A 144,179-nucleotide genomic window follows, 5' to 3' on the forward strand; every position below is an offset into this window, starting at 1 on the left:
CAAATGTCTCTCAGGAGAAGCACCTATAATAGCCTCAGGGGAAGGAGACCAGAGGTAGGGTAGGTGAGTACAGGAGTCTAAGGCAGCCTGCTTTGGGTTAGGGGGAAAAGAGGGAGGGGGCAGAGTCAGATATGAGGGCAAGGCGCATTCACACAGCAAATTTGACTTGGGAATATCATAAATGATTTTAAATCTGTCAGTGACTTTCTATGTGAGCTGTGTCTTTGTGTTTCTTCAAACACAGATGTGTGTGTATGTATGTCTCTGAATTTGCCTGCCTCTATGTGTACTTTAAGTATCTCAGTGAGTTTGCTTATGTGTATGCATGTGTGAGTGTGTCCCTGGGAGCATATAGCAAATGTGTATATGAAGCTGTGTGTGATAATCCTTGTTCTCTTTGTCCTGAATCTGAACTACCAAATTCCCTCCATACCTACTCCGTCCATGTCTCTGTCTCTTGTACATTCTCCTCCACCCCAGTCCCTCTCGCACAGTGTCTCTGTCTCTTTTCTCCTCCCTCCCCCAGCCACCTCTGTCTCTGTCTGTCTCTCTCTTCCACTCTCCAGTTTGACTCTCCTCCAGCGCCCATGAGATAGGATAGGAGGACACTGAGGGGCGAGCCAGTAGAGAAGGGGAGGAAATTACTTGTGTCTGGCCACCCTCGCTGTCAGGATCCCTCCAAGGAACTGGAGATGTTTAGCCTGGAGAAGAGGAGAGTTAGCAGGGACATGATAGCTGTCTTCAAGTATTTGAAGAGCTGTCATTGAAGGAGGGATTGGGTTTGTGCTGCTTGGCCCCAGAGGGCTGAACTAGAAGCAATGGGTGGAAGATACAGGGAGGCCGATTTCAGCTCAGTATAATGATGAATTCTCTAACAACCTAAGCTGTCTGACAATAGATGAGCTGTTTCATTAGGTAGTGAGCTCTCTGCCTCTAGAGGTGTTCAATCAGGAAAGTGAGGGCCCCATTTGAGGGATGTTCTGGAGGGGATTTCTGCAAAGAGTGGGAGGTTGGACAAAATCCTCTCAAAGATCCCTTTTGAGCTTCTATGGCTCAATGATTCCTAGAGCCTGTGTGACCCATTCCCATCACTAGGCTCAGTATAGTTCCCCTTCCTTTCCATTGTACGGATGAGCTGAGGTCCCAGCAGGTGGGAAATCCCTGGGGTGAGAGTGGGGGGATCAAGGAAAGGATTGGCACCTAGAGCAAAAATGACTAGATGTCAGATGTACCAGTACAGGGAATGGGAGGTAAATGAGGATTATCTAGTGTTTGTGACTTGGGGGAGCAGTATGGGTAGGGTGAGGTCCTTGCTACCTACCCAGAAAGAAGAGAAACAGAGATGAGAGGAGGGAGAGAGAGAGAGAGAGAGAGAGAGAGAGAGAGAGAGAGAGAGAGAGAAGAGGAGAGAGAGAGGAGAAGAGGAGAGGAGAAGAGAAAAGAGGAGAGGAGAGAGATTAAGTGCAACAGAAATACACAGTTAGGAAGACAAAAATATAAAGAGAAATATTAGGAGAAACAGCAGCAAAGACAGAGACACCCAGGGGAAAAAAAGACAGCAATGTATACACAGAAAAACTGAGCTAGAAAGAGAGAATGACAAAGATGGAGAAACACACACAAAAAGATAGAGACTAACAGTCCCAGAGAGAGACAAAAATGGGCTGAGGCTAAAACAGACCTTAACAGGAAGACAGTGACCCACAAAGACAGAGACATAGGAGAGAGAAGCAGGGATCCATAGAGAGGCATGGAATGGGGGGAAGGCAGGCAGAGAACCTGTAGGCCCTTTCCTTGGAAAGATGAGAGAAAAGGACAGGAAAGAGAGGCACATGAGGTTTGAGTCCCAAGATGCTGGGCTGGGCCATTGAGGAAAGTCTGCCCTTCTCTGGGCTAGGTGGGGGTGGGGAGGAGCATGCTGGGGCCAACAGAGCTTGACCCCGAGCTCTCTGTCATAGGTTGGCCCATGATCTCCAGGGAGGCCTGTTAGTGAGGAGTTGTGCTGCCCGCCACCATGTCCAAGGAGGTTGGGAGCTGCCGTCTAGGCGCCACATACAAGCCCAAGGAACGTAAACCCAAAAAACCGCACTACATCCCGAGGCCCTGGGGCAAGCCATACAACTACAAGTGTTTCCAATGCCCCTTCACCTGCATGGAGAAGTCCCACCTGTACAACCACATGAAGTACAGCCTCTGTAAGAACTCCCTGTCCTTGCTTATTGACTCCTCCGACTGGGCCTACAAGAAGGGTCATCTTCTCCAGCCTGAGCTACGGCTCTTCCCAGCTTCCGAGGGACCCCGGGGCCTACCCAAGGGTGACCCTTCTGACCCAGCCCCACCTAAGCGGCCAAAGCCAGGGCCCAGACGGGGGGACAGTTCCCCAGCAGAGCTGGGGCCACCCAGTGAAGATGGGGGAGCTTTTCCTGAGGAAGAGGAAGAGGAAGAAGTGGCAGGTGGACTCTTGAGGGCTATGGACCCCAGTGAAGGTAAGAAGGCTGGGGCCCCAGGTGAAGCTGATGTAGGAACCCTCCTCCTTGGGTTCAAAGACAAGAGCAGGGAGCCTGAGCCTGACTTTATCATCACTGATATCTTCTCCCTCCGCAATACTGGGGGTAGAGGCCAGGAGCCACCCTCACCAGAAGCTGATCCAAAGCCAAAGGCAGGAAGGGCACCTAAGAAATCCCTGAGCACTGGCGGGCTCCTTATGGAACAATGGAGGCTGGTGGCTGGTGGCCAGAAGAGCAGATCCAGTGTAGATCTGGCCCCAGTGGGCACTGAGGGCAGTGGCATCATCCCTTGCTATCCCCCTCCAGCTTATAGTGATTATCAGGAGGCCCAAGGCCTCAACCTGTCCCTTTTGGGCATAAATTACCCTCTGAGCCCTGGGCTCTTCTCCTACCTGGGGCCCACACTCACCACTGGTGCTACTGCTACCCATGCCCCCTTAAACCAGATGCCCTTTCTGGCATCAGCTGCTCAACTTTTGCCCCCACCAGCTGCTGCAGCTGCAACTGCTACACCCTTCCAAACTCTGCAAGGCCCTGAACGCTCAGCCTTCCTCCCACGATTCTACTACCCACTCCTGTTTGAGCATGCCCTTGGAACACCCAGTGGGAAAGCCACTGATGCCCAACCCTCCCCAGCAAATCTTGCCCTCCCAGCTAAGACACCGGGAGAGATGCCCACAGCTCTGGGGCTCCTCAAGGTGCCGATGGCCAAGGCTGTTGCCTCCTGGCCCAGGAGCTCCCGTAGGGACCCAGTCCAAGAGGTGGAACTCAAAGCAGGAACTCCAAGAACCAAGGAAGAAGAAGAAGGGGAGGAGGAGGAAGGCAGGTGTCAGGGTTCCCAGAAGGAAAGTACTGGGCCAAGCAGAACACCGTCATCAGAGATCTATCGGGGCCTGCTTGGGTCTAGCTCCAGGAAGACCCAGGGGGCCCTAGCCAACCCTTCAGCAGCCATGAGCACTCTGAAAAGAAAGTCCTTTTTTGGGAGTGGACTTGACTTCCTGAAGGATCCCTCAGGTGCGGACAGCCTGCCACTGGGGAAGTTTGACTACCAGAGGAGGTGAGTGGTAGATGTACTGGTCAGAGGGGAGAAATGGCATGTTTCTGCTATAGATCACTGAGGTACCCCTGGCTCTGGGGGGTGGAGGAGATCAGGACGGGTTGAGTCTAAGCTTCATGAGTAGGTCCCACACCCTAGATGGCCCTACATCTTCCCCAGGCCTTCCTCCTGCCTCTATATAAAGTGGGGAGTGTGGTCTAGGGCTCTTCTCTGTCAAGGACAACCTGGAGATGCTACAGGGGTTTCTGTGCTGGGCAGAAGAGAGGAGATGGATAGTTTAACAGTGGAAGGACTACTAGACTTGAGAGTCCAAAGATCTGGGTTCAAGTTTCAACTCTATTGCTAGTTGTGAACTTGGGTAAATCACTTTCTTTGGGCCTTATCTGTAAAATGAATTAGAAATTTTCTAACATCCACACCATTCCCTTTCCCCATTTTTGCCCTCCCCCATAGAGAATGTGGGTAGCTAAGTGCACAGAGTGTGGAGGCCTAGAGGCAGGAAGAGTCATCTTCCTCAGTTCAAATCTGACCTCAGAGACTTACTAGCTGCATGACCATAGGCAAGTCACTTAACCCTGTTTTGCCTCAGTTTCCTCATCTGTAAAATGAACTAGAGAAGGACATAGGGCAAACCAGTCCAGTATCTTTTGCCAAGAAAACCTCAAATGGGGTCATGAAGAGTTGGACAAGACTGAAAAATGACTGAACAACAGCTGCAGTAGAGAATGGCTTCCAGGGAGGGACTTCTCTGCCTCTGTAAAAATTGAAGCCCAAAATATAATCTGTATTTCTCAAAGATAGACACTGAGGCCAGGAGAACAGAAGGGATTTATTCAAGGCCTTCTTTTTTTTAGGTAATTGATTTATTTTTCATTTTCAACATTCACTTCCATAAGTTTTAAATTTTCCCCCCTCCCTGCTCTTCCCCTCCCCAAGATGGCATACAATCTTATATAGACTCTACATGTTCATTCCTATTAAACATATTTTCCCATTAGTCATGTTGTATGGAAGAATTATAACAAATGGGAGAAACCATGAGAAAGAAAAGCAAAACAAAAAAGAAAGAAAGAAAATTAGTCTGCTTTGCTCTGCATTCAGACTCTGTGGTTCTTTCTCTAGCGGTGGATGGCATTGTCTATCATGAATTCTTTGGAATTGTTTTAGGACCTTGCATTGCTGAGAAGGGCTAAGTCTATCAAAGTCAGCATTGCACAGTGTAGATGTTCCTGTGTACAATGTTCTCCTGGTTCTGCTCTCCTCACTCAGCATCAGTTCATATAAGTCTTTCCAGGTTTCTCTGAAGTCTGCCTGTTCATCATTTCTTATAGCATAATAGTATTCCATTACATTCATATACCACAACTTGTTCAGCCATTCCCCAATTGATGGGCATCCGCTCGATTTCCAGTTCTTGGCCACCACAAAAAGAGCTGCTATAAATATTTTTATACATGTGGGTCCTTTTCCCATTCTTATGATCTCTTTGGGATTAGCCCTAGAAGTGGTATTATTCAAGGCCTTGTTAGTGAGGAACTGGCACAAGTCAGGTTTCAGTGCTGCTGGTCCTCCATCCCATTGCCATCCCCAGATTTACTTTCTCCATATCCACCAGTCACCCAAGGCACGAAAGCTTTGAATGCCCCATCAGCACATGGGGTACAATTCTGGGTTTCTATCTAAATCTATCTATTCATATCCCTTACCCACCTTCTTCCAGGGGCTGGAGCATGACTCCACTTCCTAGATACAAGGGTTCTGAGGTTTTGACTAGTGTAGATTTAAGAGCTAAAAAGGACCAGGAGAGGTCACTAAAGGTGTTTAGGAGACCAGAGAGATTACCAAGAAGCAAGGGGCTCCAGGTTGAAAAGGTTCCTCTCAGAGAAGGAGGGTTTGGGGGCCCTATGATCAGACTGCTAGAAGTTGAGCATGACACCCAGTCTGGCTGCAGGTAGTGTCCACAATTACCTTGGTCCTCATTAACAGCCCCTTCCCTCTCAGCAGGGAAGAGGAGAAAGATTATTGCTCTGAGAACCAAGAGACCTGGATTCTATTCCTGGGCCATCCACTTACCCACTGTGTAATCTTAAGCAAATCATTTCTGCTTTCAGGGTCTCAGTTTACTCATCTGTACAATGGTGGGTGGGGTAGATGGATTAGATATCTAAGCTCTCTCCCAATATTCTTTGTTTTGTGATTCTTCCTTCTGCAGTGTGCCAGCTGCTACACCCCTGCTCCCTTGGCCCAAGGACTCTGATACTGTTGGTTCTGAGGCTACTTCCCCTGGGCTCCCAGCCCTGGATGGACACCCTGCCAAACAGCCTCAAGGGTACAGGCCATTGAGCCCAGGTCCAATTGGAGAGGACCTGTCCAAAGCCCTGGGAGACTACGAGAAAGTGGAGAGACGGCTGGGCCAGCTGGCTACCACGGGTGGTCCCACTCAGGGCCCACTTCGGGAACAGCTGGGAAAGATACGTCGGGAGCTTTATCACATTCACCAGGTCCTAGAGAAGGCAACCAGGCCTCCTGAGGGGCCCCTTGACCTGTCGGTGAAGAGAGTGACAGACAAAGGGCCATCCCCTACTGGATTGGAGCTGGAGGAGGGTAGCTGGGAGGAAACTGGGTTGGAGACCACCAAGACACCCTTGGATCTGCTGCTACTGCAGCTGGGCCAGCCAGAGGGGAGACAAGGATCCTCAGAGTCCCCTGGGGTGCCCATTACAGTTCTACCCCCAACACTGGCAACAGAGTCCTTCTATGGCCATACCACTAAATGTGAGGCAGACTCCAGTGTCTTACTGAGTGCTGATGGGAGAGGTCCTGGGGGGTCTGGGTCTACCCCCGGTGGCCCACAGCTCCTGGCTCCTGAGGAAGGGCCTCTAGCTGGTTGGGGTGCGGGACCTCGAAATGGGATGGGAGTCCTTCCTGGGGACCCAGAAGCTACATGTCTCCATAGCCCTGAGAACACTGAAGTCTGACCTGGACTTCCCCCCCCCCCATCCTCCAAACCACCCTGGACTTATATATCCTGTCCAACTCCCCTGTCTCAGTCCCAGAAAATGGGCCATCTCAGATCAGGGAGATTCCCCAGGTGGGCACCAAAGTCCCCAATCTTTCCCTCCTGGGGCTATGAGTCAGGGAGGGGATAAAGATGTAACCCCTGGGGAGGAGGAAACAACTGTGTCCCTCAGGAACCAAAGACTCAGTGTTTATCTGGACTGGGTTGGGTCTCCCCCCCTATACCATCTGAGTCCCCAGGAGAAAGGGCTCTGGTAAAAGCCACTCCCTCCTTCCAGAAAGGTCACGATCCCCTTGGGCACTGCCCTCTGGACAATCTTATTCTAGGTACACTCCCCTCCATAACCTCTTCATTGTTTCCTCTGATTCTCAGCCCAATATCTCTTTCTGGAATCCCCAGCCCAAATGATGAGGGCCCTGGACACCACCCAAACCATACCCTTGCCCCCAAACTGTCAAACCATCCAAAGCTGGTCTTTCTTCTCTATGGTGGTTCCCAGCTTTAGCTTCCTGCATCATTGATGTGATATCATCCGTGTCCACTAGATTTTCTCCCCTTCCCCACTTTACCCTTCTATGTCCCAGAACTTCTTCTCTTTCCCCTCTCTCTTCTCCTTTCTCCTGGCCTGCTTTCCCCTACCTTCCTCCATTCTCTCTTTCCACTTGCCCTCACATGCCACTCCCCCCAAGGCTGAGTGGAGCTAAAGCACCCTCTCTCCAGATACTATCCCTACTACCTTCCCCCTGCCCAGGGCTCTGGAGAAGTAAATGCTCCTCCCCTTAAGACTGGTAAAAGGACCTTATCACATGGAAAATCTGGTGCTATTATAGGTGTAGGATGAGTTTGGGAAATAGCTCCCCATATAAGGGACCCTAGGGAGAAAGAGGGGAACCTACTAGATCCAATCTCAGCAGAAAGTTATCTTCTGCTTTCTTTTCTACTTTTCTCTGCCTTATTCCATCCTTCCACCCAGCTCTAAAACAGCTCCAAAACCTAGTCTCTTTCTTGACCTGTCCTGGCCAAGCCTGGAACCCACTCCTAGAATCAGAGAATTAGGATTTAGAGATGGAAGGAAGCTTCTATCCATTGGGTGCAAACTAGAAACAAAATTGGCTTCTTTCCAAGGGGCTTCCTGGAAAGTAGATAGAAACTTAGTCTCAGATCCAGGAAGACCAGAGTTCAAGTCTTGCCTGACATATAATGGCAATGTGACCTTGGCAAGCCACTTAACATCTCAATGCCTCAGGCAGCTCTCTAAAACTAGGAATTGCAGAGAAGGTGCAGACCTACATAGCTAGAGGAAATTTCCTTACCTGTGAGTGCCCTCTTACTTGTGAAATCCCAGGTCCAGTCCCTCTCCTTATCCTTAAACTTTAAGGAAAAGAAGAAATGTATAGAGAACGTGGGATTATGAAGTTACGGCGTCCAGAGATCTTCTGAGAAGCTTGTGGAGGCAGAAACTTTGTTTCTAGTCCCTCCCCAACTGCTCTGTCCCCATTGCCCAAGGACAAAGACTGAACATTCTCTCCTTGGTGACTACACCAACTATTTGCTAACCATGTAACCAGGGAATAAGTCAGTTAACTTTGTTGACTGACACTATCCTTGTCTATAAAACAAAGACACTGGATTAGATGATCACTAAGGTCCCTTACAGTCCTAAATCCTGTGATCTTTCCTTGTCTTCACCCCAACTTCTGAAGCCCTATTTCTAGTCTCCCCCTTAGTCCACCTTCGAAAGGCACCATCCTAGCTCACCACTCCCACTAGGGAAATGTTTACTGAGTTCATCATGAAGAAATTCCATATATAATTCTATATAATCAGATCTGCACATAAATCACACCAAATGTAGTATGAGAAGTGCTCCCCCTTGCCAAGCCCATGTGGATGAAGGAAGGTGATATCCCAGTTAAGAGGGCAGATTGAAGGGTTCCTTGAGAAATGAAGTCTGAGATCTGATAGGAATGCTTCCCAAATCTCGCCTCAAGAAAGCCCTGCCTGGAGTTGCCTGAGAAAGTTATGGAAACCCACTCACTCAGGTGAGCTGAACCTGAGCTCAGGTCATACCTTCCCTTCTAGATGCCCCAGGGAAAGTCCCTCCATGGGCAAGTGAGCTGGGTTGTGACTGACACTGACATAAAGGGAGAGGATGTTTGCCCTAAGCAACCCTACTCTAACCCTAGGAACTTTCACCATATAGCAGGACTCCAAGATGGGGCTTTTACCTCCCTTCACCTTCCCCCGACTGGTATGATGGCTTCCCCTCCTCTGTCCCCTTCAGAAAGGGGATAGCTTCTTGGATATCCTATACTGTGCATGGATAGAAGGACAATCACTTCCTGGGTTCTTAGTGATTATTCATTTCTGGGGAAATGGGAAGAGGGCAGAGGGAGTAATTGGGGGTGGCAGGGGTTGGGGGCTGCACAGTCACCTTTATTTATTGTTCACAGTTTTGCAAATGTAAAAATATAAAACACCTTCCTGCCCAAGTGGGCTCTGGGGGCTCTTTGTTATTCAAAAAGCTTCTCTTTTTCTAGAATATTCCCCAAATAGGCAAATATCAAAAGCCCACAGGTAACTCAAAAGCACAAATGATCCAAAAGCAAGTCACCTCCACAATACCAGATAATATAAACATAATAATACAATATCATATAAAAAGGAACACGCAAACCATGGATAATCTCATGGCTAATAGCAGAAAAGGATAATAAAAGCACATGGAAAATTTTTAAAATAAGAAATGGAAATGGAAGCAACAGATAATCCAAAACCATGGAGAGTCCCCATACAATTCTAAAAGAGCGGATACTTAAAAAAAAATCAAATAATCTACACCCCCACCCTGTTCCCCAGTGTATAATCCAGAAAGCCTCCCTCAAATCCTCCCCAGCAGGTTTGGAAATGGAGCCAATTGCAGGATGTCTAGATGTGGTTCCTGGCCTAAGCTGCCCATTTCCCACCACTCTCCACCCCCTCCCAGCTCACACTGATTTACCAGAAGCATACTTAGGGGCAGGGCCAGTTGACCTGGAAGGGAAGACTGTGTAGTGGGGAGAAAATGGGAGGCTGAGGACCTTGGACTGAATCCTAGCCCTGCCACTTAACACTTAAGCGACTGTAGCTGAGTTATTTTCTCTCTCTGGGTCTCATTCTTCCCTGTAAAACATGGGGCTGAATTGGACGTCGCTTCCACCTCTAAGTCCCACAATTCTGTAAGAATTTGTTCAAGGTAGGATATGATAATGTGTATTTGTGGAAGACCTCCTTCCAAGGTCAAAATCTTTCTTGTGCATTAGTGTTTGTGGCAATCCTCTGGGTAAGGCAGATAAGGGATGGCTCCGCCGAGCAGTTCCGAGGCTCCCTTCGCCTAGTTGTTGAGCATATCTTACAGATGCATTAAGTCACTTTCTGTAGGTCCTATCTTTTGAACTCTGCACACTCCCATATTCTCTACAGGCTCCTAGAAATAAGAGGAGAAAGGTAGAGATACTTAGCGCCTTTTTTTTTTAGGAGAGGGAGAAACTGAGGCACAACAACAATTATCTTGTTGTTCAGTCATTTTCCTGTCATGTCTGACTCTTTGTGACCCCATTTGGGGTTTTCTTGGCACAGATACTGGAATGATTTGCCATTTCCTTCTCCTGTCCATTTTCTCCTGAAAATCTGTTCATTTTACAGATGAGGAAATTGAGACAAACCGGGTCAAGAGACTTGCTCATGGTCACACAGCTAGTAGGGATCTGACACCAGATTTGAACTTGGGAAGACAAGTCTTACTGACTCTAAGTCTGGCACTCTACTAGCTGCCCAGAACTAGGACTGGACCAAGGAATTCCTGAGTCTGATATAAAACTATGCTCCGTAGCCTCCTGCAGGAACTCCTCTCCTCCCTTTTCCTAAATGCCAGCCTGGAGCAAAGGGCACATAGGCTGCATGCTCAGTGGGGCCCTACAGGAGGAAGGGTTTGGGGGAGTCAAAGGGAAGAGAAAGAATGAATAGAGTCCTAACTCCTTGGCTTTCCCAACCCCCTGCTTATCCTGATGCATCTGTGCCTGGGGCTCCCCAGCTCTGGCCACGGCACCAGATGGCCATGCATTCCGGCCCCTTTACGGACAGGCAGTCTGATAGACATCGGCAGTCACAGCCGGCTGACCCCCAGCCTGCCTGGTCCCCATCAATCCTCTCACTTTCCCACAGTGGGTGCTGCCAGGCTCAGCCATCAGAAATTCTCTTTGGGGGAGTGGGGAGAGGGCAGGTAGAACACCTTCCTGCTGAGGAAGGACAGAGATGGCACATGGTCCCTGCCCATGAGAGGAGACCCAGGTACTCCACTCCTCTGTGGGGTTAGCCTTACTCCTCCATAGACTTCACTTTCTGATACCCATTTTTTATCTCTGAGCTTCTAAATCCCCCTCCCTTCCCTTGTCTTCTGGGATTCCCCTTCCCCTTCTCTCAGCCTGGGTGCCAAGCTTGGTGTACCCTGGCAGAAAAAGATTTTAGGGGTTTCACAAACCTCTGGAAAGAGAAGAAATGGAAGTCAGGAGAACCCGAGTTCAAATCCAGCCTCAGACATTTGACACACTTACTAACTGTATAACCTTGGGCAAGTAAGTTAACCCCAATTGCCTTGCCTTCCCCCCCTCCAAAAAAAAAAAAGAGAGAGAGAAGAAGAAATGGGATCTTAAAATGCGAATGCAACAGTGCTTATGTGCTGTTCTCTCTCTGGATCCCTTAATCCTCTCACCGAGCCTCCATTTCCCTGACCATCATCCTTCTCTTTGAGTTGCCTTTCTAGGATGTCCCATTCCCTCTTTGAACCCCGATAGCCCCTACTCAACCCCATACTCTTTCCCTGAGCACCTATTCCCTCACTAAGTCCCTATATCCTTCCCTAACTATGCTGACTTCCCACAGACCTTCCCATCCACTTACCTGCAGTAACCTAGGTTTGGTTGGGAAATTGTTAACACTGGCTAGAAATGAGCTCTCACTGAGCTCCTGTTCCCTCACTCAGCCCCCATCCCTGTCAATGAGATCCTATTCCCTACAACAAGCCCCAATCCATCACTGAGCTTCCATTCCTCTCAATGATCCCCCATTCCTCAGCCCCTCACTGTGCTCCTAACCCTTCAATATACCTTGCCTTACCATTGAGCCTCCATTCTCTTCCTGGTCCTCCATAGCTCCCACTGAATTTCTATTGCTTCAGTGAGCTCCTGTCCTCTTTCCAATACTCCCTGACCCCATCCCCTCACTAATCCCTTTCCCTCTAACTAAGCCCACCTTTCCTGGAAAGGATGAAAGAGCAGGTAGGAGATGGAGGCAATTGATTTTCTAGCCAAATCATCCCAGAACCTTCTAAGTTATTTGGATGTCAGCTGACAACATTTCTAAGAATGAAGGGTGCATGACAGCCCTCAGTTACAGGACACAGGATGGCAGAGCTGGAAGGGACCTTCTTCATTTTTGCAGTTGAAGATCCTAGGGCCCAGAGACTTTCCAAGGTTGCCTAGCAAGTTAGTGGCAGAGCTGGGAGGCAGCTCTCCTGTCTCCAAGTCCAGTGTTCTTACTACTGCGTTCATTCAACAAACATTAATGCACTGTGTGCAGTGCCTAAGGTATAAAGTTCAGGTAAGATATTGTCTTTACCTCCATAGAACTCGTCACCTAGCTAAGAAAGAGTGACCACATGGAACAGGAATATACACATGAGAACCGAAATAAAGGCAAAATACTACGTGAAGTGGGGGAGGAGAATGTGTATCCCTGTGCTGTTTCTGTCTTTGTACAAGGGGGAAGGATAGGGGGATGGGAAAGGGAGTGAGGATCAAATGTTCAAGAGGATGACACAAATTTCCTGCTAGTGTACAGAGTGACCTTTAGGTAGGTTTAAATTCCTTATTTTCCTTCCATCAGAAAGATTTGCCTTTCAGGGAACTACAATGGGGTGGGATGAAAGTTGGTGTCTAAAACTGCCCGAAGGGCCTGAGGTCTCCAAGTGGACTGGCCTCACCAATGGTCCTCCGACTAACAACTAAGCGGCCTTGTAGCCATGCCCACCATCAGCCATTTGGCTGTGACTGGTCTCATCAGGTCTTGGCCCCCTGCTCCTACCGCCCCATTAAACATCTGTGCTGGGAGGCCAGCCGGGCCCCCGGGGGATGGCTTCTGGGGAGATAGCATCAGCATCAAGGACTCAGGGGGTCCCCTACCTCAGCTCCCCCGCCTTTGCAGGCTGGGCCGCCAGGCACTTCAGGGCCACTGGAGCATCCCTCGCCTGTGGGGCTGTATTATGGGATGGTGTATATTATGGGATTGACTCCACCCCTGGAGAAAACACCACCCCACATTGTGAGCAGCAGTGGTAGCCAGGTTCTTGTCCCAACAATGGAGGAAGAGTCTGAAGTCTAGCAGGGGGGGGTTTCTGACATCAGGGACTTCACTGTCATCCAAAGATTTCACTAGGCACTCTCCAGGTAGTAAAGGGTCCAGGGGTCAGGCCAAATGCTTAGGGGATCACAGGCTTTAGGATCTTAGCTATTATCTAACCCAACCTCCTAATTTTACAAATGAGGAAACTGGGGCCCAGAGAAGTGAAAAGGTCACAAATAGAAGTAACAGAACTGGGATTTGAATCCTGGTCTATTGATTCCAAATTCATTGTTCTTGCTACTCACCCTAGCTGCCCTTAACTAAAAGGTTTGAACCAAAACCACCACCAATCCCTTCCTTACCACTCAGAGACAAACCAGTCAGTGATAGATTCGCCAGCCACCATCTTTGCTCCTTCTTCTCAGACAATCAACTGCATTAAGGGGTGAAGAATTGTATTTTCCAGACTCACCTCTAAGAGGCAATCCAACCTCAGTTCTCTGAAGATGTCATTTCTGACTCTGCAGCTTCAGGCAAGCCACGAATGCCATGACACAATGAAAAGTCAGGAGACCTGGGTTCTATTCCTGGCCTTGCTACAGGCTTCCTTTGATAAGTCATTTTCTCTTTCTTAGCCTTGTTTCCTCACCTATAAACCCTGCCCTGCCTCCCTCACATTGGTATTGTAAGGACAAATCAAAAAGGGTTTACCAAACCCTTAACTAAGAATAGGCTATGCTGGGGCAGCCAGGTAGCACATCGAGTAAGAGCACTGGCCCCAGTGTCGGGATGATTTGGGAATCAAATCCAGGCTCAGATACTTAGCACCATACCCAGAAATAACTGGTTGTGTAACCTTGAGCAAGTTACTTAACCCCAATTGCTTAAAAAAAAAAATAGGCTGTGCTGTGGGGATGGAAAGGCTGGGAAATGAGATTTATCAGACATGCCTCCTTCCTTCGATGGGCTCCCAGTCTAACTGTGGAGACAGGGCACACTCAAGGTAGGAAGCAGCAAAGGCTTAAATTGGATGGTTCAAACTATAAATTCTGCAAGAGTTCAAAGGAGGCGGAGTGGCCAGGTAGCACAGCAAGTAAGACCACCAGCTCCAGTGTCTCGATGACCCGGAGATCGAATCCTGGGCTCAGACACTCAGCACCACACCCAGAAATAACTGGCAGTGTAACCTTGAGCAAGTTACTTAGCCCCGAGTGCTTAAAAAAAAAAAAAGAGTTCAAAGGAGGGGAATAGTAATGGAACAGAAAGTATCCTGGACTTAGGATGAGGAAATTGGAGGCAGTAAATTGCTAGACTTGGAGGCAGGAAGATAAGAGTTCAAATCTAGCCAAAGATACCTCCTAGCTCTGTGACCCTGGGCAAGTCACTTAACATCTGTCTACTTCCATTTCCACATCTATAGAATGGGAATAATATTAGCACCTACCTCCCAAGGTTGTCAGGAGGATCAAATGAGATTATTTTTTAAACTCTTACAAACCTGAAAGTGCTAGATTTGACTAATATCTCTGTCTAAGTCTTAGAAGGGGAGTAATATGTTCTTTTAATAGCACTGGGAGCAGAGGTCAGGCTGTGACTTTTGAGGGATGTTTTAGCTTGTCTTTAAAAATGGTGAGAAAACTGCCTTTTATTGTTTGTATTTTTTTCTTTTTGTGTACTACATAGGGGCAGAGTTGCAGAGTAGAAAGAACTCCGGATCTGTAACCAGAGGACCTGGGTTTGAATTCTAGTCAACTGTTTGCCTGTGTAACCTTGGACAAATTGCTTCACCCCTGTGCTTCTTCACTCCTGCCTCTTTAAGTGGGAAGGCTGGATTAGGTGAACTATAAGGCCCCTTCCAGCTCTCAAGCCATGATCCTGTGACCTCTCCAGCCTCAGTTTGGTCTTCTGTGGAGGTCAAACTTAATGATCTCCCTGGTACCTCCTAGTTCTAACTCCTATGATTCTGTAAGTTTCCTTTCCTCTCCCTTATGGGGGAGAGGAGGAATACTTAGCAAGTGAAGAGTTTATAAGAATCTGATTTCAAAGACTTGTTCTTTCTGAGCTAGAGGGAGTCTGAGACTAGTGGATTGGGTCTCTGAGAATGCCCTTTGAACTCAAGAAGCTCTGCTGAAATGAAGAGTAGAACCAGGAGCCGAAATATTGATCTATATTTCTTCTGAATCTGAGATGGTCACTCCCCTGGAGAGGGGTTAAAATAAGGCAGTCAATCTGCCTGGCAAGCTGGGTATAGAGAAAGGGCATACTTGTTTTGGACCATGCTGGAGAAGGATACAAGAGACCTCTGGAGGCTACGGGTTTGGCCTGGGACCTATAGTTTGGGAGTTTATTAGTAAGTTTTGGTGTTTTTCTCTCCTGGGCTAGGTAGAAGCTTTTATCTACATAATTACCTTTACTCTTTACTTGCATAATATTTTTTAAAATTATTCACCCTTTTCCTTTGTGGATAAGCCCTAGAAAAAGAGAAGATGAGCTTTAATGATGAGAAGAAGGAAAAGGGAAAGAAGAAGTGAGTGTTGGAGGAAAAGCACCCATGGATGACTGCAACTGCAGGAAAAAAACTGCAGGTAATCAATGCTATCTGGACCTAGGAAGCCAAACCAGCTCTAGGACCAAGAAGGTCCAGGGATAATTTTACAAACAGAGTCACTAAATTGTTCATACCCTTTGGCCCAGAGATCGCACTACTGGGACTATATGCCAAGAAGGTTGATAGCAAGAAAAAACCCATTACATACACAAATATTCATAGCAGCATTTTTCTTGTGGTCAACAAAAGCTGTGAAAGCAATTTAGGTACACAACTGTTGGGGAATCATTAAATACTCCATGGTATATGAATGCAATGTTACTATGCTGTAGAATTTAACTAAGCATTTAATATTTCATTTTTCATTTTATTCTTGTGGACAAGATAAAAAAACAAATTGGGCTAGGGAGGGATTGGCAGACTACTGCCCAAGAGCCAACCCAGTGTGCCAGCGAGTTAAGGATGGGGTTTTTATATTTTTAAATACAATGAAACTTTACTTGAAAATATAAAAACCATTTTTACCTCATAGGCTGTATGAAAAAGAGACACTGGGCCAAAAGGACCATTGGCCATGGTTATCTGACTCCCTAGCAAATAATAGCAAAATGAGATGTTTCAGAAGTGTTTGAATTCCAAACATAAAGTACAGGCATTAAATGAATTGATGACAACCTGGAAGAAGGCCTCCATTGTAGTGCCCCAGGTATGTGCTCTTGATATGCTGTTTAATGTTTTTATTAATGACTTCAATAAAGGCATAGATAGTCTGCTTATCTAATTTTCGATGATAGGAAGCTGGAAACAATAGCTAATACTATGGATGATATAACCAGGATCCAGAAAAAAAAAAAAGATCTTGATAGGCCACAAAACATTGTGTCAAATCCAATAAGATGAAATTTAATGATGACAAATGTAAAGTCATAGAAACGGGCTCAGGAAATCACTCTCACAAGTACAAGATGTGAGAATCATGGCTAGATAGCATTTTCCAGTAAAAAAAAAATTTGGGGATTTTAACCTACTGCAAGCTAAATGTAAGTTATCAAACGTGATATGATGGCTGAAATAAAAACTTGAGAGACAGCTTTCGGAAATAGGGTATTCATAATAATAAATTAATGAATGACTCAGCAAGCATCTGTGCAGTACCTGTCCTCAGGTGCTAAGGATACAATGACAAAAGTGAAAACTGTTTCTGCTCTCAAGCAGCTCCTGCCTAGTCAGGAGAGACAACAGGTACATCTACAAAGGGTGTCGATCAGGGAGTCCAGAAGCATTTATTAAGGACTCGGTGTGTGCCAGGTAAGCACGGGAGATACAAAGCAGATATAAAATAGATGCAAGCTGGTAAGGATTTGAAAGGAAAGTATTAATTTTGGGGGGTGGAGCGGGAAGAGAAAATGAGGAAAAGCTTAAGAAGAGGCCACTTGAGCCAAGATTTGGAAGAAATTAGGGATTTTAAGAGACAGAGGTGAGGAGGGAGTGAATTCCAGAGGCATGAGATGGAGAGTCATGCATGAGAAATAGTAAAAAAAAAAAAGTCCATTTGGTTGAACTGCAGTATGGGATGGTGGGGAGGGGGGGCAGTGAATAAAGTGCAATAAGGCTTGAAAGGTGGGTTGGGGCCAGGTTGTAATGGGCTTTAAATTCCAACCAGAGGAGTTTATGTTTGCTCCTGCAGCTAACAGGGAACCACTGGAGTCTACTGAGTAGGAGAGTGGTATGGTATTCTAGTTTGGGGAAGCAGTGCAGGGCACTATGCTAAGAGCTTTATAAATATTATCTCATTTGATCTTGGTTAAATCACATTTGGAATATTATGTTCAGTTCTGGGCCCACATTTTTGACACTGATAAGCTAGAAAATAGAGAGGACAACCAGGGTGCTGAAGAAGTTAGGCCATATGAAGAGTGCATAATGCATAGAGAGCTGGGCCTGACATAAGATGACTCACCTTCCTGAGTTCAAATCCAGCCTCAGACAATTACTAGCTGTGTGACCCTGGGCAAGTCACTTCACCCTGTTTGCCTCAGTTTCCTCACCTACAAAATGAGCTGGAGAAGGAAATGGCAGATTGCTCCAGTGTCTTTGGCAAGAAAACCATAAGTGGGGTCACAAAGAGTTAGACGCAATTGAACAAAGACATGCAGAAGAGGCATTTGGTACACTGACTCCTTTGGGTCGTAGAGGAGCAATGGATAGAAGTTTCAAAGAAGCCAATTTAGGCTTGATGTCTAGAACAACTTTATAACAATGAGAGGTGTTCAAAAAGAAGTGGTCTGCCATTTCCCTTCTCATTGGAGATTGGCTGACCAGTTAGATATTTTATAGATGTTCTCCTTCCTGTATGGGTTAGGCAAGATGTTCTCTGAGGTCCTTTCCACATATCAAAAACTGCCCTTACTATGTTCCAGGTACTGTGCTAAATGCTTTACAATTAGTATTTCATTTGATCCTTACAAAAACCCTAGGAGGTCAGTGTTATGATTATCTCCCATTTTACAGATGAGGAAACTGAGGTGAATTGACTTTGCCCAGGGTCACACAGCTAGTAAGTATCTGAACTCAAATTTGAACTCAGGTCTTCCTGATCCCAGGTCCAGCCCTCTGTCTAACTAGAACTAGTCAGGTTTTTGTGAATGAGGAATATGAAGGATTCAGAGAAACATTGAGAAGGCTTGCATGAAGTGTTACAGAATTGTTATTATACACAATGAACAGTAAAGACCAACACATACAGTGACCAGAACAATAGAAATAGGCTATAGTGACCAGTGTTAGGCATTTTACTACTACAGTTAAAGCACACATCCTTCCTTTCCATTAACAGTCAGGTAGCCACAGAGGTAGAAGGGGGCCTGGGCAATCAGTAGCAGTCATACCATTAGACAATTTTGCTTAGCTTTTTAGGAAATGTATTTTATGGGGATGCTATTTGGATGTTTGTAGAGGAGTGTGTGTTAGGTAGAAACAAAAATAAAATGTATCAGTACTTGATTTAAGAAACAAAAGTTCTAGGGCTTGATGCTTTATAGAGGGCTTTAGAGATCATCAGGGTGGCAGGCAGCTGGGCTTGGAGTCAAGAAGACGCATGTTCCTGAGTTTAAATCTGCCTTCAGACACTTACTAGCTGTGTGAACCTGAGCAAGTCAGTTCCTCATCTGTAAAATGAGCTGGAGAAGGAAATGGCAAACCACTCCAGTATCTTTGCCAAGAAAATCCCAAATGGGGTCACAAAGATTTGGACACAACTGAAAAAAGGACTGACTTAGAGATCAGTAAGGCTGGGATTACAGAGAAAAGGAACTCCCTATTTGGGACTTTCCCCTAGATTAATTATCTATAAGAAACTGAAGTTCTGAAAAGGTAGACCTTGCCAATACTTAATGGGTAATACAAGGTTCATGGGACCCCAGGGTCTAGAGCTGGGAAAAGACTGAAGAGACCATCTAGTTCAAACTCTCCATTTCACAGATGAAGAAATTGAGGGAGCCCATAAGAAGAATTCACTTACCCAATGTTACCCAAATAGGAAGTTTGAACCAGGGTTCAAGCCTTTGTTCCCTGGCTCCAGATGGAGCTCTTTTTACTATAGGACACTGCGGTCTCCCTTGCTTTTTCAGATGGGGAAACTGAGACCCAGAAAGGTGATACATCCTATCCAAAGCCACAGCCAGTTAGTGGGACTGAAGGCTAGTCAAAGTCTTCTGCTCTTAATTCCTGCACTCCTTTCCACTACCAAACAATATCTCATATATAACTGGATTGTTAGCTAGGTCCTGTCCCGTCAGTGGTGCAAAAAATAAGGGTCTGGGTCTGGTATCAGGAAGACTTGAATTCAAATCCAGCCTCAGACGTACGGTATAACTGAGCAAGTCACTAAACTGCTGTCTGCCTCAGTTTCCTCAACTGTAAAATGGGGAAAATAATAGTACCCACCTCCCATTGTAATCCTGAAATAAGATATTTATAAAGCACTTAGTATAGCATCTTGCACATAGTAAGCTCTTAATCACTGCTTGTTCTCTTTCTCTCCCCACAACTCCCCTTACAATCCTGGAATTAATATCCAAAGGATATGAAATTGCTTTTGTGGTTCTTCTCATGGAAGCCTTTTCTACTCAATTCCCTATTATAAAGAAAGGTTAAACAGCATTACTCTCCTTCAACACACTTGTATTCCATTCCATACTTTTCCTGCAGAGTGCTGGTAATAGTCAGGAAAACCTAACCCCACCTCTGACATTTACTAGCTCTGTGACACTGGGCAACTCATTTAAACTTTCTGAAGCCCATGTTCTTCACCAGTATGGTAGTGTGTAAAATACTCTGTAAACCTTAAAGCATTACAGAAACATGAGCTGTTATTCTATTTGAAGAGGGTGGGACATTATTGTAAGAGAGAAGAATTAACAAGTGCCCACTTGGCACGGGATGTCAAAACCCTAGAAGATGAGAAATGATTTCTCTTAGTCTAACTAGGGTTTCTTAGCCTGGGGCCCATGACCTTGTTTTTAGAAATATTTTGATTACTGTATTTCAATAACTATTTCTTTTTGTAATGCTATGTATTTTATTTCATGTGTTTAAAAATATTATTCTGAGAGGAGGCCCATAGGCTTTGTGTCTATGACACAAAAAACATTACCAAAAACCGGGTCTAACCTGAATCCTGCATACTTCAATGTAAGACCCCATTCCTTCTTATTTGGTCTTTATCAGGGAAAAGGAAAAGTGGACTCTGCCTCTCTTATTCACCCCAGGCTTGTTTTCTCTTCCTTCATGGAGACAAGATCCTTTCATCCAATTCCTATCTCTCCATACTGTCCATATTAAGAGGCTCCCTATTAATTTCCAGGATCAAATAAAAAGTCCTCTCTTTGACTTTTAAATACCTGTTAAAGAAGGGAAGCTCAGCCTAGGATGTGCTATACCAGGGGTGGGGAACCTTCGATCACAAAGCCACATGTGGCCCTCTAGGTCCTCAAGTGCAGCCCTTCTACAGAATCCAAACTTCACAGAACAAATCCCCTTAATGAAAGGATTTGTTCTGTAAGACTTAGACTCAGTCAAAAAGGCCAAACCCAAGGACTTAGAAGGTCACATGTGATCAAGGCTCCAGGTTCCCCACACCTGGGCTAGACCCTTCTCCATCTCTCCCAGCTTCTTGAGAGTTTTGTGATCCCAATGACAGACAACTCTCAGCTCATCAGTCATTTATTACTTTTTGAACAATTATTAAATACCTGCATATAAAAGACAAAAGTACTGCTTGGTACTGGGGAGAGACAAATAAGATACAATCTAGTCATGAGGAATTTATATTTTTAAAGGATTATTGATTGTATTGCTAGAAGGAACCATAAAGGTCTAGTCCAACTTCTTAGTTTTATGGATTTAGAAGCTGAGACCCAGAGGGAGAAAGTGTCTTGTCTAGGTAAGGTCAGTGGGCGGGGGATTTGAGCTGAGGTCCTTATCTCCAAATCTGAGACTAGTTCAACCACACCAGGAAGACATGTAGCATAAATAGCTGTCGGAAAAGGGACAGTGCAGAAAGAGAAGGCTCTCCGTGCTCTGCTTTGTGGATTACCCAATGCAAAGATTTCATTACATGGTTCTCTCACAAATATATCCCTAGAGCTGTTTGTTGGTGTGTATCCAAGAAATGGGAACTCATCTCAATAGGAGTAGGACCTACCCAGGAAAGCAAATATGCTGGTCTCCGCCCCTGCCAGAGTCATGGGATGCATCCCAAAGTCAAATAGAAACGAACTTTTAAATTCTGTGCTGTTTGGGGTCCTTATAAACGAGAGGGTTGACTAAATTATGACTCAGTAAGGGGTCTATTCTTTCCTCTCCTCTCTCTCTGTTATTTTGATCTAGATTTCCCTCTGGTGGCTAAACAAGGAACAGCAAGAATCCCTGAATTAATCGACTTAGGACTCTTATGAGATACCTTAATGTCATTCTCATTTTGCAGATGGAGAAAGTGAGATGCAGAAAAGGGAGGACATCTGCCTAAGGTCCCACAGTTATAGGGCAAGAATCCAGGTCTCCTAACTCTTAATCTAGAGTTTTCTCTCAGCCCACCCTGCATAGCCCATCTGTTGCCAAGACCTTGTACCACTTCTCATTATTTGCCCTCTCCCCTTCTCTCCGATGACAAGCCCTCATCACCTTAAACCTGGACTATTGCTATATCCCTGATCTCTCCCCGCCCCTGCCCATCCCACACTCAGCTTTCAGCTCTGGCCTGGCCATGTCACCCTGCTGGGTGGCTTCCTATTATCTCCAGGATCCTCTCTTTGGCTTTTAAAGCCATTAATAACGTGGCCCCTCCCTGCCTTGCTCTGTGATCCCGTGACAAAGGCGTCTTTGCCACTCTTCCCACAAGACACCCCTAGTCTTAGATTTTTTCACTGGCTGCCTCCCATGCCTAGGATTCTTCCTCCTCATCTCCATCTTTTGACTTCCATGAGACGCCACCTTCTACAAAAGACTTTCCTAACCTCCCTTAATGCTAATGCTTTCTATTGATTATCTCCAATTTATTCCATATATGTCTTGTTTGTACATGTTGTTTGTGTGTTCTTTCTCCTATTAGACTAGGAGTTGCTTTGATGAGGGATGGCTCCCTCTAGGTTTAGCAGGAACTCTGCTAAGACCAGAAAACCTGCAATGTCATCTGGAAAGAATTCAAGGTCTCAGGCTTAATTGGAGTGAGAGTTGTAGAAGTTTATTGTTACGCTTCTATAAGAAGCGGGCAAGAGTCCTTCAGGGGACCTGCGAGTGAGAGGGGTACATGCTTTTACTTTTAAAGGGTAGGGCTGCCATTGTCAGGGCTGACCGGATGAAGGGAAGGGACCTCAGTGCATAGATAAAGGTTAGGGCTGACCAAGAGGAACTTGTGACTTTAGTTCATAGATAGTTTAGATGAGATTTGGGCCAGATGGGAGGAGACATGAGGCAAGAACAAAGGAGTATTTGGGCCAGACCTGAGGAGACATGAAGAGATTAAGAAAGAACAAAGGAGTCACAAGGTGTTGCCTAGTGCTGATAGGGGAAAGGGGAAGAGTTTGAGGCTGGGAAAGGGATTTTACAGATAAATTGCTATTACAATTTTACAATACAAATTGCAGTTACAATTGTACAAACTGGTTTTACAAATTGATTTAGACCCCAGGTCATCATTCCCCCCTTAAACAGATGGGGCCCAAATTCATTTGGGGCAGGGGCTACGGTCTCATCTTGAACTGCTTCCAGCTGGGAAGGGATATAGAGCTGTCCCTGCCTCTCAGGGTTCCATCGTTCAAGGGGTGGGGAACTTTTTTTTTTTGGCCTTTCTTTGTCTCCCCCAGCACAAGGCCTGGCACACAGAAGGCACTTAATAAATGCTTATTGACTTGCCTTACACCATCATTTGTTCAACTTAAATGCTGTTATGTACCCACATTTTACCCAAAACTTCCTCCTCATCAACCTTTCCAACCTAAATTCACTCACTGTCCACTAGGATTCAGAATCTGCTTTCCTGAAGCCTGGCCCTCTCTTTCCCAGTAAACTTTTCTGTAAAAATTACCCAGTCCCCGTGCTTTTTTCTTGGAGGCACTAATCAAGGTTTTTCTCTGGCCCCAGGGGCCCTGCAGGGATCCCATCCAATGGTTTTACTCCTTTTCCACTCTCACCTTCCCAGTCCCAGAATGGATACAGCCCAGGGGCAGGGCTATGCCAAGCTGTGTCAACAAAAGTCTGGTCTCTAACAACAGAAATCTACCTCCCCCACCTCCCCTTCTCCAGTGGGTTCCTGTGGTGTGTGGGGAGCCGGAATAGAGACTGAAACTCCCCAAAGACCCTGAATAGGTAGGAGGAACTGACATCCCCCAACCCCCATCCCCACCCTCCAACCTAGGGGGCTGACTGGGAGCCCCTCCGGAACCAGAGTATCTTAGTCTGCCCATTAGCAAATGAATTCGGGGATAAAAGGGGAAGAATCCCAGGATATCTGATTCTAAGGCTGTGTACAAGGTACAACCCGGGTGAAAACATGGCCAGTAGCTCAGTGGAAGGGAGTGTCAGTCCTGGGTCTGGGGGCTTTCTTTGTGATATCTTCAGAACCTCTCAAGACTCCATTGATAGTGCTTTAAAATCTATCCTTTCCTCTGGGGTGGGTGCTAAGGTACAATGAGTGAGTGACCCATAGTCCTTGCAGGACATAAGGGCATAGGAAAGAATGCTTTCTCCTGCCTCCAAGGTGCCTAAACAGGAGGGTACAGAGGTAGGGTGGGACAGTCGAATATTGGCATTTTTCCTGGGAGCTTCAAATTTAAGTTGATTCCATCAAGAGGAAGGGGACTGAGTGGTAAACAGCAGGTGTTCCAGGAATAAAGGGGAGAGGGAGGTTCTTAGGAAGGCTTCATTGAGGATGTGGGCTTTGGCAGTACAGGTACTAAAGAAAGATCACTTTAGTTCCCTTTTATAACTTCATTGAATCTCAGAGATGAAAAGGCAATTAGAGATAATCTAGTGTAACTTCTCACCCATGTAGGAATCCCCTCTACACTATGCCTGGCAAGTGGTCATCTAGCCTCCGTTTGAATACTTCCAGGGACGGAGAACTCCATACCAACCTCTCTGGTTAGGAAGTTCCTCCTTATCCTCACTGACTTCCTTTGGCTTGGAGGAAACATAGATGGCACATGCCTTGGACACAAGTGGTCAACAGAAGGAAAGGTTCCTCCGGGCCATGCGTGCCCTCCAAGCCACATCAGATCACACCCTACAGGTGGCTAGCCCCATCCTGGAACACCTTGGAGGCTTGGGACCCATCACTGGCCAAGGCTTGTGTGTGGAGCTAGACCGTGTGGGTCACCTTCTCCAATTCCAGCAGGACCAGCTTCTGAGACGGATTCCCACTCTTGGTGGGGTCAGAGGCTTGCACTGCACTCTGGATGGCACCCTCTACCTGACCTTCGATGAGGCCCCCTGCATCCAAATCCTGGACCTCTCTGGTCATTTTCTTCACTCTCTGCCCTGCAGCCTGCCAGGGACAGGAGCCTTTGTGTCAGAAGATGTGACTGTTACGGGGTCAGGGCTAGTGTTGGTCAGCAGCTTGGTCCACAGAGCAGTCTATGCCTTCCACCATCTTTCTAAGGCCTCCCAAGGCAAATGGGTGAAGATCTTGACCTTTGAATCCCCTAGAGGGGTGGGAGTAGATGCTCTGGGACGATTCCTGGTAGCAGACTATGTCTCGGGCTTAGTCCACAGTTTTTCACTGGGTTCATCATTCAAGGCCATTGGTCTGACCACTGTCCCAGGCCTATGTGGTCCCCGTTATGTCAGTAATGGCCCAGATGGGAGTTTTGTGGTGAGTGAAGAGTGTGGAGATGTTCACCTCTTTGGCCATGCTCACCAGCCACTGGGCTCGCTGGGCAGACGACTTGAGTACCCGTTTGGTAACCCGGCTGGTGTCTGCACTGATGCTCAGGGCAACATAATTGTTGTTGATGAACAACGAAAAGAAGTAACCCTATTCCCACGGGCTGGACCCCCAGTCAGACTGGTATCTAAAGGTCTGCAAAGACCCACAGGGGTGGCCTGTGCCTCCCATGGTCGATTGTTGGTAGCTGACAATGGAGATAACTATGTCAAAATCTTTAAATACCAAATGTAGCCCTTAAGAGGAGGGCTACAGGAGGGCACAGGGTGGGAGGAGAGGGAGATTCTGTGCTCCTGAAACGAAGGTGAGTACCAGGAGGTCAAGAAGCAAGGGTCAGGACTCCTGTGTTCTTGTCCTGACTATCTATGCTAGAATAGTCTATGTCTCCTTCCTCATCTGAACTGTAAGAAGACTTATTCCAGTTTGCAAAAGGTTCTTTCCAAATGGAGTGAGAGGGATAGATCGTGGAACATCAAACAGCTGTTTGCTGACCTGTACCATATTTCCGGGACTCTTGGGCCCTGACTCCCAGGAGTAGGGGGCTGAATGGGGTTCACATAGCTCCAAGAGAGATTCGGGGTCTGAAGTTTAATCCAGCATCAACCCAATCAACCAACAAGTCTTTCCCCAGTCCCTTATGTGCCCACTCATGTACTGTATTATATAAAAGGGTGTAGAATTGGTGGGGGTGGTGGCTGGGGGAGAGGGAATAGGAAACTGGGGGCAGAGAAGGGAGGCAGCAGAGATTCAGTCCCTTCCCTGAAGGACTTCATAGTTCTTGAGGAAGAATTAACAACTAATATAGATATCCATTTTCTTTTTAGTATACAATATTTACTTATCAAGGGGCAGCTAAGTGATGCAGTGCATAAGAATGCCAGACCTGGAGGCAGGAAGAGTCATCTTTCTAAGTTCAAACCTGTCCTCAGACACTTACTAGCTGTGTGACCCTAGGCAAGTCACTTAACCCCATTTGCCCCAGTTTCCTCATTTGTAAAACAAGCTAGAGAAGGAAATGGCAAACCACTCCAGGATCTCTACCAAGAAAACCCCAAATGGGGTCACAAAGAATCAACTCCATTGGAAATGACTGAACAACAATTTACTTATCATTTATCTGTTAGATATATAAAAAGATCCTTCTTAACTGTGATAGATCTTTGCCACTGTATCCCAACATATGATCATAGGATTTAGAATTGTATGGGACTTCACAAATCCAATCCAATCTCCTCATTTTACAGAGGAGAAAGCTACAGGACTAAATTTATGCCATAGAAAGTTGAATTTTTTTCTTATTTCTGAAGTGAAGTATTTTGAGGGGATAAAGTTGCCTCCTGGAGTTCAGGGTTTCTTACCCTCTCTTCTGTCAGGGGTCCCTTGGCAATCTGTTGAATCCTACAGACCCTTTCTCAGAACAATGTTCTTAAACACATAAAATAATACAGATAAGATTACAAAGGAAACCAATTATACTGAAGTGAAGTGTAATTTATGTCCTTATCAGGCTATTGTAAGTTCCAAGTTCACAGGATCTATCTAGAGACACTCCCCCATCCCCAACCCTAGGTCCATATGATGAGGTATGGGCTCTGGGAGCTCTCCTTGAGTCCTTGAGGTACAGGCTCTGGGAACCCCCCCTTGAACTCTGATTAAATCATCTTATTTGATAAGGCAAGTCGGTTACTAGACTTCCCACCCTAAAGCCTATCAAAATATCAATTCACCCTTGAACTGGCCTAGCCCACCATTGTCTGTAGTCTCCAGGTGGCCTCCCACCCTTAATCCCTCAGTGACCTCATTAACTCCTCCTGAAGACCCTCCCCAAACTCCTCCCCTAGACCACCCCTAGATTCCTCCCACAACCTTCTGTATAGGAGACCCCATCTCACCCCATGAGAGAGCTCCATAGAATGCCATAGAAAAGTGAGAGCCCCATAGAATGACCTCGCACAGACTTACTGTGTCTATGTCTAATGCAAGCGAACTTTTAATAAACTTTGCTTTTCTTTGGCTGAGAGAAGACTTGAGTCGAGTCGAATTCATTTGGCAGGACCCAACGTGATGGTATTTTGGGGGTTCTGGAGCAACCCTAACCCTCTTTATAGGTGACCTCTTCACATGGACTCTCCCAGCTAAGAACTTTCTTTCCTATAGCAGAAGGAGGACTAGATATAGGGACAGGGAGCTTGGGTTTCAAATGTGGCTTGGCTACTTACTGTGTGGCTTTGGGCAAGTCACTTGACATCCTCAGTTTCCTCTGTGAAATGAGAGGTTTGGGTTGGATGGCCTCTCAGGCCCCTTTCAATACTATGAACCTATGACCTTCTCTGGACCTTAGTTTTCCTCATCCCTCAACTGTGGGCGTTAGATTAGATCATCTCTAAGGTTCCTTCTAGTTCTAGATTTCAATAGGTTTCAAATTCACCCTAAATTATTGACTCCTCTGTGCCATATCCCCTCCCCACTCACTCCCTTCTCTCTCTTGCTTTCTGATGGAAGAAAATGAAAAACAGAAACATTAAGAATACTAGGCAGTCCATAAAGGCCATACTGGCAATTAGGGAGAGGGAAAGATCATGGTGGGTCAAGTTGGAGTAGTCAGGGACAGCTGGAGGAGGTAGAGACTGAGCTGGCCTCTCCTAATAAGATTTCTCTGGAGGGAAGGGATAGTGAAGGAAGAGAGTGGGGAGGAGGAGGTGACTCCTGGGCCCTGGAAGGTTGGGGTGAGTAGGGTAAAAGGTCTTGGGAATCGATAACTTGTGGTCAAGAGAGGGGAACTGGTCTGGTGGAAATGTTGGTTCCCTCCATCCTTTGCTGCTGACCTAGGGGAGTGAGCCCCTGGATTAGTGTTTTCCTTGGAGATGTTTCACAACTCCTTGGACATGTTACCAGCCTGACTTGGATGATCTGGTTCTGGAGTAGGTCTCCCTCCAGAAGCATCAAGAAAGTAACCAGGCAAGTTAAAGGCTCTGCCATAACTTACTGTGTGACCTTATTGAAATTATTTCCTTTTTCTCATTTGTAAACTAAGGGAGTTAGACTCAATGACCTGTAAAGTCTTTTCTAAGCTCTGAAATTCTATGCTCTGTATTCTGAGGCTTTCCAGTTTCCCTCACTCTGCCTTTCTGCCACATTAGACCTGAGTCTCCTGTATCAACTCCTACCCATAGCCTGGATCTATCTCCCCAGGAAAATTCTCCAGCTTTCTTATCAGCCCCCAGCTGGCCTGAGGGTAGGTGGGGCCCAAGGGAAGAGTGGAAGAGAGTTCTGATGGGATAATGACCTGGTTTTCAGCTCATTCAATTTGTCCAAGCTTCTAATGCTGCTGCTCCTCTGGTCCCAACAACAAGACTTTCCATTGCTGGAGATTTCCTGGACCCAGTTGATATAAGGTGTGTTTGTGTCTTTTTTCATTGGGTGGCTGGCAGGAAATGGAATCTATGTGGATTTAGAGTTCTCTGGTGTAACACAGTTCTTTGGGGCTGGAGGAGCCGAGGACAGCACTAATCTCTGTAACATCCCACTTTGGGCATTTAGCAGCTGTGTGAAACTGGGCAAACCTCTCTGAGCCTGTTTCCTCATCTGTAAAATGTGGAGGCTGGACTTGGCTGACCTCTAAGGTCCCTTTCAGCTTTAATAGATCCATGATCCTATGCTCTTTTCATCCCAGCTCTGCTCACAGACCAGAATGGGTGGCCAAGCAGTTCCCCATCAGGCCAGGTTCACCCTGAGACCACCTGGTCATTATATGGAAAGTTCAGGACGCCCAGATTGTGGTTGGTTAATAACCAATAATATTAATAACTCACATTTCCATAGTACTTTACAATTTTCAAAGCACTTTCTATGAGGCAGGTGGTACAAATATTGGGATACCCATTTTATAAATGAGGAAACTAAGGGGTAGAATTGGGACTCAAACATAGGTCTCTTGACTCCACTTTCATATCTGCACGGTTCAGGGTTCTTTATTTCTCAGTCTCACTGTCAAGGTTAGGATATAGAGCTCATTGGAGAGTCTTGGGCAGGGAGGATTTGGATCTGAATTAAATATTAAGTAGGGAGATGTGTCACAAACCCTTTTGGGAGTACTCAATGTCCTTTAAATAAAGGAGGGGCATAAAAAAGGTGTCTTGTTCTTCAGTGGTCACTTCTTTGGATCTTATAAAAGCTTAAAGCAGCTGTTGGGTTGGGCCTCCCTCCTAACAATCTCCAGATAGCATTAGGTACTGACAAGGGGTGGGGTGATTATCAGCAGAGTCAGAGCACAGGGAGGATGTAGGGAGGGTCCCCTTTCCCTTCCTCGTTCACCCTAAGAAACTCTCCCCATGCCTTCTGTCCTGAAGTAACACAAAAGAGAACATGTAGCAGATGACACACAGATGTCTACTCAACATCCCAAAGAAACAAAAGGCATGTCCCATGAAATAACATATATTTCCCCTATAGAAATGGTCACTTTCAGGATAAGAAAAAAATCCAGAGGTTGGACTGAGCTGGGGAAATAGTAAATATTGTAGAAGCCTGACCTTAGCAGGAATTCCTCACCCTCTAAATGGGAATAGACAGAAGTTATGACTGACCTTTTAACCTAGCTGCAGACTGATGCCTAACTCCAGCCACAGCCTCATTCAATTTGGCCACAGACAGACCCTGAACCGTATTGATTGAGCCGTAACTCCAGCCACAGACCAACACCCTGAATCTGGGCTCCTGCCTGTGACCACTGACTGAATGAGCAATGGCAAGGAGCTGTGATCCTAGCAGAAAAGGATGAAGCATCATTATCTGTACTTTCCTTCCTCCTCTTCCTTGTGGCCAGCTGGCAATTAGGAAGACAAATCTGGGGCTTTAGGGGGAAGTTTGGATTTGGGGGTCACTCTGGGATAGGATTTTGGCCAGCTAAGTGGCACAGGTGGTAGAGTGCCAGGCCTGGAGTCAGGAAGATCTGAATTCAAATTCAGCCTCAGACACTAGCTGTGTGACCTTGGGCAAGTCACTTAACTCAGTTTGCCTCGGTTTCCTCATCTGTGAAATAAGCCAGAAAAGGAAAGGGCAAGCCACTTCAGTATTTTTGCCTAGAAAACTCCAGAGGGGGTCACAAAACCAATCAACAACACCTGGGGTAGGATTTAGGAGTCAGCCTGGGGTAGGGTTCAGGGGTCGGTCTGGGGCTGGATATGAGGTTTAGACTGGGGCCAGGGGGAAGCTAAGGGGGAATCCCCTGAGAGTGCGCCCGGAGATGAGGGGTCCATGAGCCTCCCTGAGCCAACGCCCAGCGGCCTCTCCCTTGAGGATGGGCCTGGGGCTTGGCTGAAGCCCAGGCTGAGTGCCCAGCCCCTTCTGACCGCGCTCCGCAGCTCGGGTTCAGCCACTCTCAGGAAGCGCCGGCGGAACGTTAGAGCCGAGCCCCGCGAGCCGAGCCGAGAGTCTCTGGGGGAAGGACCCACCGCGTAGTCACTGCCCAGCAACGGGCGGAAATAGGGCTCCTGTCTGGAGGAGCGGCGGTTACGGGGCCGGGGCCGGCGATCCCGGCGGCGCCCCTCGGGGCACCGCGCAGCCGCCGCCTGCAGCCCGAGGGCTCCGCCCCGGGAAGCCGGTGTGTACATGTCGCCGAGAGGGGCGGGCTGGGGCGGTCAGGGGCGGAGGGGAAGCCCCGGGCCCTGGGCCGCACGCGCGAGGCGGGGAGGATTCCAGGGCTAAGCTAGCTCCTGGGGAGGGGAGGAAAGGGAGGCGGAGGTCGCGCCGGCGCACTGGGGGCGGCTCCGGACGCGCGGGGCTGGGGAGCCGGGATCCAGGAGCTTTGGTCTCGGACGCCGTGACCGGGAGGGGTCGGGAAAGGCTTCCGGCGGTCCTACTCTGCCACCGATTGGCTCTATGACCTTGGTGGCTGGATGGGGAGGATTTGGGACTGGGGAGCCTGGGGTTCGACTTCTGTTTCTGCCACTTACTGCCGTGTCGTCTTGGACGAGTCTCTTCCCTTTCCTGAAGCTCAGATTTCTGCCGTATAAAACGTAGGGTGTTGGACCAGATCAAGGGTTCCCAAAGTTTTTTGTTCGGCAAACCCTTTTCAAGAATTTTTAAAAAGGGGCGGCTAGGTGGAGCAGAGAATAGAGCACCGGCTCTGGAGTTAGGAGGACCTGAGTTCAAATTCGGCCTCAGATACAACACAAAAAAACTAGCTGTGTGACCTTGGGCAAGTCACTTAACCCCAATTGCCCTCCCAAAAAAAAGAATTTAAAAAAAATTGGGTTGTGAAGATTTATTTATTTTAGATGGAAGTTTATTCGTTAAGTGCTTACAACAATGTTTGTCCCTCCCCCAAATTACTTTCTGTATATATTTATATATAATAAATTCCTTACACATGCTATAATTACATGTATACAGTATATAATCACATGTACACAGTTATAAAATATACATTTTATTACACTGATTTTAAAATTTTAAATATTGAATTATAAAATTAATTTTTAAAGTTACAAATATTTTGTGAGATTTTCTGTAAAAGTTAAAATAATCTAGAAAAATTTATACTTACTATTATTGGCAATTTGCAATATTAAATTCATTTTACAAATTTTGTTGAATATAAATGTTTTTAATGAAATAATTTACTACTTGGAAGATGTCTAACATGATAATTGTGTTGTTTAGTCATGCCCAGTTCTTCTAGGCCCCATTTGAGGTTTTCTTGGCAAAAATACCGGAATGGTTTGCCTTTTTCCTTCCTCATTTTACAAATGAGGAAACTGGCAAGCAGGGTTAAGTGACTTGCCCAGGGTCACATTGCTAATAAGTGTCTAAAGCTAGATTTGAACTTAGGTCTTCTTGACTCCAGGCAGTGCACTCTGTCCACTTTGCCACCTAAGTAACCATACATAAACTTAGTTTTCATGGTGGACTTTTTTATTTGAACAAAGGTTTGCAATATTTGTCTCAATACCAAAGGAGGGAAATATATTTTTAAGATAATTGGGCAATTATTTACTGTGCAGTAACGCACTTTTTAGTGTGAATCCTTTGAACTATAGTTGCAAACCCCCAGGAAGTTTTCAAACTACAAAAAGTATCCCAAAAGTTTTACTGCAGTCTTAAGCCTTAAACTTTAAACTTCACAAAGATTTTTGGGACACTGTATTATCTTGAATTCTAAATCCTTATAAGATAAATTTGATAGATATTTCCCCCCATTCAGCAACTTCCCTTCTTATCCTAGGTGAGTTAATTTTGTGTGTGCTTTTCAGTTTGATGTAGTCTTAGTTCTCTTTTGTCTTTAGTAATTGCCTATCTTGTTTAAGAGTGCACCTCCTTCAGGTGGCTGTGGAGGTATATGATCTACTTCTTTTCTAATTATTTTATAGCATGGTCTTTAATAATAAGATTACACATCCATTTAGAATATATTGTAGAATATGCAGGTAATTGGTATAAGGAATAAGGTGTTGGTCCAAGCTTAATTTGTGCCAGACTGCTTTCCAGTTTTCCCTGCAGCTTTTTACCAAGTAGGGAATTTTTTGCTAAGTATTTTTATTTATTAATTTTTTTTTGGAGAGGGAAAGGTCACTTGGGGTTAAGTGACTTGCCCAAGGTCACATGACTAGTTTTGTGTTAAGTGTTTGAGGTCACACTAGAACTCAGGTCCTTCTGACTCCAGGGCACAGTTCACTGTGCCACCTAGCTGCCCCAGTTTTTGTTTTTTGATTTATTGAACTCTAGGTTATTGAGTTCCTGATTCTTCCTTGCCTAGTCTATCCATAACAGAATTTAAGCTAGGACTGACACTTGAACTCTCATGATCTCCTCAGGACTGACTGGATGACCTCTAAGGCCCTTCTAGCTCTAACATAACATTCTATAAGTCAAAATAGGTGAGGGAAATGTGTGGTTCCGTTCAGCAAGGAGAACACCAGGTTTCTGCAGGAGAAGAAATGAGAATCAAAAGAGAGTGTCAGGTTTGATCCCAAAGGATTTGTGATTTTGCTAGTATGTATTTGCAGACCTATCCTCTCCAGACTAGCATGTTCCTGTGCAGCCTGATTTGAGGCAACTCTAACCCTGTTCAGTAGGGGGAGCTCAGTTCTTCTCTATGTACTTGCTATAATGTGAAGTAGGAAGGCTGCTTAAGTGTCAATGGCAGTATGAGAGTAAAATTATGGTTTGGACACACATCCCCCAAGAATTCTCATGTGAAAGCAGTGTGAGTCACATCACTCCTAATTGAGGCGTTGACTTGGAAGGAAACAAGTGATTCTAAAACCTAGTACCAGGTGGTAGAGAAGATGAAGTCTTGTATCAGCAGGAAAGTCAAAGTTTGACAAGAGTTTGAAGTAGCAACTACCCCTTGTAGAACACACTTCATTTTCCTGTGTGGTGAGTCAGTTAATTCCCTTTGAGCCATTGGCAGACCGTATAAAGACATGTTGGCTTTCCCCCCTTCCTCTCCTGCCCAGTCTAAAATTGAAGTAAGAGAAAAGTTTTTAAAATAGATAATACTGTACTCGTCTCTACCAGCTTTGAAGTACCCCAAATTAATGGAATATATTTTATTGGAGAATTTTACCCCAGTGGAGTGTAAGCCGCTCAAAGGTAGGGAATGTTTCTTTTTCGTCTATATATCCCCAGCACTTGGCACCCATATCTTACACCTGGTAGGCACTGCATAAGTCTTTGGTAAATTGAAGTTTTTTGTTTAGATCCACAGTTATGGGGCACATTGTGATAGCTTTGGCCTAAATGCATAATTGGTCATTTAAATCTAAGTCTGAGAAAGTTGGTTACTGAAGGAAGTTTCAGGTCTTGATTTTGAGGCAGTAACTTGAAATGTTGTCTATGCTTCATATTTAGTATTACTGTGTAGCTAGTGTAAAGGCATGTCATAGACCAGGCCATTAATCCTCATAGCAGAAGCAAAGTAGTGCATCAAGGAATAAAGTAGTCCAGACTGTGTGACTTTCCTATAGTTAATTATTGTTCCTTAGTCTCCAGCTTTTGCCATCAGAAGACAGGTTGAACTTGAAATTTATTCTTTTACAGGGTTAATTTTAGGCAGCTCTAATACCAGTAAGTCAGATTTTTAAGTTAGTTTTCCTTGTGGAGTACCTTTTAAAATTATTCTTCAAACCTGGGTATGACATTGGATACAAGTTCTATTCATTCAGTAAAGTACATAAATACAGAATGTTGTTATTTTCTTCCCAAAGTAATAAGAAAGGGGAAAAAGAGTGGTTTAGAGGATAATTGTTTAAAACCACATGATTATTGGGAATAAAATTTTATTTATATTAAATCAAGAAGGGCAGTTAACAGTGAAGCTTACCTAAAAGCCTAGAAAAGGTCCATGTTGTGCTCATTGTTGTGTTAATCGCTAACTGGCTCCTTCTGGAGTATTTATTTGTTTCTTTGTAGAACTGGGGCTAGAGTAGGTATAAGAAAACTGGAATAGAAGGTGTAGGAAAACTCTTCCTAATATTGTAAGGTAAACTTTTTTCTTGTAGTTCTATTTGGTGGGTGGCCCTCAAGGGAAGCAGTTGTTTGGGCTGTGAAAGAGGTTGATTGAGCTTTTTCATGTACAAAGAGAACCTGGATTTTTTTTTCAAAGTGGACTTTCAGAAATATTCCTTACTGTTCTTTACTGATTTTTTGTTTGTGTTACTGATTTATAGTAATGTTAAAGGTTTTTTTTTAACTCATTTCATTTTTTGCCAAGATTACTGTATTCTTTCTCTCCAGAAGTTTTGCTTTATTTATTTATTAGCTTTTTTTCTCCCATTTCCAGGCCCCTTCTGCCCAGAAGCACAGACTTGTTAGGGGCAGGGAAAAGGGGGAAGAGGGAGGGTTGGGAAAGGGAGCTATTGAGTAATAATGAGAACTATTTAGCTTTATTTGTTTCTCTGTTGTACTAGGGCAGGAATTGGAAGGGTTGAAAAACTGCTAGTGATTTGTAAGGTAATTTTTCTTGTGGTTGTGTTTGGTGGGTGGCCCCCTCAAAGAGAAGCTGTCCAAGAGGCTGTGATTGGGGTCAGGCTTTTACCTTGCCATCCTTGACACTTTGTGTAGCAAACACACACACATATATTATACATACATGTGTGTATAATATATGTGTGTATATAATAATATGATATATGTGTAATAATAATATAATAATGTGTATATGAGACTGTAGCTGGAAAAGGAAAAGAAAATCTTTCAAGAAAACACTAAGTAGCCTGTCTTTTTGGTGCATAGTTCTAGTACTTGAACTATCTGCTTCATAAGGTTATATTAAGACATTTTGCAAACTCTAAAACATTATATAAATGCTCTGATTATTATAAATGTGATTGATATTTTATATTATAAAAAATAATTTTTGCTATTACTAAACATCTCTTCCCCTCTCTGTCTAGGATTATATATCCACTTTTGACCCCTAAATTCCTTCCTTGGTCCTTTTTCTCTATAGACATAAAGATCTTTCATTAGCAGGTATGGAAAATGCCCCTTAATGCCATGCAGTATTAGACTAAGTTGGAATTTTTATGTTTCTATTTTTTCCAGTTATGTGTAACAACAATTTTGAACATTAATTTTTAAAACTTGAGTTCCAGATTCTCTCCCTCCCTCCTTCCCCTCCCCTCGATCAGGCAAGCAATTTTACATAGATTATACATGTAGTATAATACATGTTTAGTCATACAAAACATCTTTCCATATTAGCTATGTTGTGAAAGAAAATACAAACCAAAACCCCCCCCAAAAAACACCAAGAAAAATAAAGTTTAAAAAAGTATGTTCCACCAGTATTCAGACTCCATCACTTCTTTCTCTGGAAGTTGATAGGTATTTTTTTTTTATCATAAGTCCTTTGGAATTGTCTTGGATCATTGTATTTCTGAGAATAACTAAGTCATTCACATTTGATCATATTATAATATTACTGTTACTGTTTTAAGTTGGAATTTTTAAAATGACTATTTACAAATTACTTGTGTTATTCCTCACATTTATAATGTGATACTAGAATTCCGGGTTCACTACTTATATCTCTATTCTTTACAAACACCTTTTAAAGCACATGCCACGGTGTTCTCTAGTCAATAACTGGTAATAGATTTGATCTCAGAAGTTCCTAGAGTGCTAAAAAAATGATGAGATCAAATGCAAGGAGATGATAGCCTCTCGCAACAGATTTGGTACCAAAACCTTTTCTCCCAATATCAAAGAACTAAAAGATCAACTGTGACCAGAAACTCTTCATTGCCATGGTTGGTATCAGGTGCTTGACTCTGAGTCAACAGAGTGAATCCTTGTGACCTTGGGCTCACCTCATTATCACATCCTTCAAAAGTGTCATCCTCCCCCCCCCAAATCTGGTAGACAGCATACCTCATTTAGCTAAATTAACTGTCTAATGTTAACAAAAGAAACTGAGAACAAGTTTACTCTGCACACTCTTAAAATGCTGTATGTACATTTTTCCCCATATTTCTGTATCCCTCAAAAGGACCCTAGCTTAGGAGGTTTGTAAGAATTTCATGTGAACACAAGAAGGAGCTGTAATTTTTTGCCATCAAAAGAATCTCCCAGTGTGGGAACTCCCGCTGTCAGTAAGTATTTATCAAGTGCCCACTGTGTGCCAGGCATTTTGCTAGGTGTTAGAGAGAAAGCATACACACACATACCCCCCATAAGTATAAAGTGAATAAATACATATATACATACATACACACACATACATATATGGTAATTAACTACAAAATAACTTGGGAGGGAGGGTACTAGGAGTTGGGAGTATCATGTAAAAGATGATGCTTGAGCTGCATCTTAAAGGAAGAGGAGATGGATTCTATGAGATGAAGGTAAAAGGCTGGGGAGAAGTAGATTTCCAGGCATGGCGGAGATGGCCAGTGCAAAGGCATAGAGATGGGAAATGAGGTGTCATGTATAAGGAATAGAGGGAAAGCCAGTTTGGCTGGATTGCAGGAATATTTAATGAATTTGGAAAGGTAGGTTGTATTGTACTTTAAAAGCTAAACAGAGGAATTAATACTTTATTTTAAAGGCAGTGGGAAGCCATTGGAGTTGACTGAGTAGAAGAATCACTTGTTTGGGTCTTTGCTTAAGGAAGCTTACTTTGGCAGCAGTATGTAGGGTAGACTGGAGAGGTGCAAAACTTGCGGCAGGGAGACCAATGAAGAGACTATTGCAGTCCTCTAGGTAAGAAGTGCTGGGGTCGTGAACTAAGGTAGTAGATGTGTGAGTGGAAGGAAGAGGTTGGATATGAGAGAACTGTGAAGGTAAAAATGCAAGATTTGGCAACTGATTAGAATTATAGGGTGAGGGAGAGTGAGAAATTGAGGTTAATGTCAAGATTACCAACCTGGGAGATTGAAGTGTGGTGGTATCTTCAACAGAAATAAGTTTGGAAGAGAGAATGGTTTAGGAGGAAAGGTAATAAGTTCAGTTTTGAGCATGTTGAGTTGAAGATGTCTATGGGACATCCTGTTTGAAATATACAGTAGGCAGTTGTGGATGTGATACTGATGCTCACAGGAAAAACTCTAGATATACAGTCTATGACTTTATCTGCATAGAGATTACACTTAAAAATGTTACAAATTACTATTGATTAGAGATTTGCAAATGAAAAAAACTCTGAGGTATCACCTCTCGCCTAATGGATTGACTAATATGACAGAAAAGGAAATTGACAAATGTTGGAGGGAATTAGAGAATATTGGGACACTAATGCACTATTGGAGTTGAGAAATGATCCAACCATTCTTGAGAGCAATTTGGAACTGTGGTCAAAGGGCTATAAAATGGTGCATACCTTTGACTCAGCAATACCACTACACTAGCTCTGTGTTCCAAAGAGATTTAAGAAAAAGAAAAAGGACTTATATGTACAAAAAAAGAACTCTTTTTGTGGTGGCAAAGAATTGGAAATTGAGGGGATGCCTATCATTTGGGGAATGGATGAACAAGTTATGTTATATGGTTGTGATGGAATACTATTGTGCTATAAGAAATGATGAGCAGGATGCTTTCAGAAAAACCTGGAAAGACTTAACATGAACAGATACAAAGTGATGTGAGCATAATAAGGAGAACATTGTACAAAGTAACAGCAGCATTATAGGATGAACAACTGTGAATGACTTAGCTATTCCTAGTAATACAGAGAAATAAAACAGTTCCAAAGAATTTAAGATGAAAAATGCTGTCCACTTTCATTGAAAGAATTGGAATCTGAATGTGGATTGAAGCATACTGATTTTTTTAAACCTTTTTTTGGTTCTGTTTTCTTTCACAACACGAGTTATATGGAAATATGTTTTGCTTGATTGTACACATATAACCTATATCAAATTACAATGGGAGGGAATTTGGATCTCGAAATTTTTTTTCAGTAAATCAGGGTATTCTCCCCTGCCCATTAATAGTAGCCCACATTTCTATAGTGCTTTTTGGTTTATAAGTATTGCCTGCTCCTTCTCTATACCCTTGTGAAGAAACAGGCTCCAAGAGGAGGTGACTTGTCCAAGGCCAGAATAGTAAGTGATAGAGCCCAGCTTTGTGCTCAGGCCTTCTGACTCCCAGTTTAGTGTTTTTTCTACAGCATTATAACACCTTTACGAAAGGAGCAGAAAAAGACAAACATGCTCTAAGTTCCCCGTCTCCTATTTCCTATTGCCTCCTTATCTTATCTATGTACTTATAGGAATTTGCTGTCTTTTACATAAGATGACACTGTATTATTCAACAGTTACTAAATGTCTACTGTGTACAAAGTTCTGTGCTAGTGGCTGAAGAAGCTACAAAGACAAGACATCCCTGCCTACAGAGCTTGCAGTCTGGTAAGGAAAGGAGGAACATGTAGAACCAAAAAATCTCCAAGCTAGATGGGCCACATAGCCCAGTGCAGACCAAAAGAGGAATCCTTGCTGCCGGATGACAAGTAGTCATTCATCTTGCTTTAACAGGTCTAGTAAGGGAGGAATCTACTACTTCTGGAGGAAGCCCATTCCACTTTGGGACACAGCTCTAATTCTAAGGAAGTTTTTCTTTAAATCAAGCCTAAATCTCTACTCTGACCTATGCCTTACTCCTAGTTATGGAGTATTCCCTTATGGCCAAGTTAAGGCATTCCCTTATGGCCAAGCAGAACAAATCTTTTCTCTTTTCCATATGCTGGTCACTCAGTTATTTAAAGACAGTTATCATGGCCCCTAAGTCCTATTTTATTCAAACTAAATACCCTTAGTTTCTTCACTGAACTCATATGGTGTGTCTTGAGGCCCTTCACTATTACTGTGACCCTCCCCTTGATGGCAGAATTCCAGCTCTTGGTGTTCTTTCTAATATGACATGCCCCGAATTGAATACCCATGGTGTGACAGTAGCAGGGTACAATGGAGCCATCAACGCCCTAGTCCTGGGCACTATGGCTCTCTTAAGATCAGAGTCACTTTTTTGACTGTCATATCACATTGTTGATTGATATTGACCTGTGGTCCACTAAAATTCCCAGATCTTTTATCAAACTGCCCTCTAGCCACTTTTCATCTTTTACCCATCTGATTTTTTAAAACCATAATATAAGACTTCATTCATCTGTATTAAATTTCATTTTATCAGATTTGGACCAACATCTAATATCAAGATCATTTTGGATACTGATTCTTCCATTCAGAAGTTTTCGCTAATCCATCTTTGTGTCATATGCAGATTTGACAAGCCTATATCTAAATCGTAATGAAAAAATATTAAAAACCACAGGCCCAGGCATAGTCTTGTGTTAGGGGCCCATCACTAGAGAACTTCAAGCTGACATCAAACTATTAATCACTACTCCTGAGGTCCTGACATTCAAGTCTATTCAGAATCTACCTAATTTTATTATTTTTAGCTATCTTGCCTACAAAAATGGCATAAGAGATTCTGTCAAATGCTTTGCTAAAATCTGCATTAACTATATTGCTGGCACTCCCCTGGTCTTTCAAGAGTAACTACTAAGGTTTTTTGATGATGATAATTATAACCAGCATTTATATAGTACTTTGAAGTTTGCAAAGCACTCTGCATATGTTCTCTTGTGATCCTCACAACAACCCTGTAGATACTCTTATTATCCCCACTTTTTAAGAGGAGAAAAGTGAGACCAAGAGAGGTTAAGTGATTTGTGCAGGGTCACACAGCTCATAAGTGTCTGCAGCTAGATTTGAATTCCAGTCTTTCTGACTCTAAATAAGTCTTATCAGTCTGTCCACTATGCCTCCTAGCTGTTGGCATCATTTCCTTTTCTAGTAGTTCTTTAACCAAGTCTTTAATATACATTCTGTGATTTTTCCAGTAATTGAAGTCAAGCTCACTGGCTTATAGTCTGCTGACTCTATTGTCTTTTTAAAAATTGGGACATTTGTCCCTAACCAACCCCGAGATGTTAAAGAATCACTGGCAGTGGTTCAGCAATCACATCTGCCAATTCTTTCATTACCCTAGGATGTAGCTTATATGGGCCAGGTGACTTGAACTTCTTAAGGTCAGTTAAGTGTTCTATTATATTTCATATATTAACTCCTTGTTATTTTTCTGTCCTTTTGAATGCAATGACTATTCTACTTGGCAGAGCAAACAGAATCAAAATAAGAGTTGATCAGCTCTTCCCTCTTATAGCAGCAAGCACCCCAGCATCTGCTTTTCTAAAGGAAAGCAACTCAAAATGGGTTAACAAGCTTACTTTAATTAATCAAACATATATTGTTTACCTAGTTCAGGGGAAAAAGGTCAGCACCCCGAACTTCAGAGTATACAGATAGAAGTTACAAGACAGAGAAACAGATCAAGCAGACAGGCTTCCAAACTGTCCAACCATTACATCCATACCAAATCACAGTTACCAGAGAGGAAAGCATCAACATCTAGGTTTTCAAGGGTGGGGGGAAAGGGGCTCTCAATTGCTGCCAAGAGTCTCATCTGGTCAAGTCACACAACACTTCTCAAAGCGAGCCACAAAGCAAAGCCTTACATCAGGGATTATATAGCCTTCGCCTGGGTCAGAGAATGTAACCACCCTCTTGACCCACTGCCCAATCACACAGCATCAAGGTGTGGCCATTCCTAAAAACCAAGCCTCCTGCCACAGGCTCCATGTGACCAAAATCAGCCTATTAGGGGGCAGAGTATATTTTCAAATCAAGGAAGGTTCTCAGAGTATCTTAAGTCTATCAAAGGGCCTAGGGGCAGGGAAGATCTTTAAATTTGCATTTCCATTACACCTCTGTCTGTAGTCCCTTGTTACAATTCTATTCACCCCAAATAGCAGTCCCATTCCTTCTTTAATCCTCTTTTTTCCCCTGTTACTAGACAAAAATCTGTATTCTTCATTATTTTCCCTTTCTTCCATCTTATGTACACATCTTCTAAATATCTGAGTCAGTTGGTGAGTTCCCATAATGTTAATGAGATTTAAGATCTTCCCCCCCACCCACCCACCCATTAATAGACCTCAGGTGGAGCTCATTTAGGGAAGCTTGCTTATAAGAAGGCTTTTACACCTTTTGCTATGGCTCTGAGAAGTGTATATATACTTTCAGTTGGTATTTTGCTTTGGGGGCTCGATTATGAGGAGGATCTTGTGATTCCCTGGTCAAGATTTTGTTTGGTTAGAGCTCCCTGACTACTCAGATGTAAAGGTTCTCTCCATCAAGGGATGTATGTAAAGTATATAGTTGATTCAGGCAGTCAGAACCCTGTCTGTTGGTCTTTATTTCTCTGCTTGTATTTTCTCTGAAGTTCAGAGTGCTGCCTTTTCCCCTGAACTAATGAATGTAATTGAAAAAGACTGTTGACCCCTTAAACAGCTATCTTTCCTAGTAAAGTAGATCTAAGAACTTGTGCTAGCAGCCATCCTGGGTATATCAGTGTGGTTGCCACTACAGTTCCCCTATTCACATTTTTTTTTTTTTGCTTTTTGGAGGGGCAGTTGGGGTTAAGTGACTTGCCCAAGGTCACATGGCTACTAAGTGTTAAGTGTCTTGAGGCCAGATTTGAACTCAGGTCCTCCTGACTCTAGGGCTCTATTCACTGTGCTACCTAGCCACCCCAACATTTATCTTTCTTTAGACAACTTATCCTCATTGAAATTACTGGGCTATTTTTTTCAGAATTTCATTTTTGAAAGCTTTAATTTCTCCCAGGATGACTCCTACATAATTTTAGCCTGTGAGATCTACCAATCCTTTCTCTGAGCCCTTTGAAATCTGATTTCCAAAAGTCTTAGGTACCTGTCAGATACACTCTTACCCTACTTTTCTCTTCTTCACTATCACAAATCCTAAAATGGATTGATCAACTTGTCTCCAGAATTACATTATTTCCATCCCAGAAACCTGTTTATATTTATGTTGCTATGCATCACACCCAAATAGCAGTACTCCTTGTTAATTCAACCTTTTGATGGATGAAATTATAATTAAGGCAAATCAACAAATTATTAGCTGCTCTGCTTTTGGCAGACAACGATCTCCAACAGATGTCTGTATAATTGGAGTATCCCATCAGGGCTATTAAAGCTTTAGTGCCAGGCTTTTGATTTGTTTCTGAAACTCTTCATATATAAATAACTATTATACAAAACAGAAAGTGCATTAGAAGCCACCACTTCATATGTAAAAGGATTAGAGTCATTCTGCTTGGCCCCAATGGAGCAGAACTAGTACCAATGGGTGAAAATTATGGAGAGTCTATTTTTGGCCCAACATAAGGAAGAATTTCTTAACAGTTAGAAATTCCAAACAACACATTGGGATTCCTTGGAAATGGGGAATTCCTTGTCAAGAGTGGTCTTTACATTGAAGATCATTTTCTTCTACTTCTCCAAGAAATGGGAGCAAATGATTTGCTCACAAGCTCTGAGAAGAGGCAGAGAAGGAAGTATTACTCTTTGAAAAGGGATTCCTCTGATAAAACTCATCAACTCCTCCACAGCTCTTTGAGACTCAGAACTAGTTGGAATTGCCCATCAAACAGAGCCATTTCTGGGAAGGGTTTGATACCTTGGATGGATCTGAGGAGCTGCCCCTTGCCTCTTCAGCTCACCTTTTCTGCCTTGGACTTACAAGGGCTGGACTTTTGTATCCTGACTTTTTACTTTTGAAAGACCAAGTCTGACTAAGTTGTGATGCAACCATATTCTGCCAAGGGCTTGGGCCCTTTCTTGTGACTGAAAAGGAAGAGTTCACCAGAGCTGAGTGAAGTGTCTGTTTGTATGTTTGTTTGTCTGGGGAGGGGGGAGCCCAGGGGGCGGGTCACTTCTATAGACTGAAAATAAACTGGACAAAATGGTTTAAAAAAAAAAAGAGTGGTCTTTATATGAAAGTTAGATAACCACTTGTTGAGGAGATCAAAGACAAGAATTAATGCTTCAGGTAGCACTGGACTAGGCCTCTAATGACCCTTCTAATCTAAACTGCTTTGATTCTATGCCCAATCTCCACAGAATATGGACTTTGGAGGGTTGTTGGGTTTTTTGTTTTGTTCTGGTTTTTACTTTTGGGGGGGGGGCCAGGGCGGTTGGGGTTAAGTGACTTGCCCAAGGTCACATGGCTAGTAAGTGTTAAGTGTCTGAGGTGGGATTTGAACTCAGGTCCTCCTGATTCCAAGGTTAGTGCTCTATTCACTGTGCCACCTAGCTGCCCCTTTGTTGGGTTTTTTGACTGCCTTGACTGCTATATCACATTGTTGATTGATGTTGACCTGTGGTCCACTAAAATTCCCAGATCTTTATCAAACTGCTCTCTAGCCACTTTTCATCTTTTACCCATTTGACTTCATTTATCTGTGTTAAATTTCATTTTATCAGATTTGAACCGACTAATCTAATATCAAGATCATTTTGTATACTGATTCTTCCATTCAAATCCATCTTTTTGCCATCTGCAGATTTGACAAGCCTATATCTAAATCATAATGAAAAAAATATTAAAACCACAGGGCCAGGCATAGTCTTGTGCTAGGGGCACAAGATATGGCATAAAACTATATAAAGATATAGTTCTCACATTCTCTTGCATAGTTCATCCCTCTTGTGATCAAGGACATATATATGCAAAGCAGGTAAAATAGTGGTGTAGTCTGTGGTGGGGAAAGAGAGGGTAGCTTAGTGGCCCTTACAGATCTGAAGCACAGGCATTTCTAATCAATTGTTAAATAGCCACAGATGTGAATGTTCATGATCTTGTTACTGACAGTGATTACTGGAAATGGTTGGTTGTTTAACAAGATAAGTGTTTGACTGACAATCTTTTCCAAACTGTATGCCCTCAAGTAGTATTTTTTAACCTCTCATCATCTTAGCTCCAAGGCCTTGGGAAACCAACACCACTACTAATGATTCTGTTGCACACTGTTGTGGAGTTTTACAAAGCACTTTCCTCACAATAACTTTGTGAGGTAGACATTGCAAAAATTATAAAAAAAATCATTTTGGAAAGCCTTGTAGGTTTAAAAAAATTTTTTTTTGTTTCTAAGGAATCACTATTTGGAGAGGATTTAACCTTCTTTTTCCAGGAAGGAAAATCAGCTTCTCAGGTGGGCCACCCCTTGTAAATTAGAAAAAGAAACAACAACAAAAAAGAGTGCTTCATTTCCTAACTTTGATTCCATATTTAATTGTCAGGTCATCTTGATAGATAAGGACCAGACTCATTGGACCAATTTTTACGACCTCTTTTTTTTTTTCCATCTCCCTTTGCTTTCTAAAGCCTACATACCCTAGACTCTTACAAAATTTCCACCAGATGATCTCTGAGGTCCTTTTCGGTTCTGCCCTTTTGTGATCCTATTTGCTCTTCACATTCTCTGTGATTACAATATCCTTTTCCGCCTCTTGAAGTCCTACCTGTTCTCTAAGGTCCATTCAGTCAGTTTGCATTTATTAAACATTTACAACATAAATATGCCAGATACTGAAAAAGACAGAAACAGGCCCTTCCCACAGGGTGGCTCACATTCTAGAAGAGGAGACAAACATGAAGATAACTAGGTACATATAAGATTGTACAAAGTGTGTTGAAATGAATTTCAGTGGGAAAGGCATTAGCAACTGGGAGGCCTGGGAGAGGGTTCCTACAGAAAGCAGAATTGGAGCTGAGTTGTAAAGGAAGCTAGGGAGCCTAAGCAAGTTGGTGAGAAGGGAGAGCCTTCCAAGAACAGGGGAGAAACAGCACAAAGGTGCAGAGAAAAAAAATGAGGTGTGCAAGTAAGCCAGTGTGGCTGGATAAGTAAGACCTGAAGTGGCGGAAATGGCCGGGTTGTGAAGGGCATTAAATGCCAGAGACAACTTTTTTTTTTATCCTGAAGTAATAGAGAGCCACTGGAGTTCATTGAGTAGGGGGTGCCATGGTCATGGGTATGCTTTGGATTGGAGGGAGGAGAGAACAATAAGAAGTTTATTCCAAGCAGGAAGATCAGTTAAGAGGCTACTGCAGTTGTTCTGGCAAAGGTGATAAGGGCCTGAACTAGTGTGGTTCCTGTGTGAGTGGAGACAGGGAGACATATATGAGGAATGTGGTGAAGGGAGAAACAAGATAAGGCAACAGATTGGATATGTAGGTGAGTGAGAATGAGGATTTGAGTGCGCTCCTCAAAAGTAATAGAAAAAAGAAATGGAAAAAAGTAAAACTAAATAAAATGGTGAGCTTTCTGGATTGGGGGACTCCAGGTTTCCTAAAGAAGGGCAAATAGCCCAGGTTGGAAATGGAGCTGATCAGGGTAAGATCAAGCCTGTGAGTAATCCACTTACTTTCAGCCTAGGAAAATTAGTGGGACTCAGTCTTAAAAAAAAATTAACTGTTAGAAATGAACAATTTTTATAACAAAATTAAAAAGTTTTTCCACAAATAAAACCAGTGCAGCAAAATTAAGAGAAGCATAAAAATGAGGGAGGGGCAGGTAGGTGGTACAGTGAATAGAGCACTGGCTCTGGAGTCAGGAGGACCTGATTTCAAATTTGGCCTCAGACAATCAGTGTGACCTTGGGAAAGTCACTTAACCCCAATTGCCCAGGCTTCCCCCTTCCAAAAAGAAGGGAAAATTCTTTGCAATAGGCTTCTCTGATAAAAGTCTTATTTCTCATATATATATATAGAAAATTTATTTCTTCAATTGATATTCAAAGAATATGAACAGGAAGTTTTCAGAGGAAGAAATCCAAGTTCTCAATAGCTAAATGAAAAAAGTGTTCTAAATCATTAATAACTAGAGAAATGTACATCACCTAGAATCTATCAGATTGGCAAAGTTGACAAAAAGAAAAATGACAAATGTTTTTGGGGCTATAGTGAAACGTGCATAATGCATTGTAGGTGAAAATATGAACTGGGTTAGCCATTCTAGAAAACAATTTGGAACTGTGCCCCAAAAGCTTATTAAACTGCACATTTCTTTTGACCCAGCAATACTACTACTAGGTCTATAAACTCCAAAAAGAAAGCTAGCATTTATATCGCACATTAAAGTTGCAAAATGCTTTATGAAAACCTCATTTGGTCCTTGTAACAACTCTGGGAGATAGGTGCTATTTTTATCCCCATTTTACAAATAAGAAAACTAAGAACAAGAAAGATTAAGTGACTTGCCCAGAATCACACGGCTAGTAAATGTTTGAGGTAGAATTTGAATTAAGGTCTTCCTGATTCCAGGTCCAGTTCTTTATCCACTGTGCCACCAAACTGTTTCTGATCAAAAAAAGAGGAAAAGTACCCAAATATACAAAAATATTTATAGCAATTTTTTTGTGTTGGTAAGGATTGGAAATGAAGGAGGTACCTACCCATAAATTAGGAAACACATTATGGTATATGAATGTGATAGAATATTGTTGTGCTGCAAGAAATAATGAAGGAAAATGATAATTTTAGAGAAACCTAGAAAGACTTGTATGAGTTTGATCTCCTGTACTAGACCTTAAGCTCCATGAAGGTAAGGCTAAGACTGACTTATCTTGCATGTAGGAGGCACTATTGAATACATGAATGAAGTACAAAGCAGAAACATTTTTGTGATCAAAACAAAATTCCATGAGATGTTTTAAACCAAGTAAAATTCATATTATTTGTACTTACCCAGATAACACAAGTCACAACCTTTCTCAGCTTCTGTTTCTTAGGTTCCTTTCCACTCAAAATCTGTGGTCCTTTGTTATGATCATCTCTTACTTATTGAGACAACTAAAGACCAACTTTTGAAAAGGTGAAAATGATAGGCATTTTGCTTTATTTTTAAACTATTTAGGTAGACAAATTTCATGGAATTTTATTACATTCAGCATTGCTCTTTCTGTTATCACACTCCCCCACCCCCACAAAATGCATGGAATTCTGTTTCAAAGTCAAAGTCAAATCTACAGGAAATAGGAGTCAAAAATTACAACCCCTACCTACTCTAGGGAAATTCCAAACAAATCTCCTGTGAGCCTTGGAACTCACTGGTTAGGAAGAGGGAAGGCCTAGGGAAGAAAAGTTCAAGATCATTTATAATTCAATCATTGTGACTGCTTAAGACAGTTCTTTCTACTGCTAAAAGGTCAAATTGAGGATAGATAAACAGGAGTTCTCCTTAGCATGTGAGATTCATAAGTACATTTCTCTCAGGAAGGAAACTGAGTAACTTATTTTTCTCTGTCTCTGGGGACGCTGGTATTTTTCACATCCCAATTTCTAGCATGTATTGAAATGAATGTTGAATAGTGTTCTGGATGTAAAATTGAACAAACTTTTAGCTACATATGATAATTCACATTCACATGTTTTAAAGTCCCAAAACACTTCCTCATAACAATCCTTTGAAATACGTAAATCAAATATTATCTCCATTTTACAGATGATGAAACTGATGTCACTTGACTAGTTAATGACAGAGCTAGGACTTGAGCCCAGGTCTCTTGACTCATAGTCTTTTGTGTTTCCCACTATACCACACTGTTCTGAACTGATCCCAGACAAGTTTTGAGTTCAGAGTTATTCAGTGGCTTCAGTAGGATGTTAGCCATAAATTGCCACTGAAATATAGGCATAGGTATTCTATTGGTATTTGAGAAAATAATAGTCCTTCCCGGAGTACTGTCTGCTGGGATATAAATAGAATGTTTGTGTTTATGAAATTTAGTAAATACTTTAGCTTTTTATCAGGAACCATGTCCGCCTCCTAACAAACCTCAATAGATGTTTGTTAAGCACCTGCAGGGCCTCTGCGGTACAAATACTCCTCTAGGAGCTAGAAAACCTTTGTCCAGCAGATCTCTCTTCCATATATTGATTGCTATTTCTTTCTGGTCACATTTTACTATTTAAATTTGGGACTTTCTCATCTTCTTGATTGTGTTCCCTTACCCTCCCTTCCTCTGTTTCTTTTTGAACCCCCCTCGTTGCTATTTGGATGGACTCTGTGATACTGAAGAAGTCATAACAATTCTTTGCCTCATATTTCTTAGTTTTGAAATAGAAATATGAGCCGTGCACTCATAGAGTAGTGAATTGAATATTCTCTAAAATCTACTAAAGTAACTTGGGCACATTGTCCATGGCAACGACTCAGTGTAGTTTGTTCACCAGATCCCTTGTCAGGTGTAACTTTCAAATGAAAATAGGTCAGTGTTTCTCCATGTTCTTCCTGTGCAGTAGAGTAGGCATCACCAAAAGCTGTTGGAGAAGTCTAGTGGGACCACACCTACGAAAGTTGGTCAATTCTGGCAAGTCTTGATTTCCCCAGCATGACATCTTTAGTCCTTATCCTGGGATTATTTCAAGATTTTAAATTGATCAGAACCTAGCTGCTGGCTGCCACTTCTACCATTAGCTTAAATATAACTTGTCCAAGAACACTAAAATCTCCAGTACGCAGAAAAATCTCTTGGATAGAGTTTAATTTTAAGACACAGACATCTCAGGAGTCCCTTTGGCTTTCATAATGATCATTGTTTTACTTTGGAAGCTATTTTTTTTTCTCATGACTTTGGGAGAGGGATCTGAGTTTTGCTTTGTTTTCTTTTTCAGGATTCCCATCATGGTGCTCAAAGTCTTCTTCCCATCTTGCTGTTCCTCAGCAGATAGTGGCCTTTTAATTGGCCGGTGGATCCCAGAACAGAACTCTGCAGTTATCTTGGCTGTTGTCCACTTCCCTTTCATCCCTTTCCAAGTAAAGCAGTACCTCTTTGAAGTACAGAAGGTGAGCCAGGTAGAAATTGTTGTGCTGGGCACTTGGTGTAACAACAAGCAGGAGAAGGAAGAGACCCTGGGCAAATTTTTAGATGATCTAGGCACCATTTTTTCTCATGAGCCTTGGCTCCAACTTAGCAAAGAGAAAGGAAGTAAGTTCTGGAGCTGCCACACCCTTTCCAGACAAGCTGGAACCCCCAAAGAAGATCAGATCATTTTGATCTATTATGACCAGCGCAAAGCCATGCTGTCCCAATTGCATCCCCCTGAGATGTCTCTGGATAACCAGCCAGGGGTCGTCACTGCACCTGATGCTTCAAAACTTGAAGTTGTGTTTGACACGGTAGCCAAAAGTGAGGTGCTGTTCCTGACAGACAGATACGATGATGGGCCCATCAAACTGAGCCACTGGCAGTCAGAGGGTGTGGAGGCCAGCATCATTGTGGAACTGGCAAAGCAGGCATCTGTGCCTGTGTGCATGCTGCTGACATTCTTGCTTTCCCTCGTCTCTGGACTTTGTAGGAGCAGGTGAGTAACTCTAATTGTTTCCCCTTTATCATCCTGGTGTTGGTCAAAATATATGATTAGAATCCAGCACTTGTCTTATGATGTTAATATTAATATATTCCATCTAGATGGAGAAGAAAGGGCATTTGCCAGAGAGGCAGATGATAGCACAGGATTGGACTCATAGTGGAGTTATATCATGTAGTTCTGTGGTGAGGGAGCAGCCATGGGTTGGCACTGGGGGGCAGTGAAGAGAGCCCGAGCTCCAGGGTGGCGATCTCTGTGACCTTTCCTTTTCTGAACCTTGGTTTCCTCCTCTGTAAAGTAGTGATGATGATATTTGTACTAACTACTTCAGAGCTTCAGAGCTCTTCCAGAGCACAAGCATACTGATCATATCAAATGGTGACTATAAGTTTGAATACTATATGGATATTTTGGGTATTCCCTAAACGTGTCTGTCCCATATATAGTAAAAATGTCTTCTGTACTTTACTATCATCTAAAGCCACCCTGGGATTCTGGACTATCAAATTTATAGTGTGGTATAATAGGCAATCTGGAAGCACAGGATTCCCTAGACGTGTGTATATATACTACGTGTATGTGTATTCACAGGTAACATTTCATGTATGCTTCACAGTAACTGACTGATCATCTTTGCAAGTAGGGTGGTATTGAATGCTTTCAGAATTAGGCCTTGAGAATACATTCATCTTGTCTCTTTCTTTAAGAGCTTGTAATTTAAGATGACTTAAGGTATGTGTGGTAAAGTATGTGAATACATCAACAAATGCATACTGCTTGGCATTAATACATGTTGATCACTTAGGTGATCCAGGCCCCTTAGAAAGAATTTTAAGGGGCAGGTGAAGTCAAGATGAAAGTAGAAACAGGACTTCTGAGCGGCTCTGGCTCCCACCTCTTCTAATTCATGTAAAAGGGGACTCTGAACAAACTTTAGAGCTGCAGAATCCACAAAATGACACAGAAAAGCTAACCTCCCGGTGAGGACAGCCTGGCAGACTGTCAGAAAACAGCCTGCGCAGTGAGCCCATGAGCCTGAGGTTTTAGCCTTAGGGCAGTCTGACCAGCCATCGGCTGGAGGGACTTCAGATCACCAGCAGCTGTGGCAGTTTTCAGAATTATCAACACATAGAGGCTAAGGACAAAGTGAGAGGTCAGTGCAGTGTGGAATTTGGGATCCGGTAGTTTGAGAGTGTGGTCCAGCCTTTATCCCCTAGAGGGAGAAGCGGCTGAAACCACCTCATGGCAGCTTCAGCTCCTGGCCTGCAGATTGTAGGGGGACCCATCGACCAGTCTGAGGGGTAATCACTCTTGCTTTAACCTGCTTGGATCTGGATTGCAGTCTAGGGTGGAGGTCCTGGGATATGTGACCAGTTCACAAGAGCATGTGGAGGCTTCAGAGAGGTCACCCAACTAATACCTTCGGCAACGGAGAACACCCCAGCAATTTGAGACAAAAATCCCCTATCTGGTGGCAGAGTCCTACTGTGGCAAAAAGCCAATAACCTGAATGAAGGAAATAAAATAACACCTTAAAAAACAGACTAACTCAAATGGCAAAAGAGGCTCAAAAAGGCGATGAGGAGAAGAATGCCTTAAAAAGCCAAATTTGCCAGATGGAAAAAGAATCTCAAAAGCTCACCGAAGAGAATCATTCCTTCAGAATTAGATTGGAGCAAATGGAACCTAGTGACTTTATGAGAAATCAGGATACTATTAAATAGATCCAAACAAATAAAAAAAATAGAAGGCAATGTGAAATGTCTCATTGGGAAGACCATTGACCTGGAAAATAGATCCAGGAGTTATAATTTTAAAATTATTGTACTAAGGGGCAGGTAGGTGGCACAGTGAATAGAGCACTGGCCCCTGGAATCATGAGGACCAGAGTTCAAATCCGGCCTCAGACACTTAACACAAAAACTAACCATGTGACCTTGGGTAAGTCACTTAGCCCCAATTTCTCTCCAAAAAACCCAAACAAACAAAAAAAAATTATTGGACTACCTGAAAGCCATGATCAAAAAAAGAATCTAGAAATCATCCTTCAGGAAATTCTCAAGGAAAATTGCCCTGATGTTTTAGAACCAGAAGGCAAAATAGAGGTTGAAAGAATCTACCCATCACCTCCTGAAAAAGATCCCAAAAAGAAAACTCCTAGGAATATTATAGCCAGGTTCTAGAATTCCCAGATCAAGAAGAAAATATTACAAATAGCCAGAAAGAAACAATTTGAATAATGTGGAAACACAATCAGGATAACATAGGATCTGGCAGCTTCTACACTGAAGGATTGAAGGGCTTGGAATATGATATTCCAGAGAGCAAAGGAGCTGGGATTAAAACCAAGAATCACCTACCCAGCAAAACTGAGTATCATGTTTCAGGGGAAAATATGGTCGTTCAGTGGAATAGAGGACTTTCAAGCTTTCTTGATGAAAAAACCAGAGTTGAATAGAAAATTTGACATTCAGATACAAGAAGCAAGAGAAGCATGAGAAGGTAAACAGGGAAAAGAAATCATAAGGAACTTATCAAAGTTGAACTATTTACATTCCTACATGGAAAAATGATAATTGTAACTTATGAAATTTTTCTCAGTATGAAAATAGTTGAAGGGAATAGAAGTGTGTGTGTGTGTGTGTATACACAAATACATATATATATATATGTCTATATAGGAGGGTATATGGGCATATGAATACATATGTGAGTGTGTATATATGTGTACAGGTATACATAGATAGAGAGCACAGGACCAATTGAATAGGAAGGGATGATACTTAAAAGGTGAAATTAAGAGGTGAAAGAGGAATATAATGAGAGGAGATGGGGAGAAACAGAATGGGGTCAACTATCTCATATAGAAGAGGCAAGAGAAAATGGTTACAATGGAGGGTAAGAACAGGAAGGCAAAAGGGAATGGGTCAACCTTATTCTCATTGAATTTGGCTCGGGGAAGGAATGACATACACACTAAATAGGGTATCTCACCCTACAGGAGAGTAGGGGGGAGGGGGGTGAGAAGGGGGATGATGGAAGGGAGGGCAGGCTGGGGGGGGAGGGAAGTTGGAAGCACCCACTTTTGAAAAGGGACAAGATCAAAGTAGAGAATAGAACAAGTGGGAGGTGGGATAGGAGGGAGGGAAATATAGTCAGTCTTTTACAATATATCCACTATGGAAATGTTTTTCTTTTTTTTTTTTTAAGCAATTGGGGTTAACTTGCTCAAGGTTACACGGCCAGGTGTTTCTGGGTGGGTGCTAAGTGTCTGAGCCTGGGATTCAATCTCCAGGTCGTCCCAACACTGGAGCCAGTGCTCTTACTGGCTGTGCTACCTGGCCATATGGAAATGTTTTTCATAGCTATACATGTACAATCTACACTGAATTGCTTATCTTCCCAGTAAGGGTGGGTGACAAAGGAGGAAGGGAATGAATCTGGAATTCAAAGTTTTAAAATCAAATGTTTGAAAAAATACATATAAGGGGCGGCCAGGTAGCACAGCGAGTAAGAGCACCGGCTCCAGTGTTGGGATGACCTGGGGATCAAATCTGGGCTCAGACACTTAGCACCCACCCAGAAACAACTGGCCGTGTAACCTTGAGCAAGTTACTTAACCCCAATTGCTTTAAAAAAAAAACCATATATATACTGTTATTAATATTATTTTAATTTAACTGGGAAATAAGATGTAACGGCACTGGGGCATAGAGATCCACCATGCCCTACTGGAAAGTCGGGGGGAGTATGGGAGAAGATGTGGGAGAGAGCAGATTGGAGGAGGGGATATCCAGTGGGATCACTATTTTGGGGTGGGGGTAGGGGAAAAAAATTTCCTATTTGGAAACTGGAGCTTGACTTTCCTACTGTTAGAGGTGAATTTGATTTTTCTTTGTATGGTTGACACCAATTAATGAATACATTTTTCTCAGAATAGGCTCCTTTCTTTTATAGGGATAATCCCTTTTCATCATTCACCACACATTTTTAAGCACATGTTTTGTATACTGTGGCTTAGTACTTAGATATGTTAGAGATGTAGGGATAATTAATGCACAGCTTTGCCTTCAAGGAGCTTGCCATATTGTGTGGGGAGGAGAGAGGATGAAGTGTGTGTACATACATATACCTATATTTAGCTATATTAGATATACACAAACATCCATATGTGTGTGTGTAAATACAAATGAAAATAATGGCAGCTACATTAGAGGATTGTAAAGTACTCTGAAATCAGATGGAGAGAGGCTGAAAGGCTCAAAGAAGGTTTTCTGGAGGATACAGCATTTAAGTTGAGCCTTCAAGGATGGGATAGCATGTCAGTAGGCAGATTTGGAAAAGGCATTTCAGGAATAGGGTATAAGGCCCAAAGGTCAGAGGTAAGGAGGTGAATCATAGGTCTGGGAGATAGTAATTATGGTACTTTGGTTGAAGCATAGAGTATATAAAGGGGAATAGCATGAAAAGTCTAGAAAGGTAAGTTGGAGCCAGACTATGGTAGGACAACAGATAATTCTGTCCTTATTTTACCTTTCTTCTGCTAACCTCTTCTCATTGTCTTCTTGTATCCAAAGTAGAATTTCCCAGGCAATCCAAAGGAATCGTTTAATATTGTCTTCTTGTACCCAGAGTAGAATTTCCTAGGCAATCCAAAGGAGTCATTTAATATTGCACACAGGAAATACAATGAAAGATACTGAGAATAAAACTGGAGAAGAAAATTCAGGGTGAACACACACATGTGTGTATAGGGAAGTTATAGAAGCAGCTTTCGTTAGAACATTTTAATCAAGGGGGAATCAAAAGATTCAGGAAGATATACTACAGATAATTTCCCACACAAAGAAAGCCCTTGGGTATAGAATAAATTTTAGAGTCATTTCCATCTCTCTGGGTGTATAAAGGACTCCTAATTACTATAACCTACATAAATGCACTTGGTACCACCTGGTGGAGAACAGTTGTAATTGCAGAATATTTTCAACAATCAATTTCCTTTGGGGCTTGTGTAACCTAAGGGAGATGGACTAAATTATATGATTAACATGGCTTGCATTCATTTGAAAAGAATCTTTCTAATTAGCCTCTATGCCAACATGCTGCCTTAAGCCAATGTCGAGCCAGCAGAGAGTGCAGAAGATGATTGCTGAGAGTTTTGTTGAATTGGATGTGTAATTTCAGCCGTATAGGGAACGCCCAAGGAAGTCACATCCTCTCCCAATGCAGATCGCTGCCATCTCTGAGATATTCAACCTTGGAGAGCTGCCTGGGCCACTGAGAAGGGATGTGGCTTGAGCAGGGTTGTATAGTTAGTATGTGTTGGAGCAGGGTCTTTCTGACTCAAGGCCTGCTTTCTAATAACAACATAAATTTTCATATTTATGGAGTCCATTTCATTTATCTATCCTTCATATGTAATAATAATAATAATACCTTATATAGAGCTTTATCATCTATGATGTATTCTCACATGCATTATCCTACCTCATTTTATTTATTTATTTATTTTTTTAAAGCAATTGGGGTTAAATAACTTGTTCAAGGTTACACAGCCAGTTATTTTGTCTGAGTGTTAAGTATCTGAGGCCGGAACCGATCCCAGGTCTCCCGACTCTGGGGCCAGTGCTCTTACTAACTGTGCCACCTGTACACCCCTTATCCTACCTCATTTTAGCCTCATAAGAAACCTGAGAGAGAGACAGGAATTATTACCATTGTATAGATGAGGAAACCAAGTCTCAGGAGGAGTGATTTACCTTCGTGGCAGAAATTTAAACTAAACCAAAATCTTCTGGTCCTGAGTCCAAGACCTCTCTCTGCTCACTAGTGCAGGTATATCTAGATATCTAGATAATGATGTATATACCCATACTTAACCAATCAACTTGAGATAGTAGTATACTGTAAGACCAAGGTTTATTTAGTTGGAGACATCCTCTGAAGGAAGTGTTACTGGCAAGAGGTAAAGAGGGAGGAGAGGAGCATCTTTAAGCTAATTCCATGGGGCCTGAATCCTAGTGAATGTTGGTAGGGGATTCCAGTCTGTGCAATTCACATTTTCATACAGATTTTTCTTGGAAATGATTCAGAGCAACTAGTATAATAGAGAAACCTTTAAATTTTGCCCAGAGTTAAGACCTCTTTTTCCTGAGGTTCTAAATTCATGCAGTTGGCAGCACTGCCTTTTTTTCTTAATGAGTTTGAGACACAGTTCCTGCCTGCAGCAAGTATTCTGAACTGAAAATGAAGGTCCTGAGTCCTCAGTTAATGGGAGTAGAAATACTGGGTGTTGAAAACAGGCCACATGTCAGTTTTACTTTCTCCTCCTAGGAAGCCATCTTTTCCGTATAACATTCAAATGTTTATCAAAATAGCTCATTGAACTGCATCTCAGAATTGTTTCTTTTGCTTTATAAGAAGTCTTGTCTCACTGATTATATTATAGATAATAGGAGGAGGTTCCCCAATTTTGCAGGGATAATATTTAGGAGAAGGCTGGAAGTCAGCTCTGTTGCCTAAATGATCTTGGTCATTTCCCCCTGTGAATGTAGAAAACATTTTGGATCTTTTCTTTTAAAGAACTCAGCAGGCTGAAGGCTGTTTAGAAGTTGGCTTCTGGGGAGATGGGATTAAAGAAGATTGGTTTAGGTTAATATTAAAAAGTGGAGTTGAATGAGCTGCCTCTTGTAGTGTCCGTAACAGTTACTGCTATGGAGCTCTGGATATGCCTAGTCCTGTACCTGTCCGCTGGAGTAGTTCTGAAGTTATTCAAGTCCTCCTAGCGTTTCTCTAGGCCTCTGCTAGTGCTGTTCTCCTCTGTCTAGTTGGCCTACAGTGGGCTCATTGGCATGAGGGCCAATATTTGGGGACCTTAGATTATTTTATAAAATAGAAACAGCTTCCCAATTGTAAGATTACTTTCACATTCCTTTCATTACTAGATACTCTTGAGAGGCTCATGGGCCCACAGTAGAACAGTTCTCACTCCCTACCTTCTACGAGATAAAAATTCAGGCAAAAAGGAATCATTATGTAGTGTTAATGCTGACCTGCAACATTCTGTCCTTTTTCTAGTGGCAGAAATGTATTTCTCTATTTTATTTCTGCAGAATATTTAAGTTTTGGCCTTTGTCCTTCATATGGAGCAAACTCTCAACTTGTGAGCAGGTTGGATATCGACTAGAACATCTCAGATTTGTCTTTAGCAATCAAAAAGCTGAGAACCAAACCCAGCTGATGAGGTACAGTATTCTCACCCTCTTGTTTTTCATCTAGCATCTTGAGGCATGACCCTTCCCTAGGGCATTTTGAGGTTTTCACTAATAGTAAACCTTAAAGAAGACTCTTTGGCATAGAGTTCTGACGTGTTATCTCTCCAGCTGCCCCTCACCATCGCTCTCAAACTTTAGGAATTAATAGGCTTTTGTCCCGATAAGTAATTCCCACCTAAACTCCTTCTAAGTGTCCTTCAAGAGGATGGTACAGTGGGATATTGTTATGACCTTTGAGTCTAAAGCCCTACATTTGAATACTGCCCTGTTCCTTAATGCCTGTGGGAACCCTGGGCAGATTTCTGTGCCTAATAATTTACACCCTGCCTAGCTCAGACTTGTAATGAGGATACAGCTGAAGGGTGGATATAAAAGTGTTTTGTAATGTAAACCCCTATACATATGTAAGTTGTTATTGTTACTGAGACAAACTCCTCTGTGTATGTATTTTAACTGCTAGTTTTGACCATCCTGTGACCAAGTTCCATCTTTCATGGAATTTTGCACTAGGAGATCATCTAGTTCAAGCCCCTCATTTTGCAGATGAAGGAACTGAATCCCAGAGGGATAGAAGTGATTTACCCAAGGGAGTCAGCAAGGTAGTAAGGAACAGAGCCAGGATTTGAACTTAGGTCTTCCCACTCTAAATAAATACCTTTCCACTGTATCTCACTGCCTCACTCTGCTACTTATCTTCTACCCTTCTGCCCCTCTCACAGGAAAGCCAACATCTTTGTTTCCCTCCTTCTTGACGTGGCTCTGGGGATCATGCTGCTGTCTTGGTTATATAGGAAGAATCGGATTGGTCAGCTGGCTGACGCTCTCATCCCAGTTGCAGATGTGAGTTAAGTTGAAATTCTAGCCCTGAAGCCCTATGACTGAGCCAGGAATTGGTTCGTTTTCCTTCCTCCCTTTAAAGGGAAAAACCCTTTCTGCTTAAATATCTTTGTATTCTTTCAGAGTAGCTAAAACAATGCCTTGCATGTAGTGGGTGCTTCAGAAAGATCTGTGGGCCAATTGATTTTCCCCAAATCTCTTCTCTTACTACAGCCTATATCCTTTGTTCTGGCCTGATGAAACTCAGAAATCTAAAATACCATTACTCTTGAATAAACAGGATTGTTCTTCGCTGCTGCTACTAAAATGTAATTATAGAAATACAAGATTTCATAATAAAACAGCTGAAGTTTTAAAATCTTATGTGTATTCAATAGTTAACACTAGCTTCCTCTGTTCGAGGCAATTAAAAAGACTCAGAAAATGAGTTTTTACAGCTAAAGAAATTAATCTGTACAGTCATGTGACTTGTGTGAGAGAACACAGTAGTAGTCAGACTTGAAATAGAGCCAATAAGAAATAAAATATTTGACTCTAATTCCCAATTCTAATCCCAATTTGTGCCATTTTAGCAGTCTTTAAATATCAGATTCTGGTCTTAAAACTAGATTTTTTTATGCCACTTATTGGAGATACCCAATTTAGAAATATTTTACCTGGAGGATAACTTTGTCAAATAGTAATTTGTTTAATGAAACAGATTTAACATTCCCTTTCATTTGATTAGATGTAGCTACCTTCCTCTGTTACTAACCCAGTGTTAACATTTCTGATTTCTGAAAGGACAGGTAAACTCCCTGCCTTGGTCTGATTCTCTTATAATAACTAACCTTAGAAGCAGCAGGGTTTTGGCTACAACCCATTATATAAGCACAGTGAAAAAAATCCTCCATCTGCCTAGTACCATGGGCAGATGGACACACAGTACTCAAAGGGCATTGGACCATGGCACCTGCTTTTGGATCTGCTGTTTATAAATACAAATCGTTTTATGTTCCATTGCTTCCATTTTCTTTTTCAGGGTATCCATTGCTTTGTTAAAAATTTCTACTTTCTGCTCTAAACCATTGATTCTCTTTTCAAATTCTTTTTAAGATCTGTAATTTTGCTCATTATGTCTTCCTTCAATTTTTAAAAATTAAGCATTTCAGCTACTCTAGGGGTTCTTGTGGTTATTCTGGCCTCTTTAGAAATGTTTTTATTATGAACTAAATCATTAACAAAACTATTTCAACATAAAAAAGAATAATATAAGAAATTGTTACTTCTGTGCAGCTTGTTTTTTTTTAAGCTGGATGTCAAATTTTTAAAAGTAGTAATTTCTTTTTCATTTTTTTCTGTGTATTTTAAAATATTTTATTGATGTTCTTTGTTTTAAAAGTTTTTTGCATCTCTAGCAGTATCTCATACTCCTGAACAGAAGCCCACCAATATAACAAATATGTATAATTAAGCAAAACAAATTAATGCATCGCTCATGTCTGAAAATGTACCTTTAATCTAATGACCTAGATAGCTTGTGACGTCTCTGCCAAGAAGTAGAAGGTGTGCTTCATCATCAGTTCAATAAAGTCATGTTTTGACTTGACTAAAGGTCACTCTTTTGATTAGGGTTCTGAAGTTTTTCAAACTTGTTGTCCTTTACAATAGTGTATAATGTAAATCATATCATGTAAATCACTTCACTAGATCTGCTCCTTTCACTTGGCATCAGTTCTCATAAGTCTTCCCAAATTTCTCTGAATCCATCATATTTCTCTGTCTTACAATACGATAACATTCTCTTCCATTCATTTGTCAGTTTGTCTAGTCACTCCCCAGTGGATGGGTAGCTACTTTGTTTCCGTTTCTTTGCTACAACAAAACATCCTGCTCCAAATACTTTTGTAGGTATTGGTCCTTTCCCTTTATCTTTGGCATCCTTGGGGTATGTATATGCCTAGAAGTGATTTCTCTGGGCCATAGGGTGTGCACAGTTTAATGACTTTTGGGACACCGTTACACATTTGCTTTCTGGAAGAATTGGACTACTGTACATCTCTATCAACAGTGTATCAACATGAGAGTTCCACCAACAATTGCCATGAGAGCCTCAGAGTTGCTTTAATTTTGGTTTCTCTCATTATTAGTGAATTGAAGTCTTTAACATTGTTGATAGCATACATTTCTTCATTTAAGAACTGCCTATCTTATTGATTGAGGGATGTGTGCTCTTCTTTTTTATGCTTGTATCAATTCCAAATATATATTGGCTATCATACCTTTATGAGGAGAATTTACCAAAAAGATTTTTTTTCAAAAATAACTTTCCCTTCCAATTCTACATACATTGATTTTTCTTGTACAAAAGCTTTTCAATTTTATTTGACCAAAATTGTCCATTTTGTTTTATATGATGACTCACTCTTTTCCCTAATTTTATTATCTCCCTAGCCAAAGTTGTAAAAAGGTATTTGTTTCCCTTCTCATCCAACTTCTTTATGATATGACTTTTTTTATATTTAGGGTATATATCTCTATGTATTTTATTATGTTATATGGTATAAGATGTTGGCCAAAACCTAATTTCTGCCAGAGTGCTTTCAGATTTTCCCAGCAGTTTCTGTCAAATAGGAATCATTGCTCTATTAGTTGGTGTCTGAATTTATTGAACATCTGCTACTCTGTTCAGTAGCATCTGAATCTTTTTTATATAATCTGTTTCACTGATCAATTTTTCTTTTCTTTAAACCAGTACCAAATTGTTGTTGTTGTTTTTTAAGTGTTTATTGCTTTATAGTAGTTTGAGATCTGAGCCTGTTAGGGCACCTTTTTTCCGACTCTTTTTTTTTCCATTATTTCTCTTAAGATTTTTGTTTTTGCAAATTAATTTTATTATCTTTTCATTTAGTTCTTTAAAAAAACAAACAAACCCTTAGAAACTCTATAGTAATTTTATTGATATGACACTAAGTCTATAAATTAATTTATGTAGTGTCATCATTTTTGTTATATTGTCATGGCCCAATCATCAAAAATTGATATTCCTTCAATTATTTAAGTCTTCTTTTATTTCTCTTATATAGCCTCTTTTCTGGGATTCTTAGTTATAATTATTACAGTATTATTCTTTCTGCAGATTTCTATTGGCATTCTTTTACCCCCATATTATTAAAAGTCTTTCTTTTACTCATTTCTTCAGCCTTTCTCTTGGTTTTCCTTATGAACATTTCTTTCTTTTCTCCTTTTTTTGGTTTTTCTCTTTGTTTCATACATTTCTTGCTGTTTTAAGGTAATAAAGGAGAACTGTGCTATGAAATGATCTCTTGGCTGTCTTACTAGAAGTCCCAACATATCTCATTTTTTTCACATCCCAGTGGGATATTTTTTCCTAATCAGCACTCATTTCACTTCTATGCCACAGAGTTTGGATGCATAAACTTATTCTCTGAAGCTTTGCCTGAGTCATCTCACAGTTCCTGGGGACCCCATTGCCCTCTCTTTCAGGGGAAACAGAAGACCAGGACTATATCCCTGCCTTATATTATCAGAATGCAATGAGTTATACGGGTGTATATAGTGATCTGTAGTAGAGATGACAAAATTGCTGCGATTCTGACTCACAGGTTATCTGAAGGAAAATGGAAATGTAAGGGGAGTGGGGAAAATAAAGTGGTGACTGCGAGAACATCTATAACTAACAACTTGTGTGCCTACTTCCCCATCTATGTAAAATTTTTATGAGAACAATCTACACATACATAGAGTGAGGGCATTCATAAGGAGCAGGGTAGGTTTTTAAAAGCAGTATTCTACAATTTGCCACATCTTTACCATCATACAGTTATTGAAGGAAGTAGAAAATGTAAAATTCAACCATTGCTATAAATATATATATGTAACGTATATATCATATATTTAATATTGCCATTGCTATATATTGGTTGTTGCTTTCATTAGGCATTTGAGTACAAAAAGCCATGTTAAATGCTCATACCCCCATGCCTCAAAATCATTCAAGTTACTTTGAAAGCTATAACAATAAGAATAGCCTTGTTCAATGACTCTCTGATCACAAATTTCACATGAGGTTTAAAACAGGGAAATGTATAGTCTTACCAAAGGTATTCCATGCTGTAGTGGAGGATATTCAGCATAGAGTTCACATTAAAGAGGATTTTTCTATGGATAGTCAGGTCCTCCAGTGGTTTCTATTTGTAGATGACATCATGCTGGTTGTATAGTGTCCTAGAACATTGAAGACATACATAAGCCCTGAAAGGAGTTTACCTGGTCATCTACAGAAGGGCCAAGTAGATAAGAACTGTGTCTGTTAACCAGGTTATAGCATTGGTTGGTCAGCCTAGAGCTTGTCCCTCGGTGTGTCTGTTTGGGACAGGTACTACAGATGGACAATGACTTGGGCCCAGAATCAAATAGGAGGAAGGGAATGCTTTCAGAATGTTGCACAGCTCCTTTTAATGAACTCAAACTTCTCTCTGCAACCAAGGCCCATCTTTTAAGCATCAGTATTTTCCTGGTGTGATTCTATGGTTGTGAGACAGAGATCCAAAGAATTAAAAATGAATATTATACAGGGGTCAGTAAAGAGGTACATGGTGGTTATGAGCAGGAACTTTGAAAAAAGAGCAAGAGTGAAGGATGACATTAGGGAAATGGACATAAAAGAAGGACTGGTCATATGAGGAGAATGAGGCGGTGATAGGTAGACAGCCAGAGTTCCCCACCGAAATCCTCTGGAGGTCAAAAGAAATCTAGGAAGGTTCTTAGGAGGACCTTCTGTGGTAAATGGGAGAATAGGCGGCAGAGCAAAGATGATGGAGTAAAAGCAGGGACTTGCTTTAGTTCTCCCCCAAATCCCTCCAAGTACCTATAAAAATGACTCTAAACAAATTCTAGAGCTACAGAACCCACAAAATGACAGAGTGGAACAAATCTCCAGCCCAAGGCAGCCTGGAAGGTCAACAGGAAAGGTCTGTCACACTGGTCTGGGAGTGGAAGGCAGTCCTCTGTGGGCCATGCCTTGCACAAGCGGGGCTGGGGCAGGCCTCAGAGCACTGGATCACTGGCAACTGTGGCAGTTTCTAGACTTCTCTTTTTCTATTTTTTTTTGGAGGGGGGAAGGCTGGGCAATTGGGGTTAAGTGACTTGCCCAAGGTCACACGGCTAGTACATGGTAAGTGTCTGAGGCCAGATTTGAACTCAGGTCCTCCTGACTCCAAGGCTGTTGCACCACCTAGCCGCCCCAGTTTCTAGACTTCTCAACCTGAAAATGCCAATGACAACATAGAAGGTCAGTGGGAAAACTGTCAGACTTAGGTGAAAGAGGAGTACAGTCTGACCCTAGGCTGAGGGTAGTGGAGGTGGTGGCAGCAGCAGCTGCTTCCGGAGCTTTGGGCCCACAGACAGTGGGGAAATTGAGTGACTGCACAGAGGGGGATTGCAGGGATCTCTTTGCTGATGCTGATGCAGGATTCTCTTGTTTTACTCTGCTTGGATCTGGCTCACAGTCTTGGGTGGCAGTCCTGGGGTAAGGAGGAGCTCTGGTGTGGCAGAACTTGTGGCTGCAGTGGAGAAGGAGTCTTCCTCATAGTTCCAAGGCAGAAAAGAGTGCTTGAGGTCACTCACAGAACAGAGTGCAGGCCAGGAGAGGAGTTAACACCTCTTATTTGAACAAACTTTGGAAAAACTGAAAATTTACTAGAAGTATCTCTGAAAAGAGCTGCACAAAACCCCTGAAGCTTACCCCCACTGGAAGCAGTCCTACCTTGACAAAGAGTTAGAAGTCAAGTATTTGGCTGGGAAAATGAGCAAACAGCATAAAAAAACTCAGACTATAGAATCTTACTTTGGTAACAAAGAAGATCAAAACATATAACCAGAAGAAGACAACAAAGTCAAAGCTCCTATATCAAAAGCCTCCAAGAAAAATAGGAATTGATCGCAGGCCATGGAAGAGCTCAAGAGGGATTTTGGAAATCAAGTAAAAGAAGTAGAGAAAAAATTGGTAAGAGTAACAAGAGGGGTAAATAGGAGGATTGGACAGGAGTTGTATGTGGACAGGCACAACTAGCAGTTAGATCACAGGTCTTTTTGAATATTTGAGAGGGCAGTGTTACTCATTGCATTTTCCCATACAGCCTCCATGAAAATGCCTAATCCTTACTATTGTTGAGTTTCCCTGTGGCTACTAAGAGTTAGCCATTTTCATCGTAGGGCCATGTTTATAGCATTAGGTGTCCTTTGGACCTTTTAGGTACCATGGAACCTGATAACCCTTGTTTTGTACATTGGTTTTTGTTTGCTTTTTGTTTTTATTTTTGGAGGGGGAAGGTAGGGCAATTGGGGTTAAGTGACTTGCCCAAGGCCACACGGCTAGTAAGTGTTAAGTGTCTGAGGCTGGATTTGAGCTCAGGTCCTCCTGACTCCAGGGCCAGTGCTCTATTCACTGCTCCACTTTGCCCTCTTCTTCACTCTTTAACTGGGTTCCAACTCTGGCTTTGGATCAAGACCTCGAATGAGGCCGGATTTGAACTCAGGTCCTCCTGACTCCAGGGCTCACTGTGTACATTGTTTTAAATAATTTATATTCTTCCTTAGTCTCTGTCCTTAATTATGCTTGTGTATAAAGGAGACCCAATACTGGACTGAGCATCAAAAATACAATTTTAGTTCTATCTCTACCACAGATTTGATGAGATGGTGCCTCTCATTTTACCTTTAAGTTCTGTCTCAGTTTCCCCTTTTGCTAGATGAGGACAATAATATCTATTTCCTCTTACATCTTAGAGATGCTATGAGAATTTGTAAAATAATGGTTGGCACTTTGAACTCTTGGAAATAAACAATTCCTGGTATGATTATTACTTGTCTCATATCCTCACCTCTGAAGTAAAGGAGTTTTGTTGGGACTTAGTCTGATTTTGTAGTTTTTCAACATGACACAAAAGGATTAATTCAGTAATGGGGTTCTACTCCCTCTGATGGGCATTATATCATTGCTTCTGGTTTTCTTCACCGTTATGTTTCTGGAACCAGCTTCCCCTTTCATTCATTTAGTTAAAATTATTTTGATTTTCTTATTAAAATGATGGAATTCTATAATTGGAAGGGACATTAGAGGTCATTTAACACTAGCCATTTTTGACCCATCCTGTCTACAAAATTCCTGACAAATGGTCACCTGGCTATTGTCTGAGAACTTTCAGTGTTGGGAAGCTCACTCTTCATGAATCAGCCCATTCCATGTTGATAATATCCTATTGGCTAGGAAATTTCTTCTTTATGAAACCTAAACCTATGCCTCAACACCTAATAACTTCTACCCACATGAGACCAAGTAAAACCTACATGATTTCTCCTTCCCTTTCCTTAATTGTCCACATGGCAGTCTCTTGTAGGCATCTACAAATCACACCAGATTTTCACACCAGTTATCCCTCATCCAAGGTTCATAAAGTAATGTGCACATGGCATGTCAAAAGAAAGTCAGCTGACTTTTCAGTAATCCTCAGATTAAATGAGATCATTCTCAATAGAAGACAGTGAGCCTGTAGTGACAGACTCAAATTTTTCTCAAAGAAGTGTCAGTATATACATGTAAAATTGATTGTGACTTATAGATCTTAGCCTTGGCTTCATGATCCTTTTGGACATTCCCAAACTTCTCTTCTCATTAACTTATTGGCGTTCTTCAGATGAGCTCCTGCTCTGAATGATTCTCGTTGTCCTCAGTATCCTAATATAGCACTTCTCTCACAGGGTTGTTACAAGAATCAAGTGAGATGATGTAGGTAAAGCACACTGCAAACCTTATATCATATGAACTATTATTATTCTTAGTGAGGCACTACCTCCCTGTTCTCTCCTGTCTTTTCATTTTTTAGCAAAGGCAGATCAAGTGTCTGAGTTCATATGTTTTATTCTGTTTCTTCTAAAAACTAGCAAAGGCTTTGGAGATCTAGAAACCCACACTGGGGCAAAAAAGTCTACAAAGCAATATGGCTGAGATAGTTGGGCATGGCCTATACCCAGAATTGTAGTGCTATGTCAGGTTTGGGGATTAACTTCTCTAATTGCAAAGCTCCCTGGACACCCTTGACTGGAAACCTTTTGACTTCAAAATTGCACAGATATATAAATATTTAATTTTAAAAAGAAAATCTCTTCCTGTTGCCAGGCTCTTATGCTTTAAATATTACATAAGTTCTATTTATAAAGTATGTTCTTTTCTCAGCTGCAAGGGCAAGATTTGTTGGCACAAAGCAGCATTGCTTTCATGACAGTTACTGATAAGGTAATGTTGGAAGAGTTGAGAAACAAGTACTAGACTAGAAAGATGGATTTTTAGAGGTTGGGAAAATGAACAGCATGAACACACCTGGTGTTCCAGAATTTCCTAAGCTTCCTGTGCATCTCTTTGAAATGTGAAGTCACATTTTGTACTTTCTTGTTAAATTTAGCATTAGTGACAAAGCTAAAAATTCAGTTACTGTTTTCAAGGATTGTCTTTTTTCACAGGCTCTGCTTTTGGAAATTGGTTCTCTGGTACTAATTTTCTCTCATATTAATTAATACCAATGCACTGATAACTGATTTCTCCATGGGCATGACTGTCTATTCCAGGGGTCATCCATCATTAGATGATGCCGTAGCAGGGTTCCAGTACTGGTCCTCAGCATTCCAGCTGGGTGAGGGAGAGAGGGATAAGAAAGATATAGAACTATTCCTGGGGCAGGGAGGGAGTATTACTCTTCGGATTTCTCTAGGGAGTGGTGGCTGTCTTGCTCTGCCAACTCTGTTCAAGTTTTTGATACTAAAAGGAGTAAGTGAGCTTACTTTCAGATCATTTATTAGGGACTCCAAAAAACCTTTGAGTCCTTCATAAAACCTTCAGGAATTTGAGGGCATATCCACATGTGTATGTATACATACACACACACCCCACTTAGACGTTGCTCCTCAATGAAAAACTGTGAATACAAAAGGGTTGGGCTATAGTAATACAAAAATACTGGTCATGTGTTGTTTAAAAGCCACAGACCTGGCACATACTATTGAAAGGATACGATTCAGAGTATCATAGGATGGTTGGTCTCTTATTTAGGTTGGTGGTTCCTCAGATGGTACTTAACAAAGATTTATGCATAGCAATCCCCTACATTCCATTCTACATGTCACTTGTCATACTCTACTCTGAAGTCACAGTAAACTTTGGGTCAGTTGGAATTCAAGGACAAAGAGTAGACCAGTGATGACTGGCTAAATGTCTTCACTGGACTGTTGTACATAGTCATCCTAGAGCTCCTGGCAATGCCAACTTAGTCTTTCTAAATATTCTTTACCCATTTGTTGACACAGCTCATCCCATTCTTGTGGAGTATCCTTATTTGGGAAATATCATTCAGTCAGCTTTGTAGACCAGCCAGGACTGGGGAGGCAGGGATGGGGGTGAAAATGCCTGGACAGGAAAAAACTAAGATTCGGAGAAGTCAAATGACTTGCCCCAGTCATGTAAACAGGCTCTTCTGACTCCAAACCCCCTTTGTGTTTACTGTGTCACATTATCAAGTCTAAGGCAGTACTGCAGTCAGAGGAATAAGCTATCATCAGTCTTAGAACTCTTCTGCCTGTCTGCCTGCTCCTCTCCAGCCTCCTCTGCTGGGTTCATCCAGGTCCCAGACCATGAGTCCAAGAACCCAAGGCTCTCTGAAGATGACTGCCAGATCTATATGTGCAGAAGGACTAGCCCGTCTGCTGAGCACCAGTCGCACATCACATCTACTGAACATCCTATGAGCATCTCAGATACAAAACTCATTAGACTTTCCCAGAAAAGCTATTCCTCTTGAACTTTCCTGTTACTGTCAAGGGTGTTGCCATCCTTCCTGTTCCCAAGCTCACTATCATCCTCAGCTCCTCCCTCCTTCACATCGCATATCCAGTTAGTTGCCAAATCTGGTCATTTCTTTCTCCACTGTTTATCATTCTCCACTCATACAATACCAGTTCAGACCCTGGTCTGATCACCTCTTGCCTGGCCTATTCAAGTAGCTTCTCTGGCTCAGGCTTCTCCTGACTCCAATCCATCCTTCACACAGCCACTAAAGTGATATTTTCTAAAGTGCCCATCTGATCATGTTAACCAAATTCCTACCCCTCAATGAATAAATTCTAGTGCCCCTGTATTATTTCTAGGAGAACATATATATTCCTCTGTTTAGCATTTAAAGCTCTTCGTGATCTGGTGCTCTCTCTCTCTCTCTTCCTTATATATTACTCTCCATGTACTCTGTGGTTCAGCCATACTGTGGTTCTGCCTACTTGCTGTCCCTCACACAGAACACTTCATTTCCTATCTCTATGTCTTTTCACTGGTCTCTTCACTGGCCTCTTAGAATGCTCTCCACCTCTACATCTCAAGAGTCCTTGGTTTTCTTCAAGACTAAGTTGAAGTACCTTCTGCGGGAGGCCATTCCTGGCACAGGCCTCTCTCTCCTCCCAGCTGCCAGTGCCTTCCCATCCAAGGTCATCATTTGTCTGCTTGGGAGGTGGTTTGTATTCACTTATATATGTATGTGCTTTCTCCTTCCACAGTGTTTACTTCTTGAGGCCAAGGACTGTTTGATTTTTGTCCTTGTATCTCTAATACCTAAATGCTTAATTAGATAAATAAATGCTTTTTGAGTCAATGCTTATTTATGAATACATAATTTAATTAATAGTAACTCTCATTTATGGGGCTCTTTCAGCTTTACAAAATCCTTTTCTTTTACAACAAAATATTTACAGAGAAAATATGAAGTAATTTGGTAGGGGAGAACTAACACCTGAGGGAATCGGGAAAACCCTTCTGTTCAGGATGACAACTGAGCTGTGCTTTTTTCCCCTTCTAAATAGTATTTTATTTTTTTCCTATTACATGTAAAGGCAATTTTTAACATTAATTTTCATAATACTTTGAGTTCCAAATTTTTCTTCCTCCCTTTCTGTCTTCCTTAAGAAAGTAAGCAATTTGATATAGGTTATATATATGCAATTATGTAAAACATATTTCCATATTAGTCATGTTGTAAAAGGAACAGAACACAAGGGAAAATTATGAAAAAATAAAGTGAAAATAGTATGCTTCCATCTGCATTCAGACTCTATCAGTTCTTTCTGTGGATATGGATAGCATTTTTCATCATGAATCTTTTGGAATTGTTTTGGATCATTGTATTGCTGAGAAGAACTAAGTCAGTTGATCATTATTCGATGTCACTGTTATTTTGTACAATATTCTCTTGGTTCTGCTCATTTCACTCAACATCAGTTCATATAAGTCTTTCCATGTTTTTCTGAAATCCCCCTGCTAAGCTGTGGTTTTGAGGAAGTTCAGATTCTTCAGGGCAGAGGCAAGGAGCGAGAACATTCTAGGCATGGCGATGGCTTGTATAAAGGCACAGGGTGAAGAGATAGAAGGTTGTATACAACAAGAAGGGCAGTTTGGCTAGAACATTGAGGGCATGAGGAGAAGTGTGTAATTAGTCTGGAAAACCAGACTGTGAAGGGCATTATGCCAGATAGATTAGTTTGCCTTTATCCTAGAGACTATAGGGAACAAGTGAAGCTTCATGAGCAGTAGAGTGACAGGATTACACCTGTGCTTTAGGATCACAGTTTTATAGATGAAGATACTGAATCTGAGATATGAAATAACTTACTAATCAATGGGAGAGTTGGGATTCAAACCCAAGTCTTCTAAATCCAAATCCACTGCTATTTCCATTATATCAGGATAACGCTCTGAGATTACACCAGTTGCTTGCCCTCATCCTACTGGTGTTTGAATTGAATTGACCTGAATTAAATTGTTGTGTAGAATGACTACAGCATTGTAAATGAAAACAATACTAAAAGGCAGCTGAACTCAGAGTCATTGCAATGACCACTCTTGGTTCCTGAGAACAGATGATGAGCCAGACTTCCTCATTCAGTAGAGACATGAGGGACTCTAGGGGCAGAATGTTAATGTTGCACACCCAGATACTTTAACAGTCAGTTTTGCAGAACTTTTTCTTTGTTACAACAGAATGTTCGATAATTGGGGGGGGGACAGCAGCAGACAAGTGAGGGGCTGGAGAGGCATATACTGAGAAATAAATGCTGTGACAAACAGAAGTCATCGATAAAACATTTTTAAAGAGATCAAATTGTGCATCTACACCTTTTAAATGAAATGAAAGATGGTCAATGAGATAGAATACAGAGAATAGGCCTGCCTGGCCCATTTCATATTTGTGTTGGGTCCTTTTTTCCCTGACCTTTGACCTACTTCTGGCTTGCCAAAGGCCTTTGGGTAAGTTCTTTAACTTCTGTGTCCTGTTTTCTGTGGAAGAATAACATATCCTCCTATTTAAGCTTGTGTTGCTGTCAGTGAACTCCTCAGAGCTAAGACCTGCTAAACTTTAGATTCAGTATCATTCTCTCCTGTGGGTTTTTTGCTTTATGTTGACAGCATGTGGCCCGGGAACTCCAGGACCTGCTGCAATGGCTGATGGGAGTTCCTGCTGGTCTAAAAATGAACCGGGCTTTGGACCAGGTGTTGGGTCGCTTCTTTCTCTACCACATTCACCTTTGGATTAGTAAGTACAGCTTTTCCTTGTTTTCTGTGCTCTGCTGTCAAATAATGCCCCAGTGAGAAATGAGAAGGCCCTAGTAGCATGGTGGGAAACAGCGGTATGAATGAATGAAAGTAATTTATTAAGTGTTTGCTCTGTGCCTAGAAATGTGCTCAGTATTGGGGAGACACAAAAAAAAAAATGTGAAACGTTCCATGCTCGTAAGTAGCTCAGACTATAATTGTGAGAGACAACACATGTAAAAGTCAGTGACAGAGCAAAAGAAAAGACCTGGGAATCCAATCTAGGAATTCAGGGAAGTTACACTGATTTTAGGAAGACAGGATGATATTCACCCAGATCCTCTTCTGATAGGCTGTACAGGTCCACCCATTCTTAATCCTGCTAGTTAATTACATTGTAATTATAAGATTAGCTTGTAAAGAAATGTCCCTTCCCTTATTGTTGGTGAAAATTATATGTGGGTATTATACCATATTGCTTTATAACCAATATTACTTTATGTGGAACTTGGTGTTTCAAGCCTGGTGGGGAGGAGGTACTCTGTGACTTAATATGAATAGATTTTTGTTGATATTGCATTTAATGGCAGGTGGAAATTGGTGGGAGAGTGCAGAAGCACTGTCAGCTTTGAACACAGGACTTGGGTTGGAGGAGTAGCTGAAATAACTGTCAAGTTTTCTCAAGGCAATATGGTGACTGATCCCATAGGAAGGCTAGACTGAAATGTAAGCTAGATAGGAGAGGGAATTAATTAGTCAAGAAAGTTTGTTGATCACCAGTTTGGACAGACTTGGATGATCACAGGAAAAGAGCCCTGAACTCTCTTTGTTAGAGAGGCTAGCAAAAACCCTGGTGGTAAAATTTATCTTGTCTCTGGGTGAAAGGATGAAACAGTGAGGCTAAGTAAAGCCCAGGCTATTGACAGCAACAAAGAAAGAAAAGAGGCCTCCACCCCAAGCCCTTTTGGGTTGATCAGATATGAGGCCAAAATGATTACGGGTATGGAGTAAGAAGTAAGAAAACCCTAAGAAGGATCAGGTCTGACCAGTCTCTGTTCTTTTCTGAGGCTGCATTTCCTCATAGTTCCAAGGAAACGAAGTATCACTGAATTAAAAATAGCTGAACTTTCATTTTCCAAATTTCTTGAGGAGTTTCTATGACTCACTTTGTTTTATGGCTTTTGCTAAATTTTCTACTATACCCATTCCAGAAATGTTATCTTATAAAAAGAAATTTCTATTGCGTACATACTCTTTAGGAATCCTTTCAGACCGTGCCCTCTTCCTCCCATTCTTGTCACTGATTCTCATAAGAAAGCTAATCTTTTTATCCTCAGGACTTCAGTAGTTGTGTTCTGACTCAAGCTGCTACTGAGTTGAATGTTTTGGCTTAAGTGCCTCCATGTTTGCTGCTAGGAAAGCAATAAATGAAAGTCGTGGGAGTTGGTTGGTTCACAGATGTGGTCTCCACAGAAACCATGGGGAGGGGAGAGTCAGGTCTTAATCCACAATACCTAGAGGGGCACAAGTGACTGAAAAATTGTTTGAAGCCATTTGTTAGAGACAGAAGCCTAGTTCCCCTGGTGTGTGACTTGTGGGCTTTGGCTATTCCAACTTTTAAAGCTGCTCTAAGAAACAGACCAACTGAAGTTGTTCAGAAGGGCCTTCTGATAAAGAAAATTATTCTTTTCTTCTAGGTTATATTCATTTGTTGTCCCCATTCATTGAAATGATCCTGTGGTATGTAGGTCTTTCAGCCTGCCTGGGTCTTACAGTGGTGTTGTCCATACTTTCAGACATTATTGCGCTCCTCACTTTCCACATCTATTGCTTTTACGTCTATGGAGCCAGGTGGGTACAATTGGCATAATTATTCCCCTAGGAGCTAAGCATAGACTTCTGACCATACTCACAGGCTCACAGCAGAGGAAGTTAAACTCATTTCAAATCCCCTCATTAGTTAAAACTCTCCATAGACAAGTGTAGACAAGGAAGACCAAAATCTCAAGCAGCTGCTACAGGGTGTGCCCTGGTAGCCGTACTCCACAGCACTGTACAGCACTCTCAGAATCAGCTTGGTGTGGTAGAAGCAGCGCTAGGCATAGAATAACTTTGGAGGAGACGATAGAAGCCAGCCAGGCTAATGACAGCTGAGAAACTGAGACCCAGAGAGGTGAGATACCTACTAGTCGGACATCAGAGCTGAGATCCCACTCTGGTCTTCCTCCTCCAAACTCACTGGCCTTGGGCAAGTTACTTAAACCCTCTGTGCCACTGCTTACTCAAGTTTAAAATGGGGATAGCATACTTCCCTAGTCTGTCCCATGGGGAGAGAGAGCACTTTGTAAAATGTAAAGGAAAATGGAACTCAGTATCATGACTGTTATTATAATTAAAGTTTCTGAGAACTATAGTAGTTAATGGGTGGAAGGGGTAATTTATTCCTCTGAAAATAACCTTCAAGAGTCAACATATCATAACAGACAGAGGCTGCATGACCTTAAGCAAATCACTTAACCTCTCAGTGCCCTAGATACTTCTCCAAGGTGCTAAATTGCACAGTAGCTGCCAGTCCAGATTGGCAGAGATTCCTTGAAAGAGAACTCCCTAAGTTAATAAAATCACATTTCTAAACCAAAAAAAAAAGAAAAATATAATCTAGCCTTTTGATTAACTAATGAAATATATCCACTAGCCTGATCATCCTGCTTAGGTCACTTCTGGTAAATATTTTTGTTGTGGAATCCCCAGTTTTTCTCCACTCATAGGACTCATGAGTCCTAAATGATTGTTACTTGAATTGTTCCTTTTTTCTGTAGACTGTATTGTCTGAAGATCTATGGCTTGTCTTCTCTCTGGCGCCTCTTCCGAGGAAAGAAATGGAATGTCCTGAGGCAACGGGTGGATTCCTGTTCCTATGATTTGGATCAGGTATAAGAAGAAAATATGCAATTCTTATTCTCCAGTCTTTGGAAATGAATACAATGTAGGGTGCTCTCATCTGCAGTTTCTAGCATTCAGTGTGCCACCTAAATTAAATTCCATCTTCTGCTCAGACTGCAGTATAGGCCATTCCTTTGAATTACCCATTGTTCAATAATAGGTGTCAGTCTAGGCCATCTTGCCAAGCAAGTCAGTGCATTAATGTTGCCCAAACAGAAATCTCTATCCCTGCTACTGTCTCAGATCAGCTGCCACTCTTCTCCATCTGTCTCTGGTTAGGTTATATGAGCACCATGATAAGATATTCTTAAGTGTTGGCACATACAATACTCATCTTCCTGGAGCCACTGCCAGGCATGTAACATAAAATCTTTACCAATGCTTGCTCTGAGCATTCATTCAGTAGCAATTTATTAAACACCTATTATGTTCAAAGAATTTCTAGAGGCATTTTCTCTGTTTTGTTCTAGAACATTTGGTATTTGGTATGGGAATGAGAAATAGTCAAAGAAAGAGTACTAAATATAAGAGTCTGAGAGAATAAAGTGCTGCCCAATATTTTGTCATATTTCTTAAAATAGAAGAGTCTGAGCTCATGAAAAGGGTCTTGTTTTCCCTGTTCTTCATGATATTTATCATTATTTATGCTTTGGATAAAGACTTAAGTAGTAAAATATGAGCAAACTTGCACCCCATGGTCATGAAACAGAAGATGATGGCTTGGGACAACCAGGTGGTGTACTGAATAGAGCACCAGCCCCAGAGTCAGGAAGACCTGAGTTCAAATTTGGCCTCAGACACTTAACACTAGCTATGTGACCTTGGGCAAGTCACAACCCCAACTGCCCTGTCTTCCCCCCTCCAAAAAGACCAAAAAAAAAAAAAAAAGAAGAAGATGATGGCTCTCTCAGCATTATCCAAGCAAACCATTTTCTGGGGAGCCTTCTGAGAAGAAGAACCAGAGCCTTCTATCCGGCTGCCTGCAGTTTTCTGCACTCCTGTATAGTTTTCTTACAACAGTATTTGCCACTTAGCATCATAGTCCTCTTTGAATATCTCACCTGCCTGATTTGTCCTAGTTCCTGCCTTTAACCTAGTAATTTCAAAGAGGTCAGCCTGGTGTTTAGGTTTTTCCCTTACCTTCTAACATCATTAGGCCATTCTGCTTATTTCCTGGGGTATAGTTTCAGAGTAGTTAAGTCCAAGAGCCAGTATCCAGTTTTCTAGAGTAGTAGAAACCTAAAATAAGTACAGTCATGAAGGTATTGAGTCATAGCTGGACTCCACTCTTTCCCGCATTAATAATTAACAAATGGCCATGGGTGGAAAACACAGTCCTAGAAAAAGATTTATTTATCATGATTTAAAATGTGCCTACAAGGGAGAACTGGTTTATACAGGAAGGCTGCTTGTCCAAGGTAGAACAAAATAACATTGGACAGGGATGAATGGGGTCTAGGGGTTAACCAAGGTGTTTCAGTGGCATCTCCTAGAGCCATAGAACATTGTTGATCATCTAGTCCAACTTTTCATTTTGCAGACAAAAAAATCACATAGCTAGTTAGTGGCAAAGCTTAGCCTGACACTTTGAATCCAGTGGACTTTCCAGTACATTTTGCTTTGGGAATAATCGGTTTTCATCTGCTGTAAATGACTAAATGGATGGGAGTCCAGAATAGAAAGCTCCTGGTAATGCTCCCTCCCCTTTTTCCTGTGGAATAGTTCTCTGTTTAGGCATGATATTCAGGTACTACTGAGAAAGTCACTGCATGATGTTGAGCAGGTCAATCTCATTTTCCCTTTTCTGCTTCTTTGTCTCTTCATCATGGCCACTAGCGTTGAAGTAATTCTCAAGATTGGGGACAACTTATTTTTTAAAGCTGTTACTTAATTATGAGGAGTACATATTGTTGACCTTCACTTCTCTCCAGTTCTCCTAGAATTCTTTTCCTAGATTACTCTTGATTTCTTTTTGCCCCTCAGGGCACCTTTCCTTCAAACCCCTTTCCTGCCACCCTATTCTTGTTTGTTGGACTTTGTGACAGTCCAGCATTTGGAATGTGTTTTTGTTTTATCTTGTTAATATCTGAGTGCCTGACACATAGTAGGTACTTTAACCCTTATTTTAGCATTCCTCTTCCCTTCCCTTGATGATAAATATTTCCTTTACTTTGCCAAAAGAAAATTGGCCCCTCTAGCTCTATAACAACCTTTGCCATTCTCTTGGCTGTAAGTGATCAAACATCATAGTGTCAGTAACTAAATTGTGATACAGTTAAAATACCACACACTGAACTGAGTCAGGCAGCATTATAAGAAGGAAGCTTTCAGAGACAGTGAATTGTTTATTGAATTTTCTCAGGAAAACCAAACCCTTAAAATTAGCAGAAGTTCTTTTTAGTTATAGGATGAGTTCAGAGCAAAGAGGAGGGACCAGAAGTTTCTCCAGTTTTAGTAAAAGGACACTTTTAACTGTAGGTCATTCTGCCTCCTGCTAATGTTCAATATGTGAATATATGTTTTGTCCTACAGCTGTTTATTGGGACTCTGCTTTTTACCATCCTATTGTTCCTTCTGCCCACCACAGCCCTCTACTATTTGGTCTTTACTTTGGTAAGTGGATAACTCCAGTGTCTGATGCTATTCATCACATGAGTGAAATCTGAAAATCATCTATAATCTGTTCGGGAAGGGGGGGTGGAGTTTGCCCCATTTCAATTTAATATGCTGTACTTCATGCCGGACCCACAGGTGAAAGAGACATAAGTACACACTGCCAAGTTCTGTCTTCTCTAGGGAGTACTTAAAACAGTCTCTCAACTAAAATCTGGTCCATTGTCTTTCCCCTGGATTCTATTTCATTTTCTCCAATGGAATTGCTAAGATAGCCACTTGTCTGCTTTGAACCTTGTCCATCTGGCAGATGGTCAGCATTCACTATGCCTTATTTGATGCTCAAAACCTTAAGATTGGGCTCGAGACAGAAATCAGGCATTCTTATGGTTCATGCCTCCCTCATTAGCTGATAGGGGCTCTTTAAAGAATCTCCTTTTCTTCCCTTTCTTTTCTTTTCGCATATGAAGAGAAGAAAAGATACGGAGTATGTACTGGGCCATCTCCAGTGACTAGAAAAGCCCCGGAAACAGTGAAACCAATGGTAGAAGGAAATGTCTAGCAGATGTTAAGGCAGGACACAGTCAGCAATCAAATGACCTTCTGTGATACCTTCTATCTTTCATGACAGGAATTTTCTACCATTGATTTAGTGCATTCCTTCTGGGGCCTCAGTGGTCCCTGAGGGGCCTGAAATAGTACTTACCTCTGAATACCTCAGTTAGTCCTTAGGAGTTAGCTCCTGGGCTTATGAAGTCATATTTCTCTTTGAAAGATTGGCCAGCAGGTGATCACTATTTCTTTTCTGGCAAAGTTTCATATTAAGTGGTAGTAGTTATTCTGAAATGACTTATTGGCAAGGATCATGATTAAGTCCTGTGCCAGACAAAACTTTATTCAAGAAACTATGTTATATAATTTCTCCTTGCCAACTTTGACCTATCTGGTTGCCTTCCTTTTTCAGGGAAAGTTATGGAAAGCTTGCTAAGAAGCCTCTAATTTCGTCTAGAAAATCTGACTCTATTTTTGACTTCTTGACACCTGAGTTTCAGAATTAAAATAGACAATGTGCTCTGAGTCTGAATCCAATGAGAATAATATATGTAAAGTGTTTTGCAAACCTTAGAGTGCCATATAAATGCTACCTATTTTTAGCAGTCTTCACAGGCTCCAATAAAGTACTTCTCCAACTTTCTAGATCAGAAAGGTACAGTCCCTGCTGGGGTCTTAGCTGCATAGGCAAAGCAGAGAGCCTTTTTTCATGATGGCAGCAGGGGTGTCCAGAGTTGGGTTGGATTGGGCAGGCTGGAAGGGAAGTGAGTTGTATAGGCTGACCTGCTTGTCTTTCCTGTAGGCCCTTTCACAATGCTTCTTTTCTTATTCTAGCTTCGTCTATTGGTGGTGATTGTGCAAGGGCTGATCCATTTGCTAGTGGACCTTATAGACTCCCTTCCCCTCTATTCCATTGGTCTTCGGCTGTGTAGGTCCTACAGACTTGCAGGTAGGTGTTATGTCTGGGTACTGATTTTGCTGTGCTAGCTAGATAATTCTGTAAGTATTATAAGTGTTTACTACATTTAGTACCATATCTAATGCTACCATTATTACACTCATTCCAAAGTGATTCCTTAATTGGCTGGATACTATCAGACTCTGTGCTCCAAAGTGAGCCTGGACTTGGACAATAAATTAACTATTTAATTTTAATTAATTATTTAACAAAGAAACATACTGGTTGGACAAGATAGCTTCTGAGGTTCTTTCCCAATCTGAGAGTCTGCAAAATCCAGTTAGGCAAATCTGGCAAAAAATTAAAGTAAAGCTATGATAGGCATTATAAAGAAGTCTCAAGGGGAAAAAAATCATTTTTAAAATCCTATTTAGATTTAAACCTATTTAGGTTTAGGTTGGGCAGACTTGTTAATATAAGGAACAGATTTTAATCTCATCCCATTTTAATGAACCTACTGGTTCATGAAAACCACTCCTTCTGCTCCTTCAGAACAGAAATGTTCTTTGTGTTTTTATAATATCTCTCACTGACTACCCATTTGCTTTGATCTAGAGTTTCTAGTACAAGTTTAATTAAAATATAAGTGAAAGTTGCTTCCTGTACCATGACCAGCACAGTTCCTAGACCAGGAAGATGAGAGGGCAGGTCAGCTGAGTGACTTCCCAGGTCTGAGCCAAACCCTTTTCAGTTCATCCATTAGCACAGTCATTCTTGTCTTGGCATTAATGCTCTTCAAAATCTTTTTTGGCAATTACTTTCCAGATCAACATGATTTAGTTTAAAACTAACTAAAGTAGCGGTCTGGTGTGTGGACAGATCACAAGTTCTGACCAGATTGGACTTCATAATGCCCTCTCACACCTCTCTTCACATACAGAATTGAGTGTCCTCATTCAGCTTGACACCAGGCAAAACAAGCACCTGCAGATCCAACAGTTTCATGCAAAACAGAAGAGATAATAACATATGCCAGAATGCTAGCATTTTTAACTTTGGGGCAGTGTTAAGAAGAAAAGGAAAGAACTTAATGCTAGGGTTCCTTCAGCTCTTAAGTGTGTGATTCTGCAGCATCCCTTTAGTGTAGGGGTTAGGACAAAGGCCTTCAGTGTAACCGACCCACCAGGATCTGATCAAATGAGATAAGCCTTAATCTAGACCTGAATCCCCAGGACTTTCATGTGAGGGATCTGAACTGGTTCAAGACCCCCATGCCAACCTGGCTATGTTACACCTAAGTGACTATACCCCAGGCATGATGGGGATTCTTTCTGGCCCAGTATTCACTGGCCCAGCAATCTCAGAAATGCTTATGATACCGCTGATGGTAGAAAGTAAAGAGGAATTAAAAAGCCTCTTGATAGGGTGAAAGAAGAGTAAAAGCTGACTTGAAGCTTAACATCAAAAAAATTAAAATCTTAGCAACTGGTCCCATCGCTTCCTGGCAAATAGAGGGAAAAGACATGGAAGCAATGTCAGATTTTATATTCTTGGGCTCAAAGCCATGAAATTAAATAAGCTTGCTCATTGGAAGGAAAGCTATGGCAAATCTGAGCAGCATAGTGAAGTAGAGACATCACCTCCCCAACAAAGGTCTAGACATTCAAAGCTGTGGTTTTTCCCATAACTGTGGATGGCTGTGAGAGTTAGACTACAAGGAAAGTTGAATGCCACAGAATTGGTGCTTTTGAATTGTGATGTTGGAGAAGACTTTTGAGAGTCCCTTGGACAACAAAGAGATCAAATTAGTCAATACTTAAAGAAATGAATTCGGGCTATTCACTGGAAGGTCAAATACTGAAGCTGAAATACTTTGGCCACATAATGAGAAGACAGGATTCATTGGGAAAGATTGAACGCAAAAGGAAAAGGGGATGGCAGAGTATGAGATGGATAGATAGTGTCAAGGAATAAATGAACATGAACTTGGACAGACTTTGAGGGATAGTGAAGTACAGAAGGTCCTGGTGTGCTCTGGGCCACGGGGTCATGAAGAGTTGAACAGGACTGAATGACTGAACAGCAGCTCTATCTACCAGGTCATGCTGCCTTTAGGGAAGATGTAACACATTTATTAATATATTATAACTACATGTTAACTATGTAATAATTATAATTCAGCAGAAACTATAAAAGCATAAAAAAAAATCTAATGTAATATAAGGACCAAGAAAAAACATGGGGGATGATCAGGAAAATCCTCAAAGAATCATTTGCTTTGGAACTGGGGCTTAAAGGATGAGTGAGATTTCAGCAGACTGTGATGAAGAGAACCTTCAAAAAATAAAGGCATAGAGGTCGTAATTTTTGAGTAGTCCAGTTGGGCTGGGACACAGGACAGACACATAGGAAAAGTGTGGAAGGTAAGTATAACCGAATTGGAGTGAGGACTTGTTTCATTAACTTGAATTGAATTGATTTGGTAGTCAATAGGGTCAAAAACCTTATCACCACACTGGCAGCCCAGCCCAGCTGTGAAAAGTAACTACCTTTCCCCTCCCTGTTGGAAATCTCACCTTTCTTTATTGTAATAAAATTCTGTGAGGTTCTTATGATAATCAGTCCTTCCCTACTCCCCACTCTCAAAAAGCAAAAAGAAAAGAAAAGAAAAAAAAATTCAGAAAAGGGAGACAGAGAAGAGGATGAAAGTTGTATGTAGTTACCAGATAGACTTCTAGGTCCTAATAAGAGAGACATTTTCTTTCTCTATCTGTGAAATTTCTTCCTCCACCCACTCATACTCTTTGTTTATGAGCAGAATGGGATGACTAATATTTTTAGTCTTTTCATCCATACAGTCAGGTGGTTTCAGTTTGTGTTGACTCACCCCCTAGTGTTTGTCCCTTGGGTACAGTAAGACTAGGCCAAAGTGAGCCAAGAACAGTATTGTTTCTCCTTTATTCAAACACATCTTTTCTTTGGTTTTCAGCTGGTGTAAAGTTCAGAGTCCTGGAGCAGGAAGCAGGCAGACCCCTTCGACTGTTGATGCAGGTAACACCAGGGAAAATCATGCGTTCTTTTGGCTGTGACTAAGGCTAACATAAGGATCCCACCTACATTAGCTACATTTCCAAAAATGAGGGCCCGCTAGAAATGTTACCTTTCCTGATGGTTTTTCTAAGTTTTATGGACAGGGTAGAAGGGAAATAGAAGCCCATTTTGTTCTACCTCAGACTTCTCAGAAATGTCCATTTGTCATCCATGTGCCTATTCTCAACATGCGGAGATAATTTGGGCTCACCTGCAACATTGCTGAAATAGCTTTGGTTTTGCTTCTCTCTCTATGAAGACTCAACTGCTGATAGGTTCATTTCCCCTCTCTAGGAAATAGCACCCATATGACATAGTAACAAACATGTTCTTACCATGTCTTTAGAAGGGGGACTTAGATGGAAATAGAGTAGAGCCTGTGAGGTCTTAGAGCCCTTCAAAATCATCTTTCTTAGTCTAAGGATTTTCTGGTCCACTGGCTAATTAAATCTTTCCCTTTACAAAGTTACCCCAACTTTCTTATTAAAAATGTATTTTAAAACCACACACCAGCTATTCTTTAAGCTTATTCATCAGCAAGCCTATTGAAAATATTCTCAGCCCTAAACCAGGAGTGTGAACATATTGTGCATAACTGAGTTATGAAAGGACCTGTGGGAATGTGATCTTTTAGAGTTTAGAGCCCCACCTGCCATCAGCTTCCACCAGATTAATTTTAGACAGTGACCCACTTAGAGCCGAGAGAAGGAAGTAGGAAAATGTGCTGTACTATAGGAGATCCATCAGTACCAGGTCACAGAAAGCCCACCATTTATTTATTTAGTTGAGGAAGCCAATCCTCATGCTTTTAAAAGTGTACTTCAATATAAAACAGCCTGCAGCAAGACCACATTATTCCACTTTGTCTAAAATGCATTTTCCCTTTGGTTTGTTCTCGGCAATTTTCCTCCAAATGACTTGCCCTGCTAGTTGTAGTATCTTAAATAAAACTGGTTTCTATTTAGAGGAGGAGGAGTATTCTGGATCATAATGAGGAACAAGAATAATGACTACACATGAAGCCTTTTCTAAATATGCCTGCCTTTTTACAGCTCCAGCTTGGTCCTTTTACCTCAGAGCAGTCCCCTTGGGAAATGCTGTGTTCTTATTTAACAATGTTGAGTCACTGCAGTTACTCAAGTGAAGCTTCAGACAAGTTGGAACTGTCATGGGCTTTCACAGGCCCAGCTTTGCCTTGACAGCAACAAACATCAGAGCTTCATACTTCAGTATACAAGCTCCTTCTCTCTGAAGGAGCATACGAAACATGACTAATAAATCTTTCAGTGGGAGTGACTTGTCACTAACAATACTTTCTCATTGGAAGTTAAAAAACATGGACTAAGCAAGATTTTTTATGTTAACATTTTTTTCCTCACTTAAATGAAGGTTTATACTCTGCTGTCCAAAGAAGAAAAGTTTGATAACCTGTAGAAATAGAATTAAATTTAATTTAAAAATAGCCCAATATTAGGAACTGGAAGACCTTGGTACAGGTCTCAACTCTCCTATTTACTAGCTGTGTGACCTTGAGCAAGGCCTAGACTAGATAATCTCGAAGGCCCCTTCTGACTTTATCATTCTATGATCCCATCTAGGAGGAAAAGTTAAGAAATAGCAAGCTAATAATATAAAGATGAAGTTTCCTTTCTTTGAAACCGGCTCATAGCATGACCCATATTAGTCCACAGATAGGTTTCTGAAATACCATTTCCAATAAATAGAAACACTATATAAGTCAGGTTCATCTTGGAATGAACAGGTCCCTTGACACCAAGGAAGTTTAGTTTCTAAGATCCTTTGGGAATTCAGTAAAATGTTTTCTCTAGGGACCTAAACTCCTAAATGGCTTTGTAGCGTAGGCTAATGCTAGGGAAACTGAGGTCCTAAGGGTTTTGTAGACTGCCCAGAAGCTCAGAAGACGTCTCCAGAAGCAAGACTACAACCAAATATCCTGATTCCTAGTTCATTTAGTGTTCTACAAACTAGGATTTAGGTGGGACTTTATATTTGGTTTTCAAAAACTTAAAACTGTGCAATGAAAAGTTATTATAGTTTTTGCATACAATTCTCACTGTAATCATTTAACCTAGTGCTCTCTTACAAGAACTTAGGTTCTTATAGTTTCATAACAAGAAGGCAGAGGTTATATACTTACCTCTGGATACTTACAACAGTTACCACTTTGCTTATTTCTTGTACAACCTGGATCATCGTGCTGAAAACCCCTCATTACTGGGAGGAAGAGGGACATAGGAGTTTTCAAAGGATCCATTCCTTTCCCCTCCCCTCTGAGCACATTAATAAAGAAATAGAACATTTAAGGACTTACCATAGCCTAAGTGATCTCAGATCTTTAGTTCTTTCGATTCTGAGCTTATTTCTAGGTTATCCCAGAAAGTCCCCTAAGGATATTCTGCTTAGAAAAACAGTGAAGGGAAGTTTACAAAGAACTTAGAGGATGGGGGAAGCCTTCATTGTAGACCAAGACCTGCCACCTGAACAGGGACCTTAGCTACTTCCTTTGCATCTGCACTCCAGACATCCCCAAGGAACAGGAATCTTCTAAGAAATGTCATGCATATGTGGCACTGCTCTGAATTCTCAGCATGCCTGTGCCTTTTACTGCAAAACCATTTAAACATGGCACGTAGTCATCAAGAAGAAATCTGGCAATGAGCCCAAAAGAAAATATTTCTGCCTCCAGTAGATCCCCTGAGGTGCCCAGCAGCACGGTTGGGAGTATGTAAGAAAGACCAAGACTAAAGTAGGGAGGTAAATACATACATCCTTATTTTTTTTTTTAAGCTGTGGACCAGAGTTCTAGTCCTTTATTTTTTTTTAAATCTTCACTCCATTTTATTTTATTTTATTGCACTTAATAGCATTTTATTTTTTCCAATTATATGTAAAGATAGTTTAAGATTCTGAGTTTCAAATTTTTTTCCTTCCCTCTCCCCTCCCCAAGACAGCAAGCAATCTGATATAGGTTATATATGTACAATCAATCACACATATTTTTAGTTTAAGTCAAAAGTATACTGTCTCACCTTTGCTCCTGCCTTTTCCTGGTTATGTATTTACAGATCAATCCTTTGTCGTATGGCAGTGTGGTACAAACCTATCGTCTCCCCACCTACAGCTGTTACCCCAAGGACTCCTGGGCCTCACTGTGTAAGAAGCTATTCTTTGGTGAGCTCATCTACCCCTGGAAGCAGAAAGGAGACAAGCAGGACTGAAGGGTGGAAATCAGCCAAATGTGCAAGCCTCAGCCAAAGTAAACGTTTTAACTTGCTGCTTTTGGGCCAAAGGCAGCTTGAAGCCAACAACTACTGGCTCAGTGCTGCCTGAAAGCCTTTGGCCAAGAAACGGAGACTTTAGCAGGGATAGGAGCAAGGTTTAAAGTGGGAAGCACTTTGTGAGTCCTCTGGAGTTTTTCTCTTCCCATTGGAGCACTTAGGTGGTATTGACTGGTTAGGGGGAGGGGTTGGGGGTTTTAATGAAGCGTTGCTCCCTCCTTGATTACACTGATGCCTCCTGAGCAGACCAAGGATCAGCAGTTATTTTTTTTTTAAAAGTCGGTGTCCTGGGTGCCTCAAGCACAAAATGAAGATGTCCCTGTACAGTGGCGCCCATACGGACCCCACAGTGTCTCTCTCCTCTATCCTACCTAGTCCTTTATTATTACATTAGTTTCTAAGGGTAAGTTTTGTTGAACATAAGCAGTTGTTCCTGTCAGTCGTGACTGTGGTGGGAATGTGTGTTCAGTGTGGGCTGCCTTCCCACTCTACTTAACAGAGTATGTCATTGAACATCTCAGAAGCTGGTGACCAGCATTCAGATTATATGCTGACAAACATACAGCTTCCTCTCCCCAGGCATGGTAGGAAAAGCTTATCTTTTATATCAGTTCATGTGTTCTTGCTGGAAAACTGTCCTTTCCCTTCCCTGAAGCACTCAGGAGAACAGTAGGTATAGTGAGGAGATGGTTCTGCCCCCAGATGGACCTCTGCTCCATTGCTAGAAAGAGGTAGGATGCTGTAGGACTATTCAATTTCTCCTTTCACTGTTTTCCTTTTTTCTGAGATTTTCTTCTGATTCAGTTACAAAATGCCACAGTCTTTGATTTGTGCCATACACTTTTAACCTAATGAACATCAGCTCCTTTCAATGTTAATAAGTGACTCAAGCCTCGAGTTTTCACCATAGCTCTCTAATGTTTTCTGTCTCCCAGGTGTGTTTGGAATCTTCCACATTCCTCCTTTCCACATCTATATATACATATATATTTTTACAGAAGTCTGTGTTCTCTTCTTTTCAAAGATTGTAGAAAGAAAACAAAGAAACATTGTACAATATTGATCTTTCCACTTGCCAGAGATTTAAAGGTAATAGGCACCAATTGGAATTTCAAATTCATATTTTCATTATAAGCAAAGCTGCAAATTCTAGTCCTCTCTCTGGATACCACCTCCTTTTCATGTTGCCACAGGACTCTGAAATCCTGACTCTCACTTCTGTTTGAGTAAAATTTCTCTTTGGAGGACAGAACAGAGAGAATGTCCTTTAAGGATATCCTGCTCCCTATAATTATAATCTCTTTGGTTAGCTTATGTGGTCAGACCTAAAAATATCTTGTTTCCTTTGCGTGTGTGTGTGTGTGTGTGTGTGTGTGTGTGTGTGTTTCCTTCTAAAATAACATTTCTAAGGGCTTTCCAGAAGGGTTTCTTCCAAGCTGCCCTAAGATAGTCATTTGTAAACTCAACAATTTTGGGAGATCAAAGCAGCCACCAAGACCAATGAGGCATGACCCATCTGACCCCAGAAAGCCTACTTAAGATCCACTTAATGGGAGGCTCAGGGAAAATAGCCTAAATCTCTTGCTGAACCAATTGAACAGAATTTTCCCCAGTTGCAAACATTTCATGGAGAAATTAATTTTCAGAATGAGCCACCATGGGGGCCTGAATGATGAAAGTACTATTTGAAACTAGGCCTCTATATGGACCACTAAAGACAGGTTCCACAGGGGACAAAGCAACTTCTGTTTGTATTCTGGGTTTGCACACACAAATGATCACTTTACCATCTACCTCCAGTGATATAAACTATAGTACTTCTATTGAAATAACTCTTGGATTCCTAATTAGGATCCTCTAGTTCCTTGTTCCTAACCTTACATTTATATCTCTGGAGAATCTGAAATAGATTTTATAGACATGGGACCACCACAAATCTTGGAGAGGAGGAAATAATTGTCTCCTTAAAAGATATGAACTGGTTAGACTGTAAACTTCTTGAGGACAGGAACCATGTCTTAATTTATCTTGACCATGTCAGTGCTTACTGTACTGTCGCTCTTAATTTAAGCTTGACAGTGTACTAGCATGTAATAAATGTTTATCTCCTTTGATGGATAAAAGTGTTAACAGAATTGGTTTCATCATGTTTATAATGGTAATTAGAAACATAATTTAATAGGACCTGTGGTCATCTTTTAGTACACATTATAAGCATAAGCAAAACTCACCATGAAAATAATTGCAGCTTATGCATCAGTGTCCACTGTAGAGAATGAACACACTGAGAAATTCTACAAAGCACTAAGATCCTCTAAACCAAGCCAGTTACTTGAACTGTTGTTACTGAACAGATAAATGGTAAAATGACATACAGTTTTCAAAAGAACAGGTAACAACTATATGAAAATCTGTAATATTTAGAGAGAGGCAAGTTAAAACACCCCTTAAATTATCAAATGTTTTAAAAGTCCCTCCAAAATTGATTATCTGGGTGGGGGGGCTGATGGCACACTAATAAACTGTTGATGAAACTATGAATTCCAATATTCATACAGGTCCAATCATTCTGAAAAACAACCTGACATATATTATGCACTTTACACTGTTCATACTTAGACTCATGATCTTACCACTTGATCTATGCCCCCAAAAGACCCCGTGCCAATATATTTATAGTAGCTCTTTTCATTGGAGCAAAAAAAATTGGAAACAAGTGTGTGCCCATTTATTGGAGAATGGCTGAACAAACTGTGATGTATAAATGCAATATAATATGATTGCATTGTAAAAGATGAGGGATTCATAGAAAAATGGGAGGACTTATATGAATCAATAGAGAGAAGAAAGCAGAATCAGAAAAAATGCACAATGACTAATAATGTAAATGAAAATTCTAAAAGACATAAAAATTCAGATTAAATATAATGATCAATCTTGGTTCCAGAGAATTGATGACGAAAAACACTTCCCTTCTCTTAATAGAGAGGTAATAAACTATGGGTAAGAAATGTTATATACCCTAACATGTAGTTGTTAGATTGAAATTTTACTTAGCTATTTTTCTTTATTATAAGGAAGAGTTTTATGGGAGCACTTATTGGGAAATTACTAGTATTAAAAAATCATCGATAAAACATTGAGAAATGACAGGTTTGAAAAGCAGTGGAAGGCCAAAGGTCAAAAGCTTAATACTTTTATTAATATTTTATGTTATTAATAATAAAGTTTATTAATAACTTTATGTTAATAAAGTCAGTAAACATTTATTAAGTGCCTACTGTGTGTGGGGCTATGCAAGTCCCTCCCTTATGAAGGCAGTGATCCAGGAGGAATGAATGAAACTGTGACCTGTGCTTTGCAAGGGGTAGTTACCCAAGATGGACAAGTCATAGTGGAGAGTTCCAACAAACCACTCCAAGAAGAACCCCATGGACACTATTAAAGGGCATGACATCAGAAGGTGAGCGCCTCAAGTCGAAGGCCTAGTTTCTGTGGTTCACAGGGTCACAAAGAGGCAGAATGACTGAACAACAATAACAATGTGCCAGGTACTGTACTAAGCACTAGGAATACAAAGAAAGGTGACCTCAAGAAGATCACAATCTAATGTGCAAAGACAATGTATAAAAAGAAGCTGAAAAGTGGGGAGTGGAGGAGGGAGGAGAGAGATAGGGGAAAAGATTACCTGGCATAATGAAATCTTGGAGCGAGAGTGGAAAATGATCTGAGGAAGTGAGAGTTTGAGTTGATTTTTATTTTGCAGAATAATGGACTTCCTAGCAATCATGAAGTCCAGAAAAAGTGGGCAGATGGAAATGATGAGGTGAATTCTCTGGGTGCCCTTTTTAAATGGTGGAGAATCTGAAACTCTCCAATCAGAGGGAGGGAAGGGCCCCGGGGGCAAGTAGTGTTGAAGAGGTGTGATTTTCAGAGTTGATTTCATCTTGCAAAAAGCCATGAAGGCTGTCCCCAAGAAAGGAGGGAGGGAAGGAAAGGAAGGGATTTATTAAGCATCTATGTGCCAGACACTGTGTCAAGTACTTTACAAATATTATCTAATTCAGTCTTCATATTAAGTCCATGAGGTAAGCAAGGTGTGGGTTAAGTGACTCACCCAAGGTCACACAGCTACTTTTTGTGTTAAGTGTCTGAGGCCGGATTTGAACTCAGGTCCTCCTGACTCCAGGGCCAGTGATCTATTCACTGCGCCACCTAGCCGCCCCAGATTCAGTATATTTTAACAGACTGGTTATATAGATTTGAGAGTCAAATCAGAGTTAGTTATCTTCTCATCCTGTCATGCAGTCAAACCACTGACTAGAGCAAGAAACAGACAAAATAACATTAAATTAGAAGAAAGGATAAAGGTGGGAAAATGACATTCAAATAAGTCATTGATGTTGCAAAAAAGGGAAATGGAAAAATGGAAATGTTATGAAGATTATCATTTCCTGCAAAAGCTTAACTGTTGTAAACAGTCACCACAACAGGGAGGTCAAAAGAGCCACAAAACTACTTTAATCAGTAACATGATCTCCTTGACACAGTGCCTTTATTTCACTGTCACTCCTTGACACATGTAAAGACATGGAGCCAAAGGCAATATCAATTTAGAATATAAACTCTTTTGTTAAAACACTATACAGGATGGCAGAAGATTATAAGCAGTATTACCGTAACTTTTGCTCAGAATTTATTAGGAGGAGGTAGCAAGTGAGCTTGCCTTAGAAAATTGAAAAGTGTTTTTTTATTGACCCCAAGCTTCTTCCTGAAACAAATGCCTATATTTTAAAATATTTTTTTCTAGTGGAGCAGTATAACTTTAAGTCATAGAATGCCATAGTCAATGAAGAATTGAAGTTAAAATTAAAGGGCACTGGAGAAATGCATGGTGATCATAAGCTGACCACATGCCAAGAATTCCATAAATTAACATAAACATAAAGCTATCACAGAAATGTATGACTGGAAAAGAAAGTGGGCCAAATGTGAGTGAGGGATAACTGATAGCCTCTGTGTTTCATTGCTGTCCACCATGTCAAGAGATCTAGAAAAAGCCCCTAGCACCCACCCCCCATAGAGAATTTACAGAAGGATAGGAAGGCATAGGTTGGTTACAGTCATCGTTATTGGAGTACATACCTACAGCAGGGAGATCACAGCTGTATCAAAATATCCAAGTGCCACCTCATATGACAACAAAAAGTGATGAAAATGAGGACAAGTGAGGTCAGCATTCTAAAAGCAGACCATTCATTAATGAAACAGGCAGAGGCCAGTAAATAATGAGAAAATGGAACAAATTTTTCAAAATTTTCATAATTGGTGAGAGAGGAATCATCATATATGAGTCCTAGTGCCTCAGTCCCTGATGTTAAGATAGTTGTGCAGAGCTAGATCACCCTGTGAACATATTCAAGAAACCTAATAGTAAAGCAACCACGAAGGCACTGAAGGATTGTTTAATAAGATATCCTAGGTAGGGGAACATACTAAAACAACGGGAAAAAGAAGCCATGGACTCCATTATTACCCCAAAAGATGATTGAGACTTTAATAACTAGCAAGCTACATGTATACTTTCTCATCTTTATACTATCTTTAATGGATTGTCCTATGCATACATAAAGAATATCTTTATTGAATAGTATAAGGAATAGGTGTATTTTCATAAATGTTTCTCTAAGGCAAACAATATCTCTCAGTTCTATTGAATGAAAGGTGCAGAGCATGCAAGATCCCATTTCAGATTTTTTTTGTTGTTGTTACACAAAAGCATTTGACTTGATCAATAAGGGGTCTCATGCACATGTTAAAATCATGCAAAAACCCTAATGCAACTACAAAGATGACTTCAATAACTGATTATTATTAAAATCAAAAGAGGCACAAATGGAGAGATGTATGTTTGGCAAAGATATTTGTCACTGTATGGAAGAGGTACTATGCAAAGTCCAAACGAAAGAGAGATTTTCCTTTTACTTAGTGAGATATTCCATTTTGCAAATAATATTATAATTGTATCAAGTTTCAGATTATTTTCCCATCAGCAAGACCCATGATTTCCAAAAAGAGACTGCCTCAAAAATCCATATAGAAAAAATGGCTCAAAATTCCCATTGTCTTAACTGTGATATATAGTGAGGTGACTAGACTATTAAGTTGGTGTGTGTGTATCTGAGACATGAATTGCAGATGGGTCATAAATTAACTCCAAATTGGATGGGAGCACAGAGGCAGCATATTGAACAGAAAGAAGAGAACAGGATAAATTGCTTCTGGGAAATTTTGCAGTTTTTAAAGATCCCAAGCTACTTCACAGCATAAAAACCATTCTCTTACATAAATGTTTTCCCTGTGAAACGATGTCATTAATCATGGAATGTCAAAATGTTATAAGTCAAAGTTGCAGATGACCCAAAAGACAACAATGGGCAAAAGTAGGCTGCTGCAAATGTGACCTGTGTGCAAGACATGACAAAAGATACATCATTGAGGAAATGTGTGATTGGATGTGTAGATGAGCCTGTGACAGGATGAGATGAAGGGTGGTGCCCAGAAAATGTAAAAAGACTTTGACAAAGGGACCTACCATGCTGGATGAATCCCTTGTGAAAGATATGTGGGAGAACATTGATAAGAACTGAAAAGGCCCAAGTCTGCATCGGTGGTCCTTGGAAGCAAGGATCCTTGATTCTCTTTCAAATCTACAATAACCTGAGAGTAGCCTTTTCTCGGCCTCCACTGCTTTATTTGTAAAAAGAGAAAATGTGGAAATTGAGCTCCTTGGAAGCCCTTTTGAGGTCTGCTAGGAAGCTTTAGGTATTGAGGGCTCTATAGTGTTAAAAGTTTATTTTGAAGAAAATACTGATTAAAGTATCTGGCCCCCTCCCGTATTAATAGAGGCAGTCCTTTAGACTCCTTCATCCTCCCAACTGCCCGAGTAGTCCCCATTGGATTAATTTGTTCCTTTTTAGTGTATGTGAAAACAACATGACCAACTCTTGATGTCTCCATGCAAGAAAATTCCTCCCACATTCCCCTGTTGTTTTCCTACAACCCAGTGGATGTTGTCAAGAGTTTGATGTCAAAGCAAGGCTTTTCCTTTAACTGGCGGCATTTTCCATTCTGCCAACTAAATGAATACCCCTGAGAAGGTGTACTCAGCAGGTTACCAGGCTCTAGAGTATTCACTTCTTTTGGTCACAATAGATGTGGGTGGTTGTTTAGAAAGAAAACACTTGTCAGCCCAGCCCTGGACCTTCTATCCTTCTGGGAGACAGAAGTCTCTTCTCCGTTGCCTCTACTCTGGTGGGTATTGACAGTAGGAAAACCCCCACGCAAGAAGCTTGCTGTTCTAATTGCTCATATGTGTGGGAAGCATAGGTCACATTTCGCTGATTAGCATCATAATGCTGTTGAGTCAGCACCCCACGGTGCATGATCTTATTCTGGAACGAGGGAAGAAACACTCCTTCAATGCCCTAAATTTCAGCTGTGGGGGAGGGGCGGATGGGGTGGGTTGGAGGGGGACATTTTCTAATTCCAAGTTAATCTTTGAAAAGGACCTTCTTGTACATTGCCAACTACATGATGAACAGAGCCCCTACACAGTCTAGGTGCTGTTTAGTCAATAGAGCTTTTTAAAATGACAATTAGCATACACCCAAAAGAAATAAGAATATTTGCTGTAACTGGTATGTGCTGCCCTCCTGGTGCATTTGGGCCTGACTGCCCACTGGAATTTTCTCAGTTTCCAGTGGAGCAGCATGAATCCAAGGAAATGCCCCAGTACCCCATCCCTTGTTTTGTATTGTTAGAAACATTTACTCTTTGTTGTTTTGCTGTCGGGACCAAACTAATCATTGGGATGAATAAAATGGAGGATGGTTTTTACATGTCATGCAGTGGGGGAGTATTGGGGGAGCACTTTCTAATATGGGAAAGGGAGTCACTCTCCTGATTTCTTACCCTTCTGTGCATCAGAAACTATAACTGCTTTTCAGTCTTCTGACAAGTTTCATAGGTTGATAACTGTAACTCCCAGGTTTGGTTCCAGAAGGGAAATGGATTTAATATCACAAATATCTTCTTCGACAGACACACCTAGCCAGGTATTGGAACACAAGAGTATTCTGGATTGTTTGTTATGGCTTCATGGTCCACTAATTTAACCCTCTTCTCCTTCCATGAGAATAAAGTTTTTGTAAATTGTTTTGGAGGGTGGTTATTTCTGCATTGCTGGTCTTGAGCCCTTTAAAGTAAGAGAAAATAGTGAGTGTATGCCTCAACTATTTCTCCCTTATTCACCTCATAGCCCAGGACTGGCTGTCTGGAGATGATGTGAGGAAGCTGTGGTGATATGGTAGCTGTTGGTGTCGTGGATCAGGCCTTCTCCATCAATGCATTTAATCCTGCTGTAATGTGATCTGGGGTGTTTCAAAGGTGAATTTTAGGTGCCTTCCCCTATTCTAGTGGGCAATGACCTCTTAGACTTGAAAATCCCTTTTTTCATAATTTTTTAAACCTTTCTGAGGCAAGATTAGGGTTTGCAGTTTTCACCCGCTATACCACAGAAGTTTCAAGGGGAGAAGAAAAAACTGAAGTCCTTCATGCCCTGCTTCTGTCCTGATGTAGTTGGCAGTATGAGGCGGGACTAGGATAATAGCAATTGCTTATCTCATTTGCTCTCCCTTGCTAGGACTCAATTTCCCCATCTCTGAAGTGAAGGAGTTAGGCTAAACAATCTTCCAAGTCCCCTCCTGCCCTGGCACTTTACAATTCCCTGACAAGATGACCTCGGAGGGCCTTTCCAGCTCTCAAAATTATGACCATGACATTATGAGCCCTGTAACATGGGGACTTACCCCCACAGATTATGTGCATTTTTTAGACGAGAAAATTTGGAAAATGACATGATCTGTGCTAGGTCTCACAGCTCATTATTGGCACAGCTGGGATTTGAACCCAGGTCTCCTTATTCTGCATATAGTGATCAGCATTATACCACACCGCCTCCATAGCAGGATGACAGGGTTGGGCCTCTCCAAGCCATCTCCATGTGGATGCAGCCCACTCCCTTGGACTTCCTGCCCAGAGAGCACTGGGGATATTAGCACCATCTTCAAGTTTCTCTTGGCCAATGCTTTTTCTAAAAGGCATTATTTCCCTTCCGAGGGAATATGAGTAGCTTCCACTGTACTGGGATCCTCTCTCTCTCCTCCCTTCATAGTGAGAAGCTCAGCTGGCTGTTTTAAACCAGACTGAAGGCTCTGCTAATCCAGATAGCAGCAGTGTGGTCATCACTCCATCACTCACACTCTCCCGGCCCCAACCATAGCCCTTCAGCTGCTTACATAGCTAAATGGCTCTTCTTCCCAGAGCAGAGGAGGAACCATCTCCCCGAGGCTATAAAACCAGAAGAGTGTGAAGACCCAAGAGGAATGCAGGGTGAGACTGGAAGGTGGCAGTCTCTGAGGCATAGCGGGTAAGGCAGGGGCAGGAAGGCCTTTTCCCTCTGGAGTGAAGATCTTGACCAGAAAGAACCTGCCCCCTTCTGCCTGGTGGTAAGGGGTGGTGGGACTTGAGAGGCTTTAAAAGGAGAAGGGCCCTGAGGAACAGCACATCTGCATCAGTCTGTGGCAGGCTTCTGAATCCAAGACTGGAGTCGATAATGGTAAAAACTGTACTTGCATTCTTCCCACTATGATCCCCCTTCCTCCTCCCCAACTGCTGTCAATGCAGGGGTACCTTATGGGTCTGGAGCATTCTTCTTCCCTGGGGCCACTGACAGAACTAGTTTTTCTCCCCTTTGGCCACATTGGGCAGATGGTGTGATTCCCACCCCCGCCTGCCTGATGAGGGTTAGAGAGTGGGCTTCAGTATCCTTACCAAGGCCGCATGGGGCCTGGAAATGATGAGAGAGAAAGAGTAAGGCTCCTCATCAAAGGCCCTGATAACACAAGATGTGGAGTTTTCTAACAAAGAGAAGGAATCCCTAGGGGCCACGAGTGGGAGGAGAAGCGCCAGGATGCTCCAGGCATCTATGAATATTTCATTAAATAAAAACCAGAGTGAAGTTGGGGGTGGGGGGTGGCAGTGCTGAATGAGTGATGGGATCCTTTAGGAAAATGCCATTCCCAGAACTGAACTGTGGATGTAGGGGCTGAGGGACATGGAGAAAGGGAGGCAGTTGGGTGACCTAAGAGGTCTCTGTTCTTCAGTTTCCCATATGTGAAGAGTGCAAAATCTCCCAGTTTTATAGTTAAAGTGAAGAGGGAGTTGGAGCGCAGTGAGGCTGATCCAAGGCGACAGACAAATCGGAAAGTCTCTGTGTTTTTTTCAATCGACAAGCTCGCCACCTAAGGCTAGCTCTCAAGTCCTGCCCAGCAGCGTGGCAGCCTCCAGTCAAAGCTGTGGTGTGGGGACACAGCTACAGCCCCTCTTTGTGGTAGTGACCGTGCATGATAGATGCTTTACCATTGTGATGCCCCTTGCCCTACTTTTTTTTTTTTTAAGCAATCGGGGTGAAGTAACTTGCTCAAGGTTACACGGCCAGGTGTTTCTGGATGGGTGCTGAGCGTCTGAGCCCGGGATTCGATCCCCAGGTCGTCCCAACACTGGAGCCGGTGCTCTTACTCGATGAGCCACCTGGCCGCCCCTTGCCCTACTTTTCTAATCATCTTAAAATACTCCTTTCATCATTTTGTTTCCCTGCTCAAAACACTTTCATGATTCCCCATTGCCTACAGGATCAAGTCCAAATCCTGACACTCGAGGTCCTCCTTAATTTAGTCCCAACCTATCTGTTGTTCACTACTATGTTCAACAAACATAACTGACCTGACTAGTCAGATTGGTCACTTTGTTCATTCCTGCTGCCGTAATTTTATTCCTTCCTGAAATTCCTTCTCCACTCTCCTTCACTTGTCCAAAACCTACCCCATCTTTCTTTTCTTTTTTCTTTTTTTTTTTGGATCAATCAACATTTATTAAGTGCCTACTTATATGTGGACCAGGTAATAGGGATACAAATATAATCAATGAAATCATCCTTACTTGAAAGGAGTAAGGAGGGTTTTACTTTGGAAAGGGTAGAAATCATATCTAATTTCCCCTAAAGAAGAGAAGGGGGGGTGAGTGGACTTTGTTATGCAGAGGAAGAGGGAGGAGACTGGATTTGGAGTTACTTAAAAGTGGGGAGAAAGGAAGGCACTCCCTCTCTGGGCCCCTCAGTAGTGGGGTGGGGAATGTGAAATCCAAAGCATATGGGGGTGTAGGTTTCCAAGCAGACAGTTCAGGTTTGAGCAGGAAGAATCCATATAGGGAAGCCATCTTTCAAAACCCAGCTCACACCCTTCATATTTCAGGAAGTCTTTCATAATCCCCCTATCCCACAATAATCTCTTCCCTCCTCTGAATTCATATAGCATATTTTGTTTATCCAACTCATTTGTCACTTTTTATGTAGGTTGTGTGTAACCTACATGGGTTATATTTATGTCCACATGGGTTTGTGTTTGGTTCACAAGCAGGCATGAAGAGGGTATCTTTGGAATCTTACCTGTCTCATTCTCCAAGGACAATTTTGATTCCTGCCTGAAAGGGAGCATGAGATTGGGGCCACATGAGACTGGCCATTCTGCTCTCCTCAGATTAGAACCTGTCTAGTACTAGACTAGAATTATACCTGTTTGTCCCCCCTAAATACTAAGGGGAAAATTATTTTTAGGTTCAAACTGCTTTGCTCCATGCTATTCCTTAAAGGGTAAGAAGTAGTTCAAGCTATATCCAAAGACTTGACTCACTCCCCACCAATGTTAGTTACAAAAAGACCATCACAATGGTGAATAGTAAATAAATCCATTTATTTAAGCAATATACAGAAATCAGAGAATTTGTACAGATTAAAAAATAACAGAAATACACTAAGCTACTACTTACTACTACTACTGGGAAGAAGATTATCTCAGCTCCCCAATCTCAATAAGAAATTCCCAAAAATCTCTAAGGAGGAAAGCTGGAAATTAGGGCTATACAATCAATCAATAAACATTTATTAAGCATTTGCTATGTGCCAGGTGCTGTGCTAAGCATTAGGGATACAAATAGAGGCAAAAGACTGTCCCTGCCCTCAAGGAGTTTACAATCTGCTATATTTAGGATAAGTAGGAAATAATTAACAGAGGTAAGGCAGTGGAATTAACAGGGATTGGATTGGGTAAGGCTTCCCATAGAAAGTGGGATTTAAAGGAGACCAGGAAGTTTAGTAATCAGAGCAGAAGAGGGAGAGGGTTCCAGGCATGGGGAAGCCAGAGAGAATGCCCAAAGTAGAGAGATTTTCAGTCTGTCTGACTCTTTGTGACCCCATCTAGGGTTTTCTTGGCAAAGATACTGGAATAGTTTGCCATTTCCTTCTTTGGCTAATTTTACAGATGAGGAAACTGAGGCAAACAGGGTTAAATAACTTGCTCAGGGTCACAAAGCTAGCCAGTATCTGAGGCTGAATTTAACTTCAGGAAGCTGAGTCTTCCTGACTCTAGGCCTAGCACTTTATCCACCATGTCACCTGACTGCCCCCAGAGCCAAGATTCCTAGAACAACCTGGAGGCCAGTGTCCCTGGAGAGAACAGTACCTGTTAGAGAGTAAGGTGTAAGAAAACCGAAAAGGTAGAAGGGAACTAGGTGATGAAAGGCTTTGAATGCCAAACTGAAGCAACAGGAAGCCACTGGAGTTTATTGAGTTTGGGGTGGGGAACATGAATAGACCTGTGCTTTAGGAAAACCACTTTAGTGGCTGAATGGAGGATGGACTGGAGTGGGGAGAAACTTGAGGTAGGCAGACCCACCATTGGACTATTGTAATGATCCAGGTATGAGGTGATGAGGGCCGGCACCAGAATGGTGGCAGTGTTAGAGGGCGGAACGGGTCTTATTCCAGTGATATTGCAAAGGCAAAATTGACAGGCCTTGGCAACAATTTGATCTGGGGGATGAGAAGTAATGAAGAATCCAGGATTACTGGGAGATTGGGGTTGCCCTTCACAGTAACAGGGAAGGTAGAAGGGAGGAGGGTTTAGGGGAAAAGATAGTGAATTCTGTTTTGGACATATTGAATTTAAGATGTCTACAGGACATTCCGTTTGAGATGTCTGAAAGGCAGTTGGAGATTTGAGATTGGAGGTCAATCCATGGAATCCAAGGAACCATCCGTGGGAGCTGATGAGATCACCAAGTGAAGTAGTATAGAGGGAGAAGAGAAGAGAGCCCAGGACAGAAGCCTGAGGGACTGCCACATTCTGAGGGAATGATCTGGAAGAAGATCCAACTAAGGAGCCAGAAAAGGAGTGGTCAGATAGGTAGGAGAAGAACCAGGACAGTGGTATCCTGAAAACCTTGAGAAAAGAGAGGGTCAAGGAGGAGAGAGTAATCAGACCATGGGGAGGTCAAGAAGAATGAAGACTGAGAAAAGGCCATATTGAAGCACTAGCTTCACTTCTACAACAGTGGTGTCAACCTCAAATTGAAATAGATCCTGTAGTCAATATTAACTTAGAAAACTACATATTAACATCTGTTTTTGTTGTATTTTTATTTGTTTTGACAACCTTTTTCTCTCTCTCCAAGGGTCTCTCCTTGAAGAGACCCTGGAACCAAGTGCATCCTTTCTCCAAGTTAGAAGTAAAAACTCCTAAACTCTCACCAACTCGGACCCTTATGGCAGGTGTGTGGCATCAAATAATCATTTTCTGCATCAGTGAGAAAAATCTACAAATACATCAAACTTGAACTCTGGGCTATACTTGTATATAGCCTCATATAACAGTTTGTTTTTTTTCATGTTTATATTTCTTGTGTCTTCAATTAGATTGTAAGCTCTTTGTGGCAGGGTATAGGTTCTCATGGCCACAAGTCCCATTAGCCTAGTGACTTGGCATCCAGGGAATTTGTCCAATCTTCTGAGCAGAAACCACAAAAATAAGGCAGGGTGGGGCTTCTCAGAAGGTAATGTTGCATTTTCCCAGTCTAACCTGATTGGAGAGAGAGGAATGAGGCTTGGATTCCTGGGGACAGATCTAGCTGTTTTGAGGGAGGGTATCCTACCCTGGCAAGGTGCCTGGGAAATCCCTCCAGCAGCTCGCCCGTGTGCCACAGCTGCTCTCTGACACTTTTTCCTGCCTATCCTCTATTCCTTGACATGTTTTGGAAAATCAGCTCTCAGACCAGCAAGCAAAGGATGTTCATAAGTAATTTATGAGTTAGCAGGTCTCTTCTCAGTTGGAATAATGAATTATTTACTCCAATGACAATGTTTATCTTCCAAAGATGCCCCCTGTTGCAGAGCCTCATGGTCATGATAGAAGACATTCAGCCTAGTCGCTGTGAGTGTCCTCAATCTATCCCATCAGGCTCCAGTGCTCTCTGACCTGCTGCTTCAGACCTTAGCAGGAGTGTGACTGAAGTCTTCCCTCTCCTTCTGGACCTCACAGGCCATCTAGTGATCACTACAGAGGGAAGGGTTACACCTTGGGGAAAATCTTTGTTCTTCACAATTCTCATGGCTGCCAGCCCTACCCTACCCTACCCTCTACCTCTTCTGTACTTATAGAAAGAGCTTTTCTGAGAGCCTCTCATCAGTAGAACATAACTCTGGCCTTTATCACCGTCATTGGGACTGGATTTTTCTAAGCCATGTATGCTTTCCCTGCCAATCTTTATGATGGAGAACACATATGACTTAAGACTGCACCAAGATTTTTGGGACATGCAGTATTTGTGAAATTACCATTGGGCCTTAGTAGCTAGGACTAGAGTTTCTATGTGAGCCCTAAATTAAGGTTCACCCTATCATTAATAAGACTTTTCCCTCCCCCCCCAAGCAAAACTAACCCTGTAAAGCCCCTTGCCCTTTGTTTTTGGAAGACAGAAGGGATAGGTAAAGAAAAGATTTTGATGGCTCAAGTGATTCTCCCATAGCCAACATGTTTCTTCTGCCATTTCCAGCTCCCAGCCTAACTCAGACTCAAGCATTCTCTCTGGTGTCCTATCTGCCTGACGTGTTCCCCCACTCAGAGGGCTGGGTCCTAGGAAGTGAAAAATGCCCTGTTACTAAGGAGGGCTGCAAGGGGAGACATACCTCTCTCCAAAACAGACAGAAGATTCCTGAATGAGAAGTTTTAGATTCAGCTTTAAGAGTTTGGAAGGAGGGGCAGCCAGGTAGCACAGCGAGTAAAAGCACCGGCTCCAGTATCGGGATGACCTGGGGATCAAATCCGGGCTCAGATATTTAGCACTACACCCAGAAAAACGTGTAACCTTGAGCAACTTACTTAACCCCAATTGCTTAAAAAAAAAAGTTTGGAAGAGGAAATAGACTTGAGATTTCAGATCCTTCTCTGGGTGGCTCTGGAGGTGACTGAATAAGAAAAGATATAGAAAGATTATATGGATGTGCCCAAGTTAGAGATTTAAAAATTGAGAGCAGGGGAGGGGAGGGAATGGGAAGAGGTAAACCCACCCTCATCCCCAGCTGACAAGATTATAGCACCTAAGTGTAACTATGGATTCCCAATTTCCCAGAGAATGAATGCAAGAGAGAAAAAAAGGAGGGAAGGTAGTGAATGAAGATCCATAGCAGACTCTCAGATCCAACTGCTCACAGAAACTCAGGGCCCCTCCTTTCCATGCCCTAGATTCTCTCCCCTCCCCCTGGACTGTGCCTATCTTTCCATCTTTCCTCACACACTGGCATGTCCCAGACACCATCCATCCTGCAAACCCTCCTCCACTCCCAACCCCAAATGTAGATATTCTATAGTCACCATCCTAGAGTATTTTGGAAATTTGCATGATTTTGTGGAAGGGCAAACCAGGCACTTCTGTTTTGTGTCAACAAACCTCACATATTTATTTCTCAAGTGTTTTGAGATCTAAGAAACACAGGATGAGTGAAGAGATTAGAATTCACCAAATTTTCATGAAGTCAGAGGCCCCCTGGCCTTCATCTTCAGCAGGATGAGTATGGAGAGAGATACTTCCTTGGGAGAAGAACTTCCTGGGCCCTTTTTTTTTTGTTTGTTTTTTTGGAGGGAGAAAGGCAGGGCAGTTGGGGTTAAGTGACTTGTTCAAGGTCATACAGCTAGTAAGTGTTATGTGTCTGAGGCTGGATTTGAACTTAGGTTCTCCGGACTCCAGGGCTGGTTTTCTATTCACTGCCACCTAGCTGCCTCTGGGCCCTTTCTTAGAGGAAAGGTCAAAATGGTGGCATTTAATCCAATCCAATCAACATTTATTAAATGCCTATTACGTTTAAGGTTGGTGCTGAGGGCTGGGGGATACAATTAATAAAAAGAAAGACTGTCCCTGCCCTCAAGGAGCTCACTACTTATAGGTGGAAGTCAGCACACACAAAGAAGGTAGGAAAACAGAAAAACAGGGAGAAGGGCTGGAGGGAGACCATAGGGGTCCTGGTGGAGTAGAAACCCAGCAGAGCAGCAGATGCAGTGGAGGTGATGAGGTTTGGGCTCTGGGAGCCCCCTGGAGCTCTCATTGAGTCCTAGAGTACACGCTCTGGGAACCTCCCTTGGACTCTTGATTAAATTGTCTCATTTGATGAGGCATTTGCATGAGGCAATAAGCCTTACGTTGTGGCTGGGCCCAGATCTCTAGCCTACCGTGTTTCCCCGATAATAAGACCTATCCCGAAAATAAGCCCTCCCCTCACTGTCTAAGATTCCTCTAAAATAAGCCCTCCCCCGAAAATAAGCCCTATAGAGATTGCTACTGTAGTGAAGGTGATCCCCTGCGCTACACGCTACCCTCTGTATGCACCATCCCCCCCCCCCCAAACGCACACCGAACTCCGAGCTGTATCCAATCAGAGCTGCAGCAGTGAGCGCGTCATCCTGTTCTTCCCCAGTGATTTGCTTATTGAATAAAGGTACATTTTTTTGTTCACATTTACCTGTTTATTAAAATTGCTGTCAATGTTCATTAAAATAAGCCCTCCCCTGAAAATAAACCCTCTGGTGTTTTTCTGTCCAAAAAAATAATAAGACAGTGTCTTATTATCGGGAAACACGGTAGTTACTAACTGCTAACTACTAGCCTAGCCCTCCATTGTTCATCTACTTCCCACCCTTGAGCCTATCAAAATATCAATTCACCCTTGAACTGGCCTAGCCCACCATTGTCTGTAGCCTCCAGCTATTTCCCACCCTTAATCACTCATTGACCTCATTAACTCCTCCTGAAGACCCTGCCCAAACTCTTCCCCTAGACCACCCCTAGATTCCTTCCACAACCTTCTGTATATAAGACCCCATCTCACACTATGTGGTATGAGAGTGCAATGGGAGAGTGAGAGTGCCATAGAATGACCTAGCACAGCAGACTTACTCTGTGTCTAATGCAAGCGAACTTTTAATAAATTTTACTTTTCTTTGGTTGAGAAGACTTGGGTTGAATTCATTTAGCAGAACCCGGTGTTGGTATTTTGGGGTTTCCAGAGCAACCCTAACCCTCCTAGTGGGTACCCTCTTCAGTACCTAGGTTAGAAAGTCTCAGTTTGGTCCATGGAATCTAGCAAAATGTGAGACTTTTGGGGAGCCTTCTAGCAGCTAATCACGCTAGGAACAGCTAGAAAATTAAAAAAAAAAACAACTGCACTTCCAAGGTACTAGGGAAAGAGAGAAGCTTACATGGAACTTGAGATTAACAGTGTTTCCTGGTCAGGGAACCATAAAAATGAAGAGGTTACCCACTAAGAGGTTCAGATGCTGAATGGTCTTGGAACTTCAAAGGAGTGGTGAGAAGGAAGAAGGTGGTATCAAGGCTTGAGTTAGCAACCAGTGATGGAATTTGGTGATGAATTTAACCTGGGAGGGGCATCACTAGGGAGAGAGTTCTGATAGCCCCATAGATAGACTTGGAATCAGGAAGTCCTGAGTTTAAACCTGGCCTCAAACATCTACTATGAGACCCTTGGCAAGTCACTTAACTTCCTGGTTCCTCAGTTTCCTCATCCATAAAATGAGACAATAATAGCACTTATCTCCTAGAATAAAATTAGATTTTGTTAAAGCATTTTACAAACCTTAAATTGTTACATAAATACTAATTAGCATTTACTACTAGGGCTGGGCCATTCCAGGACTGGGGTGGGGAAGGAATACATGAAAATATAGTTGATGTGATCAAGTCCAAAGGCTTTTTTAATAATAAGTCTTGGGGGACAGGAATGGTTTGGAGGAAAAACTTGAAGAGTCATTATGGAACTGAGAGGAAAAAGATAAAAGGGAACCAAAGAAAATTTCCTATTCTAGGGGTTTATAGTCTCTTAGCTCTGTCCTAGGTAGCAACATTGGAAAGAGCACTGGACTGGAACACTGAACTTGAACTCAGAAGATCCAAGTTCTTGGAATCTGAGCTATACCATTTACTATCCATGAAATGTTACTTTCCTTCATTGGGTCTCAGTTCCTGTTCTTATTTGGGGATAACAGTCAAAACTCATCTAATGTCCTTAATTAGTTCCCCTTTTTGGGAGGGGCACATATGACAATATTTTGTGAAAGTGTTACTCCAAGAATGTAATGAATGGGCAAGTGGTTGAATGAAAGGACAATAATATTTCATAAATCATAGTGTTGAGGTTTAAGGTTTAGATTAGAGATGCTTGAGACCCCAAAATATCAAGACACTGGGTCTTGCCAAATGAATTCAACTTAAGTCTTCTCTCAGCCAAAGACAAAGTTTATCAATGATTCACCTTAATGGGTAGACTCTTAAGGAGCCTAAGTATATGTGAAGCTTGTATTGACAAGCAGGCCAGAGTAATCTGACACAGAATGAGTCTGTGTCATATTGAATTCTCAGCTCCTTCATGGAGGTAAGATGAATCTTACATACAGAAAGAGTGTGGGTGGGATCTAGGGGTGGTCTAGAGGAGGAGTTTGGGGAGGATCTTGAGGAGGAATCAAATGAGGTAATGAGATTAAGGGTGGGCAGTAGCTGAAGGCTACGGTACCTGGAGATGACAGACAATGGAGGGCCAGGCTAGTTTAAGGGTAACAGATTTGGATATAGATATTTTGATAGGATCAAGGATGGGACCATAGCTGCACTATGGAGGGCTAGGCTAGTAAGAGATTTGGGCCTAGCTATAATGAAAGGCTTATGGCCTCAGGCAAATACCTCATCAAGTGGGACCCCATCAATAGTGGGTCTTGGTTACAATATATCAATCACTCAACCTATATGCCAGACACTGTGCTAAGTGCTGGGCATATAAACAAAGGGAGAACACAGGTACATTATGTGTAGAGAGTAGAGGGATGGTGAACTTAGAGAAGGTTCTTAGGACCTGGAAAGGCTTTCTGCAGAAGGTGGCATTTGAAATTTGAACTAAGTCTTGAAGGAAGCCAGGTATTTTAAGAGGCAGAAGGAGGTGGGGGTGGGGATGGGGGGAGAGCATCCTAGAATGGGAGATGGCCAGTGCAGATGTTGTACCTGGCCCCATTCTTCCCCTCCCCAACCAGCTCTGCTTCACAGAAGTTAGCAGACTGCCAGGTTTAGCTCCACCCTCCCCCAGCCAGGTCTCCTTCATGGAGGGGGCGGGCTGCTGGATTTAGCCACGCCTAAGAAGACTTGGAAGGCATGGGAATTTTATAATGTGTACTGACCAATCATTGATTTTAGCCTCTGTAAGTTCCTGCTTATGTAATACCTACCCTTTGGCCTCGTAGAGTTCCTTTAAAAGCTTTGCCTTGGGTTCAGGGCTGTATGATTTGGGGAGGGACCCCGTTCAGCCATGGTGCCAATAGAGGGCTCACTTCTAAATTGTTACTTGGGTCTTGCTTGTGTTTTGGGTACAACACAGAGGCATGGAGATGTGAGTGTCATGTAGCCAGTAGGACAGTATAATTCCATCAGAGAAGGCTTGGGAGTAATGTATAAGGAGACTAGAGATAGGAAGGGGCCAGCCAGGTTGTGAAGAGGTTTAAATTCCAAACAAAGGATTTTATGTTAACCTGGAAGGAAGAAGGAGCCCCTGGAGTTTATTTTATGGGGGTGACATGGTCATAGCTATGTTTTAGAAAATTCACTTTAGACTTCTAGTCAAAATGTCAGATGAATAGGGGCAGGACAGCTCTATTTCTATACTCCAGAACTCCTAAAGTCCAGAACAGATTTAAAACAAGAGTTCTAGACTGAATAATGATTAACTAAAGAAACTATAATACCTACCTTTATCCAGTCAATGAGGACCAAAGGAGCCAGCCAGAAGCTTACAGGCCCTAAGGAGGTACCCTAGCCAGAGGATCTAGAGTACAGGGAAGGAGACTGGATCACCTCAGAAAAAAGACCCCAGAATAGTTAAGGACCTAGAGAGCAACAATCAGTCCACACATCCTAAGGGCTCTGTTACAGCAAGTTGACCTGAACTACCTTCAAGAGCCTTAAAGAGCTCGGCAGTCTGTACCTGGAAGATAGAGGTAAGCCCAGGCCCAGCAAGCCTGTCATGCACAACACAGAACAGTGGAAAGGAGGGTAAGCATCAGGACCTCAGACAATATGGAGAGCAGTTGGGAGTCCGGCACTGACAAAAAGTCTCAATTCAGGAAGTAAAACTGAAACTATGACAAGAAGATTGTCTGGATATAGGCAGACAACCTTACTCCAATATATATACCCATCAAAAACTGAAAAATAGCATCAGATGAAATAATGATCAAAGAATCCAATGAACAACTGTACTAACTAACTTCTTCTACCCCAGAGCTGCAGCAAAAAATCAGCCTCAAATGGGAAAAGAGGCCTACAGAAGAAGCTGATAGAGCTTAGTCAAACAAGCCTATAGCCTGCTGGAACACACTAGAGTAGACCTGAACAACTTGGCAGTAGGTAGAGGCAAAAATTAAAATAGGCTAAACTTTATCAGGTCACAGATAGGTTTTTATCGGCTCAACTTTCCAAGTAAAGGTATAATTAATGATTAATTATTTAATAATAATTTAATAATTTAATAAATTTAATAATTTAATAAAAATAATTTAATTATTTTGTAAATAAACCATATTTTTAAAAAAAGGAAATTACAATTAATATCAATTAATTACATTCATTTAAGATATTTATTTTTATTAATATTAATATTAAAGATAACTTTGCTAAGTGGTACAAATTTTAGTACATTTTTCAGGTTTTCTTATTGTTTACACGTAGTAAATGGGAAGTATTACACTTCTTGTCAGCAATCAGTTTATTGTATTCTGGAATAATGTTCCAAATCAATTTCTTTAGAAATATGAAAACTAAACTTAGAAGCTGCCTCATTTTCTGAGTTTACTTTCTTGAAAAATCATTGTTCCCCACTGAGATTTTTCAACAATTCAGACACTTTAATTTATTTTTCATTGGTGTCCAATTTGCTTCAGTCAGGATGTTTTGATTAAAATGGCGACGAACGGCTATTAGTTCTTGGCAAACAAGGCCCAATATTGTGTCTCTCACGTAAGTAAACAAGTATCTATTTGTCCACTCCAGATTAAACACTCTGTGTTCTGATTTGATCTTCTACTTCTTTTTTCCCCCATTTTACAAAGTCACCCCAAAAACTTTAATGTTAGAACCAAAAAAATTTCCACAGCAACTGCTCAGAGCACATACAAAGAAATACAGAACTAAGTGTCTGGCCCTGGAGAGAGAGTCAAGACATTCAGGTAAGATGGAGGGAGACTACACAGCAAGGGGGGAAGAAAAAGCCTTCAGGTTGTTGCCGATCATCACATAGCAGGCGTCAATTGTGTTACCCTCATTTTGTCCCTGTTCAATGCCAGTAGCAACGGAAAACACAGCAAAAAGATACAACTCTTGCTCCTCTCAGACTAGAGACAGAGTGATGATGGCTGGTTGCCTCAGGTCATGTGACAAACAGGAAAGAGTGTGCCGTGGCCACCAACCCACCTGGCAAGTTATGTGATGGGCACAACAGTGACTAACAGAAGGCTGGTTAAGCAGGGCACAGTCAAAGCACTCGTTACACCTTTACTTTCTTTTATATCCTCTACATTTTTCAAGGGTTGCACCAAGTCCTTTAGGAGGCCACAAGCAGCCTGCAGGCCATATGTTGTATAGGCCTGAACTAGAGACTACCTAGACACAGATGTAGCCTGTAAGGTTCTGTACCTAGAGGCATAAAGAATAAAAGGCTCGCTTGGTGAAAGCCCCAAGGGATTACGAACCTACAGCATGCACAAAGCAATTGGGAAGGGCAGCAACCAGTGTGGTATGCCTGTGTTCCGTGACAGCATTGAGACCAGTAAAGTCCAGGTACTTGAGCTCCAAGTTCCCTATCATTCTATCCTGAGATATTACAGAAGGCCCTGAAGACCCAGTGCTCTGAACCTCAAAGATCCAAGGGGACCTAATGCCAGGAAGTAGAGGTCAGTACAGGTCATGACCAAACAAAACCTACCACCGCACTCAAAAGCATAGCAGGAGACAGAACCTGGCATAACTGCCTCAACTGGGGCACAAGGCCTCAGTTCAGGAACTAAGGTAAAAGAGGTAACTGAAGAAGGCTGATCAATTATTATAAACCCAAAGATACCCCCAAATCTCCCTCATAACTGAACGCAGATACGCAAAGGTGAAAAAAAAAATGTATTTTCTACCAGGAAATAAATCAAGATATTAAAAATGAAATAAAAGCTCTGGAGGAAAGAGTTGGAAAATCGTTTAGAAAGTAATAAGCCTTACCCAAATACAAAACTGTGACTCCAAAAGGAAACAAGAAATACAGACTAGACAACTATAACTATAGGGGACAGGAAAGCTTAGAATTACAAGTTTTACAATCAACAATAACACAGTTAGAAAAACAGTATAATTCTATAGAGAAAAAAAAATAGACTTTTAAAGAAATAGAAGATTTCCAGGCATTCCTGACAAAAAGATCAGAGCTAAATAGAATTTTTTTTTTTGAAATGTAAACACATTGGTCAGGCATAACCTAGAAAGGTAAATACATTGGAGCAATTAGAAAGAAAGATCTGATGAAGAAATGATTACATTCCAATTGGGAAAGAATTCTAATGTCTGGAAGGGTCATAGAGAGAGTAAAATAAAGCCAACAAAAGGTCTGGAAGTAGTTTTGTTCTTGTAAAGAAAGTAAAGAAAGAAAGGAGGGGAAAAGGAATACACCAGAGAAGAAAGGGAGATAAAGGAATGGAACTTACTATTTTTTAATTGGGATGCTCGAGAAAAGGATTATAAAAACATGAAGGAAGGAGTAGGGAAAGGAGGCATCACAGGAACCTTGCTTTTATCTGAACCAGGCAAGGAGAGTTGAAAACACACACAAAGGTTTGGTGTAGAAAAGTATTAAAATAAACTGGGAAACAGGTAAGAACTAGGAGAAGGAGGGGGATTTAAGAAGGAAGGTAGCATAAGGAAGAATCTATCATAAGCAAATTCCAACTTTGGAGCATAGATCATGAAGGGAAGATTAAAAGGAAAGAAAAAAGGGTATAAAGGTGATTGGGGTGTGGATGAAAAGATGAGGGGTAGAGGAGAAGAAGCAATTATTGTGTTCATACTCTTGTTATATATTATTTGTAAAAAAAAAATTAAAAGTTGGGAGTAAGGATAGGGGAAAGTATAAGGTGATAGAATTGAGGAAAATATATAATTAACAATAATAACCATTAATTTTAATGGGTTGAACTCACCCACAAAATGGAAAGGCATAGCAGAATGGATTAGAAAGCAGAATCCATCAATATATTGTTTACAAGAAACACATTTAAAACATTCACTCAGAATTAAAATATAGGGCTGGAGCAAAATTTATTATCCTAAAACATAATGGTGGACTAAAAAAATAGTAGCAATCATGATCTCATTCAAGGCAACAGCAAAAACAGAAATAAAGAAACTACATTATGTACAAATACATTATAGAAAATGAATTATAATCAATACTAAATATATATTCACTCAATGATACAACATTTCAAGGAAATTTTCATATTTCAAGGAAAAATAAATTTATTTACAAGGAAAAACAGAAAGAAAAACTATAATAACTGAGCCCCCCCTATACTTCTTTCATACTTAGACAAATATAACAAAAAGACAAATAATAAATGATTGCCCTGAATTGAATTTTTTTTAAATGGATAACTGATAATTATTAAATGGGAATAGAAAGGGATATATACACAAAAAAATGAATACATGCATCTGTATATAATATAAAGGGATATATGTATATTATATAATAGAAACATACATATCCTTTTCTATTCCCATTCAATAATCACCAGAAATACATACATATATATGTATATATATACACACACATACATTAAATATATATGTACACACATATATTTCCCAGGTGTGTACAACATCTTTACAAAAATTGACTGAATAGAACATAAGAAACCTCACAAATTACATAAGCAGAAATATTAAATATATCCTTTTTTGCAGCCACCTTAATTTATTTTTATTTTTTAAATTTATTTTTATTTTCAACATTCATTTCCACAAGATTTTGACTTACAAATTTTCTCTCCATCTTTCCCCTCCCCTACCCCAAGATAGCAAGCCTACTGAATACCCCCTTCCCCAATCTGCTCTCTTATATCAGCCCTCATCCCCCTCCTAACTTTCTAGTAGGGCAAGATGGACTTCTATACCCTGTATATCTTATTTCCCAGTTGCATGTAAAAAACTTTTTTTTAACAAAGTTTTTAAAACTTTGATTTCCAGATTCTTTCCCTTCTTCCCTTCTCACCCACCCCTATTGGGAAGATAAGCAATTCAATATAGGTTGTACATGTGTAGTTACACAAAAACATTTCCATAGTAGTTATGTTATGAAAGACTAACTATATTTCCCTCCATCCTATCCCACCCCCCCACTTATTCTATTTTCTACTTTGACCCTGTCCCTTTTCAAAAGTATGTGCTTCCTGGGGTATAGAAATCCATCTTGCCCTACCAGAAAGTTAGAAAGAGTATGGGGGAGCAGATTGTAAGAGAGAGTAGATTGGGGAGAGGGGTATTCAGTAGGCTTGCTATCTTGGGGCAGGGGTAGAGGAAAGATGGGGAGAAAATTTGTAACTCAAAATTTTGTGGAAATGAATGTTGAAAACTAAAAAAAGTATGTGCTTCTAACTTACCCTTGCCCCCAATCTGCCCTCCCTTCTATCATCCCCTCTCTTATCCCCTTCCCCCCTACTTTCCTGTAGAGTAAGATGCCCAAATGAGTGTGTATGTTATTCCCTCCTTAAGTCAAATTCAATGAGAGTAAGGTTGACCCATTCCCTTTCACCTTTCTGCTCTTCCCCTCCATTGTAACAGTTTTCTCTTGCCTCTTTTATATGTGAATATATCCTTTTCTAACAAAAATATAATAATATATTCAATAAAAGGCTTTTGGATAAAGGATCAAAATTAAAGCTAAATAATTTAGTCTTAAAGAATTGGTGTGGGGCGGCTAGGTGGCACAGTGAATAGAGCACCAGCCCTGGAGTCAGGAGGACCTGAGTTGAAACCTCAGACACTTAACACTTACTAGTTGTGTGACCTTGGGCAAGTTGCTTAACCCCAATTGCCCTCCAAAAAGCAAAAAAAAAAAAAAAAGAGAGAGAGAGAGAATTGGTTTGACAAAGAACAAATCATGGAAGCAATAGATGATTTCATCAAAGAAAATGACAACAGTGAAACATTATACCAGATCTGGGGGATGCAAACAAAGTAGTCTTTAGGGGAAATTTATTGCTAACTACCTTCAGCAAAAAAAACAACAGATATATGAACTAAACATGTAACCAAAGAAGGTCTCCTCCCATTAGTAAGATTCCCATGAATTTTTCCTAAAACCTGTATTTTGAGCAAGCATATATGACAAACATCCTTTCTCTGACCTTTACCACTATGACCCACTTTTCACCTTCCTTTTATGTGTTTTCTCTCATTAGGTCATAACTCCTTGAGAGCAGAGATTTCCTTTTTTCTTATACTTGTATCCCCATTGCTAAACACAGTGCAGTAGTCAGTGAGTGCTTAATAAATGCTTATTGAAGACTTGACTTGACTAGAAACAAAACTTTACAAAAAGCCCAATTAAACACCAAAATAGAAATCTTAATGCTCAAAGATAAGATTTTAAAACATAAAAGTAAAAAAAACAAACCCAAAACATTGATTCCCTGGAATCTAGACCTGCTAGGATAAGGACAGACTGGAGTCTAGAGAGAGAGAGTGTGGGGCCCACTTCCCTCGAATTAGGTGAAGTCATGGAGGCCCATATACCTCATGCATGGGAGATGGGTCCCTAACTCAACTCTCTAGACTGGCTTGCTCACTCTATTCTATTCTTACACTAGCAGGTCTAGATTCCAGAGGAGGGTTACCACTGGGCAGTTACATTTCTAACTCTCTCAGTATTCTAGAAGCAACCCCATTGTGGGGAAATACACTCCCCTTGTACTACTTTACTCTTGAGCCTTCATCAATGTCCTTCCATTTATATAAAGCCAACCACTCAAAATTATAATGCATTTAGATCTTAGACAATCATTTACTTACTGATAAGGCAAAATAAATAATAGCACCACAAATACTCACATATTAAAGCAAATGCATGAATAATCCATCACAATTCACACATAATCTGAATCATGCTTTCCAACAATGCACTCAGTATTCTGTAGAGAAGAGTAGGTATATGCTTAAAGAAACTTTCCAAGTAGGCCTGTAAGATCCATGTCCCTTGGATAACTCACAGCTGTGATTGTAAATCGTGATGTCTTCTATCTCGAGAACTATCCCTATAAGTTCCTTAATAAATGTACCGTCTGTGTTCAATAGGTGCTTCTACTGCTAGGCTGTGTTGATTTGTGCTGTACTTAACTAACACCTCGAAGGGGACAATGTCTCAGCCAAACCAGGCAATCAGCAGGGTGACTTCCAAGTCCTTCCCCTCTGCTCATCTGGAGGCACTAAAGAGCAACTACAATATCCATGACTTGTAGCTTCATGTTCAGCTAGTACAGTAAGTAATCTGTCCTTCCAGCTCTTTCTCTCAGTTACATTTCTGGGTTCAGACTCTGATTGTCTCTACCTTACCTTATGATTAGAAACCAAATTCTCATATTCTGTGTATATCCAGATAAATCACATTTGTCCCATAACAATAAGACAATAGTTCTGATGTCCATATTGTTCCAGCGTACTACAGTTTGTCACATTCTAAAGGAGGAACTCAGATTCAGAGTAACTGTTCTTAGTATTGTGAAATTGCTATGTAAAGTCATATAAAAAATATTTAAAATCACTATTAGATAAAGCAAATTAAAAGAAGTCGAGTTCTGCCACAACCCATCAGATTGACAAAGTTTATAAAAAAGAAAATGACAAATGTAGGAGGGGCTACAGGAAAGCACATACACTGTGCACTATTGGTGGAACTGAACTGGTAATCATTCTGGAAAGCTATTTGAAATCACAGAGAGAAGTTACTGAGTTACTAAGTTATCCTTTCACCCAGCACTACCACTACTAGGCCTAAACTCTAAAGAGATAAAAGAAAAATCATTATAGCAATTCTTTTCGTAGTGGCAAGCAACTGGAAACTAAGGAAAAGTCTATCAATTGGGAAATGGTTGAATAAATTGTGACAAATGAATGCAAAACTATTATGCTTTAAGAAATGAAGGAGGAGGTTTCAGAGAAACCTGGTAAGACTTGTATGAAATGATAAAGAGTGAAATGAGAAGAACTAAAATGAATAATTCTGACTTATGATCAATGCAGTGATCAACTATGATTCCAGAGGCCAATGAAGAAGAATGTCACCCACCTACTGAAAGATAAGCAGAATAAGAGATAAATTTTGGAAATGGTCGACATGGGAATTTGTTTTGCTTGACTACGTTCTTTTGGAGGTAGAGGGAAAAGATAGGATGGAGAAAAAAAAAATAAATGCTTGATAATTGAAAAAAATAATTAAAAAAATAAATATGAATAGTAGACCTATACCCCTAAACAAGTGAACTTTCAGCAGCTACTTTTCTCAGGAGCAGAATTATACATATATAAGCTAAGCAAGTGTCTCCCCACTTGCAGAGGTCCCTTATCACCTCATACCTGGACGATTGCAGTGCCTGCTTCCTGGACTTTTTGCTCTGTATCTGCTGCAATGCCTGATTTCAACTCTACAAAACAAACTGCTCCTCCCAAGTTAAACTCTAATCACTTCTAATCTCAGCACTGCTAATTCAACTGCTGACTAACACCACCTCCCTCAGCCTCCTGTCCCTCAGATGCTGAGGGTGAATGCTGGAGGGTGTTGTTCCAAAGTCCTCCCAAGGCCTTCCTTTGTAAAGGGCATAAACTGAACCTTTTATAAGCTCCTTGAGGGCAGGGACTATCTTTTTCATTAATTGTACCCCCAGTGTTTAGTGCCATGCCTGGCACCTTGTAGGAGTTTAATAAATGTTTATTGGATTGGATTGTTGGTTGCCACAAGTCTCTCCCCATGCCAGTCCATCCTCCACTCAACTCTTAAAATGATCTTCCTAGAATGCTATGCTGACCCACAGCATAGCATGACCCACAGCCCCACCCCCACCCTATTCAATAAACTCCACAGTCTCCCTATGTTCAAATATAAAACCTAGTTGCATTCAAAGCCCTTCCTAACTTGCCCTCTACCTTTCCAGTTTTCTTATACCTTATAGGCCCCCTGCAATTCAGCAACACTGGCCTTCTTGACATTTCTTTTCTTTTTTTTTTTTTTTTGAGGGGGAAGGTAAGTCAATTGGCGTCAAGTGACTTACTCAAGGTCACTCAGCTAGTAAGTGTGTCAAGTGTCTGAGGTCAAATTTGAACTCAGGTGCTCTGGACTCCAGGGCTGGTGCTCTATTCACTGAGCCACCTCCCTGTCCCTCCTTGACATTTCTTTAGAAACAAAAGTAGCCCATCTCCAAACTCTGGGTGTTTTCACTAGCTGTCCCCCATTCCTGGCTCAAGTCCCAGCTAAAGTCCGACCTTCCATAGGAATTCTTTCCCAATCATCTGAATGCTAACGTCCTCCCTCCACACTTTTCAGTTTGTCCTATATAAAGCTTGTGTGACTATAGTTGTCTTCATGTCGCCTCTCCCATTAGACTTCAAACTCCAAACTCGAGATCAGAGATTGTCATTTGCCTTTCTTTTACTCCAGGAGCTTAGCATAGTGTCTGACACATGCTAGGCATTTCATAAATGTTTATTGACTGACTGACTCATTACATTTCTCTTTGATAAATGCAGCAAGAGCATGGATCATTTTCCAGCTTGTACTGTGGACACCTTGTCTCCCCATCCTATTCAATTTTCCTTTTTTTTTCCAATCAAATCGGTTGTTATTATTTTATTTTACATCACCTAAATAGCCCGAAATCCCTCCTCCTCTCCTATTGATTCTCCAAGATCCATCCCTTATAATAAATATTTTCTTAAAATAAAAAAGAAAAATAGGAGAAAAGAGTTTAGCAAAGCCAATCAATCCATTAAAAAATTTGACCCTTCATGCAATGTTCTAATTCAATTCAACAAACACTTATGAAACACTGATTATATGCTAGGGTGTTATAGACACAAAAACAAAAATAAAACAATTTCTGCTCTCAAGGAATTTACATTGTACTGAAAGCACACTAACAAATAAATAATAAAATGTTCAAAGGATTGGGGGATGGGGGCAAACAGGTATAACATGGAGGTCAATTTGTTAACAACAAACAGTTATTCCAGAAAGCACACTATAAGAATAGGGAAGAGTGGGACAGGGACATGGCAGGGTTAGAGTTGACATGAATGGTTATGAAGGAGTAAGGAATGTGGTTCAGGTAAGTTGGACCAACATTTTAGAATCATAAGGATTCTGAGTAGAGGTAGAAGGCATTAGACTATCATTTCCTTCATAGTAACAAAGGTATTACTGATTTCATTACCAATTCCTGAAAAATAAATGGATGTAGGGAGAATAATTAGGCAGATTTTCAGAGCATACACTCAGTCCCTGGTACTGCCAAACCATTTGTTTAGTTCCGGAAGACTGTAAACTCTTAGGGAGAACTTAGTACTTAGTACTCAAGTCTTGTTTATCTTCCGAGCACCTAGCTCAGTCCCTCTGACTATAGCAGTAAATTAATTAATGTTAACAATAATGACTCCTATTTATATAGTGCTTTAAGGTCAGCAAAGGGCTTTATATACATTATCACATTTGATAATTTCTCCCTCAGGTACAGTATCACAACACTACTACTACTCATCAAATTACTTTCTACTTGGGAGGAGGGGAGAGTTGGTCTCCCCCCTACCAGCCCAGTTTACAATTGTAGAAAGTAAGGGGCAGAAAATGAGGTATAAATATGAATCTACTTTCTGGCTGAAGACTGGCTCTGTAATCAGTCTGAGTGGGAGTCAGCCATCAAAGAAGTCTATGTCTAAGGCAATTACTTTGTGGGGTGAGAAGGGAAATCTTATCCATTTTCTTCTCCCTCTTCTTCCATATGGTCCATCGCATTTTATAGTAGAGCCCAGTATCCCGCAGGAAGCAAACTGAGAGTTTGAGGCAGAGAACAGAGACGTATAATCTCCTCACAGACAGAGACATAGACATAGGTAGATAGGCAGCTTTCGAGGAAGGAAGCAGCTTCAAGGAGAGGGACCTCTGGCAGCAAAGAACAGAGTTCACTATGGATTCAAGAGACAAGTAGCCTTGTTGGTCAAAAATCAAATTTCAGAAAAATCAGACCTAGAGAGCCCAGTCAAGCCACCTTTCCAGCAGAGATGCTGTGACTTGGGGTGGGGGAGAACAGACATCTTGTCCCTGCAGTACTGGAGGCATGGGATGCCTTAGGGTACATGAGTTCCCTAAACATATGTAATCTTTCTACTCTAAGTTTATGCCCATCCTTTTCATGAACATTGCATATATTTATGGGAAAATGTACCCCAGGTTTGTGTGTGTGTGTGTGTGTATGTGTGTAGGGGGAACAACTTTTTTTAGGTACTGTTTTTACTGTGCCATATAAGTAAATGCTTTTGCTTTTATTTAGTTGCATTTATTGACTAATAGAGGATTTATTTATCCCTCATTTTAAACCTCGTGTGTGTATACACATATACATTTATGCATTATTTGCTAGGGATACAATGACAAAAATGAAACAGTCCCTCCCTTCAAGAAACTATATTCTAATACGATACTCTCTCTCTCTCTCCACACACACATACATATAGTATGTGTATATGTACATGTACATGTCTATACATACATATACACCTACATATATATGCATACTTGGTTTTGTTTTGCTTTTTGGGGGGGGAGGGCAGTTGGGGTTAAGTGACTTAGCCCAAGTTCACACAGCTAGTTTTTGTGTTAAGTGTCTGAGGCCAGATCTGAACCCAAGTCCTCCTGACTCCAGGGCTGGAGCTCTATTCACTGCATCACCTAGCCACCACTATATGCATACTTGTTGATTGATACTCAAAACAATCTGGTGAGTCAGGTATTATCATCCCCATTTTACAGAAGAGGAAACAGGCTCTGGAAGATTAAGCGATTTGTCCATGGTCACATAGCTAGTAAGTGTTGGAAAGGGAACTTAAACCAAGGCCTTCTTGACTTAGTCCAGTGCTGTAGCATGGAGAGGTGAAAATAAGAGTGTATAGAAGCCTTTGAAGAAAAATCTCTTCAGAAAGGCAGACAAAGAGTCAATGGTTCATACTTCGACTCCCCATTGGGATGGGAAATCTGTGGCCTTCTAGGTCCTGGGGTGTGGTCTTTTGACTGAGTCCAAGTTTTACAGAATAAATCCTTTTATTAAGGGCATTTCTTCTATGAAGTTTGGATTCGGTCAAAGAGCCACACTTGAGGATCTAAAGGGCCACACATGGCCTGGAAGCCGAAAGTTCTCCACCCTTGCCCCATCCCATAAGATGGGATGAAAGCCCACCTCAATTCAGTTCAACATTTTAAAGTATCTACTAAATGCATGAAACTGTCCTGTGCTCTGGCAATAACAAAACAAAAACCAAAACAGTCCCTATCCTGTTGTCAGAAAGTTTTAATTTCATGGGGGCAGATGGGATGGGGGAGAGGAACAGAAGGGCAAGTATCCAAAATAACAATGACATTAAGGCAGAGGACAGATTCAAGCAGAATGCTGAGGAGTTTGATGGAAAGATCCCATTTTTGAGGGGGTGGGCCTGCAAGGAGAGGAAGGTCTTCTAGGAAGCCTTCCTGAACCAATCTAGTGAAGTGACAAGTGCTCCCAACTCAGGCATCCTATCTAAATTTATTTCAATTCGCCTATTGCCCAAGTAATACACTTTGTCTTGTAAATGTTTCATCTTTGGTCAAGACTCAGTGCTTAGTTTATTACTTAGTTTTTTGTGGTTTATGTTGAAGGAGATCATTTTCAAATCTTTGCATTCTCCTCCCCCTCTCACTATGTATTCAACTATGCTTCCCCACCACTTAGCACCCTGCACTTTGCCTGAAGGAGGCTCTTAATGAGACCTATAAAATTACTAGTCTGACTACCAGGATCAAGCCTGGGCTGTGCCACTGACTCAAGGTTTGACCTAAGGCAAATGCCTGGTCCTTAGTTAACTCATCTATAATACTGAGATTAGTTGCCTCCAGCCTACCTCACAAAAGTTGTGAAAAATAACAAGGTTAAGAGCTTTGAACACTCTGAAGGTTGGTGCTATGGAAGTGTAAACTGGTATTACTCTTAATCAGTGTTATTCCTGCATTAGCACCTTTTGGTAAAGGCAGCTCACTGGGGAAAGCTAAAACCCTTTTAAAGTTTTCTTTTACATATATTTTTTGTTATTGAAACACTTCTACTTAAAGAAACAGCTCTGCAACTTATTAGCTTTGTGACTTTGGGCAAATCACATTTGTACTAACCACCTACCTCAAGGATTGTTGTAAAGAATATACTTTGTAAACCACAAAGGGTTAAATAAATCTGAGCTATTTGTAATGTTTAGAAGTCCAGACCATGGATTCATCTCACTAATTTATTATAAGCCTTATTGCTTTTAAAGCCCAAGGGTAAAGTCTAGATAATGCAATGGTATTGGTCATATTGGTCACACTTTCACAGCAGTTAAGTCTCACTACATACCCCATCCTCCTTCTCATGCTATGCCTGGCCTATTGAAATACACTTCTGTTTGGTCTCACTGCCTCATCTTTCTCCATTCCAGTCCATCCTCAAGTCCACTCAGCAGCCAAAATGATCTTCCTTAAAGGGCAGATCTCTCTGTGTCAACACCCTCTGCTCCTTCCCCTCCCCTCAAACTCCACTGGCTTCTTATTATTTCCTGGAACAAATATGAAATTAACTGTTTGGTGTTTTAAGTCCTTAACAACCAGGCACCTTCCTGCATTTCCAGTCATCTTACTTTACTCCCTTCCAAACCTGGTCTCCTTGGGCTGATAGAACCTCCATTTCCTAATTTGCATATTTTCTTTGGCAGTTTTACCTGCCAGGAATTCTCTCCCTCCCTATGCCTCTAGGTTTCCTTCTTCTCACCTTCTGCACACAGGAAGTTTTTCCTGATCCCTCTTAATGCCAGTGCCTTCCCTCTGAGATTACCTCCAATATACCCTGTGAACATCCTGTACATACTTGCTTGCATGTTGTTTTTCCCACTAGAATGTAACCTCTGTCAGCTTTCAGAGTTCAGTATAAGAAAGACAAACAGAATTAGGTTGTCAAAGCCAGCAGCATGCATTCACCCATGTATGACAGCAGTTTGGAAATGAGCTCACTTTGGAGTCAGGCTACACAGTTTATATATCCTTCCAACTGGGGCTGATGTCACTCCATCAATATTTCACCCTTGGAGAGGAAAAAAAATATATCTGTATACAAGACCAGATTCAGTCTTGGACTATCTAGACAAAAGAATCTGTCTCCACCCAAGCTAGAATAGAACAAAATGGGCTTCTTTACTATAGATTAAATTACTTGCTATTTGGGGCAGCTAGGTGATGAAGTGAGTAGAGGACTGGCCCTGGAGTCAGGAAGACCTGAGTTCAAATCCGGCCTCAGACAGTTAACACAAAAACTAGCCATGTGACCTTGGGCAAGTCACTTAACCCCAATTGCCCTCCAAAAAGCAAAAAAAAATTACTTGCTAGTTTGGGTGAGGGTTGTCAATGCTTTTCATTATCAGCAATATCCTACCGAAGAAAATGGAACCTAAAGTAAGGACTTTGGAAGAAGAAAGTGGGGAGCATGGGGGGAGAAGCTCTGAATCTCTAAGATATTGGTTATTAATAACCATTTTTCATACCTCCCAAAGGGAAGGGAATTTTTTGCCTTTCTTTGTACCCTCTAACACTTAGTATAACTGACAGGTTTAATAAATGCTTGTTGACTTAATTCCACTTCTCATTATCTTTACTATAGCTCCAGAGCTGTGGTGGTTGTTGGTTGGTGTCCTTCTCAAAGAGAACGAAAATGACATCACTATGCTAGAGTCAAGTTACAGTGTGTCTGACTGTGGCTGATCAGACCAAACTTAGAATGTTCTACCACAGGTTGGGCACAAACAGTCCATGTGAACATTTGGAGTGGTAAATTTGCTCATTTCTCATTTCTTTTTAGTTGCATCAATTCTGCTTTGCTCATGGCGCATTGCACCTTCTCTGATAAGGGCACACCATGCTGATTTGTCCTATGCTAGCATCTCTCACATTACACAATAAATTCCAAAGTTCTTAAGAGAGACTTTGAGAGTGTCCTTGTATAGTTTCTTCTGATCATCAGGTGAACACTTGCTCTGTGAGTTCTCCATAAAAGTCTTTTTGGCAGGTATATGTCTTGCATTGGAATGGCCAGACCATCAGAGTTTCCCTCTCTGAAGTAGCATTTGAATGTTTGGCAGTTTAGTTTGAAAAAGGACCTCAATGTCTGGTATCTTATCCTGCCAGGTGATCTTTCAAATCTTCCTAAGATAATTCAATTGTAAGTGATTCAGTTCCCTGGCACAGTGCTGGTATGCAGTCCAGATTTCACAGGCATACAACAACGAGGTCAGCACAATGGCTCTGTCAAAATTTGCCTGGGTTGTGGATAATCAACAGTGCTCTCCTGCTTTCCAGTCAACAATGGAGTAAAACAAGGCTGTGTGCTTCCTCCCATGTTTTTTTAGCATGTTTTCAGTCATGTTGTCAAATGCCTTCAATGAGGAAGAACACAGCATCAAGGTCAGCTACCCAGAGCTATGACTAGCAATTGAAAAGAAAAGATGTCAGGAAACACCAGTTCTACTTCTGCCACTAAAGCAAGGTATGACCTCTGGCAAATCATTTCCTTTTTCTAGACCTCATTTTCTTTCTTTCCTTTTTGGAGGGCAATTGGGGTTAAGTGACTTGCCCAAGGTCACATTAGTTTGTGTTAAGTGTCTGTGGCCGAATTTGAACTCAGGTCCTCCTGACTCCAGGGCCAGTGCTCTATTCACTGAGCCACCTAGCCGCCCCTAGACCTCATTTTCTTAGTGTACGAAATAAAGGGACTGGCCTAGATGATGTCTAAGGTACTAATGCTTTTTGTTTGTTGCCTTTCTTTGCATTTCCATAGCTCAACACAGTGCCTGACACGCAGCAGGTGCTTAATTTCTTGTTGACTTGATTTGGCTCCAAGGTTCCTGCCTACTGGAAAGTTCTAATATGAAGCACATCACACTGGCCAGGTCTTAAATCCCTGCTTCTGCCATTCCCACCATCTGGAACTCTATTCTTCCCTTATCCCCACCTCCTGAAAAGCCTCATTTCGAGATTTCGTTCCTGAACCAATCAGATCTGGTCCGGAGCCTGTTACTCCTGCAACCTCGGTTCCCCTTTCCCCACATTGGCCCCCCCTCCCCCCATCTTCCTTGGGTTTTCCCCCTTACTGAATCACAGTTAGAGATGGCTCAATATGGTTTAAAATTTGGTTACTTCTGTTGACGTTCCACTTTAATGCTAGTGCTTTCCCTCTGTGGATTATCTCCAGTTTACCCTGTTTACTTCTTATTGGTACATAGGTGATTGCATGTTGTCTCTCCCAATAAGACTATGAGTTCCTCGACAGCAAAACCTGTCTTCTTTCTTTGTATCCTCAAACACTTAGCACAGTGCGTGGCATATAGTACACGCTTCATATATGCTGAATAGTCATAGGTTATTTATTCCATCCTATTTCATCTTCCTCCTTCAAACCTGAGGTTCTCAGAACGAAGGCTCCCCGAGTCTCCCGCCTCATACTGAGAGTTACCCTGGGGCAGAGGCGGTGCCCTTCTCCAGCAGAGTGAGGTCTCTCCCAGGACAGGGACTGAGTCTCCTTCTTTGCACCAGTAACTCCCCAAGATCAAGGAATGGACCCTTAACCTCTTGGTTCCCAAGACGCCTCTTTCTATCTCCTCAGATTCTATTTACCTTTTCCCATCGCTCACAAGCAGATACCGGAAGTCCCGCCGCCCGCAACTTCTCTGAGCGTCTATTGGTCAGGCCACGCACTCGGCTTCTGATAGGATGACTGCAAATGACTACAATTCCCAGTGAGCAATGTGCCTCGCTCTTCCCTGGTGCCTCACGAGAGAAGGCTTTTGGCGGTCTGATGGTTTCTGTAGTTTTCCCGAAGGGGAGGGCGTCTTCCTACGTCGAGGGCCATCCCTCTCCCGGCGGTCGCAGTGGGAAGCTTGTGCAAAAAAAAAAAAAAAAAAAAAGTCCTAAAGCCGCAAGTTTCTGGTTGGTCGCCTAGCCGGAGTGGGTGAAGAGAGGGAGGAGCGTACTAAGTAAGAGTGTGGGCGGGCTCGGACGGGTTGTGATGGAGGGCTCAGCGGGCCAATGGCTCGTGGAGGGTGGGTGGCGAGAGACTAATTGGGGTTCCTAGAAGGCGGAGCCTGGAGCCTGTGGGCGAGAGCTAGCCGAGGAGGGGGGCGGGGCGGTGGGTCTCTGTGGCAGTGGGTGCTGGAAGCTGTGGCGGCCCTGCAGCAGGCTCTCCGCCGCGTTTGAACCGGTTCCTGAGCCGACCTGGAGACACTCCGCCTAGCCTTCCTCGGGTGCTCAGTCCTCCCTGGCCCCCTCTCGGCGGGACCCCCCTGCCTCCCCGCCCTTCCCGCCGTGAGGGGGCGGCCCCCACCCAGTCAGCCCGCGTTCGGCCCCGGGCTCGCGTCGGGGCGGCGGCCGCCCGGTGAGGGAAGGAAGCCGGCGCGGGCCTGAGAGGAGGTGGCGACGTCGGCCGTGGGCCAGGCCAGGTCGGGCCGGGCCGCGCCTCGGGGTTCTCTCGAGGAGGAGCAGGTGCGTGTCGGCCGAGGCAGCCTTCCAGCCCGCATAGCCGCCGGTCCGCCTCGGGGAAAAGAACTGGGGAGCGCCCCTCCCCCAGGATCTCTTCCCCCCCCCCCCTCATCTCACGGGTTCCTTCCACACCCCCGGAACCTCGGGCTCGAGGGGCACGGGGCTCTGGGGGAAGAGACCCGCGGACCCCTCACTCGCGGCTGGTGGAAGGGAAGCGCAGAGGTGGGGTGGGGATGAACAATGAGCTGGGGGGTGGGGGCACAGCTGCGGGAAGATGGGCATGAATTTAAATTATTTACTTTATCGATCCGGGAGGCCATATCTTAGCAGATCCCGGGTCTTTGATTTGAGGACCCCCTTCCTTTCCCCGCCCCCCAAAGAGCAAGAGAAAAGATCTGAACCTGGGGGAAGAGCGTAAAGAGGGTGGATAGGACCTGCCTAGTAATGGTTTGGATTGTGTCTTCGCAGATGCTCAAGATTGTTTTTGTTCCGTATAGAGGTATTTATATTTATACAGACACACACGCTGTCCTCTCTGAATCATTTCAGGGACAACCTCTTTTTAAGAAGGAGAGAGAGCAGTGAAAGTGAAAACCTGAAATACAGCCTAATAAATTTGACTGCTTTTCTTGCCCTTCTTGTGGTCACCTTTACCTCCCTCAACTTCACCCTGCTTAGCCAAGAGAACAGCATCTTACACAGGACTCTCAGTTCATATGTTGGGTTTGGTAGTTTGGCAAAACATATTTGTGGTGCTCCATAAAGGATATTAATAACTTGGCATCTTCTTTTATTTCAGGATGGAGGAGGGTTTTTACCAGGAAGATCAATGATGGAAGGTGAACAGGACACAGAGTTCCTTTTGAGAGGGTGAATCTTTTCCTGTACTTTCACCCTCCCTCTTCAACAACAACAACCCCCTCAGGGGATCGTCTCTTAGAGGTTGAAAGCTGGAACCTGTGGTCTTGTGTCTATGTGGCTGCATGTTTAGTATGCAGATCCTGCCTCTTTGCTAATGAGAGGGAGAATGGGGACCCAGGGCAGCCCTGTGAAGAGCTATGATTATCTGCTCAAATTCCTGCTGGTAGGAGACAGTGATGTTGGAAAGGGAGAAATCCTGGAGAGCCTTCAAGATGGAGCATCTGAATCCCCCTACGCCTACAGCAATGGTAAGGACTTGGGGAAGAGGGAGGATTAGTCAAACTGCACTGCAGTAGTAATTAGGGAGTATAAAAACAGTAAGATAAATTTAGTTTGTGCTCAGGTTACAACTCCAGATCTTTGCTGTTTATATATGTTTAAACTACTCGGTCTTGGCTTAGATTTTTGTTTTGTAGCCATCCAGGAAGCTGCTGCAGCTATCAGGGACTAGAATTAGCTCTTCTTCCTGAGCTGTTTTTTTTTTTTAAACCCTTCGTTTCCTAAGGATCAGCTCAAAAGCAAATTGTAATCCAAACTCTGTATCTTGACTCAGTCCTTAAATATCAGGCCTGGTAAGCAGTAAGTGTTTAATGTATATTCAATTTAATTACAACCTTGCTTTCATCACAGACACTATGTATCTGTATCCCACAATAGACTTTCAGTTTGGGAAAATGACTTTTAAATTTAATGCTGTCTATTGCAGATTTTGCATATTTCTATGGGAAAGGGGTGTAAACAGGGAATAAATAAAACCATTTGGTTCCTGCTGTGTACCCACTAATGTATAGGGTGTTCCAAAAGACTTTGGGACACCTTGTATAATCAGTTCTCTAAAAGTAGGTCCTGTCTAAAGCTATTATGGCTTTTCTTTTGTACATTAATACAAACTTAATCCATCTACCTCCTGTGAAATCAAGCTTTATAATGGAAACTGTGACACACCACTTACTATAGTTTTGAAGACTATAATTAAGAGCTGACAATTGGTATTGCCTTTTTCCTTCATCCTTCACTGTAGTTAAAATGTAATGCTACATTTGGAAAAAATGTGGGATCAATTTGCAATCTGTTTCCATTTTTTGTCATTTTAAACTAAGGTCCCACACCTTGCAGGGAGGTTGAACCTAGAACAAGCTACATCCTTGAAAATGACAGTTATGAGGTCTACATTTTGCTTTAGGTATTCTTTCGGGTAGCAGAAAGTGTAATTTAAAGTCCCCTGTTAAACACCTCTACTGAGCTAACTGCCCAGTGGTCTTCTAGATTCTATAAAGATGGACTCAAGGGACTTAAGGAAAAAAGGAGAATGGTTAGAAGGATGTGAAGGAGTATGAGTGTGTCAAGTGGCATTTCATCTTGTGTCAGTCATTTGATTGTGGCCCAGGTTCTATGATAGTCCTATTGTCATCCATTAGTTAGGGTTATATGACATGATTTTGTCAGGGTGTAGATCTAGTTGTCAGCATATTGTTGTTGTTGGGTGTGTTTTTGATACACATGACAGATGGATACAGTCAGATTGTTCCCATCAGGTGTGAAAATACTTAGTGTTCAGGAAATCAGCCTGCTGTGCCTTGAATAAAAATGCTTCCTATCTTGGTATTTTTAGCTCTCTCTTTTTTTTTTGAAACAAGATTTCAGGGTTAGGAAATGTTTGAAATGAAATGTGGTCCGGTGGAAAGACATAAGAACTTGAAATCAGAGGACATGGGTTAGAATCTCGACTTTATTAAATTTGGGCAGGTTACTTAAAGTCAAGTGGCTACAGTTTCTCTATAAAATGAGGGGTTCTGACTAGGTGCTCTAAGTCCCTTGCAGCCCTAAATTTTATGAACAAATAAATTAAGTAATTAAATCACTGCTTGTCCTCCTCAATTTAAATATTTAAAAATAACTGAGTGAAACCCAGTTAATATCCTTATTGAAATCCAGAATAACCAGTAACACCTGGAATGGATACATTATCCCAATGACTCTGCAATAATGTTGATTTAGCTTATAAGTCAGTATTGAATCTTTCCAAACACAGGTTTTTTTTTTTCGTGTTTTTTCTAAAAATACTGTTTTATTGAAAAATTTTTTGCTTTTTCCAGTCTACCTTTTTTCTTATGGGTTTGTGGTTTGTTTGTTTGTTTTTTTTTGTCAGTCTTTTATGAGCACTAATAGCATTGACTATTTGCTAATTTGTTGGCCTTCGAATAACAAATTATATTGTTGCTTCTTCATTTCTAAAATTTTAATAGTCATCAGGGTTTGGGGATTGATTGTACTGGAGCTAAATATCCCTCTTCCTGCAATAGATTCAGTGGGGACTGAAGCAACAGATTTCCTCTTAAGAGTCTCCAGAAAATGTATTCTTAAGCCTAACCTGGAGGAAATACTTTGGAGAATAAGAAGGGAAATAATTTTTTTCTGATTTAATCAGCCTAAATTTTTTTGGTTTTTAGGTGAGAGGAAGAAGTGTTAGGACTACTGAGAAGTTCCTCAGGAGGCCTAGGAGAATCCCAGTTGGGATCCTTAGTCCATGATATTAACTGCTGATTAATTAAAATGTCAATTTATGATATACTCTTCATGTTCAAAGATGATGCTACTGATTCAGACAGTAGGATTTATGCTATGAGTGTTTTTTCCAGTAGTGGCCTATGAAGTGAATGATTTTTTTCATTTATTAGACAGGTGTCCAAGGTTATGGGTTCTTTCTGGCCATGGAATAGAGGTAATAGAATCTTAGAAGTATTAGAAACCTAAGAGCTCATACATTCCAACCTGAGCATCTATGTTCCCTGCAACATATTGTCTTTCTATTTAATTTATTCTTTTAGGAATAAGACCCTCAATCCTAACTTCACTGGCACAATGCTGTAGCCATAGAGCTAACTAGATATGACAGAATTTACGATCTCTAGCTAATAATTTTTTTTCAGCCCCTTGAATCATTCAGCCTTCCTTATTTGTCTTTTTTGTTTACGTTGTAAGTCTAATTGCCACACTTCCTATGAGACTCTAAACTGAAATGTGGAAAGGATCTTGTGTAAAATTTTCAGATCTACTCAAAGTAATAGTAAGGAACAAAAAAAGAGTCAATGTTTTCAGTATTTGCCAACAGGAAAGTTGCCTGTATTGGAAAAGGTAAAAAGATCCTACAGTGTTGCAATGAATTGATGAATGTTTTGTGGACAGGTAGCATATGCCATTCTCTAATGTTGGTCTCCTTGTTGGCACATAGTAGAAAGGACAGATATAAAAGGTAATGGAGACAGATCTTCCCTTATACTGTGGGCTTCACTGAGCTGAATTAAAAGATATAATATGGTACCACTGTTGCCACTGATTAAACAGTTCTTTGAAAAAATAGATGACTAGGTTAGCTGTATTCCAATATTTATATGGATATCTGTTTTGCATTTTGTTATCTTTTGGCTGTCTGTCTGGAAGCTTGGGAACAGTCTAATTCTCAGGGTTCCACCCAAAATGACTGGCTGACTTTGAGGGAGTTGTACCATACTGGTGTGAATATAGGCCACACCTTTTCTTCAAATTAGGTTTGTAGAAAGCCTGAGAGCCACTTATAATTGATATTTTTCTGTGTATGTGTAGCCTTTCAAAGAGATTCTGTGTAGGGGGAGAGTCTGTATTAAGGCATGGCTTATATTTGGATCAATACAGTATTCTTGGGATGCTTTCTTATTTCCTTGTTACCTTATTAAGAGGTTCTTGTTTATGTTGCTTTCTCTTCTTTGTCCATTGGCTCAGAAATTGAGGGGGGTGAAAGTTTGTTTAGTATTATGCCATATTTCTTTTCCCTCATTGATTGAAGAGAGTTCATATGTTGTAGTGGTAAAATTGTCTAATACTCACAAATAGTATGTGACCCACAGCAAGTCATTTAAATCTCTCCAAGCTTAAGTTTTATTATGTGTAAAATGTAATAATGCATATGATAGAATCACAAGGCTGAATAGAATCATTGAGGCTTAAATGAAATAATGTATGTATTTGTATGATTTTTAACCCTTCAAGTGTTATATTGGGGATCCTAAAAGCCTTAGTGCTGTATTAAGCTATTAAAGCTTCACGACAATAGTATGAGACTATTAAAGCTCAACAGTGCACTAAGACTTTTGGGACATTCCATGTAAATGTCAACTCATTGTTATAGGTTTCTGAACTAAATTTCTCTCACTTTTTGGACTCTTTAAGTATCTTTATAGTGTATTGTAGTGTGTTGTATTTTCTTAGGAGAAATTATGAAGTAGTAGAAAATTCTGGAGAAAAGAACCTGAAGTTCCTGCCAAAGAATATCCAACTTCAAAGCTTTATTCTATGCCCTTGAACACCTGTTGTTTTTTTCCGTATTGCCATAATTGCCTCACTGCTGCCATCCTGCTATCAGAACAGTTAAGAGTGAGCAGGACAAGAAAGCTCAGAATATGTTTTTAGGTTTCTTCTTTTAGTGTGTAGACATATACTGTGCCCTCCCACCCAGGGAGCAAAAGGCAACCAGGAAGGTCCTTGACTTCTCTGAAAGGTGTGGCAAACACTTTGTTAAGTGCTGTTCTCTGAAACCAACCCTTTTTCTTTTATTGCAGTCAGATAACTTTATAAATTGAGCCTTGTCTAGCTTGTTCATTCAGACAGGTAGGCATGCAAGCATGTTTTGATCTCTACTGCTTCACAAACGTATGAGTCACTTTGATTATCCTTTTTAGAACTTGAAGCAATGACAGTGTGAATAGGGGTCTGGTGTCTAGGTAAGGCTGGAGAATAAAGTTTTTCATGGAAACTTCCTATAAAATGACATAGTAGAAAGAAGCTAAGGGGCCCAGTTCTGCCCAAATACCCTCAACAGAATAGAATTACTATTCATTCCAGTACTGTACCACTACACACACACTGCAAAAGCAAGAAGAAGAAAAGAAAAAAAATAGAAAACTTCCCTATTGTAATTTCTGCCTTTGGAGCCAGGCTGTTCCAAAGTCCCAGAGGCTACAGTGACCTTGCCATCTCTAGCCTTGATGCTAAAAGAAGGTAAGTGGCTTGTCCAGGGTCACAAACTGTTAGTACCTGAGGTGAGATTCAAATGAATTCAAAATAACTGAGGTCATCCAGACATCCACCTCAGTGCCTGTATCTCCACCCTGCCAGTCTGGGTCTCAAGGAGTCTCTGGCTCCAGTCCTACTACAGAGCCTGACCAAAATTCCTGGAAATATCTTGTCCATTCTTTTGTAGTTGTTCCACTTACACTTAATCTTCCACTTCTACTTCTTCCACGACGAGTTGAAACATTGATAGTTAGGACAGTCCTGTGGGAAGAGCTTTGACTCTAGAATCAGATGGTCTAGATTCAAATCCTACATCTGACACTACTTCTGTGGCCTTTGGCAAATTACTAAAATTTCCTTGGGCCACAGTTTTTTTAACAGTAAAATTGAGGGGGATGGGCTGTTAGTCTCTCAAATAACTTTCCAGTCCTTTTCTGTAATATATCAAATTAGTTATTAAAGACATCAAAGGAATGAATACAAAGAGAAACATAAAAAGATCTATATGACCTGATGCAGAGGTAAATAGCCAAGAAAACAACGTGTGAGCTGCAGTGTGAATGGAGAGAGTAGCTACCCCCCCCCAAAAAAAAAAGTAGATTTAACAAAATCATAGAGGTCTAGCGGGGTTCGAATAAAGAGATGTGAAAGGACACACCTAGTTGAGACGCCCACAGTTGTTATACATTGCATGTGTTTTCAGATTTTTTTCACTGTATTGGTCAATTTGCTGATTTTTTTTCCTCTAAAAAATACTATTATATGGGATGGCTCTTGGGGAGGGGAAAAGAATACTTGAGAATTAAGATGACACAAAAATCTTTATAGATAATTATTGATTATTAATAAATGCTATTAATATCAATAAAACTATTAATAAAACTTAATTTGAAAAACATTAAAGAAATCGGGGGATAAGACTAATTCAGATAAAAGCCTACTGTGAAAAAAACAGGGAAATTGTAAAGTGATTCATCATCTAAAAACATCAGTGAAAGTAGCAAATAATGTTAAGCAAAGATCAACAGATTTCTTTTTAATTGAAGGATAAGTATAAGATGCAATAGAATTTAAAAAGCAACCAATACATATGATGATAGCAGCTCACATATACCACTTTAAGGTTTGCAAAGTACTTTACACATATTATGCTGGATAAAATAACAGATTTAGAAGATGAAGATTAAACAAATTTATCATGATCTGAGATGATAATAAAAAAAAAGCAAGCTAAACACCAAGGAGCTGATTGGCAGAAATTTTGCAAAGTAGGACTAGATCAGGCAAACACAAGTAGAGAGCATATGCATTCAGTTCTGTAAGGGAACAGATGAGAAATCACCAAGTTATGCAGAATTGTGTAATGAAGATCATAGAACTTACAGGAGAAGTGGAATTAAGGGTACAACACTCAAACATCAGTGACACCGAAGACATCAAAAAAGATAGGAACGTAATAAAAACAATGGCACAGTTTTACATATCAAATGGTTAAGAATATTTAATAAATACTACAATAAATAGTGGTGATGTCCACATGATAAGCAGAGGCTTTGAGTCCACATTCTCTTAGGACTCAGACTGGTAAAGTAGAATAGCTGCCAGCCAATTCAAAGGCTCTCCTGCCCACTTCATGGTGGAAGAGGGTAGAGGAGTAAACTAATCCTCTTCAGACCACATCTGCTGAACACAAAATATATAATAAATGGTACTCTGCTTTGAAAAAGACCTGAAGATTGCTTGTGGAAGTAGGTGTTGGAAGGGTAACAGCTTGTAAATTATTGTGAAGTCGTACAGTTTTTTCTGTGTCCTCTCCATGTTTTTTCACAGATAAACTCGAATATAAGCAAACACAATATTTGTGTTATACTCAAATCATTCCCTAATGTAAAAACATCTCATTGGAACAAATTCATGTTTTCAAAATAAGTATTATAACAGAATTGACTATGTTTATCCTGATTCATTGAGATGCAGTGTTAAACTATAGAATTACAAAGAGAAAAAAGCTCCAATTATTGAGAGAAAAATAATAATTTAAATATTTAAAAAACACTTATTAGAATATCATCAAGACTTTTAAAAAACAATGAAGGAAAAACAAAATTGCACAAAAATGTGCAAAAGTCTTCAAAATATAAGCTTTGAGCCCCACATTTCATAATCTGAAGGCATGACCATGTTGTTTGAAAAGAAAGAGCATCCATAAATGAAGAGATCTCTATGTATAATCAGTAGAGAAGGGACTCCAGATTGACTGGATAAATTTTTAAACAAAAGTAATACTCTTTGAGCTTAATGTTAAATAACTATACTTTGATTTTTAAATATAGTCTTGTAATAGAAACAAATTAATTTGATTTACAAAGACCACTTTGGGAGGCAGTTAAGTACAAAGGAAAGGATCCTATATCTGTAGTCAAGGGAACTTAGTGTATTTGAAAAAGCCAACTATGAAAACTAGTAACAAAAAAGGGGTGGAAGAATAGAAAGGGAATGGTAATGCTATTTATAATGAAAAGGGCATTATAACTCAGAGAATTAAAAGATAAAGGATTTTTAAAAATGGAAATGTAACTTTCTTCATTAATTTAATGCTTAGATAAATATCACTTATTCTAGGAAACATTAAGAATAGTAAGAAGAAAAGGTCAGGAGCAGCTAGCTAGGTGGCACAGTGAATAGAGCACCGGCTCAGAAGTCAGGAGGATCTGATTGAGTTCAAGTCCAGCCTCAGACACTTGACACACTTACTAGCTGTGTGACCTTGGGCAAATCACTCAATCCCAATTGCCTTGCCTTCCCCCCTCAAAAAAAAAGAAGAAAATGTAAGAAGAAAAATCAGATTTATAATTTTTTTGTAAATAATAAGTGGCTGGAATTATCTTATTTAAAAAGTTACAGAATGGACCTTGAAACCCATCACTTTGTTGCTTACAACAATTATTTTCAAGCTTTGTTTCCAAAAAAACTCATGCTTCCTCATTTTTCATAAGAATACCACATGTACATATAAAATTTTCTTATCTTGCATATCATTCAAATACAAAATTGTAAATTTGTTACCATTTTGTACCACATAGAGCACCAGACCTGGAGTCAGGAAGACCCAAGTTCAGACTGGGCCTCAGACACTAGCTGTGTGACCCTAGGCAAGTCACTTAACCATGTTTGTCTCATTTTCTCATCTGTAAAATGAGCTGGGGGGGAGGGGGGGGCCCAGGTAGCACCGGCCCCAGAGTCAGGATGACCTGGGATCGAATCTGAGCTCAGACACTAAGCACCCACCCAGAAACACCTGGCCGTGTAACCTTGAGCAAGTTACTTAACCCCAATTGCTTTTAAAAAAAAATGAGCTGGGGGAGGAAATGGCAAATCACTCCAGTATCTTTGCCAAGAAAACCCCAAATGGGATCAACAAAGAGTTGGACATGACTGAAAATGATTTAACAGTAGCAATTATTTTTACTATCACTAGCTTCCCAACCCCCTCATACTACTCCATCCTGTCCCAAAAAATCCCATTCCTTACAATAAATATAGTCAAACAAAACAAATCTGCTCATTGACTATTTCTGGAAACTTATCTGGTTCACCTCTAATTCATTACTTCTCTGCTGAGAGATGGATAGCTTGAATCAGTGTTACAGACTTGTGAACGTCCTTTTCATTGTTAATAATTCTTGTCTTCTACAGTTTTATTTTACAGTGTTGTAGTCATTGTAAAAATTGTTCTACTGGTTCTGCTCACCTCACCCTGCATCAGTTCATGCACAGCTTTCAGGTTTCTCTGAATTTATTCCATTCATCATTTCTCATTGTGAGAAGCCATTCATTACATTAATGTACAATTTTTTTAAACCACTCGATAATTGGTGAATACCCACTTTGTTTCTAGTTTGCTGTGACAAAAAAATGATTCTCTAAATATTTTGGCACAACTATTTATTGATCTATTTTTTACAATTTTTATCCATAACTTTTAAAACTTCATTATATATGTGTTGAGAGAGCTTTAATTTTTGTTGCAAAGTTTTTGAAAACATCACATCAGTGATTACTACTTCCAATTTTTCTTGAGCATTAATTGAAATCAGTATTTTGCCTTCTTATGAGCTGTAGGAAAAACTCCATTTCATTCTTTACTCCCTTCCCAAACTTGACCTTTTTGTTAATTAGTTCAGTGTTTCATTTGCTAATATTTTAAAAAAATTTTTTTAAGAATTCATATAGCCATCAGTAAACACAATTGTTTATACACAAAAAAAGAATTAAAATATTGCATATGAATTGTCTCTTTCTGAACTTTCTTCTGCTGCTTAAACTATCACTTTTGTATTCACTTATACTACTTTCTTCTGTTCTCAGCTGATTTTCTCTTCAAAACAGTTATTTAGTTATCGTAAGGGGATGTTACTTCACTTAAAATTAGGGACAATAAAATATTTAAGACATAATTTTAAAAATGGTCTTTATTTGTATCTCTTGTTTTTTCATTGCCTACATTTCCCATTTTATTACTCTTCTTTCTCCTCCCAGAAAGCCATTCTTTATAAATAACGAATAAAGAAAACTAGGAAGAAAGAAAAAAAAGTTCCATAAAACTAATCAGCATATCAAAAATCTTATGTCATGTGCAGTATTCCACACCCAAGGACTAAAGAAACAACCCATAGAAAAGTAAAATAAAGATTATAAAGTTAAACATAGAAATAAATAGAAGAGAAAATGAAAGAATTTAATTTCATGAAAAGCAAGAACTTTTTAATGACTGATAAAATTGATAAACTAATAGAAAGCTTAGTTAAAGAAGGAGATGGCAAATAAAATTACAAATGAAAAAGGGACAGACTTAACCATGGAATACTACATATAATGATCTACTATCTGAAAAAAAATAAATTTCAAGTAAACTAAGAACAATAAAATTCATAGTTTAAAAGACTAATATTGGAAGAGGAAATAAGATAACTTATCAATTAGTTACCTCACACAAAAACCTGCCCGTTTCAGAATTACAGGTGAATTCTTTAGAAACTTCTAAGAAAAAGTAATTTTTAGGGTCATCACATTGTTTTTGAATATAGAGATGTACAGAACAGTCTCCTGTACTTTCTATGAGGAAAATATAATGTTCATTTTAAAGCCTTAGCAAAGATATCACTAAAAAGAAAAAAAAAGAATGGTTTTTTGACTGGGCCTATGATTCATTAGTGTGAGGGGCTTCTGGTGTGGAAACTCCTCCCATGAGTATAGATCTTCAACTCCTTTGTGATTTAAAGTCTTAGAGAGTTACCTTGGAGGCACTGAGAGGTTAATTGACTTGCCTTTGGTCACATAGATGGTATGTGTGTATTTCAGGCAAGACTTGAACCCAGGTGTTTTTATGATTCCAGGGCTAATTTTAGTTCTTTCTTCAGTATGCCATACTGCCTCGTTTTAGTGAATGGAAAGATAATAAATGCAACATTAACTCACAGCATGTAGTTATGCCCAGAAAAATTTTTTATTGTGACCAAGAAGGCTTATGTAAGTTTTATTCAGTATCAGAAAAACCATCAATATAATAAAACATAAACAAAGCTGTTCAAAGCAATAGGTACAGAAAAGGCCATTGATAAAACCCAAAATGCATTCATAGGTGGTAAGTAATCAGATATAGGTTATAGGAGAATTATAACCAATGGAGTAATTGAGAAAGAAGGAATGAAACAAAAAAAACACAAGAGAGAGAGAGCAAGTAGTTTGCTTCGATCTGCATTCAGACTATGTTGTTCTTTCTCTGGATGTGGATAGCCCTTTCTATCGTGAGTCTTTTGGAGTTGTCTTATAACCTTGCATTGCTGAGAGGAGTCTGGTCTGTCAAAGTTGGTCATCACACATACGATGTGTCCATAATTGTGTACAAAGTTCTCCTGGTTCTGCTCTCCTCACTCAGCATCAGTTTATATAAGTCTCTCCAGGTTTTTATGAAGTCCATCTGTTCCTCATTTCTTATAGCACAGTAGTCCATTGCATTCATATACCACAACTTGTTTAGCCATTCCCCAAGAGCATCCCCTTGATTTCTAATTCTTTGCCACCACAAAAATAGCTGCTATAAATATATATTTTGCTTTTTGGAAGGCAATTGGGGTTAAGTGACTTGCCCAAGGTCACACAGCTAGTTAAGTGTCTGAGGCCGGATTTGAACTTGGGTCTTCTTGACTCCAGGGCCAGTGCTCTATTCACTGCACCACCTAGCCACCCCAAGCTGCTATAAATATTTTTGTACATAGTCCTCCTTCCACTTCTGTGATCTCTTTGGGATGCAGCCCTAGAAGTGGTGTTGGTCAGTCAAAGGATATGCACATTTTTATAGCCCTTTGGGCATAGTTCCAAATTGCTCTCCAAAGTGGTCGGATCAGTTCACAACTCCACCAACAATGCATTAGTGTTCCAATTTTCCCACATCTTCTCCAGCATTTATCATTTTCCTGTTTTGTCATGTTAGCCAATCTGACTGGTGAGATGTGGTACCTAAGAGTTGTTTTGATTTGCATTTCTCTAATCAATAGTGATTTGGAGCATTTTTTCATATGATTATAGATAGCTTTAATTTCTTCCTTATCTCAGAGTTATTTTCATTTGCATTTCTCTGATCAATACTGAGTTAAAGCATTTTTTCATATGGCTATAGATAGCTTTGATGACTTCATCTGAAAACTGTTCATATATTTTGATCATTTATCAATTGGGGAATGGCTCTTTTATAAATTTGACTCAGTTTTCTATGTTTGAGAAATCAGTAGTCTTTTTTTGTTTGTTTGTTTGTTTTTTGGTTCAGGGAAGGCAGGGCAGTTGGGGTTAAGTGAATTTGCCCAAGGTCGCACAGCTAGTAAGTGTTAAGTGTCTGAGGTCGCATTTGAACTCAGGTCCTCCTGACTCTAGGGCTGGTGCTCTGTTCACTGTACCACCTACCTGCCCCAGAAAGCAGTAGTCTGGATAAATGGCTTTATTTTTAGTTTTCTGTGGTAATCTGCCATGTTTTGATCTTTTTAATTCATGTATTTCTCTTGTGATTGTTCTTCTAAATAAAGAGTAGTGACTTATGACTTAGGAGGCAGCTAGGTGCTACAGGGAATAGAGAGTAGTGGGCTTGGAATCAGGAAGACTAGTTCAAATGCGATCTCAGACACAAATAACCTCTGTTTGCCTCAGTTTCCTCTTCTGTAAAATGAGGATAACATCTACCTCATAGGAGTGTTGTAAGGATCGAATGAGATAATTGCAAAGTGCTTAGCACAGTTCCTAGCACATGGTGTAAGTGCTATGTTATTTATTGATGGTGATGATGATTGAAAAAGAGTATGCCTTTCTTTCTTCTTGACCAGAGTAATAGATGGCTTTCTAGCATTCAGATTCTGGGTTGGGTTAAAACATAGGAATCTTACTGGATAAAGAAGAACACTTTGCCTCCAAGATTGCTTCTAAAACCTATAGTGAGGTTGGAGGAAAGGAAAGGAAAAATTGTGTCCCAGAAGCACAGTGCCTGGCACATAATGAGTTCTTGATAAATGCTTGTTTGTTTGCCTGTTTTTCATTGCTTAAGCATTCTTCATTGGACGAAGTTGAGTGTTTAAGGACAAATTCTAATTTTTACAATGTTGATCAGATGTTTGATTCTCAAGTACTTATGTAGCAGATACGGTTCTTACTGATAACTCTGATATGATTAGTTCATAACTATTGAATTTGTAAAGAGTTCTACAGTTGTCCAGAAACCATGTTACCTGGTTTCATTTTGCTTAGATTTTATCACTGCCTCAGTCATTGACTTGTTGAATGTCCTTGGTTGATGCAGTTGACTTAAAGTTACATTGAAGGCAATATACCTTGGTTTCTTAATCTTTAAAACTGGCATTATGGAAGCAAGGAAAATAAGTACCAACCCACATGCCCAAAGCCAGGAAGAAATAGTGGGCTCTCTCCTTTTTTCTCTTTTGTGGGAATTAATGCCTATGAGTGAACTGATTTGCTCTAACAAGACATTTATGCCCTCTTAGCTTAATCAGTTGGTATGCAGTAGAAGTTCAAATGGGTAAAGCAGTAGAAGATGACTACATTTACTGTGGTGAACAAAGTTAATGCACATTTTGTGGTGCAAATAGAACTTTTATGACTTGACAATGTTTAAGAATATTTGTGAGGACAAATAATGGTATACTAGTTGAACTTCACCTATAGCAATTTTGGAAATTCTGCAGAATATTTAAATTGATCTTCATTTTGTTTTTTTCTTTTCCTGAACCAACTCATCTCTTTGAAGAAGTCTTTCTCATTAAACTATGTTTGGTACTAATTTACTCAGTCACACTAGCTACTCCTTTGCCAAAACGGTTTATATCTTTATAGCCATAATTTATTGTGCATCTTTTCTTATAATGTAATTTTATTTGTGGTTTTTATTTGGGTTTGTTCTGTTCTTCCGCTAGATTATAAACTCAATAAAGGCAGATGGGGTCTTTTTCCTTGATCAACTAGTCCACAACATCTAAAACAAGTTTTAAGCATACTGAATGCCTAATTAAGTGTTTATCACTGACTGACATTTTACCAGACCTACGAGTGTTTATCCTTAGTAACCAGTTTAGAGTTGTAAAGAAGTATAATGATCTTGTTTTCTTTGGTGTTTGTAACTCAGAAGACAGTCTTCTAAGAGCCATTTTTAGCTTAACAGTGCTATCTACTCATTTCTTACTGATATATTCCAATCCATCTTTGATAATTCTTATAAAGAAACAATATATTGTTAGCCAGTAATATGTTAACTCTTTATAATGCCTTTTCCTCTTGTAGCTCGCACTTTAGTCCGTCTGCACCTTATGATGGCAGTAGCCTCTTAACTGATCTCATTGCCCTTCACAATCCATGATTACTATTAGACCAATAATAGAATATTAGATCTGGAAGGAACCCTAAAAATAATCTAATTTAGCCTCTCCTTCAAAGTGAAAAATCCTTCTACAACATCCCTGAGGGATGGTTATCTAGTCTTTGATTGAACATTTAATTTTACATGTAGTGAAAGAGCTGAATTGAGAATCAGAAGCTTTCCCACACCTTACTTACCCAATAACTGTTCAAGAAGATCCTGAACTTCAGAACAAAGTTATTTCAGCAGGGATGGTATAACTCTTTAAATTTTTGCCTAAACAAGATTCTCCATGTAATTGTTATTTTAAATTTTATGGCTTATTAGATCATAGGGTCATAGATTTAGAACTGGAAGGGCTTCCAAACAATTTGTTACAAATGAGAAAACAAGTTTAGTGACAAATGATAGGCAGATTTTTTTTTTTAATATTAAGTCATGTATCTTGATAGATGAAGGGAATTTGATATCTTCTTGGGTGGTGGGGTTTTTTTTAACATAGAAGTTTTTATATTCATTTCAGATTGCCTGTCAGGTGGCCTAGGAGGTAGATGTATATGCCAGTCTCAGGGTCATTCCATTTCTTTTTCCCCTTCTCATGGACCCATGTCTCATAGTTTCTGAATCCCTTTTTGCCCCAGTTTTCCACTATGCTTCTGTCAGATAATCTTCATATAGTTAAAACTTCCTAGGTCAAGGTCAGCCATTTGTACCAGCAAACTTTCTCATTTCACTTGCTTTGGAATTAATTTCTTGTTGGTATATGATTAATTTATGTCTCTAAGTGTTATTTTCTATAACAACAAATATTGGAACCTCTCCTGCCCCAAAAGAAGAAAAACAACCAATATGTTGAACAGACTTATAACTATAACTATATGCTTCTGTGGCACTCATAATTTATAAAATTGCATGGTACAGGTAGTGTGTTTTTATATTTATTATCTCATTTGTTCTTCTCCGTCATTCTGAGGAGGGAACTGGAAGGAATCTTAGAAATTAATCAGCCTCTGCTCTTCATTTTGTATCAGTTATTGTATTGTGCTTATACAGTGATTCTTTTGACCCTTTAAGTGTTTTAAGATTACCTGCCCCTATGATACAGTGTTTTTGTTTGTTTTTAAACAATTGGGGTTAAGTAACTTGCTGAAGGTTACACGGCCAGTTATTATTTTTTGTGTAGGTGCCAGGTATCTGAGGCCGGAACCAATCCCTTGGGCTGGCGCTCTTACTCACTGTGCCAGCTGGCCGCCCCTATGATACAGTGTTTAAACATTTACTATGCGCCAGACACTGAAGTTACAAATATAAGTAAACAAGCAGAACGGTCTCTGCCCTCAAAGGGCTTACATCTTAATATGGGAAAGAGAACACTGAAAAGGGAACTGGAAAGGGTTTGGGGGAAGTGAATGTACCTGAACAGGGGGCATAAGGAGGAAACAAAAGGAAGTTGCTTGAAAGTTTTGCCCCCTCCCTTAACAAAATAAGGCACAAAGCTCATGTAACAGAGCTGTGGGAGCCAAAGGTAGAGTACAAATTTGCTGTGAGTTAGAAATGGGTAGACCAAGGGTAGGGAACTCAAGGCCATGTATGACCTAGGTTCTTGGGTGCGACCTTTTGACTGAGTCCAAGTTTTACAGAACAAATCCTTTTATTAAGGGGATTTGTTCTGTGAAGTTTGGATTTAGTTGAAGGGCCGCACTTGAGGACCTAGAGGGCCATATGTGGCCTTGAGATTGCAGGTTTCCCACCCCAGTCTAGACTGTGATGCTTTTTGAGATAACTGTTGTAGCAGAATTTTGGTGTTCATGTGACTTACATGGAGTGTTCACCTCTTGGCCCAGCTAGCTACTTGATCATTTCCATATTTATTCTCATCATTCCAAGTTCTGGCATAACCCAAGGGTATAATTGACTATTTCCTTATTAAGTTATATTAAAATTGTAACCTCTTATGCATTAGTTGGCTCTTAGCCTCTACTACAGTTTATTAAATATTATTTATGTTACTTAAGTTGTAGAAACTCTTCCCATTAGCAGTTACTCATTTCTTTTTATCAAGCCCTTTAATGTTATTTGCCATACAACTTATTATAACCAATAATTACACAAAGACAAAAATATTTTTGATGATTTTAGTTATGAAAAAGATCATAGCCAGAGTCAGTGTTAGTCTTAACTTCTCTTTACTTCTGGAACATAGAATTCACCTGTCAAAAATTTCAACCAGTTCCTCAAAAATCCTCTTATTTATTTCTAAAATAAGGATTAAACTCAATTCTTTCAGGAAATACGGAGAAAAAACCTCAGTTCTCTTTGTCCTTTCATAGACACTCTCCACGCATGGCTGGTAACCCTCCAGAATCATAGTCAACACTCTTCAATCTACTTATCAACTCCTCAGAAAAATTTTCTTTATAATATTTCTTCACAAGATAAGACTTAAAACATTTCTCTAAGGAAAGATTTCTACAGACTCTCTCTGCCTTCTCAGTTTCTCTCAAGCCACCACTTAACCATCTCACCAGAATGACAAACTCAGTCTTTTTACAGATTGAGTTAAAATTTCAGCTCCTTAAATTCTTTATAGACCTAAGTTAAAACTCATATGCTCCCTTCTAATTTCTCAAGGAATGGCATTTAAACTATCACTATTCAAGACTCCAAAGCCTATTAAAGAAGCAAATGTGTATGTGTATTTGCTTTTAATACTTTGTCACCTCCTTCAGTGTCAGCTGATATTTTTTGCTGTTGTTAGGGTCTACTTTTAGCAGTCCCACTTCTCTATAATTTGCTGCTTTTATTCTACAGTGAGTTAGAAACTAGATAACCATTTTGGTTAGAACTGTTAAAAATAAGAGTGAATAGGTCTCTTAAGTGAGGATCTGAAGGACTTTGCTTTGTGAGCAACAAACTTAAAATTTAATATGTGAACTTTTGGAAAGTTACTCAGAGGCATTTTTTGTTTGCTTGGTTTCTTTTGTGTTCTGGATAATTGTGTTTGCTGTATAAGTGAAATGTTAATTTAATACTTTAATATTTACGTTATCTCATTAGTGCAGGCTACAACCAATGGGAAGCATTATGGAAAGCACACCAAGCAGGAGTCTGAGCACTTGGGTTCAAAACACACCTTTGACACTTATTATTTGTGTGATCAAATTACTTAACCTCTCTGGGCCTCGATTTCTTCATCTGTAAAATGAGGGGGTTGGATTATTCTAAATCTGTGATCTATACTCATTTGCATCCTATTCATTTTCTTGGACAGATCCTCAAAAGATAATCTGCCCAACATTCTGGATGTCTTCTTTGAGGCCTTTTTGCATTTTGTGGAGACATACTGGCTCTCTGTCTTTTATCCTTCACTCTCACATCACTGGCTTACCTTCTTTTCTGGTTATATATTTCCTTAATGATATTTCATGTCATTTCTTGAGCATAGGTTATTATTAGAAATATACTGCAGCCTGTTCCTTCCCCTGTCCACACAACCCTTCCACTGCTCTTTTCAGTTAGCAGAATTTTGATTCCTTGGAGATTGTGGTATATTCCATGTTTCTCAACCATATATAATCTGGTCAGAGAACATTTGTATTGTAAAGATGTCTGGGCCAAACCAGAGATCTTTGGGAAGTGATTCTACTAGATAAAGGAAGCCCAAAGCTTCTCAGCCTGAGGAGAAGATGAAACCACGTCTGGGGCCATATCTTAGGATGACCTAATAAACAGGAGAACTTCAACAAAAGAGCAGCCAGGGTGTTGAAATGTTGAGACCATGCCACATGAATTTTTGTTGAAGGATCTAGTAGGGATATTTAGCCTGAAGAAAAGACTTAGGAAAACACAATGGGGTTGTCCTCGAACATTTATATGAAGGAATAGAAATGGATTATATTGTTTCTGTTGAACTCCACAGGATAGAATAAGAAAACAGTGGGTGGAAGGTACAGAGGGGCCAGGCAGATTTCGTGTTCATATAACACATAATCTAAGAATTAGAACCACCCAAAGGCAGAGTGGGCTACCTTGGGAGGTAGTGGCCTCTCTGTTATTGGATCCTTTAGCAAAAGCTGGATGAGCCTTTCTGGGGTATGTTATAATTAGGATTTTTGTTGGGATATGAGATGGGAACTACCTGTCTTCTGAAGTCTTCCAGTCTGTAATTCTGTGAACCATGTCTTGGTATGGGTAGCTCTTGAATTTAGAGTGAGTGGACTACATAATGTTCTTTAAAAAGGTTCTTTAAGTATTGGTGTTGTTTTGCCTTGACCTCTTTACTACTTTTTTTTTTAATATTTAAATTTTATTTATTTATTTTAGTTTTCAACATTCATTTCCACAAGATTTTGAGTTTCACATTTTCTCCCCTCTCTCCTCTACCCCCTACTCCAAGATGGTAAACATACTGATTAATCCTCCCCCGAGTCTTCCCTCTCTTCTATCCTTCCCATTCCCCCCTTACCCATACTTTCTTGTAGGGCAAGATGGATTTTTATACCCCATTGCCTCTATGTCTTATTTCCCAGTTGCATGTAGAAAAATTTTTTTTAACATTTGTTTTTAAAACTTTGAGTTCCAGATTCTCTCCCTTCTTCCCTCCTCTCCCATCGCCATTGAGAAAACAAGCAATTCAATATAGGTTATACATTTGTAGTTAGGCAAAACATTTCCATAGTAGTTATAATGTGAAAGACTAATTATATTTCCCTCCATCCTATCCCACCCCCCATTTATTTTGTTTTATCCTTTGACCCTATCCCTTTTCAAAAGTGTTTGCTTCTGACTTCCCCTTCCCTAGTCTGCCCTCCCTTTTATCATCCCCTCCTCTTATACCCTTCCCCTCTATTTTCCTATAGGGTAAGATACAGTTGAGTGTGTATGTTATTCCTTCTTTAAACCAAATACAATGAGAGTAAGGTTGATTCATTCCCTTTCACCTCTCTGCTCTTCCCCTACATTGTGACAGCTTTCTCTTGCCCCTTTTGAGATAATTTACCCTGTTCTAGCTCCCTTTCTTCTTTTTCCAATACATTCCTCTTTAACCTTGTAATTTTATTTTTTAGATATCATCCCTTCATGTTCAACTCACCCTGTGCCCTCTATGTATACATATACACATACATACATACAAACATGCATACATATACACACACATACCCTTCAACTGTCCTACTACTGAAAAAAGTCTCATGAGTTACAAATATCATCTTTCCATGTAAGAGTGTAAACAGATCAACTTTAATAAATTCCTTATGATTCTCTTTCCTGTTTACCTTTTCATGCGTCTCTTGATTCTTGTATTTGAGAGTCACATTTTCTGTTCAGTTCTTGTCTTTTCATCAAGAATGCTTGAAAGTCGGGGTGGCTAGGTGGCGCAGTGAGTAAGAGCTCACTGGCGTCGGGAGACCCGGGATTGGTTCCGGCCTCAGATACTTGGCACCCACACAAAATAACTGGCCATGTAGCCTTGAGCGAGTTACTTAACCCCAATTGCTTTAAAAAAAAAAAGAATGCTTGAAAGTTCTCTATTTCATTGAATGACCATATTTTCCCCTGAAACACGATACTCAGTTTTGCTGGGTAGGTGATTCTTGGTTTTAATCCTAGTTCCTTTGACCTCTGGAATATTGTATTCGAAGCCCTTTGATCCCTTAATGTAGAAGCTGCTAGATCCTGTGTTATCCTGATTGTGTTTCCACAATACTCAAATTGTTTCTTCCTGACTGCTTGTAATATTTTCTTCTTAACCTGGGAACTCTGGAATTTGGCTATAATATTACTAGGAGTTTTCCTTTTGGGATCTTTTTCAAGAGGTGATTGGTGGATTCTTTTAATTTCTGTTTTACCTTCTGGTTCTAGAATAGCAGGGCAGTTTTCCTTGATAATTTCTGGAAAGATAATATCTAGGCTCTTTTTGATTATGTCTTTCAGGTAGTCTAATAATTTTTAAATTCTCTCTCCTGGATCTATTTTCCAGATCAGTGGTTTTTCCAGTGATATATTTTACATTGTCTTCTATTTTTTTATTCTTTTGGATCTGTTTTATGATATCTTGATTTCTCATAGTTATTAGCTTCCATTTGCTCCATTCTAATTCTGAAGGAATTATTTTCTTCAGTTAGCTTTTGGACTTCCTTTTGCATTTGGCCAATTCTGCTTTTTAAGGCATTGTCTTTAAGCAATTGACTTTTTGAAACTTCTTTGCCATTTGAGTTAGTCTATTTTTTCTTTTTTTTAATTAAATTTTGTTTATTTTTAGTTTGCATCATTCATTTCCATAAGATTTTGAGTTACAAATTTTTCCCCATCTTTCCCCTACCCACCACCCCAAAATAGTGATCCCACTCTATACCCCCTCCCCCAAACTGCCCTCTCCTATATCCTCCCTCATTCCCCCCTCCGACTTTCCAGTAGGGCAAGATGGATCTCCATACCCCAGTGCCTGTAATATCTTATTTCCCAGTTGCATTTAACAAAAAATAATATGTTTTTTTAAACATTTGATTTTAAAACTTTGAATTCCAGATTCTTTCTCTTCCTCCCTCATCACCCACCCTTACTGGGAAGATAAGCAATTCAATATAGGTTGTACATGTGTAACTATGCAAAACATTTCCATAGTGGTTATATTGTGAAAGATTGACTATATTTCCCTCCATCCTATCCTGACCCCCACTTGTTCTATTCTCTACTTTGACCCTGTCCCTTTTCAAAAGTGTGTACTTCCAACTCGACCCCCCCTCAAGCTGCCCTCCCCTCCATCATCCCCCCTCTCATCTCCTTCGCCCCTATTCTCCTGTAGGGCTAGATACCCTATTTAGTGTGTATGTCATTCCCTCCCTAAGCCAAATTCAATGAGAGTAAGGTTGACTCATTCCCTTTTGCCTTCCTGTTCTTCCCCTCCATTGTAACAGTTTTCCCTTGCCTCTTTTATATGAGATAATTTACCCCATTCTGTCTCTCCTCATCTCTCATTAAATTCCTCTCTCACCTTTCAATTTCACCTTTTAAGTATCATTCCTTCCTATTCAATTGGTCCTGTGCCCTCTGTCTATGTATACCTGTACACATATATACACACACTCATATGTATTCATATGGCCATATACCCTCCTATATAGACATATATATGTATATATACATACACATATATATATGTATACATAATTTCTATTCCCTTCAACTATTCTCATACTGAGAAAAGTTTCATAAGTTACAATTATCGTTTTTCCATGTAGGAATGTAAATAGTTTTGACTTTGATAAGTTCCTTATGATTTCTTTTCCCTGTTTACCTTCTCATGCTTCTTGTATTTGAATGTCAGATTTTCTATTCAGCTGTTATTTTTTCATCAAGAATGCTTGAAAGTTCTCTGTTTCATTGAATGACCATATTTTCCCCTGAAACATGATACTCATCTTTGCTGGGTGGGTGCTTCTTGGTTTTAATCCCACCTTCTTTGACCTCCGGAATATCATAATCCAAGCCCTTCAGTCCCTCAGTGTAGAAGCTGCCAGATCCTGTGTTATCCTGATTGTGTTTCCATGATATTAAAATTGTTTTTTCTTGGGGCAGCTAGGTGGCACAGTGAGTAGAGTCCCCGAAGTCTGCTCCAACTGGTCTGTGCCGCCAGTCTGTGCTGGAGTGTCCCATGCAGGACTCTGCTTTACTACTCTTACAAGAAAGGGTTCAGTTTGAGGGAGATGGAAAGCAAGAAACCTGTGTCTAAGAATTATTATGATATAAAGCCAAAAAATACCACAAAGATTTATTTTTCAGAAACAATTCAAAATCATGTCAGATTTCCTATTTTCATTGCAGTAATGTTATAATTAGGGATTATGTTTCTGATCATGGTTCCCTTTTCCATAAATGACTACAAAGTCTATATTAAATTAGCTATTTGAACAATTAAAAAAATAATATGCAGTGTGTGCACCCAAATATACTATCTAACTATCATAAAGTGCATATAAAGCAGACAAACAGGACAATAATCAGGAAATTTAAGATATCCCTAGGAGGGGGGGGATATGCCAGTTGGGTGCATCTCTCTAATGACAATGACAAAGATCACTGCAGACTTCCA

At 41.0% G+C, this 144,179-nt stretch overlaps 4 protein-coding genes and 1 long non-coding RNA gene across 8 annotated transcripts in view; 4 read left to right on the top strand and 1 right to left on the bottom strand.

The window, feature by feature from the left end:
* Positions 1-1,962: 1,962 nt before the first annotated feature.
* On the top strand, positions 1,963-8,965 carry PRR35 (proline rich 35). Its single transcript, XM_069107988.1, has 2 exons — positions 1,963-3,564; positions 5,777-8,965. Exons 1-2 carry the CDS (start codon positions 2,015-2,017, stop codon positions 6,540-6,542), a joined length of 2,316 nt encoding a protein of 771 aa, XP_068964089.1. The 5' UTR covers positions 1,963-2,014; the 3' UTR covers positions 6,543-8,965.
* A 15,102-nt stretch (positions 8,966-24,067) lies between these two features.
* On the top strand, positions 24,068-25,615 carry NHLRC4 (NHL repeat containing 4). The gene has a single exon (XM_069064995.1). The coding sequence runs from the start codon at positions 24,205-24,207 to the stop codon at positions 25,183-25,185; it is 981 nt and encodes a 326-aa protein (XP_068921096.1). The 5' UTR covers positions 24,068-24,204; the 3' UTR covers positions 25,186-25,615.
* Positions 25,616-30,413: 4,798 nt separating this feature from the next.
* PIGQ (phosphatidylinositol glycan anchor biosynthesis class Q) lies at positions 30,414-87,094 on the top strand. Of its 2 annotated transcripts, none has more exons than XM_069108004.1 (11): positions 30,414-30,553; positions 48,999-49,688; positions 56,807-56,938; positions 57,688-57,808; positions 70,305-70,431; positions 72,128-72,281; positions 73,250-73,361; positions 75,906-75,986; positions 77,373-77,487; positions 80,426-80,487; positions 83,613-87,094. In XM_069108004.1, exons 2-11 carry the CDS (start codon positions 49,009-49,011, stop codon positions 83,763-83,765), a joined length of 1,737 nt encoding a protein of 578 aa, XP_068964105.1. In that variant the 5' UTR covers positions 30,414-30,553; positions 48,999-49,008; the 3' UTR covers positions 83,766-87,094. The 2 variants fall into 2 exon arrangements, with proteins under 2 accessions (XP_068964105.1, XP_068964098.1); XM_069107997.1 differs by lacking the exon at positions 30,414-30,553 and adding an exon at positions 33,205-33,330.
* LOC138177040 (uncharacterized) lies at positions 49,585-83,747 on the bottom strand. Of its 3 annotated transcripts, XR_011172422.1 has the most exons (5): positions 83,577-83,747; positions 74,514-74,612; positions 61,904-62,032; positions 54,228-54,337; positions 49,585-49,721 (listed from the first exon to the last, which is right to left on the bottom strand). It is a non-coding gene; the product is annotated as an uncharacterized lncRNA (long non-coding RNA). The 3 variants fall into 3 exon arrangements; XR_011172419.1 differs by lacking the exon at positions 74,514-74,612; XR_011172420.1 differs by lacking the exon at positions 74,514-74,612 and having other exon boundaries at positions 82,859-83,747.
* Positions 87,095-120,866: 33,772 nt separating the features above from the next.
* Positions 120,867-144,179, top strand: part of RAB40C (RAB40C, member RAS oncogene family) — an 82,747-nt gene continuing 59,434 nt past the window's right edge. Inside the window, exons 1-2 of the mRNA XM_069108013.1 lie at positions 120,867-121,206; positions 122,003-122,372. Of these exons, the coding sequence (XP_068964114.1) occupies positions 122,219-122,372 (154 nt within the window). The 5' untranslated portion in view covers positions 120,867-121,206; positions 122,003-122,218. The remainder of the gene's footprint in view (positions 121,207-122,002; positions 122,373-144,179) is intronic.

The sequence above is a fragment of the Petaurus breviceps genome, unplaced genomic scaffold (genome assembly GCF_028583685.1).
Source record: "Petaurus breviceps papuanus isolate PSGF00001 unplaced genomic scaffold, PetGlider_PUasm1.0 138, whole genome shotgun sequence".
Classification (NCBI taxonomy): Eukaryota; Metazoa; Chordata; class Mammalia; order Diprotodontia; family Petauridae; genus Petaurus; species Petaurus breviceps.

What these genes read in the sequence shown, in the direction of transcription:
- PRR35 (XM_069107988.1), top strand. Translation starts at nt 2,015, where the DNA reads ATGTCCAAGGAGGTTGGGAGCTGCCGTCTAGGCGCCACATACAAGCCC. An exon ending in AAGTTTGACTACCAGAGGAG is followed by an intron (nt 3,565 to 5,776) that starts GTGAGTGGTAGA and finishes TTCCTTCTGCAG; the next exon opens with TGTGCCAGCTGCTACACCCC.
- NHLRC4 (XM_069064995.1), top strand. Translation starts at nt 24,205, where the DNA reads ATGGCACATGCCTTGGACACAAGTGGTCAACAGAAGGAAAGGTTCCTC.
- PIGQ (XM_069108004.1), top strand. Translation starts at nt 49,009, where the DNA reads ATGGTGCTCAAAGTCTTCTTCCCATCTTGCTGTTCCTCAGCAGATAGT. An exon ending in ACTATTTGGTCTTTACTTTG is followed by an intron (nt 75,987 to 77,372) that starts GTAAGTGGATAA and finishes TTCTTATTCTAG; the next exon opens with CTTCGTCTATTGGTGGTGAT. An exon ending in CCCTTCGACTGTTGATGCAG is followed by an intron (nt 80,488 to 83,612) that starts GTAACACCAGGG and finishes ATGTATTTACAG; the next exon opens with ATCAATCCTTTGTCGTATGG.